At 44.2% G+C, this 144179-nt stretch overlaps 1 long non-coding RNA gene and 1 other non-coding gene across 6 annotated transcripts; both read right to left on the bottom strand.

Annotated features, from left to right (window-relative positions):
* Nucleotides 1–38037: 38037 nt before the first annotated feature.
* Nucleotides 38038–114532, bottom strand: LOC103876624. 5 transcript variants are annotated; one of them, XR_004176674.1, is made up of 5 exons: nucleotides 104455–105314; nucleotides 104196–104367; nucleotides 93695–93838; nucleotides 83573–83642; nucleotides 38944–39282 (listed from the first exon to the last, which is right to left on the bottom strand). It is a non-coding gene; the product is annotated as an uncharacterized LOC103876624 (long non-coding RNA). The 5 variants fall into 5 exon arrangements; XR_635923.4 differs by lacking the exons at nucleotides 38944–39282; nucleotides 93695–93838 and adding an exon at nucleotides 38038–38442; XR_002516322.2 differs by lacking the exons at nucleotides 93695–93838; nucleotides 104455–105314 and adding an exon at nucleotides 111151–114532.
* A 25556-nt stretch (nucleotides 114533–140088) lies between these two features.
* LOC116269250 lies at nucleotides 140089–140190 on the bottom strand. The gene has a single exon (XR_004176734.1). It is a non-coding gene; the product is annotated as a U6 spliceosomal RNA (small nuclear RNA).
* Nucleotides 140191–144179: the final 3989 nt, after the last annotated feature.

Here is a 144179-nt window from a genome sequence, read left to right on the forward strand (position 1 = left end):
AAGTTCAACCCCCCCCTCCGTTTTCTGAGAACTTACTGAGTACCTGGAGGAGCTGCCTCAGGAATGTATCTACAGCTAATGAAAGGTGACCCTTCCTGAGACTCTCCTGCCTCTTCAAACAAACAAGTTCTTCCAGCTGTAATTGGCCCGTGTCTCCTGTCCTGTCCTTTGAACTTGCCACCATGCACTTTTGCCCCAGAGGATGTCAGGTTGGGTTTCAAATTTCGCTGGTATGCATTAGCTTTTCCTTTTATGATAAAAAGCTCAAACATCAGGACTCTTTGCTGGACAAAGCAGGAGAACTGTGGAGCCTGTTGTCCTTGAACTGAAGACAGCAGAGGGACCTTCACTGTGAGATGGACCCATAGTCACATCCATGCTGGCTGGGGAGGCTGGGACATTGCTGTGAGGATCCATACCTGTACATCTTGTGAAGGGGAGAAAAGGCAGCATGGCTGCCCCCACCCTCTCCTTTCCTTTCCTTCCACACTACTTGTAGGGGAGAAGCTTTTTGGTAATACTGTGTTAACCAGCCAGAGACTTCATTAGAGTAACAAGATTTTGAGTTTATTAAGCCATGAAAACTGTTGAATAATAGCAAGAGATAGTGTTGTTTGTCTTAGAAGCCGGAAGAGCTAAAGCCTCTAGTATGGCCATCACCCTTCAAGATAGAGCCAGTGCCTGGAGCAGAAGGGGACAGGGAAGGCCCTGGGAACCCCAGGAAAGGAGATGGAGAGAGGCAAGGAGAGAACCCCAGGATCCATCTGGCAGAAGAAGCCCGGAGAAAAGCAGATTGTGAGTGATCCGCTGAGAGCCTGACTTTTTTTCCGGTCATGGGGATTCCCTACGCAGCTTTCCAGGAGCCAGGGCCAGCTAAGGGTTACACAAAACTTCTTCCTACAGTTGCATCTTAGAGGCTATTTTGAGAAGGAAATATTATGTTGTTCCCAATTGTCCCTGAAAGCTAGTAGTTAGAATGAACATTCTGCAAGGACTTTAGAACATAAAGCAGTGTGCGCCTTAGGCTAGGGTGGTACCCACCTCCCTACCCTACCAACGTGCTTCCAGACACACAGACCAAATGAGTCATTGCAGTGAACGCCCAGGCTCAGAAGGCTGCAGGGAAGTGGGTGGGGACGGCCTGGATGGGAGCTGGTAAGGACACCTGCACTCGTCAAAGAGGCCCCCAGCCATCCGAGGGGAAATCCAGTCTGCCGGCCCCATCTCATCCTGTCTTCCAGTCACCTGGTGAGGATGACGTCAGCCATGGGGAGAGTGATGGTGTCTCTGGAGCAGGGCCTTGACCTGCTGTCCAGATGGGTTTGCAGAGTCTCTGACTGGAAGAAGGTGGCTGCCTGTCTGGCTGCCCTGACATGCCTGCCAGGAAAAGGAAAGCCTGGTGTGTCCGGCCAGTGGTCCGGGCTGACCGAGGCTGCCGTGGACGGCCTGCCCTCCGAGTTTCCTCTCTCCTTCTCTCCACTGCCTCTCCAGTGTGTGGTCCAAGCGGCTCTTGGCACCAGCTTGTCCCTCGGTCTGAAGACCTCACAGGCCCACTGAGGATATCACTTTCCTCTTCTGCTCCAGCTCTGCATAACAAGGACCATGCAAATTTCCTCACTGTGATCTCATGACACCGAAATCAGATGCTCAGCCAATTCCATGGAAAAACAATCTGTCATATCCACCACTTTGCTTCATACAGACCAACCACCCACTGTAGCCATCTATTTTGGTAGTAATCCACATTGTATGATAATTGAGATATATGTTTTTAGGCAGAGTGTAACTGCTATTTTATTAGGGACTTTTAGCTCATCAAGATGGTGTTTGCAGAACCTAATAGAGCGATAAATTTTGCTTGTTTTAATCGTTTCCCTTTTTTCCACCAGAGGTTAATTGTTTGGTATTCTTTGTTAAACTAACACTTTTGATGGGTTAAGAACCACTAAAGCCACTTAAATAAACAGACTGTTCAGGTAAGAACAGAAAAGCTAGCATAGACACAAGCTATTAACTGTCTGGATTGGGGCCTGGCCTATTAGTTAATTGACATTCACAGTGATGTGGAATCACTAGGAGATTTTTAAAATACCCATTAACTGCTTAAAAGAAAGTGTTGACTTTCTTTTTTAGGTAGAGGAAGAAAATTCCCTGAAATTTTATCTTTCTAAATTATTACAATAAGCCCTATTAAATAATGTCATATTGTTCTTCAAAGGTACTGCCTACTTTCATTGCTACTATTTTTAATTTAATGTTTCACATTAGGAAGATACACCTATTTATCTTGTCTCATTGTTGTTCATAGGTTTTTAGAATCTAGATTATTCAAGCTTCATAAAATGATTCAAAGGAATATTCCATTTGTTTCTATGCTCTAGAAGGGGTGTTATGTCATGGGAGTTATGTATTTCTTTTAGGAATACTTTCACAGTTAGAAAGTTGAATAATAAGAATGGTAAGTATGGTAGCAATATGAAGAAAAATTTGGAATAGGGTGATACTTACTAAACGCTGGGTTCTGCAGAAGCCGAATCTGAGGCGGAGTATGGAGAGCAAGATATTTATTAAGGATTCACACGTATAAGAGGAAGGAGGAGGAAGCTGACTGGGGTAAACTGAACTGCCTTGCAGATGACCCGAAACGCCAGTCTGGCCTCATTCTTCTAGTGAGTTTTGAAGTTAGTTACTGTAAATCCTCAATCTTTCTTCTTTTCTGAAATATTTTGCCTATTCTTTGGCATTTGAAATTTCATATGAATTTTGAAATAAGCCATTGACTTATACAAAATCGTTCAGACAAAGCCAGTCTGATTTTGATGGATTTAAAGCTGTAGAATAGTCGGAGAGAAAAGATACCTTACTCCTACTGAGTTTTACAAGTGAAAACACGTTCCGTCTCTTTTCATTCATTTGGCTTCTTTAATTTCTGTCAACGATATTTTGTAATTTTCACTGTACAACTCTTACACACATTTTGTTAAATTTATTTCAAAGCATACTGTATTTTTGATATTGTGACTATTATTTTTAAAATATTAATTTCTAGTTGTTTGTTGCTAGTAGACAGAAATATAGGCTGGGTCAGTGGCTCATGCCTATAATTCCAGGACTTTAAAAGGCCGAGGTAGAAGAATCATTTGAGCCCAGGAGTTTGATACCAGCCTAGGCAACATAGTGAGACTTTGTCTCTACAAAAATTAAAAAAAAAAAAAAAAATAGCCAGGTGTGGTGGCATGCACCTGTGGTCCCAGCTACTCAGGAGGCTGAAGGGGGAGGATCTTGGGAGGTCAAGGCTGCAGTTATGCCACTGCACTCCAGCCTGGGCAACAGAGCAAGACCCTGTCTCTCTGTATATATAAAATTGAAAGTTGTATATTAGCCTTATGTTGTGCCAAGTGGCTAAACTCATTCATTAGTTCTAATGGAATTTGTTTTTTAAGATTCTTTAGAATTTTCCATATATATTATTAGAGTTTACTTTTCTATATATCTTCTCAATTCTTTTTTTTTGCTTTAATCGTGCCATATTGCACTGGCTAGAACCTTCGGTACAATGTTGAATAGAACTGGCGAAAGGGGTATTCTTGTATTGTCCCTCATCTAAGAAGAAATGCATTCAGAATGCTCACCATTAAGTATGAAGTTAGCTATAAGTTTATTGTAGGTTTTCTTTATCAAGATGAAGACATTGTATTTTATTCCTAGTATGCTGAGAATTTTAAAATACGAATGGGACTTAAATATTGTCAAATGCTTTTTTATATTTATTGATATTACAATGTGGTTCTTATCTTTTATTTTGTTAATACAGTAAATTACTTTGATTTTCTTGTATATCTGGAATAAGCCCCACTTGGTCATGATTTATATATATATATATAAAACTGCATATTATTTCCTTATATGTTGTCATATATATAATATATATATTATATATACATAGCTGCATATTATTTCCTCATATGTTGTCACATATATAATATATATATTATATATATATAGCTGCATATTATTTCCTCATATGTTGTCAAGAGTTTAGCATCTATTCTCATGAGGCGTATTGGTCTGTAGTTTTGTTTTCTTCTAATACTTTCATTGAGTATTGACATAAGTTAATGCTGGCCTTATAAAATGAGTTTGTAAGTGTTCCCTCCTCACTCTATTGCCTGAAAGAGTTTGTGTAGGATTGGTATTATTTCTTCCTTAAATATTTCACAGAATTTAAAGGTGGGATAACATAAGCATGGTATTTTCTTTGTGAGTAACTTTTTAAATTATGAATTCACTTTCTTATTTGATATAGGGCTATTTACATGTTCTATTTCTTCTTGCAAATACCGTGTTAATTTGTGCTTTTCACTAAAGTTGTCTTTTTCATCAAGGTTGTTGAATTTGTTGACATAAAATTATTCAAATATTCTCTTATCAGACTTTTAACATCTGTAGGATTTGAAGTGATGTCCATTCCTTCACCTGTAATATTGCAAATTTGTGTCTTCTTTTATTTAAAAAAACTTAATCAGTCATGCTGGAGATGAGCAGTTTTATTAATCTTTTCAATAAGTCAGATCTTGGTTTGATTAATTTTCTGTATTGTTTCACTGTTTTTATTAATTTCTCTGTTAACTGTTTTCTATTTCACTGATCATCACTCTTATATATTTATTATTTCTTCCCCTCTATTTCTTTCAGGTTTTCATTGTTTTTTTTCTAGTTGGAAGAAACTAGAACACATTTGAAGCTTGTGTGATTGATTTTAATCCTTTCTATAAACATTTCCTGTATCACTGCCTTGGCTGTATCCCACAGATTTCGCCACATTAAATTCTCATTTAATTTAGTTCAAAATATATCATGCTTTCTTCTTTCACGCATGTGTTTTTTAGAAGTGTGTTGTTTCTGCCACACACTGCCCTGTCATCAAGTCCAGCTGTGAGAGGCTCCTGGTGTTAACAGAACAAAGGTCACTCCTAGGCCTGCCTGATTCCCTCTTCAGTACCACAGGGAGCTCCACAGGCTTCTCCCCAGCTAGGGACATGCCTGGCCTCATCTCAGACCCCTGCTTAGGGGATGTAGCCAGAGTTGCTCCTTTCTTCAACCTGTTGGTACATTTTCTTGAAAGAATAAAATTGCCTTTCTTCTAGTATGTATGTATGTATGTATGTATGTATGTATGTATCTTGAGATGGAGTTTAGCTCTTGTCGCTTAGGCTGGAGTGTAGTTACGAGATCTTGGGAGGCAGTTGCATCCTCTGCCTCCTGGGTTCAAGTGATTCTCCCGCCTCAGCATCCCGAGTAGTTGGGATTACAGGCGCCCGCCACCACGCCCAGCTAATTTTTTGTATTTTTCAGTAGAGACAGGATTTCACCGCGGTGGCCAGGCTGGTCTTGAACTCCTGACCTCAGGTGATCTACCTGCCTCGGCCTCCCAAAGTGCTTTCTCCTTAAGATAAAAAAGAAAAAGAATGAAAGAAAGAGAGAGAGAGAGAAAGGAAAGAAAAAGAAAGACGGAGAAAGAGAGAGAGAGGAAGGAAGGAAGGAAGGAAGGAAGGAAGGAAGGAAGGAAGGAAGGAAGGAAGGAGAAAAAAAAAGCATGCTGTTTCATTTTCAAACATTTGGGGATTTTCCAATTACATTTCTGTTGTTGATTTCTAATTTAATTCCATTGTGGTTAAACAAACCAACAAACCATTGTGATTTCAATATTTTCAAATGTGTTGAGACTTACCTTATAACCAAGTATATTGTCTATCATCGTGAATGTTCCATGTGCATCTAAACAGCACGTGTGTTCTGAAGTTTTAAAATCTGTATAATATTCTATAATGCTTAGTAAGGTCAAATTGTGTTTTCACCCAGGTGCAGTGTATCCCAATTGATTTTTATTTGTTCTATTATTTCCTGAGAAATAGGGGTGATAAAAACTCCGCATATGCTTATAAAAATGTCTATTTCTCCTTTTAGTTCTGTCAGCTTTTCTTCAGGCATTTGAAGTTCTGTTATTAGGCTGGTGCAAAAGTAATTGTGGTTTTTGCCAGTAAAATAATTTAAAAGTAATGGCAGCAGGGTGCGGTGGCTCACGTCTGTAATCCCAGCACTTTGGGAGGCCAAGGCGGGTGGATCACAAGGTCAGGAGATCGAGACCATCCTTGTCAACATGGTGAAACTCCATGGTGGCGGGCGCCTGTGGTCCCAGCTACTCAGGAGGCTGAGGTAGGAGAATGGCGTGAACCCGGGAGGTGGAGCTTGCAGTGAGCTAAGATTGCACCACTGTGCTCCAGCCTGGGTGACAGAGCGAGACTCCATCTCAAAAAAAAAAACACCAAAAAACGTAACGGTAAAAACCGCAATTACTTTTACACCAACCTGATAGGTACCAAATAGGTACTTGCACATTTAGTATTGTATGTTATCTTGATTAAGTAAGCCCTTCATCATTATGAATTGGCCACTTTTATCTCTGGTACTATTTGTTGTTCTGTTCTGACTTCTCCACTAACCTGTGTCTTTATATTTTTGTATTTAAGGCTGCCCCTTTTTCTTTTTTCTTTTCTCTTGCTCTCTCTCTCTCGCTCTCTTTTTTTTTTTTTTGTAGGTAGCATATACCTGAGTCTTGTTTTGTTATCCAATCTGGAAATCTGTTTTTTGTTGATATGTTTAGATCAGCACTAACAGGACTTTTTGTGATGATGGAAATGTTCTCTGTCTACACTGTCCAGGCTGAGAGTCACTAACCACATGAGGTTGTTGAGCACTGGAGATTTTCCAGTTTGCCTGAGGACTGAATTTTCCATTTTAGCTTTAACTAATTAATGTAAACTTAAATAATCACATGCAGTTAGTGACCAGCACATGAGATCATGAAGGTTTAGGTAATTTACATTCAATGTACTTATTGATATGTTTGGAGTTAAGTGTACCATATTTCTATTTGTTTCCTATTTGTTAATCTGATATGTGCTGCATTTTTTTTTTTGCTTGCCTTTTAGAATTAATTCTGTATTTTTTTTGTGATTGCATTCACTATTATATTAAATTTGCCACTTTGCTTTTTTTGATTGCTCTAGTGTTTAAAATATGTATTTCTAACACCTCACAGTCTACCTTCAAATAATATTATATCATTTAAATATAATGTGAATACATTATATCCAAATGTCCATCTTCTTGCTGTTGTTGACATATATTTTATAGCTACATATATTATAAACCAACAAAATATTGTTACTTTTGCTTTAAATGTTCAATTGTTGGTAAAAAAAAAAAAAAAAATTAAACTAGAAAACCCCCCAGTTTCCTATTTTGCACATTTTTTCATGCTCTTCTTTATGGATGCAAGTTCCCATTTGAAATGATCATTCTTTTGCCTGAAATTTTCCTTTAATATTTCTTGTGGTGAACATATGTGCATCATAAATTATCTGTTATTGTTTGACTGATAAATCCTTAAGATAAGATCTGTAAAATTCTAAATTGACAGGTTGTCCTTTTCCAGTGCTTTACGAATGTAATTCAATTGTCTTCTGGCTTACATAGTTTTTGGCAAAATGTCTGTTCTTTTGTTTGTAATGTGCCTTTTTGCCTCTGGCTAATTTTAAGATTTTCTCTTCATCTCTAGTTTTTAGCGATCTTATTACGACGTGCCATGGTGGTTTGTGTGTGTGTATTTATGCAGATTAGGGCTTATTGGTCTATTTGGATCTATGAATTATAGTTATTAAATGTTAAATAATTCTAGTGTTTTTTCAAATATAATTTCCCACTCCTCTTCTCTCTTCTTTCTTTTTCTGACACATATCTTAAGTGGCTTGATATTGTCTAACAGGTATCTCTGAATCTGGTCATTAGTTTTCATTCTTTTTTCTAGATATGCTTTATTTTGGACAGTTTCTGTTGCCATGTCTTTATGTACACTGGTCTTTTACAGTGTCTAATATTCTTTTAGCCCAAATCAGTGAAAGTTTATATTTTAGAGATATTTATCTCTGAAAGTTTTATGTTTTTGTATCTTTTATTTCTCTTATTATAAAAATGTTTTCCCTTCGATCACTGAACATGCTAAGTATATTTATAATAGCTATTTTAATGGCCCTTTCTGCTAATTTTGCCATGTTAATCATATCTAGTTCTGTTTTTATTGACTAAGATTGCTCCTTGTATGTGTTATATCTTCCTGTTTCTTAATGTGTCTGGTAATTTTTAATCAGATACCAAACATCAATTTTTTTAGTGCTGAAAGTTTTTTAAAGAGTGCCAAGTGGGCCTGCAATCCCAGCAACTCAGGAGGCTGAGGCAGGAGAATTGCTTGAACTGGGGAGGTGGAGGTTGCCGTGAGCCGAGATTGCACCACTGCACTCAAGCCTGAGTGACAGAGTGAGACTCCATCTCAAAAACAAACAAACAAAAAACAGTGCTAGGCAGCCAGGTGTGGTGGCTCACCCCTATAATCCTAGCACTTTGGGAGGCCGAGGCAGGTGAATCACTTGAGGTCAGGAGTTCAAGACCAGCCTGGCCAACATAGTGAAACCTCGTCTTTACTAAAGATACAAAAATTAGCTGGGCATGGTGGCACATGCCTGTAATCCCATCCACTCAGGAGGCTGAGGCAGGAGAATTGCCTGAACCCAGGAGGCAGAGGTTTCAATGGGCTGGGATCATACCACTGCACTCAAGCCTGGGTGATAGAGCAAAACTCTGTCTCAAAAAAAAAAAGAAAAAAATATTACTAGGCTTTGTTTTGGCAAATACTGCCGTTATTTGTGTACTAATGCAATATTTTTGAGGCATATTTTTAATCATCTGGGGGGTTATTTTAGGGTTAGTTTAGCCCAACTCCTACAGTATGACCTTTCTGGAACCTCTAGTGAAGACTCTGTGTGTTCAGTACATTTCCTCTGCTCTGGCTAGTGGCAAGTCAAAGGCTTTCTGACCCTGTCTGGGTAATTCTGGGGATTGTTTGGCATAGGGCTTCTTTGTACCTTTTCTGCGCCTGGAAGCTTTCACCTAACCTCAGGGAAATTGACTGTATGTACGTGCAGACTCGTACTCTTCCAGGTCCTCAGAGGCACTCACACACCTGTGAAGATTTAGCTTCCTCTTCTTTGGTATTCTGCCGTAAAAAGCCATCAGTTTCCCCACACTGTGATTTCCATCTCCTCAACTCAACAATATGTACTTGCTGTTTCGCATTATTCTCCCTGTACTGCAGTCAGTCTGGAATTTGCTTTTAGAAGTAGCTGAGGAGACCTTGGACTCATCTTGTTTGCTTCCTTTTGCTTAGGGGTCAAAGTCTTTGTACTTCCTATTCTCTGGTGTCTAAAATTGGTGGTTTCATACTTTGTTCAACTTTTTACTTGTTTAAAATAGAACAGGTCTCAGTTATTTTACTACCTCATAGCCAGAAGCTATATTTAATTTTTATATGTAGTTATAATAATTTATACAATTTTGCACCTTTTTAAAAAAACTGATCTAATCTTTTATCTTCATTATGGACTTTATAGGCTTCCTGACTAGCATCTGGAGTGGCATTTTAATATGACTTCATGTATTTTTCTAGAGAGCATTAAGATTATTTCCAATGTTTCCAGACTTATGAAAAACAATTTGGGCTTAGGTGTCCTCCTGATGTCTTTGTCCTCATCTTATCTAATAATTTACTCCAGTTTTCCCCAATGTGAACTCTGAAAAAGAGAAGTCTATGCAGATGCTCTATAAGAAGAGGGCTCGTGGTGCAGTAAGTATGGGAGTGTTGCAGGCTGGATCTTCTTGGAGAGTCACAATGCACCCTAGAATATTAAAGACTTGAGAAATGTTTCATAAAGAAACCATATTTATCTTTTTTGTTTTAATTTTTTTAAGGTTTCATTTAATTGTTCTTGTTTTTTCATTAGACAACACTTAATGCAGGGTTATTTTCAGTTTCAAACAGTAGAGCCTGGAAGCCTGTGATTTTGGCTCAGGGTCTTGGCTTGACCTGATGAAACTGTGGAGAACGGCCCGATAGAGTGCAGACTCTGGTCTCCTAGGTCCCCTCTGTGGGGCCTGTGTCCTAGATACCTCTGCATCCCCGTCCTGAAGGGTAGAGTGGCTGAAAGGAAGTGTGGTGAGAGGCAGGCCAGGAGCTGCTATTGGCTTGTGCTGCTGGACCCTCAGGCAGGGGGTCCTACGGAGGAAGTAGAGCCCAGGCCCACACAGTGTTGGCTGCTGGCACTAAGGCAGGTGTCACATGCCATCACAGGTCACAGTTCTGTTACTAGATGCTCCTGGGGAAGGCTGCTGTGTGAGTTCTAATAATTCACATGGAGACACATTTCATTTATGACCTGTCTCTATGTAGTCTCTGACCCCTGTCATAGGGCTAGGGGGCAGTGTAAAGATGGGTTTACCCCGAAGATAGAGTTGTCCCATGAAGTTTTGTATTCACCCCAAGGGAAGCTGTGGGTCTGTCAGAAGAGATGACATCCACCACTACCACAGGTAGGACCTGCCTGTCCTTGCTTGTGGGGACAGCTGGTGCAACTGTCCCAAGCCAACTAGGACAGTGGGTCACCCTCCACATTAGGAAGAAGCTACTCTTGTCCTGTGTGGAGGATGTCTGGAGGACATAGATTTGGGTAGAGAGGTGAGCAAGACTGTTACAGTTTTTCTGAAGGGAATTGATGAGGACCAGAACGAAGCCAGTGCAGATGGAAAGAAGGCAAATGATTCAAGAATTTTTGAGAAAATCTCAGCAGCACATCCAGCCCATTGACCTATTCTGTTATCCTCCAGGTATCCTATGCCTGGGCGTCAGTAGACTTTGAGGTTCACCAAAAGTACTGTGCTTTCCAGCCTTCCAGCCATGCTTGAAACGCCGTTCACCCTCTTCACCGGTTGTATATGCTTGCTTTGACTGTCTCTTCTGAGATGGCCTTTCTGAAGCTTGACACTCATGGGCACTCCCACTTCCTGGCTAATGAACGTTTTCCAAAACAATCAGTAAGTGTGCATGAGTAGTAGACTCCACCTGGTAGGATGGACCGCCAGCCTCTCTGCAGTGGCTGTGCCTGGACACGGCCACGGGTTCCCACTGACAGGGAGTGGCTTCTTCATGCTCTACCCTTTATAATCCTGTTTTTGCCTCTCTTACCGTCTTCACTGATTTGTTCTGTTTTACACCTTCTTGTGTAAATAAGCCTAACAGAGAAGATACTTAATAAATATTTGTTCAATGAATATAAAAATAAGCAAATCAACGTCCAGCCTGACGTTTGATTACAACATTTCTTAACTGGAGATGCCCAGCTGGTGAAATAGCTTCTCCTCTGTATCAGGTAATTGGGATGGTCTGTGAACAAGAACCCCATCTCCTTCCATGCTCCTCCTGTGCCTAGGGTGGTGGTGGTGGAGTCATGGCGGAAAGCCCAGGCCTGTTGGTGAAGAGAAGGCAGCACTGCAGGGGCGGGTGGTGACTACTGGTTCAGGTTGCCCTCACTTGGAGCTCATGTACGTGGAGCTCTCTCATCATTTCCATAGATCTGTAATAAATCTGTAAGGCACATGGGTTCTCTTTTGTGCTGCAGGGCTTAATCTTTACTGGACATGTCCATTTTCCTGGCCAATGAGTGTTTTCCAAAGCAATAAATAAAACGAATTGAGGAAATGGAGTCTTCACTGACTGAGCTGAACAGTCTACTTGTTTGCACTGCCTGTGGCTGGTGGTGTCCACAGGTCATGGTGGGCAGAATGGCAGCCGGGACGCCTCTGCTGTGTCCCCAGGTGCAGCATCTGGCTTGGCCTTTCTACTGGCTTTTGTTTTTCCACGAAATTTTGAAATTGTTTGATGGAACTGGCTGCATTAATCAAACAGTCGTTTCTTAGAGACATTGTTTATGTTTGCTGGAGCTACAGAGGGTTCTGTAGACAGGAATTTTACTGGCTCAAAGCAAACTCGGAACCAGAAAGTGCGATGCCATTGGTTCCACTTTATCACCAAGCCCTGAAGACAAACGCTCACCTTTTCCATATTTCCATCTGGTCTCCTGACAACGCGGAGGAAAGAAGCTCGAGAAAATGTTAGGACATGACGAGGGAGAGAGGAGAGAATTCTGGGTTTCTCTAAGGTATTAGGTTGGTGCAAAAGTAATTGCGGGTTTTGCCATTTTAATGCATTTTAGTGCAATTACTTTCGCACCTACCTAATACAAGGAACAGCCGAGGAAAAGGCTGGTCTTGAGGCCCCATCCAGGGCCTACGGCACCTTCTTCTACTAAGAAGGGAGGTTCACCCTCTTCCGAATCATCACCCACAAAAGTTCAGGGAGCTTCCCGTCAGCCCAAGGACACACTGACATTGTGTATAAGACCTGGGCAGTTTCCAACCAGGTTGTTGCACAGGTCACTGCTGGTTACTGGTTTATATTTTTCCCAAATATCGAATTCAACAAAGTAGTGTGGATAATCCATCACAGCTTATTACTCAAGACTGTGATCACTTTATTTTAAGACAGCATTCATGATTTCCCCAGAGAATAAAAGTAACATATGAGTCCTACAAAAAAATTAAAAATAAAAAAGTATAAAAATGAAAACAAAATCACCTATAAACATACAATTCAGATATAGCTTCTGATAATATTTTAATATTTTTCTTTTGCATTTTCTTAGACTTTCCCCATGGCCTTTAATATTCCATGAGAATATAATTTTTATAGATTCATAATACACTGTATTATGGTTGTGTCATAAATTATTTGGCCATGCTTCTGCCATTGGTTATTTAAGTCTCTTGTACTTTTCCCACTGTTGTAAGTAAGATCGTGTTGAACATCTTTGTACACAAATCTCAGGTCACATTTTTTATTTGTTTATTTTTGGGGGATATATTTCTAGGGGCAAGGTTGTGTGGATCAAGGAATATTGGCTTTTTTTTTTTTTTTTTGATCTTAAGGCATAATGCTAAAAACGTGTCTATAGAGTGCCCGACCAATGTGCTAATTTACCAGGAAACATAATCAGACTCATTGTGTAGACCTCCAGATTCCAGTTGTTTGATTTATGTTTCTTTAAAACTTTTGAACAAATGTTGGCTTGAAATAGACCAGAAGTGAAATAAAAAGTTCTGCCACAGATCTATAAAAGATTCACTCTTTCTTACATTTTCTATTTTATGAAGCAACATTTTTCAATTTGCCAAACTGCGTAATGCTAGATTGCACTGCATGAAAATGATTTAAAAGAGCTTCAGACTCCTAAGTACTTAGGCAGGTCTCTTCCGAGTGTATGGGTGACACAGACATCTGGACAGCATGCAACTTCTGAAGGCCTTGACCATAAAACAGCCTCGGATTTGGTTTCCAGCTTTAGGCATACAAAGGTTCATTCAAATTGCAATGGATAAAATAATTTGTGCGTTTATATTATGTTAACCTGAGGTTATCGCTGACTGCAGGGCTGTGATTTTTCCCTTTGGTCCAATCTCCCAGATAAATCAGACTGTGCCATCAGCAATGAACTTGTTAGCTTCCATTGAATAGGTTTTCTTTTTCGGTCTTGACATTCCTACGTCTTTATGTAACTTCCCTGTTAACTAAGACAAAAATAAATACATGCATTCCCCATGCGAGGAAAGAGAGAAAGACAAGTAGAGAAAGTGACTTTTACACCCTCAGAGAAAGCTCCCGATTAAAGATAGAAAAGGCTGGAACAACCTTTCCTTAACATCCAATGGCACGTGGTTGGCCCTCCACCCTGTCTTCCTGGAAGAGGCATTTGAATGAAACACTTGACAAATATTTATATGCTAGTAACCATGCTAGAATAATAGCCATGGTCTGCTATGACCTGACTTGAGCCAGAAAATGCAGAGTGAAGGCAGGGGGAACACTGCCCAGGGTCCTCTCTGGTCAGGCCTGAAGCCATCGCTGGTAAACTGTGGACGATCACCCACTGTGCAGAGACCTCCTGACAGCAGACTTCAGCACGGGGATGTGGACTCGTTTCTATGAAAGCCTGGAATTCCTGTAGGGGTAGTGCCGTAAAACCAGACCTTTACATTCCTTATTTAAAGGACTTTTTTGTACATAGACTGCCTGCCCTGGCCTCTCTCCCACCTCTGGAAAGGAAGGGCTGGGAGAGAAACACACACTGGAGACGCTGTTTTGGATGCAAACACACTTGCTGCCTGCTTCTCTGTGTGCCCATGGTTCTTCTAGTTGCTGGGAATAGACGAGTGAGATGCAGACAAGGCCCCAGCCCTCATGGCACTTATGTGCTATGAGGAAACAAGCAATGCACATACCCCATCAAGGAGGTGTCAGTCCATCTTCATGAGCCAGAAGGTGACATGTGCCAGGGAAACAGGAATAGAGCCCTGAGTGAAGCATCAGCCAAGCACAGCTGACCTGGTGGGTCTTGGTGCAAAGGGAATGGAGCAAAGACTGGGAGGCAATGAGGGGATTCCCCAGGTGCTCCCCTGGGAGAAGAGAATTCTGCCCACAGGCCCTGCCACCAGCAAGTGCCTTGCATGCCATGGAGTGGGGGGAACCACAAGACGAGAAGGGTCTGAGGATGTGGGCATGGAGGCATTGCAAGGACTTTGAATTTACTCTGACAGATGAGTCGTCACTGGGAAGTCTGCAGCCCAGACAACCCACAAGGCCATCTCAGGAAGCTTGAGAGAGACTCACTACGTAGGGCAGTGGGCCCCCTTTGTGGGGGTCACAGCACAAACACACCTGAGCCTGGAGCTGCTGGAACCCCTCTGTCTGCAGCCAGAGACTCAGGCTTACTCCTGGGCCCCCATTCCGCCTGCTGGATCAGCAAAAGTGAAATGACTAAATGGACTGTGGGATTTCGAAGAATTACAGCCCCACTCCAGTCCTTGAGAGAGAGGCTGAGGCCCCGTTCCCCTGCGTCTGTGTGGCCTGCTGCAAATAATGGGCTGGGTTTATGGCGAGGGGACGGCTGGGCGGTCGCTTGTCTAGAAATGCACCATGTGGTCCCTGCCTCCTCCTGAGCCTCGACGGCTGCCTGGGACGTAGATAGCCAGACATCACCAATTTCTAGGTTCAAAATTATATTCCCCCAACGTGAGTTAATCTTCCCATGAAAGGAAGAAATACTTTCCACTTCATGTTATTTTCTCTTCCTACTTTTTTTTTTAAGTGTCAGATTTTTTATCTCTAGTATGACTATGGATGAAATATCACCAGCTTTGTATTTCAAGATAATTTCTCTTCCAGCAAATGTTCCCCTAGGAATAAAGACATGTAGTGCCCACACTGCTGTGCCTGCTTTTTCCGCCTCTGTCTAAACAAGGCCCTGTGGGTTCCGTCTGCTTGTCGATTCCCAGCGTGCACTGGTCACTACAGGGCTGAAAGGTCTCGCTTTTAGCTTCCTAGATAGGCCAGCGAGGTTAATAAGTTAATAAAATCCTATTTATCAGACTCCGGAGTCCATTTCCTCTTCCCCGTGGCTCACGGTTGTAATTATTCTTTATGGACTCTCGGTGTTCCTTTAGATCTGATTTCCTCGCACTCCCCTCCCATTTCCTGAGAGCCACGCCACAGAAGGAGAGAGCGGTCATGCCTCTGGAAAGATGTCTGTTACTCATTTCCACCTTGGTGTCACGAAAGCTAGTCTGAAGGGGTATGTTTAAATATTTAAAATTTTAAGATGCGTGTGGAACAGCCTGAGTTGCTTCTCCCCCTGAGCAGATTAGGTTAGAAAGACCTGGGGGCTCCTGGGTAACCTGGCCTAGCTGTCCAGGGGTCTAGAGATTGGGAACCAGATCCTGGGCTCTTGGCAGCTTCAGTTTTATCTGGAAAATGGGAGCCATCATTTCAACCATTTTCACGTATGAGGATAAATGACAATAACTTATGTGAAAGTGTTTTTGAAAACAACAATGACAGCAAAACGCAGAAAAAGAAGGCGTGGTCTTGGTTGCTTTTGCTGTGACTGTTTGCCTCAGCAGGGTGCCAGGGATATGGGGAATTCAGGCCAAATTAGCCAGAGCTTCTCTTATTAGTGAAGATTCGCTTATCAGGTTCCCTGCTGTCGGCTTGGAAGACCCGGAGTCTGACCCTGAATAATGAAAGGGAGGAGAAATGAAGATTGTCTCTGAGCAGGACTCGGGATGGAGAGCAGTGGGCCCCAGCGGGAGGGGGCAGGTCAGGCTGTAGGGCCCCTGGAGCTGGCTCCCGGGCTTGAGAGAAAGGGTCACAGGCACCTTCGCCCGCCCGGGCCCAGCTGTCTTTCTCAGGAGTGGCGGAATGTAGCCTTCTACCCTACAGGCTCCTGTGCCTCGCGGTGCTGGCTTTGGGTTTCTTCTGAGTCTCTGTGCTAACTTAGGCGCTGACATTTCTAACGTTGGCCAAGAAGGTTTTGTATACAAATTTATAGTGTACTGTGTGTGTGTGTGTGTGTGTGTGTGTGTGTGTGCGCGCGCGCGCGCACCAGCACATGCGCTTTTTTAAACAACTGGGAATCTTCTCAGCAGTCTACTCCCCTCTCTTGAAGATGGTCACTGAGTGGCTAGGGAGACACAAACTTGGCCTTGCCAACAGTGGCGGGTGCCCCGAAGCCAAACCCCATGAATTTCTGTCAGATGAGGCACAGAAGGGGATGGGGTAAAGGAAGCAGGTACTCCCCCACGTGACTTCCCCACAGACACCATTTCAGCAAAGGAAGACAGTGATACGGTTTGGCTGTGCCCCACTCAAATCTCATCCTGAATTGTAGTTCCCGCAATCCCCATGTGCTGTGGGAGCAACCCGGTGGGAGGTAATTGAATCACTGGGGCGGTTACCTCCATGCTGTTCTTGTGACAGTGAGTGAGTTCTCATGAGATCTGATGGTTTTATAAGGGGCTCTTCCCCTTTTGCTCAGCACTTCTCCTTGTTGCTGCTGTGTGAAGAAGGAGGTGTTTGCTTCCCCTTCCGCCATGATTGTAAGTTTCCTGAGGCCTGCCCAGCCCTGCCGAACTGTGAGTCAGTTAAACTTTCTTTATAAATTACCCAGTCGTGGATATGTCTTTATTGGCAATGTGAGAACGGACTAATACAGATGGGCAGAGAAAGGTCTCCGTGCCAGCATCTAACCTGGTGATCAAGGATGGAAAGAAGAGTGGGGCCACACCATGTAGAGACTCCTTGGAGACAATTTCACTTGAGGGCCTTGGCCGACAAGCCAAACAAACAAATGAATAAACAAACAGGGGCTATGGTGGCCAAAATACACAGAGGCACGACCCCCAGGTGGCCCCCAGCTTCCTTGCCCCCACATCCTGAACACCCCTCTGCACAGTAACAAGCTGGCAGAGAAAAACTACAAGCAATTTAAATTTTCTTCCCTTTCCTCTATCGGACCTTCAGAGAACTAGTCTGAGACCTACGATGACTTCAGAATCCATCTCCACCCAACCCTGGACAGGCACAGACTTACCTCTGCAAGAATATAAAAGGAAGCACATCAACCGCAACTAACTAGGCATCTGAATCTATTAATTAATTGAACATCCATCGAGTAAGTCAAAAAAAGAAGGTAACATGATCAATTAATAAATGCCAAAGAGCTCCTCGGCTAAAATCCAATCTATCTTAATTAATTTCACATACACACGCACTAAACAAACAATCCTTATGATATGAGATTCCGTTGGAGTTCTCTAATGTGGTTCTTAAAAAATCTCAAAGCAAAAATCATTGTCATACTTCACAGTGACACAATAAAGCCATTCAAATTAAAGTCAAGACAATGGAAAGGATGCCTATGTTCCCTATTGTTACTTAAGATGGTTTTGGAAATACCAGCCAATGCAATTAGATAAGAGATAATTTGAAGATGGCAATAGTGTGTGTCTAGAAACACAAAGTAAATCAAGTGAAAACATTATTAGAATCTATAGGAGAATTCAGTGAGTTAGGTGGTCTTAAAATTAATGTGCAAAATCAATAGCTTTCCTTTATCTGAAAAAATAAACATTTAGAAAGTATAACAGAAGGAGTATACCCATTTGAATGGCAATGACATTTGAATAGCAAGTAATAAACTTCATCAAACAACTGCAGGACCAATGTGAGGGAAATACTTTATTCTGCTGAGAGACACAAACCCTACTGAGGAGTATTTTCGGCAAGTAAATGAGGTAACTTCTTATCCCCAGAAGGGGAGGCTCAATTGTGTAAGAAATAAATTACCCTAAATTAGACTATATATTTCATGAAATATTAAGTAAAATACCAACAGGATACTTTGGAATTTTACAAAATGATATTAAGTCTCATGTGGGAAAAAGCGTATGAGAATGATCGGGGGATTGTGGAAAGGAAGACGGATAAGCCTGTGCTGCCCAGTTATTAAAACGTTGAGTTATTCCAGAAAGTCAGAGCACTTTGCACCAGAGCATGAATAGATAGGATTGTTGAGCTGAATACAAGGGACAGAAATAGACTGAAATACCTGTGGGACGCCAGTGCTCTCTGCATGATGAAGCTGACATGTTAAGGCAAAGCGGAAGTCCTGGAAAACTGACAAGTTTCAGTCTTCGGGGGGAAAACAAGTTACAGAGCAATATGTAGAGTGTGATACCGTTGTGTACAGAGAACACCTGCAGGTTAACGTTTTTCTGGGAGAATAGATGGGAAAATGACGGTAATTATTAAATCTTTGCTGGGGAGATTGGGAGGGGGAAGGAGTTTTCACTTTACTAAGTTTGGGGGAAAATGACTTTAGTGTTTTGAAAACAAAATGATATACATCTTCATATAGATGATCCAAACAATTATCTTTTAAAAATAAAATTGGTTGAGCATAATTCTAGAAATTTCATGATAGATAGACCAATATACTTACAGATGGAAAGAAGTAATTTTATAAAAACTGGATCATATGATAAGTATTTGTCAAAAATGCATTAAGTTTAATTTTAAGGAACTGCTGAATTTCAAACAAATGCTTCTTTGCTCTCTCACTATGAGAAAAACAATTGGTTTCTAAAAGACCCCTAGAACATTAGAAAGGGGGGGAAAGTAGAATAAACAATGAATAGGTTAGAATGACAGCATTGTTTCAGTTGCATGTTGGAACTTGTCACGGTTCCTGTTAATTTGCTGCTACAAAAGATGATGAAATGAGTGCGCCCACCCTCCGTTCCCCTGGGTCTCACCTACCCACCAGGTTTTAGTAGCTGCATTATTACTTGTTCATTTTAAAGTTGTGTAATATCTACGATGCGTTCTGCAGCAAAAATTCCCAGAACAGCTTAGTCCTGACTCTACGTTAAATATAAGCACTGTTTGCCAGGAGTTAATATTCCATAACTTTTCCGTTCTTGAGTTGCTTATTTGGATTCATCATTTGGTTAGCAGGGCTTTGCTCCAGCAGCTCATGGATGCTGTAGCTCCTAAGTCTGCTTGTGTTTGAGAGTGTCTACATGTTGTCTTTGCTTTTGGAAAGCACTGTGATTGACTGCATGAAAAGAATCGGTAATGCTTTCCTTTTCCTTGACAATCTTGTAGGTCTCCAGCCATGGGAGTGTTCTAGTGGGGAAGGAGGAAGCCAGCACGAATATCTCCCTTATAAGAACACTACTGTGGCCAGGGACACTTATGCAATTCCCATAAGGTTCTTTGTCATTATATGAACTGCATTACACACACACACACACACACACACACACCTGCCTAGCAGCACATTGTAAAGGCTGTATAATATAACGATTATTATCCTTGTTTTCTTTATTCCTGAAATCTAGTATTAAATAACATCGGTGGGTTATGTCTGTTGATCGCTCAGCATTGACTTTCCCTGAAACATGAAATCTATTTCATATACAGATTCAGGACTATTTTCATGTCAGGTAAGCTTTAAGAAAAAATCTTTGAATGTTTTAACGTGTGTTCTATTCTTTTATTATAATTATCCCTGTTCTTGTCTATTTTCATTTTGTACAAATCTTTAAGCCTATCTACCATGTCCTTGGCAGTATCCTCTTCAGTGGTTATTCTTTTTTGTTCTAGTATGTTTTACATTTCTTCTAGTATGACTTTTAATTCATTTTAATTACTTCGTCAATTTGAAGGAATTATGCATATAATAAATGCACATAATAAAACCAAACTCAATTAATTCCAAGGTATATATAGAAAAAGTTAAGTTTCTCTCTCATTGTAGACACCCAGACCCTCAGTCTGTCGTTTCCAGATTAAGTGTATTTTTCCAGAATGGAAGAATGGAAACAAATGGCAGTATCATCTACACAAGAAAAAGCGTATTATAACAATTAAAAATTGTTTTCATGTCATTACCTGTAATTTATTGCTTTTCATGGTTGCACAATTTTTTGGATACAAATACTTTAATTTACTTATGAACATGTAGTATTTTTCACTTTTCTACTTCTCATATTTTATTTTTAAATTGATATTTATTATGACCTTTTTTTTGCACACAGTGCAAGAATATCTATAATAAAATTTTAGCAGTAGAATACTATGCTATATTATCACTAGTAGGGGAGGAAGGTCCTACTGGCCTGTAGTACGCAGGACACACCCCATAACAAATAATTATCTGGTCCAAATGTCAGTGGTTCTGCAGCTGAGAAACCCTGCACTGTAGGACATAAACTATTACCACATGTGTCTTCAATGCAAGTTGTAGCAGGGAAATACCCAGTAAAATCAGACTGTCCCAAGGAAAACCACTGACTGGTTAGGAATAAAGGGTCTATAAAAAGCATAGAACAACATAGCAATAATGCATAATTTAGGGGAAAAATGAGGACCAAAACATTAATAAAGGGAAGTTATAAATGCATTAAAATATTAAGGAATAGAAATAGCATAGCAGTAGCTGAATAATAGTATAAGCACCAGGCATTAAGATATAATAATAAGAAGAACAAAACTATAATAACTAAAATGTATTAGGTTGAGCCATAGGAAAACATCATTTTGTAGTTTACAAAATAGTTGAATATTGACAATTTGACATAATCTATTAATGATTGCTTACTCTTTGATATGGAGTGGTTTGATATCGGACTCGTTCTTTAACACAGTCTGATGAGGTAATTCTCAGGATACAGATGGACGTCTGTGCTCTGAAGTTTAATCCTCTCATGCAAGATCAAAGAGAAAATAAGTGCACAGCCAGAACTGAGCCCTGGTTTATCTGTTGTCAAACCCACATTCTTCACTGTGAAGCTAATATTTGCACAAAGTAAAGAAATAAAAAAAGAGATAAATGAAATTAAAAGACGTGAGAAGACGAAGTCAGACCACAGAGAGCTAACATGTAAACAGTGGGCGCCTGTAACGTCAGGAACAGAACAAGTGGAAGAGAAGGGCAAGCACGTTCAGAAGGACCAGAGAAAAAACCATGCTCAAGCGAAGAATTTCATCTGCTGCTTGAAAGGCCACATCGTATTCCTGGAAAATTTTAGTAACAAAAAGTTTTGTCTTACTAGAAATATTTAACTCTAAGGATTGAGAAAGAACACCACAAGCTTTCAGGCAGAAAAAAAAGGCACATGGCCTAAAAGAGGAAAAATGCAGAACAACATGGAACTTAGACTTGTCCTCAACACAGCTCTATCCCAGAAGCAAATTTCACGGTAGCTTTAGGAGAACATGAAAGTCCTAGTGTTTGTACCCAGTGAAGTTGTTCTTCATGTATAAATTCAACAAAAAATCATAATAAAAAAGTCATTGAATCTCTTCTGAAAAAACTAGTAAGCCGTGTTTGACATGATTGCAAATAAAGACTTAGGACAAAGGGAAGCTATTATGACAGGGCTGGCGGTGAGCACTGACATGTGGAACTAAGAGTAAACAGCTTGATAATTCTATGTGTTCAATGCTGTAAAGTCAACCATTTGAAGGAAGGCATTGGGAAGTACAATTTTAAAATGTTATCTAATATAGAGAAAGTAAAATTCCTGGGTTTATCAATAAAAGGAAGAAGAAGTACCAGCGTCAAATCATCTAGTCTTTCCTCCACTGTTTTGACATAGAACTTCGGTAGAATTATTTCATTTTAAAATTTTGTTCCTGAAGTTGAAAAGAAAATGTAATGCTATCTATCCATATTATTATAAAATTAGCCACTATGAGAAGTAAGGGCAAATTATATAGCTCTGAAACTATCACACGCTGAAAAAACACTGAACAGAAAACAAAGGATACAAAAGAAAGAAATAGAAAGTATTTCATCGTGACCAAAAAGAATGAGGAGCACTGATAACTTAATATGTGAAAACCTATTAACATAATTCACTCTGTTGACAGATTTATGAAGAAACCATACGGTCATCTCAGTAGATGCAGGAAAAAAATTCAATTAAATTTAATACTCATATGTGATCAAATAACTCTTAGTAAACTAATAAGCAAGCAATCTTAACTTGATAAAAAAAAAGCTCAACAAAATTAGACATTATCCCATTTGGGTGGTGAAACATTAGAAGCATTATTTTGTTCTTTGAACAAAAAATTTGTCATTACCATTGTTCTAATTGATAAACATTATATTAAAATTCTGGAAAGTATCAATCAAAGAAAATAATCACCCCTTAAAAAATTCCAAATGAAATAAAGTATACAGAGAGAAAAATCAGAAAGAAACACAGGTATTTCCAGCAACAACGAATTAGAAAATGTAATTATAAAGGTTTCTGCCAACCATAAAGCAGAACTTACAGGTATCTGGGAATAAATCTAACATGATGCAAGTATGATTTTTATTGAGAAAATTATAACACAATTTAAAAATGACTAAATAAGAAATTTGTTCTGGATTTACAAGTTGGAAGCCAACCTTGAAACAATATCAAGTCTCTCGGAATTAACTTCTGATGAAGTCCATACAATTCTAGTCAAAACCCTGCAGGGTTGTTAATAAAACTTGACATTAGTCTTTATCATAAAATCCCTATGAAAGGGTAAAGGTCTAAGGATAGTGAAGCTATGTCCTAAAGAAGGATGTTGGCCCAGGAGACTGCCTGACCATTTATCCCGGCTTTATAAGATTACAGTAATTAGAACAGGATGACATCAACACACGAGATAAACAGAGACCAAGGATACAGCTTTGAGGGCTTAGAAGCTGGACCATGTATATTTAGGTTAAAAAGTAAAGCTTTAAGCTTTGTGGGAGAAAGAACAGGGCAATGGCCAATACTGGTAAAGATGTGAAGGAAAGATGACTCTTCTGCCCCGTGTTTAGGGGTTGGGGAAGGAGGAGGGGGACATGTAAATGGGACAATTTATTGGAAGACCGTTTATCTCTTCTGGTGAAGCTGATGATGGCAATACCCTGTACTGCTATATTTTACTAATTCAGGAGATAGTCCACAGAAAATCTCACATATCAGGACATTTATTAAAGGATGATTTGTAAAAAGGAATATTAGAAAAAAACCCAAAATGTCCATACCTGGGAAAATGGATAAATTTTGCCATATTTATAGAATGCTACACAGTAATTCTTCTGAAAATTTAAGTCTTAATATGTCTACATGGAGAACAGGATGAGGACAGAAATTTCAACTGTATGGATGACAGCAATCCTTGAGAAGAAATAATATTCAAAGCAAAAACTGCAAATAGAGTTGAATGATGTAACCAATATGTTGACAACTGGCACCTGCATTCCTCTTGGGGAGAAATTTGTCTCTGTTTAGGGAGAAAGGACTTCATCAACTCAGATTCACAAGGGAGAATCCAGATATTATATTCTGGAGTAAAAGATAAATTAAACTCTGATTAATTTAGGACCATGAGACCATAGAAAATGTTTACTTAAAAGCTGAATATTCTAGTTCAAAGATGTTAATGTTTGTAAATTTTACAAGTATCATGTATTACCTTTGTAATTAAAAAACAATTATTAAGAAGTTTCACCTATACTGAGAATCAAAAAAATGCAAATTACAACAACGAAACACCATTTTATACAAACTACATTGTCAAAGATTTAATTAAGATGACAAGGTCCCTTACTGATGAGTGTTCAGGGAAGTCAGCACTGCTTTACTCTGGCAGAATGTGAAACAGTACAGATTATCTAGAGCACATCTGAATGCTGGAAAACAGACCCTCTAAATTATAATTCTACTTTAAGTAAATTATCCTCAGCTAAGATCAGAGATGTGCAAAAATGTTTACATACAAGGAAGTATGTTGTTTCTTAAGTTGTAAAAGTAAAATATAGGGAATTTCTGTATGATCAATGATAGTAATGTATTTAAATAAACCATCTACATCATGATGGAATACTACTCAAATGTTCAAATAAGTTTTTCAAAAAAGATTCAGTTTTGTGGGAAGGTGTTTGGGATATATTGTTAAGCTTAAAAAGTGAATTTCAAAACAGTATTATAGTTTATCTCCTATTTTTTGTATATGACTAAATATACAAGCATATAGAGGGAATGTAGGGAAAGAGGGAAAAAGAGAGAGAGAGAGAAAAGAAATGTCTAGAAGAAAACAGATCTAAATGTTAAATGCACTCACTTCGGTTCTGGATGTTTAGCATAGTTTCCATAATTTCCCATCTTTGTAAATGTACATACATTACTTTGACAGTGATTTTAAAATGCAAGGCAAAATACATGGGGAGAGGGTGGAGAGCAACCTCTGTAGACGCCTCGCCCACTCTGGGGAGCCCCATCCAGCTTGTGGAGCCAGAGCAGCCCAGGCTTCAGGTCACGTGACCTGTGGCCAACAGAATCAGACTCCTTCTGGTCCGGTTTCTTTTCACTGACTCTGGTGCCAGATGGCCAAAGTAATTTAGAATTCACCCCTCTGAATCCAGCCTTTGTACTGCACAGCAATTTGGAAGAACTGAAGAAAAGAAAATGTTTTTGTAGGAGATATATGTGTGTGTGTGTGTGTGTGTGTGTGTGTGTGTGTATATATATATATATATATATATATATATATGCGCAAACAAATAAAGGAATCAGAAACATTGCTGGGTCCCACAATTGACAACCTCATCTCCATGAACACATATGGCCCAGATAAGTAGCTGTGCAAATGCATCACGTGATGTTCAGATTCTTCTTGACGGGCAGTAAGGAGTAAATTAGAATCCCACCAGGGCTTGAACTACAAATGAACTACTGGGGAGGAATACCATTTTTGTTGTGAAAATAAAGGTACTAATTTGATAAGGAGATTAAGGGAGTGGATTGAGGGGAAGGGAGGTTTCCTTGTTAAAAATTTACCGTTGTTAATGGAATTCATTAATCGCTCCCATCTGCTCTTTCTGGCTATGAAAACAGTAAACCAAGAAGGAAAATTATGGAGGTCTTAACACCGCCAGGATGTCCTTACACTTTTTAAGGAATATGGACATTTAGCCTTTGTATTTCAGCAAAGACAAAGGCTTATTAAAATACAAAGTTGAGTATATATTTGTCTAAAGAGTTAGGCAAGCGCTATCCCAGTAACTGAGGATGGCACACTCAGAGTGTTTCTGGAAATAAAGTGAGCACGGTGCAGGGACCTCAAGCCGGGGAAGAGGCCGAGGCATTCCTGCTCACCTGTTTAGCATAACCTTTCTCCAGTTAGCGAGCTGACAGCAGGTTTGCTGCTGATAATATTTTTATTTCCTAACTCTCCTGGCCATCTGTCCAGTTACATGTGATGTCTTCCGTAGCTACTCTGGGATTCCTGGAGTCATAGTAATTTCCTAAAAGATGGTCTATTTTTTCAGGAAATCCAGGAGAGGAAGGACTAATTTATTTGAAGTTATAAATACACATTGTAAAAATATCAGATAAGGAAACATTTTAGTAGGTAAAAAAAAAAAGTTTCTTGTTTCAGCACATCTCAGCACCTGCTCTGTGCCTCGGCTAGGTCCTGTGGTTAGAGAGACTCACAGACAGATTCTCCGCCTCCGCTCTCAGGAATTTAGTGTCAGGGCCCTCCAGGAGGGCAATTCAGTACGGGAAGTGTTTAGAGTAGCCATGGGTACGAAATGCTCTTGGAGCTCATTAATTCTGCCCTCAGGTGTTAGGGACATGATAGTTATTACAGCTATTAACAAACATTCTCCTTCTCCAGAGTGCATGGGCGGGGCTGCGCTTCTCTGCTCCCATGTAGGCTGGGTGTGGCCGTGGACCCTGCCTTGTCACGGCAATCAAGGTAGCTCCTCCTTCAGTCAGGGTTCCTGAGAGATTGAGATAGACAGTGTCACTACTGACAATGCTGGACACGTAACAGGAGGGGAAAAACAAGCTGCCGTTGTGTACACCACTGAGATTTGGGGGCTGTTTGTGCTGATGAAATGGGGAGAGACTTGGAGAGTTTAACTCGGTATGGAAGTGCAAGGAAAGTAGGAGCGAGGGAGAGCAGAGACTCAAAGATGCAAAGACCTTTTCCTTTGCCTCTACTGCTCCTCCTCCTGCCCTTGCCTGCTCCATGTCTCCTCACCTTTTTCCGGATTACTGGCCCAGCATGGTGTGTTGACCACAGCCCTGTCTCTCCTACCGCACCGACCTACCCAGCTAGGTGTGAATGCGTGTGCCCTACAAGGCACATACAAATTTATTCATGGCACTGTTCATAGTATTAACAGCTAGAGACCTACATGTCCGCTGTCCGTAGTATCTGCTTCCCAAATATACAACATAGAGTTCCTGCAGAGTATTTTCTCAGGTGAATAAAATGAGATGAGGACTTGTTATTTGGTACCCTGGGCAAGCTCCCACGATGTAGGTTAAGGGCTAGGTATCTACCTAGACAGACAAAGCCATCCTTACAGACAAAGCCATCCACCTTCAGAGCTGTAGAGTCCTCTTAACTACTTATGTCCATTCCAAATTATGTGTACAGGAAAATGTGGAAGCAATTTTGAAAGTCAAATATAGCTAGTAGCATAGAGGAATACGTTTCAGTACACACAAACACAAACACACCAACACGCAATGGGAAACCATATTGCAATGAAAAGAGATAAACCACTGATTATGCAGCAGCATGGATGTACATCACAAACATAATACTGACAAGGAGAAATAAGTCACAAAAAGGCATGTAGGTTCCGTTTGTACAAAGTTTAAAATAGGCCAAAGAAAACCCAAAACCAAGCAACAACAAAAAACCCTATGATGTAAGAAGCCAGGACAGCAGCTCCAGTGGGGAGAGGAAGGGAGTGGTGACTGACGAGGGCACGGGAAGGGCTTTTCTGAGGCCAACAATGTTGTACTTTTTGATCCGGCGTGGTGGGTAAATGTGTGCATTCACTGTGTGAAGACTCATCAAGCTGTACACTTCTGATTTGTTTACTAAGTTTTATACCATAATTTTCTTAACATTAATTCTTCAAAGGAATTTTCAACTTGAAATAGACAATTTATTCCAATTAGCCTTGCACTAAAACTATTGTTAAGCTTTCCTTTAGCTGCGTATTGTCTTTTGCTTTGCACTAGATCTACGAATTTGCACACGAAATGAGCCGCCCTCATTGGTAAGTCTCCAGCAGATACCCATCTGGGTGTGCAGGCTCTACCTGTGAGGTGGCGGTGGTTCCTCAGAATGCAAGGAGGAGACGGTGTGGCCAGTCAGGTAGGCAAGAAGGGGCAGCAAGCTGGTTTTCAGAAGCCGGGGCTCCCTCCCAAGCTCTTCTCATTGGTTCTGAGAACCTCCACAGAGCACCTAATATTCCTGAGTTATCTCAATATCCTCCTCTACACATCAGAGTCCCCGTGTATCACAGTGAATCTGTGTGAAGATCACATAACTGAGTGTGCACGTGGGCACTTTGAAAGCCACAGACGTCTACACAAATGGGCATGTTCAAAATCCGGCTCCAGGAAGAGGTGGCTCCTGGACTCTGTGCTTCTGCTCCTCCCATCACACTTGAACTTCAGCACCTGCTCCTGTCTTTAACAAGCATGTCTCCAGAGCACAGTCCACAGCATAGAGTTGGGCACCCAGGGGAAGGAGCGGGCATGGGCATCAGAAGGCCATCCCATGCTGGTTGCTATGGTGACATTCAAATTCTCCCGTCAGCAATTTTCGACCAGGTGTTCAAATGGAGGGTCCTGTATCTGTTTCCCAAATATGCAGCGTAAATGTTTTGGATAGTATTTTCTTAGGTGAAGAAAATGAGGTGAGTACTTGTTATTTGGTACCCCAGGCAAGTTCTCACTACGTAAGTTACAGGGCTAGATAGAGTCCTTGCAGATGTAGCCATCAACCTTCAGACCTGGAGATTCCTCTTATTTATTTATGTCAGTTCGAAATTATGTGTACAGGAAAATGGGGAAACGATTTTGAGAGGCCAGCATCGCCTGTGATTCCACACCTCACACAAGTGACCATGTTCAGGTTCTATGGACCCTCCAGGACTTACCCACTCTCTGCAGATTTTATGCTAGTAACTAGTGTGCACAGGGAATTTTATGTCTGATATTTTATAAAACACTATATTATATAGAATTCTATTATGGTCATATGTGATAAAGTTCATAATTATTCTAAACACATTGGGAGAAGAGCATTGTAAGAGTCTTAAGAGGAGGTTTGAAGATAACTACAAATAGATCACCCAAGCCCATGTTAAAGAACTTCAGTCTCCTCCCTGAAAACCCCCAACAGAGGCAACCAAGACGTCCTTCAGTAGATGAGTGAATAAATAAACTGTGGCACGATCAGGCAATGGAATACTATTCCACTGGAAAAGAAAATGAGCTTTCAAGCCATTTAGAGATGAGGCACGTTACTCAGTGAAATAAGCCAGTCTGAAAAGACTACAGACTGTGTGATTCCAATTATGTGACATTCTGGCAAAGATGAAACCATGGAGACAGGAAAAAGACCAGTGGCTTCCAAAGGTTTGCGGGGGAAGGAGGGATGAATAGATGGAGCACACAGGAGGTTTAGGGCAGTGAAAACACTCTGTATGATACTATCAAGGTGGACACCTGCTATGCTACATTTGTCTAAACTCGTAAAATGTACAACACCAAGAATGAGCCGTAGTGTGCACTGTGGGCTGGGGCGATAGTAAGGTGTTAATGTAGGTTCATTGATTGTAACAAGTGTCCCACTCTGGCGGGGGGTTTCATAGCAGGGGAGATGTGTGTGTGTGTGTATGTGTGTGTGTGTGTGTGTGTGTGTGTAGGGGGACAGGGTAACAAGAAATCTCTGTACTTCCTGCCCAATATTGTCTCGAACCTAAACTGTTTCAAAAAATAAACTCTATTAGCGAACAGATGAGCAAAACCTTCTGTGGCTCTGCTTTGCTCTAGAATAAGACCAGACTTCTAGGCCAGATGGTGCCTCCAGCCCCCTCCCCAGGTGCAGTTCCTCACTCTGCCTTGGCTGGGGCCCTGTGGCTCTTTCTTGGCTCACAGAACGCTCCAGCGTCCTCGTCCTGTCCCTGCACATTCCTCAAACCTCACCTCCAGTGTCACTGCCACCAGGAGGAGGCGCTCTTGACTCCCACCCACGCAGGTTCAAGAACGGGCTCCGGGTGCGCTCACAGGAACGGGGATTTCCTTTCCTGCTGATGGGATATGGCTTGGCTCTTTGTCCCCTCCAAATGTCATGCTGAAATGTGATCCCCAATGTTGGAGGTGGCGCCTGGTAGGAGGTGTTGGATCACGGGGGCAGAACCCTCATGAAGGGCTTGGGCCATCTCCGTGGTGATAAATGAGGTCTCACTCTATCAGTTCACATGAGAGTTGGTTGTTTAAAAGGAGGCTGGTGGCCGGGCACAGTGGCTCAATCCTGTAACCCCCGCACTTTGGGAGGCCAAGGTGGGTGGATCACGAGGTCAGGAGATCAAGACCATCCTGGCTAACATGGTGAAACCCCATCTCTACTAAAAATTCAAAAAATTAGCTGGGTGTGGTGGCGGGCACCTGTAGTCCCAGCTACTCAGGAGGCTGAGGCAGGAGAATGGTGTGAACCCTGGAGGTGGAGCTTGAGGTGAGCAGAGACTGCACCACTGCACTTCAGCCTGGGCGACAGAGCAAGACTCTGTCAAAAATGAAAAAAAAAAAAAAAAAAAAAAAAAGGAAGCTGGTACCTCCCTCCCTCTCTCTCTCTCTCTCTCTCTCTCTTTTTTTTTTTTTTTTTTGAGATGCAGTGTTACTCGGTTGCCCAGACTTGAGTGCACGATCTTGGCTCACTGCAGCTCGGCTCACTCCAGCTCCCGGGTTCCAGTGCTTCTCCTGCCTCAGCCTCCCAGGTGGCTGGGATTATAGGCATGCACCACCACACTCAGCTAATTTTTGTGTTTTTAGTAGAGACAGGGTTTTGCCATTTTGGCCAGGCTGTCCTCGAACTCCTGACCTCATGTGAGCTGCTGGCCTCGGACTCCCAAAGTGCTGGGATTACAGGTGTGAGCCACTGCACCCAGCCTTCCCTCTGTCTCTTGATCCTGCTTTGGCCAAGTGATATGCTGGCTCCTCCTTCACCTTCCACCATGATTGGAAGCTTCCTGAGGCCTCGCCAGGAGGAGACGCTGGCGCCATGCTTCCTATACAGCCCGCAGAGCTGTGGGCCAAGTAAATCTCTTTTCTTCATAAATTACGCAGTCTCAGGTGTTCCTTTATTGTAGTGCAAATGAACTACTATAGTGCGTCACCATGGGTAACTCCATAGTTATCTGTGTGATCATCCACACATGAGGAGGATGTGCTGTCCACTGGTAGACAGATGGTAAACTGCAGGGCTTGAATCCCTAACATGTTGCTCAGTTCCAATAGACATTCAATACAAGTTGACAGAATTGCACAGTCAGCTCGCTATCCCTAATATGAGAAGAATTTTTTGTATGTATGGTTTCCTTCCAGTCTTTGTCCATATGCATATCAAAATTGTACAAACTTGAAATTAATGTGGTCATCATTTTATGTTAAAGTGCCCTTTTAAAAGAAAATCCCCATGAGTGTACATAGTTTATCACCTGATTTCTTCCCATCAATCAGTGGAAAGCTTGCTGAGTGAGGTCAAGCTCTTCAAAAATCACAAGGAACGCTGCTGGCCAAGCTGATGGCTGGTTTGGCAGGACAAGAGGGAGAGGCCACAGGACCCTGCTTGGTCCCCACATGTGCCCAGAGTACACTCTGCCTGCTCTGTGAATACCTAAACCGATTCTTTCTGTCGGGAGAGTTACGGGAGGGCTGAGGTTCATTCCTCGTCCCTGTGGCCCTTCCATCTCAGATGCCATTGGCACAGTGTCTGCGGACCAGCTGATTTCACTTAATTTCACTCAAGCAAAGCAAAAGCCACAGTATTTCTTTAGCTGAACATGATAACAAGTCATAAATTGTACACGTCACCCGCTCATCCAATGGATCCTTTAATAGTTGCTTGGAGGAGAACTTGAATTGGAGGGTGGCCCCCTTTGTGGATAAAATGGTATGGAAAACAAACACTGTTCAAGTATGTATAAGCTTGAAACGGGTGAACGTAGAGATCTTGTGTACAGAACCTGGAGATACCCCCATGTGAGTGGTGGGCAAGCGCTGGCTGAAGCCTCCACTCTTTGGAGGACATCTCTTCTCCCCTCCCCTGGAGGACATCTCTTCTCCCCTCCCCTGGGCTCTGCTGCTCCCTCCTGAGTTGTTCTCTGCTCTGCTTCCCTCCCTCCCTTCCTCCTCCTCACTCTCTTATGAAGACCAGATACAGAGAGATGCTAGCAAGAGGTGCAACCTGCTGTTTATCTGCCTGTTGTCTTCATCGGTATCTTTGGACCGACCTGGAAATCCAGGACACCGCTCTAGGGGCCCACGAGAAGCACGTGTGGTCTCCACAATAAACTTGCTAACAGAAGGAAAAAGAGCCTTGACACACGTGGGGGCATGTGAAACAGAAGCTGACGTCGATCCCAGCATGTCTGGAGGAAAATCCATTTGGCGTCAGGCTGAGAGGCTCACGGGCAGGTGAGGGCTTTCCGCTCAGGATTGCGGAACTGTGTGTTTCTGCTCTCACAGTCCGGCTTCAACTTGTTTTCCACGGGCCTCATCATTTCAGCAGCAGGATTGTTCTTTGCCTTCTAAAGTGCCCTTGTTTCTGTTCCCCTCAGGGACGAGCATAATTAATAAATCAGACCTTTGTCCTGTGCAGATGACGTGCTGTGGTGTTAGGTCCTCCCCAGACGTGCCGACCTGAAGCCCAGGAACCCCAAGCATCAGCGGAGCCAAATGAAAATGAAAAACAAACAAACAAACAAAAAAACAGCAAAGCATGCAAGTGTGGGCCAGGCTTGAGCGCTCAACATCAGATCATGGATTTAATGACTATTTCCCCAGGACACGGCAGACTGTTGGACTCGGATACACTGACCGGTTGTTTTGGCCTTACGCAGACAGTCTTGAATATCAGATTCAGTTTGTGTAATCAACCGAATGGCTGCGTCACCTCTCCTTCCCTCTCCACAATGCGTTTTCTTCTCCCAGTTCTTCACTCCATTCCAAGTGGGAGGGGGTAATGGCCAGAACACTAGCTTTGGCGTCAGAAGGTCTTGTGTGCACACCAGCTGCATGATTTGCCAACGCCGTGACCCTGGGTAAGGCTCACCTCCCAGGAGCCCCATCTTGCTTTGCAAGGTGAAGACCATGTCTACCTTGGTTGCCACATAGAGTCATTAGGGGATGGGAGTGTGGGGCCCTGAGGGAGCAGCCTGAGATGCATAAATTACTATTCAGTAAGACGTGCAAAAGAATTTCTTCAATTTCTATTTTCTCCCCATTCTCTATACCTCAAATTAGATCTCTTTTTAGGTAAGAGGCCAAGTCTTGTTCATTTTTGTCCCTGGCACGTGGGTAGATATTCTGTAAATATTTACTGAGTTCACTCATCAGCTCAATAAATTCATTGAAAACCACCCTTTGCTTGACAAGAAAACAAACATCCCAAGTTCCAACTACCCCAGTGCTTTTCACTGCTAGGTGTTTGTATTTTCTTCTTTGTTGATTTGCTTACTTGCTTCTCACTCTTCCACCCCAATTAGATTGTAAAGTTGATAGAAAAGCCCCTGGGGCCAGGCACAGTGGCTCATGCCTGTAATCCCAGCACTTTGGGAGGCCGAGGTGGGCAGATCACGAGGTCAAGAGATTGAGACCATCCTGGACAACATGGTGAAACCCCATCTCCACTAAAAATATAAAGATTAGCTGGGTGTGGTGGCGGGCGCCTGTAGTCCCAGCTACAAGGGAGGCTGAGGCGGGAGAATAGCTTGAACCCAGGAGGCGGAGCATGCAGTGAGCCGAGATCCCGCCACTGCACTCCAGCCTGGGCGACAGTGTGAGACTCTGTCTCAAAAAAAGAAAAAAGAAAAAAGAGAAGTTTGCGGAACAGAGTGGGCACCCCATCAAGACTGCTCCAGTCAGCGAACTGGCCAAGGTGTTCTTTTTCAATTCACAATTTTGGAACAGAAATAAATGGCTTTGCAAATGCCTGTAGAGAAAACACGCAGCCCTGGTCTGTCGGTGTAAGCTCAACACTGATGTCTAAGTTTTGGGGGCAAGGAGATGGTCTTGCCTGGAATACAGCAAGCGATCTGTCATGTGTGTTCCTAAACTCAGGAAAGAACCACTGGCATTTCTATCAATTGTCCACCTGATCCCTTCTTTACATGAATTTGCCTTAGAAAAGTCTTCACCAGACATAAACTGGCATTTAACAAAAAAGAGGGAAAATGAAAACAATAAGGTATCATTTCTTACTGCCTGGAAAGGCCACGGATGAGCTGAGTGTGAGGCAAATAGAAGGAAATCAGAAGGCTCACAGCTGACAAGGGTGTTAATTGGAATAAAGTCCTGGAGGGCGATTTGACAATTTGTAGCAAAATCCATTTAAAGTGGCATACATCGGGACCCAGAGTTCCTCCTTTTAGACCTTTACTCCAAGGATTGGGCAAATACGAACAAAAATTTTGTGAGAGGATTATGACTCCTGGTTAAAAGAGGAGCGTGTACGCTAAGTAGTAATGAGCTGGCATGAGCTGACATCATCCTTTGTAAGAACTGCATTTTGTATCTGGGTGCAGTGTCTCATGCCTCTAATTCCAGCACTTTGGGAGGCTGAGGCCAGCGGATCACCTGAGGTCAGGGGTTCAAGACCAGCCTGGCTAACATGGCGAAATCCCGTCTCTACTACAAATACAAAAATTAGCTGGGCATTGCAGCACACACCTGTATTCCCAGTGACTCAGGAGGCTGTGGCAGGAGAGTTGCCTGAACCCGGGAGGCAGAGGTTGCAGTGAGCCAAGATCATGCCACTGCACTCCAGCCTGGGTGACAGAGTGAGACTCCGTCTCAAAAAACAAACCAAACCGAAACAGAAACAAAAACAAAAAAAACTGTATTTTGGACAGTTGCATTCTGTTGAATAGTCTTCCAGAGTTTCCCTAACAGTGATTTGCTCTAGACTATTGTATTGTAGATAATACAATGCTCTAGACTATTAGATTGTAGATAATAGTTTCCTTTGCTTATCTACAGTTTTTGTATTTTCTATAGTAAACATCTAGTACAGGCAAAATAAAAGTTAAGCGTATGAAAGGGGCTGGATCTTTTAGGACCCAAAGTTACCCTTTGCCACAGGCACTATTGACAAACTCTATATTAATCAGAACATGCTCTGAATGACTGTAGGATACAGGATTGGCAGATCCTAAACAAAGAATATTAAATATTTACATGAGGCCAGTGGGGAGGTGCATGCATGCTGGGGAAGCCTGCGGCCAGCAGGGGCGTTTTATGCTCGCATAGAATGTGGAGGAGGGAAATTGTTTAGGAAGACGGTGGAGAGGTGGGGCGGGGGGACAAGGGGAAGAAATATTTTATTCAGAAGGGGATTTGCATTTGAAGATTAGGATGGAGCTTGTTTATTGTAAGGACTTCCTAAGGTTTTACTGAATCCTTCTGTTTCCTTTTTAGAATGGAGATAACTCTGGGCCTGACTTCCCTGATTCTTCCCTTGACATCCTCAAAGCTCTGGCCGGGCGCGGTGGCTCACTCCTGTCATCCCAGCATTTTGGGAAGCTAAGCCGGGTGGATCACCTGAGTTCGGGAATTTGAGACTGGCCTGACCAACATGGTGAAACCTCGTCTTTACTAAAAATACAAAAATTAGCTTGGCATAGTGGCGGGAGCCTGTAATCCTAGCTACTCGGGAGACTGAAGGAGGAGAATTGCTTGAACCTGGGAGGCGGAGGTTGCGGTGAGCCGAGACTGCACCACTGCACTCCAGCCTGGGCAACAGAGTGAGATTCCGTTTCAGAACAAGCAAACAAAATATCCTCAAAGCTCTGAAGTGAGCAGCCCGGTGGGAGCTCTGCAGCCCACACCGTGCCATGCTCTGTGCCATGCTGGTCAGTCACAGCACTTCGGCTGGCTTAGATGTATAGTCTGAGGGTACTAAGAAATTAGATATACAGGACAGTGTTTCAAAATACCATCCACTTCAAAAAACCCCAAAGCATCCGTAATACTTCTTTTCAGTTTAAAAGTCATCTTCTTATCAAAAACTTCTTGCATGTGATGACTGGAGCATAATAGATGCGTAAAACATACATGTGGAATGAATACATGAATGAGAGTGTGATGAATGAATGCAGTTTAAGAGAATTATCAGTGTTTTGCAGACGGTTCTCTTCTGTCCATGAAAGTATACAGTGGGTCGTTACACTGTGGCCTCTGAAAATCAGACCTACATTTTTTGAGTTCCTACACTGTCTGAGGCCCCGTCTGTGGTTACTTTCTCAGTAGAAATGAGAACACACGTGTTGGATACCTGGACATGGAGATGGTGTGTTTTGGGATTAATGTTAACATGGTGTGAACCACAGTCTCAAGGACTAGAGAAGCCAGTGTGGCTGTAGAGGCTGAGAAGATTTTGTAAAAGAGATGAACTGGAGGTGGCCTCATAGGATTGCAGGATTTGCGGAGACACCAGGAGGAAGAAGAAACCCAGGGATGGGGTGGAGTGACCACAGGTGACCACAAACATCGGGTGAGAGGAGCAGAGCTGGGTCAGGGTGTGTGCTGCAACACGGGAGTGAGACACGCCACGGCCTTTATTTTTCTAGGTCGGATCAAGCTCTTGGAGCCCTGAAGTTGGTGAGAAATGGAGCCTGGCCACGCATTCTCGTGTTCCCACCCTCCCTAAGGTTGGCTCCAGATGGCCAAGGTCTATCATAGCCATGGCTCTGGTGCTTTTGTCCGAGACTGGCCAGTCCAGCCAAGGAGTGTGGCCGCCTTCCTTCCAGCCGCACAGCAGCTGCCCTTCAGCCACCTCTCCAGCATGACTCAGCACAGCCCACCGCGGTGGGCCTCGGTGCTCCTCTGTGTCCACTTCCAGACATGCTGCAGCTGTCGGAGCCTCCGCTGAAGACACAGAGGACTGCTTTCCCCTGCTCCCACGGGCTCACTCAGCCTTTGCCTCTCTATCCTTCCCTTCCCCTTGAGTGGCAGGGATCCTTTCCATCCGGGCTTCTGTGCATTTGCTGCTGAATCCTCCTGGAAAGGTTTTGCTTCTTCTCCTTGCCTTGCAGTTGATCACGTCCCCCTTGGAAGCTCTCTCTGGACCCACTGTCCCACACGTCCCCTCGTGCCCTCATGAGATCAGATGCCTGCCCACCCAGTTCCCGTCTGTTCCTTTGCCACGTGGATGCCCCCAAGATCAGGAATTGTGGATGATTCGGCCCTGATTGTATCCCGAGCACCAAGCTCGGAGTCAGGAATGGAGGAGCAACTCTGCACCGTTTCTTAGATAATTAGCAGTACTTACAGCAAAGAGCAGTGGAGAGGAGGAAATAAGATACCCTCAGCCAGGGATGTGGGGGACGAGTCAGAACCCAGAGATGCTCCCAGGGAGGAGATGGTGCTGCCAGCAGCTCATGTTAATTGAGCCTTCTCTGAAGCTACGCGTTCCTCCAGATACTTGAACCCTCCCTCCGCCAGGCAGGTCCCACCCTTGTCCTCCCTGTGCAGTTTAGGGAGCAGACACTGGCAGAAGCTTAGTCACAGCCCAAGGCTCCCATCCTGTGAGTGGCCCTGTGCCCGTCCATCTCCCAATCCCACCCTAGACAAGGCTGTGGGGACCTACATGGGGTGCTGGTGGCAGCTGGAGAGCAGAGCAGGGCATCGGGGGAGGAGGAACGCCTCGCACAGGGAGTAGGTAGTGCGGGCGGCCGCAGGCAGCTGTGGGGCCCCTCCAGTCTCGGCTTCTGATTCCCCCAGGAGGAGGAATCTATGCTCAATGTACGGCAGGATGGGGCAGGCATGGGCAGGAGATTTGAGGGAGATGAGGTGGATGATCGCAATCATAGCTAGTGCTTACACAGGGAGTGACTGCAGGCCCTGTTTGCCCAAAACCATCCTGTCCGCACCTGTCATCTCAGGGTGACTGCAGGAGTCCCCTCCCGCCTCCTCACCCCTGGTTTGCATGCTGGGTGCTGGGCCCTGCTCACAGCACTTCACATGCACGTTCCATGTCACCTTGCTCATCCACTCTGAGCCACTGGTGCAAGGGCCTGTGTGGAGCGGGAAGGGTGGATGAGCCGTGTTGAGGACCCTCTCGAGGTTGTAGACCTTGGATGTGTAGTGGCCCCAGAGTGACCACAGCCCATAGTGGAAGGCTCAGCACCACTTGGTCTACAGGGTGGAATCGGGGAGGCTGAAGGGACCCCAAGGCAGGCTGCAAGCCCAGCAGGATGAGGACTTAGAAAGCAAAGGAAAAGAGGAATTTGGAGATATCTCAAGCCCTGCCCTCTCCTGCCCTCTGGCTGAGTAGATGCTGGTCAAACCGGCTGCAAGATGGATCCACAACAGAACCACCATTTATAGCATCTTTCCTGTTTTCAGATTATCTGTGGCTTTGATAAAATTAACAAGGTGGGGATTTGTTGGCAGCTCTGAGTTCCTGTCTCCCATGTGCTGTGGCAAAGGCCGATCATAGCACATGTTGCAGATAGTTTTGTTTAACCCACAGTGAAGACAGTTTATATATATATACACACACACACACACATATATATATATATTCCCCCCCACCCCAAAGAACGACGACTTTGACAAGGATGAGGTTGAACAAACATTTATTTATTGCTTGTTTTCATAGGGCAGATGGAGAAGCAGTTTTATGCTCAGGGAAAAGAACTGATTTTAAAAGCTTACGTATTGGGATATTGTTACCAAGTCCCACTCAATGCTGTGTTATTAACCAGATGGTAAATGTCTCATTTAAATGTCCTTTATTGAACATCTGGGGAAACAGTTTCTGAGCCATGTTTTTGCTCATTGCTCACTGCGATGGGGGTGATTCTGTTGGGATGGATGTTGTTGCTGTTAACCTGCAAGTGTTCCCGGTTCAGACCCCGTCCTGTGGTTTAATCCATGTCCGCAGGATGACAATGAGTTGCCATTTACAAGAAATGTAATTGCAGATTTTGGAGGTCCCAGCATTCCTTTCAATGTTTATAGTTTCTGGAAAAGAAGAAAATTTGTTCTGTAGACGTTGCATATTCGTGTTACATATTGCAACTGCATTGCACGTGTGCGGCCCCGCTGAGGAGCATGGGCTATTTAGTTACAGCCACCGCTGAAGATCGGTGCCACTGATAGATGGCAAGTGACAGCAGGCAGGGGAGAGCGTGATTTTATGTGATTCTTTGAATTTTCTCATATCATTTGCAGCAAAATATAAAATCCTGACTACCAAATTTAAAACTAAAAAGGGAAACAGGCAGGGCACGGTGGCTCACTCCTGTAATTCCAGTATTTTGGGAGGCTGAGGTGAGCAGATCATTGAGATCAGGAGTTCAAAACCAGTCTGGTCAATACAGTGAAACCCCGTCTCTACTAAAAATATAAAAATTAGCTGAGTGTGGTGGTGCACACCTGTAATCCCAGCTACTTGGGAGGCTGAGGCAGGAGAATTGCTTGGACCTGTGAAGCGAAGTGGAGGTTGCAGTGAGACGAGATCACACCTTTGCACTCCAGCCTGGGTGTTGCAGTGAGATTCCGTCTCAAACAAACAAACGAACAAAACAAAACAAACAAGCAAACAAACAAAAACCAGTTCTTGTTAAGATAAGAATATTGTTAGCTGTGGAAAGAGAAATGCTCTCCTTCACCTATTTCTCTGTTGAGGGCAGCCTGAGCATGCGACAGTCCTGTGACACACCTTCGTTTGGGATGCTGTGCCCGGCCCCGGGCTCCCCACTTTCCCACGGTGGAATCCACATGTGCATTTTGTAGTCATCTCTTTTACTCACAGTTTTCCCTCTAGATGCAAACGTGTCTCCATGAGGAAGAGCAAGGCTCCTGCAGAAAGAAGATCAGATGGATTGGGGATCCCACAGAGAGAACCTTTTGCCTGACATGGGCACACTTGGGAGAGACCCCTCCACACAAATCTTCCTTGCAAGGAAACACTCCTGCCTCACTTTCTTCAACCCAGCCATGACCCCCTTTCCTGGTGAGAAACTGTAGGAAGAGTTGGATCTCTGGCGTGTGTGTGTGTGTGTGTGTGTGTGTGGTCTGATAAGAACTCTGTAGCCTCTTCCTTCCCGGGTCAGCTCCTCACTGTGTCCCCAGACGAGGCTTTAACCCATGAGTGCCCTGATGGCGCTGCTGCCCCCTGGCCCTGCTCACCCGGCCCCTTCCCAGTCTCTCTCCGGAGGAACAGGGTTACACCAGGGTGACAGCATCTGCCTGTCCTCCTTCTGCAGTGGTTCAGCCGCAGATGTCGACTGCACACCGCAGCCAAAAACGATTCTGCAAGGACTACAGCCTCCCGCGAAACTGAGGCTTAATGATGCAGAACTCCACGTTTCCTGCCCTCAACTTGTCATCATTTTCCTTCCCAGAACCCCCAGCACCCCTGACACCGACCTGGATCTCTACCCCAGAAACTCAAAACCCATTTTTGCCACACTGTCACACTCGCTCTCCTTCACTCCCCTAACCCAGGTCCCCATTTCTCTGCACCTGTGTTCACCACCGAGAATCCCTCCCGTTAAGTCGCCTCCTCCATTCCGCCTTCTCCCGACCCCGTTGGCCCATGCGTCTTTGAACTTTTGCAGAATTTGCATCTGTAACAAATTACTTGCTATTTAATTATGTTCTGTCATATTATTCCTGTTGAACTTGGCCAAGAACCACGCACTCCTTGAAGGCAGAAACCGTCTTTGTTGTTCCGTGTCCTGATTCAACCCAATAGCCCCAGAGCACGTCTGCAGGAAAGGCCTTCCAAGCTCAGGTCATCAAGCTCCTCCCAACTGCACTCTTTTACTTCTGTTTTCTCAAGTCGATCTTTTTTTTTTTTTTAAACTTACATGAAATCATTATTAAAAGAACTTTTTATCACCTCCAGAAATGGAACACTGTATCATTTGCCATCAGTAGAAGTTGGCTGTAAAAGCAAATTCCATGTAAACAGAACGATGCTGTTGTGTTCTGCTTCCTCAGTGTGAGACCTGCTCTTTCTCCCTTGGTCATGGAGACTCCAAGTTCTAAAGATATACTAGGAACAGACTACAGCTTTCATTGTATCCAGAAGAAGAGAGACAGAAAAAACAAAACCACCGGAAAAGTGAACAACGTCCTCACACTGTGATTGGCAGTTGTTGAATCCAGTGAACGGGCACCACCAAAGATCACCCTCAGCCCACACCTCAGGACCCTCTGGCACAGATTCCAAAAACCACCACTTACTGTGTGAGCTCCAAGTAACAAGTTCTGAAGATTATCTTTTTTAACTCACTCTGGGGTGAGTTCTCTAAGGAAGAACCCATTATTATCCTACTTTCCAGATGAGGAAACTGAGCATAGCAGGAGAAAGAAGCTTGACCACATCCACACAGTAGTAAGTGGCTAAGTCAGGACCCAGTGAGGATAAACAGTCATCCTAAGTTTTATAAGATAGAAAATTTAATCACAGGGACCTTGTAGATGGTAGAAGAGCCAAAGAGTCAGCCAAGGGACACTGAGGCAACCCTGGTGTCCACAGCATCAGGAAGTGGCTACCAGCTCTTGGATGCACAAGGAAGGAGGCAATTGTCAGAGCCCATCAGACTTACTGGAGGGAAGCTAGAACCAGGCTGGGTCTCTGTGGCTGAAGCTGGCTTGTAGAAGGAAAGAGCCTCCAGGCAAGACAGCCCAACAAAGAGAGGCAAGAAGCCCACCCAGACTCCTGTACACACCCGTGTCCCTCCAGGCTTCCCATTGGTCCAACCCAGTCAGAAGCCAGAGACACAGGAACCCAGGGCTCATAGCCTGCAGAGGCTAGACCCCCATGATACAGGGCAGAGCAGGGATGGATGGGAGGAGGGGGATGCTCTGAGACCACCAGGCACAGGCTCACGCAGGTGGTCTCATTCTGGGATCTTTTCACTCACATAAGCCATGTTGTAGTTGACTATTGGATTTTATGAGATGAGAGTTCATGTGTGTTCTTCCTCATTCCAAGAAGAGTGGGCTCTTCCTACTTCCTAGCTACCTGGAGCTACCTGGTGATTTCTTCTAACATCTATGAAGTCCCTGTAAGTAAATTTTCTGTTTTAAAACTGTTTAACGTTGTCTGAAGACAATTTTTCCTCCACTCTTTTAAGCCCATTGAAAAGGTAGTGCAAAGTGTCCCGGAGTGAGAGAGGTGAAGGGGAAGTGGAATTGTGTTTCTTAGATTGAGAACAGATCTGAGGTTCACGGAGCCTGTGGGCAGGGGTTACATGCATGTTGCTCCCTGTCTGCATCCCCAGGAGGAGGCCAGGCCTCCTCATGGCCCGTGAGTACATTTAAAAGGCTGAGGCCCCGGCATCAGATAGTCTGTCTTGTCCAAGACTCCCAACTCCACAGGAGTATAGGGCAGAAAGCTGCCAGACCACACACATAGTGGTGGAATGTCCGAGGCCCTTCTCCTGAGGTCCTGAGGTGGAAGAGGAAGCCTCAGAAGATGGGGAAGGGCCAGTAGCTGTGAGGTTCAGTCCTCTCCTGCCTGGTGGGTGGGACCTATGGAGTCAGAGTCAGGCTAATTTGAAGAAAATGAAGATGGGTTATTTCTCACCCATCTGATCATGGGGGCTGAAATTCTTAACTGGCGGTAATGTGGAAAATGTGGGGATGACATGAGGTCAGTCCCCCAATCTTTGCCAACCTGAGGGGCTTGTTTGAGTCTTGATGGCTGGAGATTGATGGGTGTGAGTTCATGGACCACTCATGAGACCCTGAGCCGAAAGCAGACCACCACCTTGGCCAGGTGTGTGCACAATGCAAAACAAGACAGTGGCCCATCCCATACGACTCCTCCTACCCAGGGCAGGACTGCAGCCGAGGGAGTGGTAGGTGAGGAGCAGAAGAGGTGGGGCCTTGACGTGACCACAGGAGGCGGTGGGTGAGCAGGACCAAAGTCTCATTACCCTGAGAGCACAAGTAATAAAGTCCTTGTGATCTCCCCTGCCTAGGGAAGGGCTGCACACTTGAGATCAGTTGGATGGTTAAAAATTGAAGAAGGACTTTTCTCTTCTTTCTTTTGACAACCAACTGTAGGCTGCAGACAGGTCCCCATGTCTGTTTCTTTTGTTATTCAGTTCAGCAAGCCAAGAAAACATGAGTTTCTTGCCCTGAAAATCCAAGCTATACCATTTCCAAAGAAGCAGTCATCAGAAAAGAATAGGGTCTCTTAGGAGTTTAATTCCAGGGCCCAGAGCAAAGAAACATGCTGTCAGCTTCCACCTTGTTGAATAAACGCCTTCTGAGTCAGACTACTTTTCCATGGAAACCAACCGCTTTCCGAATTTCCTGCAAGGGTCTTGGCCGTGAACCTCAGTAGCACTTATCTCAGAAGGTGGCCCAGGTACCAGGACAGGGCCCTTGAATTCCTGAGGGTGGTGATGAGCACACAGTGCTGCTGGTCCCCTGTCACTGTCTGCCTGTCTGTCTGAGTTCCTCCTCTGTATGTGCCACCGTGACCTGCCCTAACAGGCTTACCCAGCCCTGGGTTACCCCACTTTGGAGAAATAGAAGGGATTTGGGGGATGATTCTTATGACTTGGGCAATGATGAAGAGTGGCGGGGGGGCCCTTGACATTGTATCTCCTGGAGTGATGTTCTTAGACTCCAGAATGGAAGTGAAACACTCAGCAATGAGCAGAAACCACCCACGTTTTGATTTGAAGATGGTCCATCTCATTTGACAGCACTCCTCTGACCCACTGGGCAATTTCTTGGAAATGTCCCAATTCTTGGGAACTCTGGGTAATTGTGCTGACAAAGCTGATGCAAAGAAATTAAGGGGAATCCCAGACCTGTACAGGAAAACAGGATAGTGTTGCTGACCTCTTACAAGGACCAGTTGTTATAAGGACACGGTTGTACGTGGAGGATCTGGAACTGCCCTTGTAGTGTCTGTGAACCTTCATCTGCCTTAAGACCCTTGAATAAAGTTTGTCCTTTGCACTTTTAAAACCGATAAGGGCTTTCATCGCTGGGAAAAGGAAAGCCAATTTGTTGGGGAAGAATTATTCAGAACTGTCTCCCAGGCCTCGAAGGATAAAGGAAGAGCATTTGCAATTTGAACAGAAGGCACTGAAAGGCCGCCTTTTAGACTCTGAGATGTGAGAGGTTGATGCACTCTCAGTCTGCCTTCCATTTGCATTTTAACTGCCGGGCAAAGCCATTGTGAACAGGAAGGGCCCCGCCCCTGCACACACTGGCCAGGCAGCTGGACACTCTGCCCCATTGTTGGCAGGTGTTTCTGAAGGGCGCCGTGAGTTCAATGCTCTTGTTTCAGTTTCTTTTGGTATGTTAACATCTCCTCCTTGTGAAAGAATTTGGTCTATTATTTGACTCATGCAAATAGAGAAATAGAATTCCAAACCATTAGCCTACTTATTAAATATTTATAATAAGTAGCTGGGATGAAAATACCTGTTCTATAGGTATGTCACGTGGGGACAGATAAACCAAGACCTGCAAATACTTTTATATACTCCATATAAAAGGCCCCACAAATGGTATCGAGGGATGGTAGAAATTGCTATTTATGTTCTGCACATTGAGGACCATTGAAGCCAATCTCCAGTGATGCTCAGCTGTCATGAGTCAGCTCACAGAATCCCACTTGAAAGACTGAGAACTGTAGAAAGAGGTTTCAGTAAAGTACACGGACTTCCCATCCAGAAAATCCCATTTCATCAACAATTGTCTTGTACAGAATCACAGAAAAGAAGTGTTAAGAAAAGCATACCCACAACTTAGAAGTAAGGCAAAGAAAAGTATTGTGCCCTCTTTCAATGTCACACTAAGCAGCGTCTAACAATCTCACAAGTCCATGTAAGGTGCACCTGAAGCTCTAAAATAATTATTTTAAATTTTTATTTAATGCTTACAATTGACGTGGCAAACAATGTAGAGGAAGGATACATTGCAAATTGTTTCTGTCCAGTAGAAAACTTAATGAAGCCCAAATGTTATGAATTAATTGATTATTTTTGACCCATGGGGCATTGCCAGTCTTGTTTCTAACTTTGCTGTCTTGTAACTGCCCCATGGGTCCACCTTGCCTGCTGCCTCGACGGAGCCAATTTACCAAGACAGGGGAATTGCAATGGAGAAAGAGTAGTTCACACACAGCTGGCTGTGCAGGAGACCAGAGTTGTGTTACTACTCAAATCAGAATCCCTGAGCATTCAGGGATCAGAGTTTTTAAAGATACTTTGGCAGGTAGGGGCTTGGAAAGTGGGGAGTGCTGATTGGTCAGGATAAAGATGGAATCATAGAGGGTCAAAGCGAGTGTTTCTTGCTGTCTTCTGTTCCTGGTGCGATGGCAGAACTGGTTGAGCCAGATTACGGGTCTGGGTGGTGTCAGCTGATCCATCAAGTGCAGGGTCTGCAAAATCTCTCAAGCACTGATATTAGGTTTTACAATAGTGATGTTATCCCCAGGAGCAATGTGGGGAGGTTCAGACTCTTGGAGCCAGAGGCTGCAGGACCCCTAAACTGTAATTTCTACTCTTGTAGTTAATGTGTTAGTCCTGCAAAGGCAGACTGGTCCCCAGGCAAGAAGGGGGTCTTTTCAGGAAAGGGCCATTATCAATTTTTTTGTTTCATAGTTAAACCATGAACGAATTCCTTCCCAAAGTTAGTTCAGCCTACACCCAGGAATGAACAAGGACAGCTTAAAGGCTAGAAGCAAGATGGGGTCGGCTAGGTCTGATCTCCTTCACTGTCTTAATCTCTTCGGTTATTATTTTTGCAAAGGTGGTTTCAAGCCTACTTATCGTTTTTCCCATTGATCATGTATGCTAGTCTCTTTCTTAGAACCCACTTTCATCCTGCCTGTTCCCTCATGCAGGAGTTAAATATACCTTCAGAACATGCTCACTAGGTATGGGTATGAGTTATGCTTTATAAACTTCAGAAAATTATACTCTGAAGGCTGTCTGGCAAAGTGTTTAGAAAATAGTGATACTCTTGATGCTAGATTTATAGCAACAGGTCCTAACTAGAGAATGAGCTTTTACATATATCCCAACTGCCCCTCGGTGTGGAAAATGAGGGGACGGGGCCGTCAATCCCCCAATCTCTGCCCAAGGGGATTGTAAAAAGCCACCCACGAGGTGTCAACACCTCTTTCATGGCACAGCAGCCATTGCAGCATGAACATTGTACACACATTCAAAAATATTTTATGGGTAGCAGCTGAAATAAATATTATTTCTCTTTTTTGAATGACAGTGAAATCATAGCTGGTCCTCCTGAGTTGTTCACAGAGTAATTCTTTAGTCATGGTCTCTCACTGTCCTTTCCTCTTGAAGTTCTGTTATCCTAGAAGAAAAACCAAACAGTACATAGAAAGATAACACAATGAAGAACCCTGCTCCAGACCTCTTCTATAGGGAACTTGACATTTTTTCCAGGAAACTCAACTTGTTTGTAGTGGCAGATATCAACGGGAGAGCCCCGGGAGCACAACGGCTGTAGGAAAGGAAGTTGTGCTGCCCTGTGTCCTTTCAGAGCTCCCATGAAGACCTCGAGAGCTTTTCCCAGGGTTGCTCGGCTTATCTACCACAGCTGTATTATTTATAGGGTCAGAGAAAGTCAAAGTATCACGAGTGTTCAGGATCAAACGGAGCCTCCTAAATGCTCACTTCCCAAGATCCACTTGGAAACATCTGGGGTATTTTCTGCACAAAGTGTTGGGTACTTACAAGGTTAGTAGCCTTGTGATAAATAAGATATATGTTCTCCTCCGAACTCTCCTAGAAGACGGTGGGAAAAGAGAGGGAGCTACCTTCTCCCTAGAGACGTACAATTATTCTGGCCAGCTTAGGTGGTTGAGACAAGCAATTTTCCAATGAATTGCAGAGACTGAATGGCCAGGCTAACTGAAATGCACATCATACTGAAAACAACACACTTCAGGAGATATCTGACGTTTCCAGTTACGACTTTGGATTAAGGAATAATGGCTCCAGAAAAGTCTAGTGGAAATAGAATCTGTTGCTTGAGAGGGATAGCTTATTAGCTGATCAGTGCTTATGAATTAGAGAAAAGGGCACAGAGGAAAGAAGTCAAAGTGGGAAGAGCGTTCAAGACACCTCCAAGTGGTGGAGAGCAGCCCAAATAAGGGCTTTCTTTCTGTTGCTATGATTGTGAAACAGGAAAGGTTTCCTCGTCCCCCTCGCAGGGCGTGTGATGGCGGTGTGACTCGCTGCTTCAGTGCCTCGCTGCTCAGACCTCCAGGGGAGTGTACAGACGGGCAGGCTATGGTGCTCCGACCCCACGGCAATGACTAGGGGTGAATGTTTACAGCCCCAGTGGGCGTGTGTTACAGGGTGCTCTTTAGTTTAGCCATCCACAGGGGGCTTGTGTTAGTCAGCTCAATTAGACCCCTGCCTTATTGCAAGGACAGAGGCTTTCTGTATCCTGGGGTTCTTGCCTTGGTGTACTGGAAGAATTGGATCACACGTGAGCTTGGAGAATGAGTGCAAGGTTTTATGGAGTGGCAGTAGCTCTCAGCAGATGGGGGAGCCAGAAGGGAGATGGTTTTCTCCTGGAGTCAGGCCACTTGGTGGCCCATCCCTTCTCTGACTGCCCCAGCCAAACTCTGTGTCGTTCTGCTGGTGCCTGTCGGTGTGCTCTTGACATCCAGCCACTGGTGTCTTCTGCTGATGTGCTCCTCACGACGGGCAGTCACTTGCGTGTCTGCCTGCTAGGGTCTCAGGGTTTTTATAGGCACAAGATGAGGGTGTGGCAGCCAGGGTGGTCTTGGGAAATGCAACATTTGGACAGGAAAACAAAAATGCCAGTTTTCACCTAGGCTCGGGGGCACAGGCCTGGGGGTGGAGCCCTAGCCAGGAACTACTCCTTCCTCTACCCAGCACTTCCCTTCCCCGCTTCCGTATCATTTATGTGTTTATTCATTTATTTTTATTTTTATTTTTGAGATGGAGTCTCGCTCCATTGCTCAGGCTGGAGTGCAGTGGTGCAATCTCAGCTCACTGCAACCTTCACCTCCCAGATTCAAGTGATTCTCCTGCCTCAGCCTCCTGAGTAGCTGGGGTTACAGGCATGAGCCACGACATCCAGATAATTTTTGTATTTTTAGTAGAGACGGGGTTTCACCATGTTGGCCAGGCTGGCCAACTCCTGACCTCAGGTGATCCACCTGCCTCAGTCTTCCAAAGTGCTGGGATTACAGGCGTGAGCCACCGCACCTGCCCAGCCCTTCTGTATCATTTAAGGGACCATGCACTTCCCTTCCCAGCACTTCCCTCATACAAATGTATATAAAGATGAGCATTTATGAAATCACAAATCTTGTGAAATGTACCTATTTAAATCCTCGCCTATTTGGCCTTTGTTTAAGATTTTTATAAAGTGGACGAGAGAAGCAACATATGTATATTTCACGTAAATTGCTGGTTCAGCCTTCACTTCTGTTGGCACTACCTGCTTTGAGCATGAAGGGTATAAGTAAAGCCCTGAGTAGAGAATTTTTCGGCAGGGCGCAGTGGCTCAGGCCTGTAATCCCAGCACTTTGGGAGGCTGAGGCAGGTGGAGCACTTGCATTCGGGAGTTCGAGGTCAGCCTGGCCAACACGGCGAAACCCCATCTCTACTAAAAATACAAAAATGAGCCCAGCATGGCAGCGCACACCTGTAATCCCAGCTACTCCAGCAGCTGAGGCAGGAGAATCACTTGAACCTGGGAGGCAGAGGTTGCAGTGAGCCGAGATCATGCCAGTATACTCCAGCCTGGGCAACTGAGCAAGACTCTGTCTCAAAAAAATAAAAATTAAAAGGAATTTTCACGGGGGCACTGAAAACGGGGTTCTTGCTGGCTCAGGAGGCTGACTCAGGTCTGGAAGGTACCTCACTGATAACCTCCCATGTGGCATCACCTGTCTCTCTTGAAGAGTCATTGCAACCAAGGCTTCCTCCTCCTGGCCAGGCTTTGGCAGGCCCTCACTCTTTCCCCTGCCACAGTTGAAGTTTCCAAGCTGTTGCCACAAGCACAGCTTTCAACCTGGCCATACTGGTGGTCACCAAGGGTGATCCTGGCATGTCACGGCTTTCAAAGCAGCTGTTAATGGCGCTGTTTGCCAGTGGATGGGGAGGAAGGTTGGGGAGATTTCTCCTCTACTGGCATGACCTATCTGTTAAACCTTTGTGCTCTGACAGTCCCCAAATGAAGACACTTGGTCAGAGAACACGTGAAGGCCGTAGTGCATTGAAACTATTTCTTCAGCCTGACAAAAATCAGTCAAAATTAGCTTTGATCTTGCTAGTTACTCTCCCTCCATTTACAAAATCTACCTAGGCTTGGGGTTACCTAAGGAGGACCCTGGAGAGTTCAAAGAATCATCAAATCATTTTTATTTGCATCCAAACTTGGAGAAAATGTCACTATTAAAACCTTACTGAGAAGGCAGTCAAATCAATGTCCCTCATGAATAGAGCTTGAACTTCAGACAAAACTGCAGTGGTTTGCTGCATCCCTGTGAGGACGAAATCCCTTCAAAGAAAGATTGTTCACTGTCCACTTCCTTCGGACGTGTGGAGAAAGAGCTTCAGGAAAGCTCACTTCCTTCAAACCTACCAGATGGCCCTGAGGTCACTACAAACAAGTACAAATTGAACATTTGAAATAAAATTAAGGACAGGTTTGTGGATTTCTGGGGAGAAGTCCAAGGGTGGCTTTCTGTTTTCAACAGTGACCACCTCCCTCCCTTCCTCCTTCCTCTTTTAACTTGGTATTAAAGATAAATGGAAATCAATGTAACTGTATTAATGGCTACTAATTTAATACATCTCTACCATTAATACTCATTTACTTATTTAGTGTGCTGTATTTTTGGTTCTATTTTAGTGATCATAATTTTAAAAAACCCTATCTGTAGGACTTCCATTGGTTCAGCAGTAATAAAGTTCTTCCAACACAATGTTCTACCTAGAATCTGTAACTCCACAATCAACAATTCTCTAATGAGAAGTGTCTTAAGAAACCTAACCTTCACCTTTTGGAAGGAACTGTTGTACGTGCAAGGGGTGCCATAAAATACTTTGAGTAAAATTAATTTATGGCATTTCATGATGAACAACTTAAATATATTACGGATACACTATTTAAGCAAATGCATATTTAATTAAGAGAAGTGTTAGACAATTAGGGGAAAACACTAAAATGGGAAAGTAATATGTTTAGCAATCACCTGTTGTTAATTTGGAATACATGGCTATATTGCCTGGAGACATTTTGATAGTTAATAAATAAGATTAGCAAGTACAGGGGTTGCTTCAGTTTCTAAAAATTTTATAATGCGTATTAAGCTCTTACGCTGAAAGACTAGATCAATTATTCCAATAGTAACCATTTGTCTCGTAAAACATTCACCAGGTTTGCCTCATAAATTTGGATTTGGAATTAAAAGGCCTAATTAGCATCACAATTTTGTTCATCCAGTAAGAAAGAGTAGACTATGTATAAAAGTATTTTCAGTTAGGAGAGCACACTCCTTTTGCTATACTTGCTTCTGAGGTATGAAGTGTGTATTTTTATGTGGAGTTAGGATTTGGGTTTTCATTTTAATGATGTTTGTGTGAAATAGATTTGTAAATTAGATATGAAGGCAGGACCAGCCAAAGCCAATTTCTGATGAATCCAAGAGAGAGTAATGCTTGACTCTCACCCACTACTACTGTGCTGACAGAAAATTCTCACTTAAAACAACAAATTCATGTTAATATTTAGACATGTTTTGATAACAATAAGAACTAACACTTATACAGCATGCATAAGCATCCTTCTAAGTATGTACACACATCAACTCATGTAATCTTCACCTCAGCTCTTGAAGTACATATCACCATCATCATCATCATAGTCTCCTTCCTTCCTTCCTTCCTTCCTTCCTTCCTTCCTTCCTTCCTTCCTTCCTTCCTTTCTTTCTTTCCCTTTTTCTTTCTTTCTCTTTCTCGTTCTTTCTTTTTCTTTCTTTCTTTCTTTCTCTTTTCTTTCCTTTCTCCCTTTCTCTCTCTCTGTCTTTCTTTCTTTCTCTCTTTCTTTCTTTCTTCTTTTTTTTGACATCATTTCACTCTCACTGCCTAGGCTGCAGTGCAGTAGCATGATTTTGGTTCACTGCAACCTCGGCCTCCCGGGTTTAAGCGATTCTCCTGCCTCAGAGTTGGAATTACAGGAGCCTGCCACTATGCCCGGCTAATTTTTGTATTTTCAGTAGAGACTGGGTTTCGCCATGTTGGCCAGGCTGGTCTCGAGCTCCTGACCTCAGGTGATCCACCCACCTTAGCCTCCCAAAGTGCTGGGATTACAGGCGTGAGCCACCGTATCCCGGCATCATTGTCTTCATCATCACTATTTTAAAGATAGGGAAACCATAGGCACACAGAGTTTAAATAACTTGCTCAAGATTAGCCAGCATGCATGAAGGAGCTAAATGCAAACCCAGACATTACAGCTTCCTAACCTGGGCTTTTTTTGTTTGTTTGTTGTAGAGATAGAGTCTTGCTCTGTTGCCCAGGCTGGAGTGCAGTGGTGCAAACATAGTTCACTGCAGTCTTGAACTCCTGGGCTCAAGTGATTCTCCCACCTCAGCCTCCCGACTAGCTGGGACTATAGGTACATACCACCATGCTTGGCTAATTTATTTATTTTTTGTAGAAACAGGGTCTTGTGATGTTGCCTAGGCTGATCTCCAACTCCTGGCCTCAAAGGATCCTTCTGCCTCGGCCTCCCAAAGTGCTGAGATTACAGAGATGACCCACCACTGTGCCTGTCCCTAGCCTGGGCTCTTGAGGACTAGCCCCCTTGACTTTTTCCAGGTAGAGCCCATGGGTGCGAGTGACTGTTTCAGGTGTCACTCTAGTGCTGGTGCACATCTCACGGCATTGGGAGAACGATGGTGATGTCTGTCTAGCACGCTCCATGGATCCTAGGCATGTCTACCATGAATCACCTTACTGCCTATGAAAGATGATATCATAGCTCATGTATAGAGACATTTCAGTTTCAAAATGTAATATTGCCCTGAAATGTCGAGTGGGTATTTTGGTAATCTGCACTAAATGTTTTTGCCAAATGAGACACTCACTCATTGGTGGGTGTTTGTTTCCATTTAAGTTTTGAAATGACAGGGTTTTCTTTAGGTTTTAACCATTCTCTACAGTGTGGTTGAGTTTTAAATTAAGCCTGCTGAAAATAGAGATTAAAATTGGTTTGGCCACAAGGTTTTCAAAAGTATTTTTTCCCCTCTCTTTCTTTTGTGTTTTGTTTATGTTAGGATAAGAACATTTAAAAATGAATGAGAGGTCAAGGTATCATTTTCCTCTAATGATATTTCTTTTCCCTTTCTTTTTTCACATTTTCTTGTGTGTGGTGTGAGGGTGCTTAATTACTTTGTTTACTTTCATTTAGCCAAACATTATATTGTCTATTCATTTGTTAGTATTTTCATTTTCAAGGAACTGTTGTCTCATGCTTACATCATTCTGATGTTCAAGTTCTGCCTTTCTTCTTTTGTACTTAGAGGCAGACAATTCTCTGTTCACAATCCTTTTGTCATAGTTTAAAATGTGGGTTGTAAGGTTTATCAGTAAAATGAACCTTCCTAAGATCAGCATAAAAGATAGTAGGGCTACTAAAGAAAGTTATCAAAAGAGCTTCTAAGGTCCTTAAGCTGTTGACATATTGTCACAGCATATTTCCAGTTTGCAAATTTTCAATCCACAAAATCTGTGATTCAGATTGCCCCTAAAATTTGTATTCCCGAAGTAATAATAATAACAAAAGGCACTTACTACTTTGTGAAATACTGTTTTAAACATAATCATTAACTCACTTAACCTCACAATAACCTCACAAAGAGTTGTTATTTTCAGAAACACAGTGATTAAGTGAAATTCCCAGGTTACATTGCTAAAAAAGATAGATCACAGAGCCATAAAAATATTTTCATTGTCAGTTTTATCATAATATATTTTATTGAGCACCTTTTATAATTATCCAAGCTATTTTATTGGGAATGTATTTTATGTATTGCTCTTCTTTATTGGGAATGTATTTTATGTATTGCTAACAAGTCATAGTAGTTAAATAACATGTGGAAGGTCAAAGATCGTAAAGTAAGTGCTGGAAATCAAGTTCTGCTGGCTCCAAACCTGTGCTGTTTCAGCTTCTCCACAATTCTTTACATTCACGGGCCTCAATTTTCTCAGGTGGAAAATTTTAAAAGCCCCTTTGATTGTAATAATTTATTACTGAAAATGAGAGACAACCATTATGGCCCTGAGTCTGAATACTGATAGTAATTTTTCAAACAAAAATAAACACTTTTGGGGGTGAGATAAAACATTTTTGATAGAAAGGACTTTTCCAAGGAGACTCAGTTTGATGTGCATGGTCTAGATTTTCTGTGATCTTCTGTAATCCAGGGAAAGGCTTAAATAATTGGAAGCTTTGAATGCTTAATATGTTCCTGGGGTCATGCATCCTTCTTTTATATTACTTGTCTTGGCTGGATATCTGACAAGATCTATACAGTAGAACACACACAAAGGTCAAGCATAAGAGCTTGTTATTTAGGCATTATTGGCTCTTTTCCTCATTTTTACTATTTATGGAGCTTAGCTTTTCTTTCTATAGATACTGGTTTCTGTTGGGTATCATATTCCTTCTGCTTGAAGAACTCTAACATTCCATGTGGTACAGGTCTTTGGGTAATAAATTCTCTCTACTTGGTTTTTCTGAAGAAGTCTTCATTTCACCTTTATTTTTGACCAAAAAAAAAAAAATTTTTTTTCACTGGATATAGAGCTCTGGGTTAGCAGTTGTGTTTTTTTCAGTACTTTAAAAACATCACTCCATTGACTTATGGTTTGCATAGTTTTTGTTGAGAGGTTGGTTGTAATTCTTATCTTTATTTTTCTGTATGTTTTGTGTCCTTTTTTTGGTCTGACTACGTCTGACTTTCTATTTCTACTTGTTTTTGAGAAGTGTGATTATAATATATCTAGATGTGTTTTCTTGAAAATTATCCTGCTTGGGATTCTCTGAGTTTCTTTGGTCTGTTGCTTAGATGTATTTTATTATTTTTGGAAAATTCGTGGCTACTATCTTTCCAAGTATTTCTTCTTTCCATCTTTCTTCTCTTTCTGGGACTCCAGTTATAATCATATTAACAAAAAATGTTATTGTTCTATCGGTCTCGGTCTCAGTTGTTCTCTCACTCTGTTTCTCTCTCTCTTTTTCTTTCTCTCTCTATGTCTTTCTTTCCCTCATCTTTTATTTTTCTCTTTGTGTTTCAACTTGGGTAATTTATGTGGCCCTATCTTCAGCTTCACTGATTCTTTTCTCAGCTATGTCAAATCTACTAATGAGCCTGTCAAATCTGCTAATAAGCCTGTCAAAGACATCCTTTATTTCATTTCCACTAACATGGTTTTGGTTTTGGTTTTAATTTATGACATTTCTATTAAACCCTTTCTTGTAGTTTTCATCTTTTCGATAAAATTTTCTATCTGTGCACACACGATCTACTTTTTTATTAGATTATCAAATATATTAATCAACTATTTTTAAGTCTCTATATCACAGTCCTAACAACTATGTTATTTGAGTCCAGACTATTAGTTGCTTTGCATCCCCAAAATGGGTTGTTTTTTCTCGCTGTCTGTGTGCCTTTGGCGGTGGAGGGCTTCCTAGTTTTTTTTTTTTTAATTAAAGCTGGACTTTGTGGCTAGAACTCTAAATACCATTTCTATTCCAATAACCATTTATAAGCCATATCAATAAGAGTAAGGCAATGATAATTGATTCTACAGGTCCAGATGGGATTTTAACACATAGTTGGTCCATGACACGTAAGTCTGGTGTTGCCATGAGTCCACAATGGTAATGAGTAGCCCAACCAGTCTGGCTACGTACAGAAGTCCCACCACACTCAAATAGCTTAGATAATAAGAATTAAAAGTAGCTGGCCGGGCACGGTGGCTCAAGCCTGTAATCCCAGCACTTTGGGAGGCTGAGACGGGCAGATCACGAGGTCAGGAGATCGAGACCATCCTGGCTAAACCCGTGAAACCCCGTTTCTACTAAAAAATACAAAAAACTAGCCGGGCGAGGTGGCAGGCCCCTGTAGTCCCAGCTACTCGGGAGGCTGAGGCAGGAGAATGGCGTAAACCTGGGAGGCGGAGCTTGCAGTGAGCCGAGATCCCGCCACTGCACTCCAGCCTGGGCGACAGAGGGAGACTCCGTCTCAAAAAAAAAAAAAAAAGGAATTAAAAGTAGTTTGTCCCACTGTCCCATTTTTTATTCAACTTTGAAAATAAAGGAGCCATGCATGTCTTATCTCTTTGTATTTGTTATTTTCCGAATGAATGAACAAGTGAGCTTCTCCTGGGTCAGGCTGCTAGAGATGGTTTTTAAAAGTGATCTCCCAAACTCTCTAAGCTACAAGAACAAAAATCAACAAATCAAACCACAGAATGAATTTCAGGGAAAATATAATCTGGAGTAGACATATAGGAAAGTCCTCTAGCACTAAAAACAAAAACAAAAATATAGTTGAAATTACACCCCGGTTTAAATAGAGATGCTGTTACCCAGTGTAATGCCTACGTGACATTACAATGGGGACCTGCCCTAACTCGGCCACAGCTCGACCTGCCCTAACTCCACTGATCTTTATGAAACAGGATGCCTGTGACAAAAAGTTTTCCTTTGTAAACAGACCAGCGGAGACTGGTTAAATCCAAGAGAGTTGACCATACGACTTCAAAAAGACTTTAGGTTTCATTATAATCTCATTTCCATGCTAAATGACACTCTCACCAGTGCCATAACAGTTGCCAATCACCATGACAATGATTACAAGAGGCCATAAAAGGGAAAAATGAAGGCAGCACTCCAGTTCCAGGAAGTTCATTGCCCATTTCCAGAAAAGACATGAATATTCCTCCCCTGGCTTTTAATATCCAACCCCTTCTTTAGAGGAACTCTGTATTTTAACCCCCTCACCCCTCACTAGTGGAGAAGTTGATTTGCGAGCCATGCTCCTGCTTCTCAATTCCATGGCCATGGAATAAAGCCTGCCCTGCTTTCGGTTTCATGTATCAGCTTCATGACACTGAACAGGAAAAGACTCCAGTTTTGGGAAACCAGCTTTGTCAGTAACGATGCCAATAGAACTTGATAAGCAAAACAAATTTCATTGAATATTAATTAATTAGTTAAATGGTGCTTGGACCATTGGCTAGTTATCTGGGAGGGAAAAAATCTAGATTTAAAAAAATATGTGACCCCTTCAGAATCTTTCTCAACACCACATTCGGGATGGCCACTACCAATTAACTGGAGTTAGCATCTAACTGGAACTTATTTACCATTCCTTATTTAGTATCTTATTTCTAATAGATGAAAAACAAATTAATGATCTCGAAGATTTACATTCACACAAGTAGATGGTAATTTTGACAGCTAATCTTTGGATAGTCAAAGACGTAAGTGCCTACGTTCCTGAACAAATCACAAAGGAGCAAATCAATAAATCTGAGCACATAAAAATTTAAAATATCTTTCTAACAAAAAATCTGGCCGGGTGCAGTGGCTCACGCCTGTAATCCCAGTACTTTGGGAGACCAACGTGGGTGAATCACCTGAGGTCAGGAGTTCAAGACCAACCTGGCCAACATGGTGAAACCCCATCTCTACTAAAAAAAAACAAAAAACAAAAAACAAAAAACAAAGATTAGCCAGGCATGGTGGCATGCACCTGTGGTCCCAGCTACTTGGGAGGCTGGGAGGCTGAGGCATGAGAATCACTTGAACCTGGAAGGTGGAGGTTGCAGTGAGCGGAGATCGTGCCACTGCACTCCAGCCTGGGTAACAGAATAAAACTCTGCCTTAACAGAAAAGCCAAAAAACAGAAACAAAAAAACCCAAAAAACATAATTAACAACATGAAAAAATATATTTACATATAATATTTTTAAACAAATATAATACCAAAAAATTATACACACAGAGCAGTGACCTGGATCCTGACAGTCACACCTCCAGCATGACCAAAAGCAAGGTGCATAGTCTCTATAAGCTTCAGTTTCCTCATCTCTAAGATGGAGCTACTGACGATTCTCACACCACAGGATTGCTATAAGGTTTAAACGAGTTAATCTTACTATGCATTGCCTCATAGTAAACATTGTGTAGTAAATATGTGTTTGCTACTATTACTGTTGTTTCCAACTGAAGCTGTACCTTATTTCAGTCAATATTTAGAACTAGTTAATATTTATTGTTTCATTATAAATATATGATCATTGAAGTTTTCAAACTAAAACTTTTCAAAACAATTAAGATTTTCTGCTCATCATCACTGGTCATTAGAGAAATACAAATCAAAACCACAATGAGATACCATCTCATGCCAGTTAGAATGGCGATCATTAAAAAGTCAGGAAACAACAGATGCTGGAGAGGATGTGGAGAAATAGGAACACTTTTACACTGTTGGTGGGAGTGTAAATTAGTTCAACCATTGTGGAAAACAGTGTGGCGATTCCTCAAGGATCTAGAACTAGAAATACCATTTGACTCAGCAGTCCCATTGCTGGGTATATACCCCAAAGATTATAAATCATGCTACCATAAAGACACATACACATGTATGTTTATGTGGCACTGTTCACAATAGGAAAGACTTGGAACCAACCCAAATGCCCATCACTGATAGACTGGATAAAGCAAAGGTGGCACATATACACCATGGAATACTATGCAGCCTTAAAAAAGGATGAGTTCATGTCCTTTGCAGGGACATGGATGAAGCTGGAAACCATCATTCTCAGCAAACTAACACAAGAACAGAAAACCTAACACTGTATATTCTCACTCATAAGTGGGAGTTGAACAATGAGAATGCATGGACACGGGGAGGGGAATGTCACACACTGGGGCCTGTCAGGGGGTGGGGGGCTAGGGGAGGGATAACATTAGGAGAAATACCTAATGTAGATGATGGGTTGATGGGTGCAGCAAACCACCATGGCATATGTATACCTATGTAACAAACCTGCACGTTCTGCATATGTACCCCAGAACTTAAAGTATAATTTTAAAAATTAAGGTTTTCATAATCATAGATAAGACCTTTTTGGAATCCTTTCTTCTGATTATATGTTTATGTTCTCTTTAGCATAAGTATGGATTTCACTGTAAAAATTTTTCTGTCCTGCTTTGTCATTTACTATTTGCTGTAGCTTGAATTCTCCCCTCTATCATTAAATGCCTTTAAAAATCTGATTTTTACCCTATTGTATTTAACCATTCCATTTTCAGACATTCTGGCAGTTTGCTTAATTTTATTATAATAAATAATGCTGTGATGAACATTATTGTATAAACAGGTTTCCAGTTGTTTCCAGGCATAATAGAGATATTCAAAACTTATTTGTTTGAATGGAGAGGTGGCTAAGTGGACGAACAGAAAAAAGGGTGAATGTGTGAATGTTAAGCACTGGAATATAAAGATTTGAAGAAGATATAAAGGTCCAAGTCTATCCATTGACAGGTGAAATAAGAATTCAGACTATTTTAAAGATAGAAGTGTCTTGAGAATATTCAAATACTGAATAAAAAGACTCAGTAGTTATGATTGTGGACTGAGGATGGAGTGAGTATGACTGATGAGTACAGATCCCTAGAGAGAGGAAAGGAATGAGATCCAGAACAGGTGTGGAGGGTAATTCCTTCAGGAGTCAACCTATTATTTCATGACTGGAGAGAAGGAAGCAAGGAGGCAAGGTTGTGTGTTCATGCAGGTATGTGTAGAAGCAGGAAGAAAGTTGAGAGCGTTCTGAGGCTCCAAGGGCCCCTTTTTGTTAATATCAGCATGGCCTTTCCAAACTGGAGGGGCAAAAGGAGATGAAATCAGAGTTTGGGAAAAAGTAAAAGTTTGAGAAAGCTGTCCTAGATTTCCGCAGAATATGAGAAAAGGCTACCAAGGACCACACAAAGGGATGGCCAGGCAGCTCTGAAATACGGGTTGAAACTGGAAGCTTCACAATGCTATGCAGAGCAGGAAGAATTGTCACTGGGCTTTCCGGTAAGGGAGAAATAGAAGGACAAAGACAAGGAAGATAATGACTTGAGGATCTGCGCAAGAATATGAATGTTGTGGCAGCCCAAATCTGGGCTGAATATTATCAGAATAGTGAAGGTGAGAGAGAGGGGAGCAGATCTATTGCAAGATGACCAAAGGAACAACTTCTTGGAGATTTTTGTCTGAGTCTCGAACAGAAGGAAAGGGATCAGAGAAAGAGCGAGCTGGGATGATGGGAGATTGTGGTCAGAGAGCTCCCAGGGGAGAGGAATTTAAGATTTTAGAAGTAGATAAATTACAGGGACATGTCCAAAATAGGGGCCTTGATAACAAATGCCCTAAGTAAAGTGAAAGAATGTGCCAATGGGTTGAGAAGCTTAAAGAACAATGGCCATCTGGTCAAGGACAAGGGACATCCAAATCATCCAGAATAAGGGTGAGTCTTGGAACAAAGCGGGAGACAAACACCCAGTGCGAATGTTTTCTGTGAATATGGGGCCTTGACTCAACCGAATAAATGATCAAGGAGAAAGGGCAGAAAGTGGCAAACAAGATGGCGGCATCTTCCTGCTTAAGAGCAGATGAAGTAGCCTGAGAGTCGCCTCAGGGAGGGAGTCTCAAAGAAGAAATGGATCGCAATGAACAAAGGAGGGGGAAGGGCCTTTTAAGCCCAAGCTGTACCGTGAGCAGAGTCAGAGTTCCTGACCTTCGGGAAACCAGGAGGACGGGAGACTGGCAAATCTATGTGACCAAGGCGGTGTTGATCCCACAGCACGTAATGGCGGGACTGTTGCACCAGGGAGACTTACAGAGTCATGAGTAATGGAAAGTGTGTTCCCGTTGTCAAAATAAATGAATAAAATGTATTTTATGGGGTGTTATTTTTAGTTTTATAAGGCCAGATGTTCCAGCTGTACATTGCCTTATGTGCCTGTATTTCCTGGAAGCGACAGCGTCTCCATTTTCCTGACAGTCTGGAAATGCCTCGCTTGGCCTCCATTATCCAGAGTCTGCTCTCCTATGGCCTCACTTATCTGGATCCTAGGAACGAAAGTAGAGGGGACACATCAGGACCCCAGACAGCCAGAATCAATGTCACAAAGCCCACAGGCTTTATTTGCTGGATATCAGCCACAGTCTATTTTATTTTAAGGCAACTTGTAACAAAGTTCAGTTGTTTGGTTTCCTAACCCAGAGCAACACTGCGGGTTCTGCTGTTAAACACTAAAAGGAAGAGAGGGAATAATAAATCAAAAGGATCAAGTCACAAAGGGGCCAGGCAAGAGAAACACGAGAGGCTGCCACGTTATAGGATCATCAGAAACAGCTGAGGGCGGACACAGAAAAGCTAGGAAATGAAGCGACATATGGTTTGCGGCCATTACTCTGCTCTAACCTTGTAGAACTCTGTGGAATCCTGTCATAATAAAACGGTTCATTTCATCTGAATTGGGGACCCCTGAGGTCTGATCCCCAGAGTCCCCAAGCCAACTTTTCCCTCCTTAGCCATCCAGCTTCTTGGGGTGCCCTTGCATGCTCATGCAGATATGTGTAGAAGCAGGAAGAAAGTTGAGAGAGTTCTGAGGCTCCAAGGGTCCCTTTTGGTTAATACTAGCATGGCCTTTCCAAGGTGGAGGGGCAAAAGGAGATGAAACCAGAGTTTTGGGAAAAGGCTTCTCTCCCACAGAAGCCAGGAACAGGCCATCCACCCACAGCTGCCACCTTGCCATCTTCTCAGCCCTCAGACCCGCTGCAAACTCAAGGACCTTTTGTCTTCAAGGGTTTTATGAGGGTTTGGGGTCAGAAAAAAAAAGAAAAGAAAAAGAAAACAGAGAGGGTGACAAAATAGATATATGAGGAAATTTCAAAGACCGAGATATTCTCCAAGTAGTCATTTTCTGGTCAATAAATATTTGTTGGGTAAATTAATGATCTGTTTAGAAATGAACTCGGGCATCAGCCCAGCTTTCCTGGCCCCTTTCTGAACCAGCTGTCTCAGCTGTCCCCTGGAAATCATGATGTTTTACGTCTGTCAGATGCTTTAGACACTTGGGGTGCGGGAACAGATTCTTAGTCCAAGCATAAGTAGACTCCTGGGATGAGGCTGGGGGCTCCCAGGGAACCCACACATACATATATTCCCCTAGATGTCCCTTCCCTCTTCTCACCCACCAGCCCCTCTAGGACCCTTTCTGCAGCCCACAGTTGTAAAGATGCCTCTAAGCTGGTCGGTCAGTAGATCTAAGAACAGGCTTCTACTCAGAGTCATTTGTGCACAGAGAATTCCTGGAGAGTCTCCCAATGTGGCCCATTTTGGTTATTTTTTGGTATAAATAAATACAACTTGTCAAATATATTTTAGAGAAATGTATACAATGACTCATGTTACACATTTTGGTGGCTCATGGCTTGGTCTTCAATGGTGGAAGGTTCACTCTGTGGCCTCCTGCACTGCAGATCTGTGCGGAATCCATGGACGGTTACACAGTCCACACGCAGCTCTCTCCTCCCCAGCTGCAGACTACTCAGTGTGGTGAGTGGCCCGCCATCCCTTCTTCTCAACACATAAGGGGCTGTGTGTGAAAGTGGCGATACAGAGATTCCGTGGAGCAGGGGTTCTTGTCTCGAAATAACTTAAAATCCACCTAGAGAGACTCTTCTGGGAATCCGATGGGTGGTGCAGAGACGTGCCCTCCAGGAGTGCAGAGCGTGACTTCACACACGGATGAAGTCTCCATTCAACTCCCCAGTCACTCAGTGCAAACCCTTGATTCATCACCTATCATGTGCCAGATGTGTGTGAAATAATAGAAATACAGAGATACACAACTCAGTCTCTGCACTTGAGAATCCCAGAGCCTGAGGAGGGCAGACAGACATGCAGACAGAGAACTCCAGTGCAATGAGGTAGGGATCTGGAAATCACTCCCGGATTTTTGGTTTGGGTAACTCAGGGATGGCGGTGCCCTTGTCTTGGGTGGAAACCAGAAGAAAAGGAGGCTGCAGGGGAAGATGGTGGGTCCAGCCCAGGACATGTCCAGTTAGCTGTGCCTTAAGTGGAGATTTACGAAGACCCTTCTCTGAGCCAGCACTGTGCTAGGCTTGAGAGCCGCAGAGACTGTCCCTCAAATAATGTAGTATGGAGCAGAATGAGTCTCACACAACATAGTATGGATGCAGAATGTCATGGAGGAGGTTTGGGGGCTGCTAAGGATGAAGAGGAAAGTGTCTCTTGCATGCATACTGGCCAAGGGAAGGGGTACAGAAAGGTACCCTGTTCTGGGAGTCCCACAGAGAACAGCTGCAGGAAGGAGGAGGGTCCCTGTAAGACAGGCAGCACAGCCCATGGACAAGAGTGGCTGAGTGGAGAGGGCATCCTCCCCATTTCCTCTGAGAACACAGTGCAGCTTTGGGGACTTGAGGACAGCAGGGCTCTTTGAGGAGCTCCTGCAGCCAGCAGCACTGGAGGCGGCAGTGTCTTCCCCACAGCAGACACAAGGTTCTGGGCTTTAGGTCCTCCTGGCAGTGGATCTCAGCGCTGCACACCAGAGCAGAAGTACCTGCAGGAACTCCTAGCAACCAGGCTTGGACAACACTGGGCTCCCAGACATCCCTGGGTGAGTGTTTGAGAGGGGCGGAGTTTCTGCACTTGGCAGGTGGCTGCAGGGCTCACAAGTGGGTCTTCACTGCGAAGGAGTCCCCCTTGGCACAGACACCTGCAACGGCCTGAGGAGGATGCCCTACTGGATAAGACGTCGTCTGCTGAGTACAGTGGTGCTGGGGGAGAACTGAACGCTGGCAGCAGGAAGGACATCTTCACAGCAAACACGGTTCAACCTGCTGCTGACTGACATGTATCCAATCACATTCCAGGTGCAGTTTCTGCTGAAGCATTTTTTGAAAGCAGTGTAATCTGACTTTCCAATACACCCGACAGGCAGCAAAGCCCCATTGACACGGTGACCTCCCCAAGGTAGTTAACTCGTGAGCACTCCCATTTCATTCCACAGGAATTAGGGAGTGTCTGTCCCTGACAGCAGGCAGCACGGGGTCTGGTGAGGAATGAGGGGCCCCTCAGGAGCTGAGGTGCCTGGCCCACTTCAGCACCACCTCCAGGTGCCTGTTACCTGGTGGGCAGAATCAAACACTCAGGATGGGAGACATCCATTCCAGAAGACTTTGACCGTCTTCCTCATCTGGGAATGACAAGAGGCAGGGCGAGGGCAGGGAGAGCCATGCAGGCCCCTAGCCTGGTTCCTCTCCCCAACGGGTTTTGTGGAAATGATTCTGGAAAGGTTGGAGCCAATATGTGCCTCTGTCTCGTCCACTTGGCCTCCTCCCAAGGGTGCACGGGGAAGAAACAGACACTTCCCTCTGAGCCACTGAAGCATCTACTCCTCCCAAGAACCAACTAGAGAGGGGCAGAGCTGCCGGCCAGCCCCAGGGTATCCTCCCAAAACTCAGAGCTTGTGCTTCTCCCAGGATGGGAGCCAGGCAGCTTTATCGTCCGGCGGGAGACGACACTTTTCCAGGAGGGCTCCTTCCTGCACTCTCCTGAAGGCGAACCTGACCAGAATCCAAGCCAATCCTAAAGCCAGGCCATAAGAAAAATCCCTATGTTTCAACATTTTCATAGACTATAAACTTAAAGGTGAAATTCTGCCCCCTTAAAGTCCTGGGCTGGCTACCCAGGTGGAGGGCTTGGTGTCCTTGTTGATGTCGTTATTTTTCAAGCAACATCATAGACTCCACAGTGCAGCAATGGAGAATTCACTTTGGATCCCAATGCTGCATGAGCTTCGTTCTTTTTTCCAATGGATTTTCATGTAGAAGCAGAGCAGACTCAAACTGACATATTTTACTGCCGTTTACAAATCCATTGTTAATAAAAGCTGATTTTTATATTGTTTGATCATATGATACCCTTCAAACTGTTGTTTTCATTTGTTGCCTTTAGTTTTCACCCTTCATGTCCCACATCTCTTTCATTTTGACCAATAGTGACATGGTGGTTGGGCTATACCATGTTGCCATATGCTTAGTGTACTGCAGGTTTTTATTTGATTTTAAGCTTCTGGGAAAAAATATGGGACGTATTTCAGTGAAGTGTGAAAAGTTCTGTTTCTCTGTGTGCTGTCAATGTGCATTTTGATCACATGATGATTTCAGGTTTGCTAATCCCTGATAGCAGAGATCATGTCCTGCCTGGAGTCAGACAGGTGCCAAACATTCTGCCCCAAAGCCTCATGAAGCCAGCAGGGCATGGGTATTGTCCTCACTTGCCTATGAAGAGAGCCTGTGATACACAGTTTCATGTGGGACTGACTGTCATAGCAAAAAGTTGATTATTATTATTATTATTATTTTGAGACTGAGTCTCACTCTATCACCCAGGATGAAATAGAGTGGTGCGATCTTGGCTCACTGCAACATTTGCCTCCTGGGTTCAAGCAATTCTCCTGCCTCAGCCTCCTGAGTAGCTGGGATTATAGGCCATGTGCCACCATGCCCGGCTAATTTTTGTCTTTTTAGTAGAGATGGGATTTCACCGTGTTTGTCAGGCTGGTCTCAAGCTCCTGACCTTAAGTGATCTGCCCACTTTGGCCTCCCAAAGTGCTAGGATTACAGGCGTGAGCGACCATGCCTGGCTTAAAGTTAATTCATTAATACCCTCATCTATCTATTCCAGCAAATGTTTACTAAGCACCAACTGTGTGCCAGGCACTGAGCTAGATGCTGGGCAGTCAGTGACGGTTGGAACACATCTTCTTAGGCATCAGAAACTCTTCCCAGGGAGACACATGAGCTGCATTATGGAACACGATGGAAATGCAGTGAACAATATACACAAGGTTATGTGAAAGAGGACCAGAAGACAGGGTGCATGTGTGGGTGTGTGTGCACGTGTGGTGTGGGTGTGGTGGGGGCCCTGGGCAGCGGGAGGAAACCACTTTGGCTAGGCTGACCGGGAACCCACCCCCACAGAGAGAGATTTCAGTTAAGTCCTGATGTGGGAGGAGCCAGGCGCAGAAGGAAGCACATTTTGGCCAGAGGGAGCAGCATACAGAAAGTCCTGGAAGCACAGGAGACATGGGATGATAAAGGCAGGTGCAATGGAAAGGTGGCCACTGTGGTGGGAGCAAAGTGATCAAGGGTGAGAGAGTGGATGCAGTTACAGAGAATGGCAAGTAGTGTCATTTGAGGCTTCTTAAAAAACAGGCATTTTATTTTAGAATAGTTTTAGATTTACAGCAAAATTGCAAAGATAGTATCAAGGGGTCTCCTCTACCCTGAACCTATTTTCCTCTACTGTTAATATCTTACATTGGTATCAGGCATTTGTCACAACCAACTAACCAACAATGACACACTATTATTCGGTATTCACAAGTTGTCTTTTCTGAGCCCTTCCTTACTTTCTGACAACAGGATACTCCAGGCTCTTCAGGTTTATTTCTTGCCCCAGCTCTAGAATCAGTCAATTCTCCTCAGGGGCCCTGATTCCTTTTACTGGAAAGTGATACTAGAAACCAAGATGTGGGTGCTAGGTGTGCTTGATACCACTAGGGTGTCATTGCTTCTAGGCCCTTGCAGCCAAAAGTGCTTAGAAATGTATATGTACATATATGCACATCCATACGTATATCTACATTGATCCACATTGATCCATCTGTATCTATATGAGGCTAAACATGAGTCTGACGTTTCCAGCTCTAATGCCATATCCCACAAATCATTCCAGCTTCCTCCCCTTGCTTATCTCTAATCTCCCACTGCAATGGGGAGAAACCTGGCTCCTGACATTCTGCACCCATTTACTTCAGTGTCCCATTCTATATCCATGTACGGTGGTTGCAGACTTGCTAACCCCTGGGAAACATCATTACCGTCTAGAGCAGAGTGCCGTGTGCAGCTCTCTTTGCCTGTGGTCTGACAGACTCCACTCACTTGCAAAGTCACTAGGGTCAGCACCCTGCGCCCTTCAGCGAGGTCGTGCCGTACATTTGCAAGTTAGATTCTTGGGTCACAGTCTGCATTGCATCCTGGCATCCCCTGGCCTCACTGAAGTCTTATTGCATTGGGTGCCTTGCTCTCGCACTCTCTGGCTACTGCAATGTGGAGGGACTTCAGTGAGTCAAGACGGAAGACAGGCACCCACACTGCACCTGGCGAGAGGTTTAGACCTCGGAGGTGGCCATGGAGAGAAGAATACGTAGATGAGAGAAATTTTAGACACAGGGCTGTGGATTTAAGTTACGTTTTTGAAGTAAGTAGCAATATGTCCCAGAGGGAGCATCTCTCTCCATTAAATGTACTGAAACCAGAAGTCCTCACCCTCCTATTCCCAGCCCCCATGACACTGGGTAGGAGGAATCCTTAAGTGTGACATCACCATACCCCAAAGAACCATGCCTACTAGCGAGCACATCATTACTCATGTGGATCACACCTTTCAGTGCGGGTGGATCGGGGTGTCTAATCATCCCGGGCACTGGTCATAAACACCGCCGTCTGGGCTGTTTTCAAGAGTCACGTGATGAGGGAAACACTGTCTCTCGCCTAAGCCATCTGCTCAGCACCAGGAGCAGCTGAGCTAGGCCTGGCAAACGGGACAATATATACATGTTCTGCTCCTTTGATAGATTTGTTTGGGGAAAATGTTCTAATGATTAATAGGCCATTTCCTTGCTGATACACTGCACGTGTAGCCATTAACAAATGATTCCAGTGCAGCCTTGGCAAAGCTCCTCCCGTGTCATCTCAGGATGTGGCTGGCGGGGCAGGCGGGAGGGGCTGGTGTCTGGGATGAGGTCAAGGCCCAGGGAGAACTGCCTTCCTTTGTGTTCTGGCTGAGGAGGTGAGTCTGGTGGGGGCTGCAGGGAGCCTACAGAAGGGCTGGGGTGGGGGTCCAGGCTTCCAGACTCAACAGTTCGCTCCCATTACTCCCAATAATATTCCTGCTGATGGCCCTGCCGACATGAGCTCTATCTTTAAGGGTGGGCAGGCTTTTCTTCAACTCATGATCATATGTTTTGCTTCTCGGGGAACTTCTCATTGGTTTTACTGGCACTGTCATGGGCCCTGGGTAGCACCTAGGGACTCTGTCTTACAACTAGGGACAAAGAGACAGAGAACTGGCAGCCCTAAAGAGGCTTGTCCCTGGGCTCAGAGTCACCCCACGACCAGAAGGGACCCCATCGTGTGGTTATTGGTGAAGGCAAGCACTCTTGGAGTCCCTGCTGGGACAGTCCCCAAAGAGGCCTCTGCTCATGGGGGGCTCATGGCTCACTGGGGCTTACTCCACCGAGAAAGGAGGTAAGTGAGTCAGGGTGGAGCTCCCACCAGCTCAGTCTCTTAACTTGGGCTCTGCAGAGCCTCAAGGACCACCTCACAAGCCCGCTTTGAATGCAGGTTCCCAGGCCTGGGAGAGATGCACCCCATCCTTATTGTACCCCCTTCCTGATGAAAGAAGAGAAATAATTCCAGGGTTCCAGAGATCTGAGCAGCTTAGAAATCTCTGCACTCAGAGCCTACTTTATCCAGCCCCACCTTCTGCTCCCATTTCTATTCCAGCTACCCCTGGCTCTTCCCTCTGGCTGTCTGAGACTCCTCTACCCATTAAGGCTCAGCTCAGATGTCACCTTCTCAGGGATAACATCATTAGCCCCTAAGCCAAAAGAGATAGCCTTCTCCGTGCCCACATTTATGCTAAAAATGGCATTACCATGCTGTCATGGGAGTAGCTGTTAGTGACTTCCCCAGTCCTTAGAGTATGGGATTTGTAAAGTCAGGAATTAAGTCTTCACATTCCTGGAGCCTCCCACAAAATACGCGCTCGGCAAAGTGCCTGGGAGGAAGTTGTCAATGAAAATGATGGAGGAGCCCTACCCTCCTGTGGGGCTTGCCATAGCTGTGGGGACTTTTCCTTCTCCTTTAGGGGGTGTGTTAAGGCACAAGGGAAGTGGAATTTAGGAAGTATCCTTCAGTGCTTGTCAAACTGTGGGTTATGAAACAACTTAGAAGGTGGTGGCCAGCATTAGTTTAATGGAATAAAACGTTGGATAGAATAAAGAGCAATAGACAGAGAAATAGTGTGCATGTACGTGTGTATATGCATGTGTATGTACACATGTGTTTATGTATATGTTATGTATATGCAAATCCTTTATACATAAAGAGTAAGGATTGTTCCACAGAGCTTTTGTTTCTGCTACATGATTACGCACACATGCGTACAGGATGCGCTGGAATTCATCTCAGGGACAGACTCCGCACTCAGCTTTCGCTTCAGCCTTGACCTTCAGAAGGCCAGTCAGCTAGAAGCCCATTTTAACATCCTTTCTGGCTTTCCTGGCAGCCTGCAGATCAAGGATCGGGTGACCCTGCAGATTACTTTTCTATCCGATCAGTGTAACAACAGTAATAAAATTGACAAGGCACATCATAAGACTTTTGCTAATATATGAACATTCACTTCTATACATAGACAACCATTCTAAAGGTAACCTGGAATAAAAATCACCTTGACTACTTTATATTTTGAAATTCTTTCAGTCCATGGAAATATAAATGCATGTTTATTTATATTGCATGAGTAAAATTCTAGAATAAATGACCATTTGAAATCTATTAGTTTTATACATAAAACTTATCAAAATGTTTCCTATAGTTAAATAAGGAAATAGACTGGCAAGTAATGCATAAAAAGATCGTATGTGTTAGAAAATGTTAAGAATAACTTTGTTTTAAAGCCTTTTGATTGGGAGGCCAAGGCGGGTGGATCATTTGAGGTCAGGAGCTCGAGACCAGCCTGGCCAACATGGCGAAACCCTCGTCTCTACTAAAAATACGAAAATTACCTGGGTGGTAGTGGTGTGTGCCTGTAATCCCAGCTACTCGGGAGGCAGAGGCAGAAGAATCGCTTCAGCCTGGTAAGCGGAGGTTGCAGTGAGCCGAGATCGTGCCATTGCACTCCAATCTGGGCGAGAGAGTGAGACCCTGGCAAAAGTATTCATAAAATCTTAGATAGGAATACAGGCAGGATAACAGATATTATTATATCATAGTTCCAATCTTCGTAGAACTATCTGGGTACTGCTATTCATCAAAGTAAACAAAATAATCTAAATGCCTGTATTTAAAACTCCATTTAGGTTATATGTCTTTCAAGGGAAAATCCTGTTTGATAATTTGTCACATCTTAAAAGCAAAATATCAATAGTTTGCCATCTCAAATAATGAAAAGAAGGGAAAGCCCCCAAATCATGATCTTTAGCATATGTGATTAGTACAGACATCATCAACAGTATCAAGGATATGAAGAAAACAGGTCTTACTCCCTCACCCACTTTCAGCTGTGGTTGGTTAAGGAAACAAAGTATTTTAGGGGGCCTCATAGTTCTCTATTTCATATTGCAAATGCACAGCAGGAGAACAGACGGTGCTGAGGAGCCATTATTCCTGCACTGTCAAACTTTAAAGTTTTGATCTCCAAAGTTTTACGAAAATAATAATGATAAGTAAACATAAACAGAAGCTTAAAAATATTTCCATTTTACTTTTTAAATTATTAAACCCTGGATGCTTCGATCTCAGTTTTAGTCAACTATTGATTTTACCATTTATTCAGTGGCCAATAGGTGTATTCAATGTACCTTTAGTGTGTATGTGTGTACATGCACATATGTGTGTCTCTGTACATGTATGTGTGTACATGTGTGCATCTGTGTCTGTGCATGTTCTGTTCAAGTCTCTATGTACATGTGTGTGCATGACGTGTGTGCATGCATGTGCATACATGTGTGTATGTATGTTTCTTTGTGTGCCTGTGTGTGCATGCACATTTGTGTGTGTACGTGTGTGTGTGCACAAGTAGGACACATATGTGCATCCACGGATTCACTACGTAATAGTTTTCCCGGCTATCTTCATTGAGCAGGTGAAGAGATGGAGGCTCAGATAAGTTAAACTATGAGCCCAAAGTCACACTTGAGTTAGAATAGTCTCAATCCAGATGGAGGCATAACTTAAAAGCTTGTGTGCCTTCCTACACACCTTCCTGCTCCAGAGACTCCTATGACTTCCATTAATCAATTAGCTAGTTGTCCAACATTTGTTGAGCACCTTACGCATGGACAATGTGCCTCTTGACACTGAAATGAAAAGATTCAGTCTCAAAGATGAGATGATATCGTAGTTTAAAGCAGATGGTTCCCAGTGCCAAGCATCAGGATGAAAGAGCTCCCCTGGAAATGACACTCAGACAGCCAAGAATCAGAAGCACCTGCTCTTACCTGGGTGAGTCAGAGAAGAGGCCCAATCAGTGGCCACCCTCCAGGGGAGACTGCGAATGGATGGAGGATTACCGAAAGGTGGGGAGGAAGAGAGGATAAGAGGATGGGATTCCAGAATAAAGTCCTCAGGACACACAGCTGGTTTGAGGTGGCTGCAGCAAAGACTCTGGGAGTCACAGGAGGGCAGGACAGATGTGCTGACGGTGGGACAAGGTCAAATTCATGGATGCCTTGTAAGCTGGTATTCAGACATTAACTGGGTAGTGGTGGCAGAGTGCGGGTGTGGCCAGGGGAAGGTTTTGAGCCAGAGTGGCATGTCTTGATTTTCACTGTACAATATCATGAGGCAGCTGTGTGCAGGATAAGCTGGAAAGGGGGGTGGGGCAGAGAGGAAAGAGCCAGAAGTCACTCCCAGGTTCCTCCAGCTGGCTCTACCCCCTGCCTGCTTGGTGTGGGCTGGGGAAGGGGACGGTATGGAAGCTGAACAGGTATGAACAGAAGTCCTGCAGGTAAGAATTCAACATGCTGATTGTTGTGCTGGGTTATGAAGAGAAAGGGACAGAGGTGTCAGTGTAGGATGTGCTGGGGTCGTGAGGGCTGGGAGTAAGCAGGTAGGGGCTGGAGGGCTCAGTGGGGACTACAGGGCCCTGGCTCCAGTGGGAAATGTTGGGTTCTGCAACAGAGAGATGAGTGGAACATGGGTCACCGGCTTGTGTCCCTGGAAGACCCCAGACTTGACCTCAAGCCATCTCCTGGTTGTAGCGGTGACTGGCAGTCCCATTAGGAGCCAGCAGAGACGTGACGCTGGCAGGCGGGTTCCTAACAAACCCTCCCCATGCTATGATTTCCAGGTGACACTCACAGCTCTCTGGGGTCCTCAGTCTCTTTCATTGCAACATTAAAGACCCAGGGATCCGGGGACAGCCTCTGGAGCCCAGCACACAGGTGCACAGTCCGGGGCCCGGCACGTGGGTGCACACTCTGGCCACCTCCTGCAGGAGAGTTGGGATACATTTGAGACCCTGGGGACAGGGTGGGGGACTTCATGTGTCTGAAGATGGCTCTGAACCTTGGATACAGTCAATGTGTGCAATTAGGAGGTTTCAGGAACCCCCTGAAATTGTGGGCAACAATTTGTGGGATTTTTTTGTGTGTTCACAGCTTCCATAGTATTGCAAAGGGGTCGATGACCCAGAAATGTATAGAAGCCCATTTCTCCTGTTTAACCACACTTTTGATTCACTGGCATTTCTCCTGGACTGCTTTTAAAATAATTGTTGGAAAATCCCATTTCACATACTTCAGGTGGCAGCAGTGCAGAGTAAAGAGGTATTGCCCGCGGAGGAACAGAGCTCCAGGCTGAAGGTCTGGGCCAGGGTTATTCCTTGGCAGGGGATTAACCAAAGCAAGAGGAGCTCCAGCCTGCCCAGGGTACCTGGGGAGCCTGGACAGTTTCCAGCCCAGCTGTGGGAAAAGGGCCTATGGCAGGAAGCAGGAAAGAAAGGATGGATGTTAGAGTTTAGAACCTTGGACACTTCACCAGAGAGCAGGGCTAGGAAAGGCCTTGTCACTTGGGATATGAACGTCATTCATCATAAAGCCAAATTGCCTTGTAGCGAGCTATAGCTCAGCCCTGGGGACATGGGGGAGGAAATGAGTTTGTGAGGACTTTGCATGTGCCTGCCTGGCCTACCTCATCCTGGGAGGAGCAGAGAGGTCACGAGGAACTCTGTGCCAAAAGTACCCTCATAGTCAGAGCACGCATCTGCCCTTGGTACTTGCAGCCATGTACATTCCCAGTTAGACACGTACCCTGGGCAATCTCATCCATGGGGACTCAAGCGCAGGGGAGTAAACCCTTTGGAGAAAATGAGTTCAAAGATGTCCTAATCTAGTCCACATGTGGTAACTGTATGAGGACTGCCAAGGGCCCACTTTGGGCAAATTCTCACAGTTCCACTTTCTGGGTCACCATTTTCCTCTCCCAGCATCCTCCTTAGTGATTTTGAACTGCAGGATGGCAGAGCCCTTGATTCCTGGGCCTCATATTTCCATGACCCCTCATCTCCAGGAATCTTTCCACTGATAACTCAATCTCTCCATCCCTTGACAGAATTCCATTTACAAGCCATACAACCGTTCCCTCCTGTCTACCTCCTCCTTATTTCTTTGAGATCTCTTCTGTCTCACTGGCATTGGACCGAGGTTTCATCACCATTGCCGACTCCTCTCCCTTTAACTTCTCCCTTCACTCCTTCCTGGTTGACCCTCATCTGGAGCCCTTCATCTGCCTACTCATTTTCAACAGTGGTCAGTCAGGGTTCTGTAGTTGCAAACAACAGACATAGACTCTGGCTAACTAGTATTAGAAGCAAAATAGTATTATATAGGAAAAAAATATGGACTATATCACGAAATAGAAAGGCAGCTAAAAGCCAAGCAGCTGGAGGGGCTCTGGGTGCAAGAACTAATGTGTAGCCAGGTGGTCTCTTCAGGGCTCAGTTCTCACAGTAAACAAGCCCCAGCCAACTTCTGACCTTGAACCACCCGGTTTGATGTTCAAATGTCCAAGAGAATCTAATTGGTCTGGCCTGGGCCCTGTTCCCAGGTTTTGGATGTTGGATGCATTCAGAGTGGTGGTGGAAATGGGAGATGGTGGGTCCTTAAAGGAACATCAAGGTCCTATTACTAGGAGAAGTGGGAATGGATACCAGGCAGGTAGAAGCACATCTGTCCATCAGAAAGCCTCAGACAGGACACAGGCACAGTGAGAAAACACAGCACATTCCCACGGAGCAAGAACACTTCTGAATGTAACTACAGTCCTGTCTGTTGAATGTTACAAGCCCAGATTGATAAGCAAATTTCCCTGGGGTCAGCTGGTGCTAACCCCACATGGCAGGATGGAGCAAGGCTGATGGATGTTGTTTATGGAAACTGACCATGTGGTAATCTTGCAGCCACACTCCAGCTATTGTCCCGCAGGATATGAGATAAAATTCACATGCATCAGGAAGCATGAGTCTAAAACAGTGTGTCATTTCAGCAGGGAATGAGATAGAGGAAGAATGGGATTTCTAACTGAAATTCCACAGCTCAGCCTCTCTTTTCAAAACCCAGCAAGCCCAAGACCACCTTTGAGCTGGAGCCCAGACGTGGGCCACCTAGTTCAGGTGAGACTAGAGTTGGAGTGGGGCCTGCATTCTGGCCCTGGGTCTGCCATGACTCGGCTTATGCTTTTAGATAATCAATTTGTCTCCTTGGGCGTCATGTGCTCATCTTGAAAACGAGGCTGGTTGTTAAGGTAACGTTCCTTGTCATACCCTTTTCTGAAACTACGGCCAAAAGGCCCAAGCTGTACCATGTGCAAAGCTATCTGTGACTCCCTCTGGGATTTTATCACAATGTGCACTGATCATTCAGTGTGCGAGTTTCCCCAGTGGTGCACGGTCATTTCCTCCAGGGCAAGGATTCTTATTCATATTTGTGTCTGATATACCCAGAATAATGAAGGACTCGTGTATAATAAGCTCTATATCTCAGAGGCTAATGCCCACGATCTTAGAGGATTCCATGTTCATAAAACACAAGGTGGGCCCCCTTCCACTGAAAGCACCCGAGACAAAGGAAGCCACCTGGCTCGGGTGTGCTGTGGGCCGTCTCTCCTACCACCACTGTTCTGTGTTTTAGGAAAGTTCTCTCTCTTTGGAGCCCACTGAAAAAAGAAAATCAAGATACAAAGAGAGGGACTGGGTCTGTGGGGCCCTCATATTTCTGGAAGTAACTGAATGAAAGGATTAGGTAAGGGCTCACCCAGGCCGGGGTATGGCTCTAAGGCAGGAGGGCAGAGCAGGTCAGGCCCCTCTCCCCTCCTCCTGTGCTGGTGGGATGAGGGGCTGTATCAAGTCACGGCATTCCTTCATGTCATGGTGCCCTTCCATAATGACCCCCACCCTGGGACTAGGTCCATCTTTTCCAAGGAGACCCAAGGGCTTGAGAGTCACGGGACAGATGCCACACTATGGAGTGCCGTGTGGTTTTCTCCCCACAAGCCCCCCAGTGTGGGCTGCAGTTTTGATTTTAAGGATACAAAGAGCGGTCTCATAGCAGCATTATTTATAACAGAGAAAAGCTGGAAGCAACCCACGTGTCCCTGGATGGATGAATGGATGGATGACGTGGGGTCTCCCCACACAATGGAATATTACGAAGTCTTAAAATGGAAAGGAATGAAGGCAGGTGCGGTGGTTCAGGCCTGTAATCCCAGTACTCTGGGAGGCTGAGTCAGGAAGATCACCTGAGGTCAGGAGTTCGAGACCAGCCTGGCCAATATGGTGAAATCCCATCTTTTCTAAAAATACAAAAATTAGCTTGGCATGGTGGTGCACGCCTGTAGTCCCAGCTGCTTGGGAGGCTGAGGCAGGAGAATTGCTTGAACCTGGGAGGCAGAGGTTGCAGTGAGCCGAGGTTGTGCCACTGCACTCCAGCCTGGGAGATGGAGCAAGACTTTGTCTCAAAAATAAAATAAAATAAAATAAAAAATATATATATATAAATATATATATATATAAAAAAATATGTAAATAAATAAATAAATGAAATTCTGACACATGATGCAACATGGATAAACCTTGAGGACATTATGCCAAATGAAATAATCCAGTCACAAAAATATGAATATTGTGTGATTCCACTTATATGAGGTCCCTAGAGTAGTCAAATTCATAGAGATACAAAGTAGAATGGTGGTTTCAAGGGGCTGGGGAGAGGGGCAAATGGGGAGTTAGTGTTTAATGGTTGCAGAGTCTCAGTTTGGGAAGACGAAAAATTTCTGGATATCGGGTGGTGTGGTTGCACAAAAATGTAAATGCTCTTAATAACACTAAAATGTGCACCTAAAAATGAAGATGGTAAAATGAGAGAGAGAGGGAGAACTGACTGCATTTTTAATACAAGAAGCTCCAAGATTTAGACTTCCAATAGAAGTAACACGAACTCAGAATATCAGCCCTGGTGATAAAGGAAGAAACCAAAATGAATGGCAAAGCAGCAAGCCCAGCAAAATGAATCCGATGTGAGCCAGGCTTAGCTCCACCTCATGCTGAAGTTCGTGGTCTGTGACAGCCCCGAGCCCTGCCCAAGGTCCCCGCAAGCCCAAAGGACAACTCTGCAGCCCCCGCATCCCGGCTTCTGCTCCGTGTGCACACAGCACACATGTGAATGTTGCACTTCTCGGAGCCTCACAAAACACAAGCAAACTCAGGCAAAGTCCTTTTGAGCACAGTCTGGAGTCTGGGGGAACAGAAGTGTGACAGAAGGGGTTTTCATAGCCAAAATATAAGGAATTACAGTAACAACTGTGGACCACCTGCAAACATTGATCCATGCTGTCCACGTAACTGCCCCAACACCAGCAAGCTTCACTGACACCTCAGCTTGTCCAGCATCTTTTCACGTCTCTGGTTCTTCCCTTCTTCCTCTTTACCACCCCCAACCTGCCATCACCACCACTTCTTCCTCATTCTCCCTAACTTTCTTCAAAAGCAGTAGATTCCTTCATTGGAATGGTGGAGCGGCTCTTGCCTTCTCTGGGGCCTCTGTTGCAGGGTTGAGCTGGGCTCCAATGGCTTATCTTTTACTTGACAATTTTCAGGGGAATCTCCTCATGTTGGTTCTGCACCTAAGAGGAATTCTTAGGAGCAGCACCAGCTAAGAATACATGGTTATTCACGGCATTGCTGGGCTACTGGGAAATACTAATAGCTGCTGGGAAAACTAGTTAGGTGTCTGAGGATGGGGAGAAGATGTCATTTAGATTCATCCATATCTTACATCAAAGTAGCAGAGTAAGTTCAGATAGAAAAAGGAATGAAATGTAAAAATGTTCCATAGAAGTCAATACTTGATCCAAGCTACTTAAGATTAAAAGTAATAGAAGAAATAATAAAATGAAGATCAAGAGGCTCAGCTACATAAAAATATGAAACTCCTATATAAATTGGCAACCTTTAAAGACAGTCAATATGTTTGGAAATAATCTATATTAAACATGACTGGTATCTACCTTTTATACAAAGCTCAGACAAAGCAATAAAAAGAACAGTAATGTGTTTAATGTAAAAGGTAATGAATAAACAGACTATACTCTGCAGATGAAATAAAAATGGTTAACATAAAGAGTTCCAATTTGATTTTGAAAGAAAACCGAATTCCACATCAACATGTAATTTATTTTCTATATAATTGTCTAAAGATTTTAATGATAATCATCAATGTTAGCAAAACTGTGGTGACATGGGGAAAGAAAAGTAGTCTCAGTTTTTATAAAATTCTGTGTTTCAACAAACCTCCCAGAAAGCAATTTGGCAATTATGATCAGAGGCCTTGTAATGTTCATTTGGATCAATTCTTCTAGGAATCTATCCTGGGTATACTCATTGAAATATTTATACCTAGCTTTTTACAATGGTGTCTTTTTTTCTTTTTCTTTTCTTTTCTTTTCTTTTTTTTTTTTTTTGAGATAGAGTTTTACTCGTATTGCCCAGGGTGCAGTGCAAGGGCATGATTTCAGCTCACTGCAACCTCCACCTCCTGGGTTCAAGCAATTCTCCTACCTCAGCCTCTCGAGTAGTTGGGACGGTTTCTTATGTGTGAAAATCTGGCAACAAGTTGAATGTCTAATAGCATTTGGATGGCTCAACTCCATAAAATGGAATATAATGCAGATACTAAAAATAATGTTTTGGTGGATTTCACTGACAATTAGTCCATATTAATTTTAAATGAAATATTAAAATATTCTGTATGAATTTCATATTTCTTAATAAGTAAACACGCATATATATTCATAACATATTGTATAAATATTTTTAGCAAAAGTCTGGAAAGATGCTGAGACGACTGGATATCTTGGGAAGAAAAATGCACTGTATAAAAATCACATCCAGATTTATTATAAATTTAAATGTTAAAGGAAAAATAACGAAGACTGTAGAAAAAAATCACGTTTTAATGAATATGAAATAGATAGGGTTCTAGCAGGACACAAAGAGTGCTGAATCATAAAGAAAGAAATAAGATAGCATTAAAACAGTCTGAAATGACTAGAAATGCAAGCCACTTCCAGAGTAGAAGAGATTTGCAATACATAAGTCTAATATATTAAAAACAACTACAGAGCAATAAAGAGATGAAAAACCCAGTAGAAGAAATGGGCAAAGATTTGAAGAGACATTTCACAAATGAGGCTATCCAAATGTCTAACACACATGAAAAGAATGGCTAAAATGAAAAAGATGGGGAAAAATAAAGTGTTGATGATATGGTTTGGCTGTGTCCCCACCCAGATCTCATCTTGAATTCCCATGTGTTGTGGGAGGGACCTGGTGTGAGGTAATTGAATCATGGGGGCAGGTCTTTCTGTGCTGTTCTGTGATAGTGAGTAAGTCTCACAAGATCTGATGGTTTTGAAAAATGGAAGTCTCCCTGCACAAGCTGTCTCTTTGCCTGCTGCCTTCCATGTAAGATGTTACTTGCTCCTCCTTGCCTTCCACCATGATTGTGAGGCTTCCCCAGTCATGTGGAACTATGAGTCCAATTAAACCTCTTTCTTTTGTAAATTGCCCAGTCTTGGGTGTGTCTTTATCAGCAGAATGAAAATGGACTAATGCAGTCAATAAGAATGCAGATTGAGCTGCCAGCAGGGTCATGTACTGTTGGTTGGAGTGTAAATTGGTGCAACCACTTGGGGAAACTATTTGGCCATAGCTACAAAAGTTGATTACAGGTATAATTAGCTATGTAATTTGTAACTACATAACTATGTAATTTGTAATTCCCATGCTGTTCTCGTGATAGTGAATAAGTCTCACAAGATCTGATGGTTTTGAAAAATGAGAGTTTCCCTGCACAAGTTCTCTCTTTGCCTGCCGTCCTCCATGTAAGATGTGCCTTGCTCCTCCTTGCCTTCCGCCATGATTGTGAGGCTTCCCCAGTCATGTGGACCTGTAAGTCCAATTAAACCTCTTCGTAAGCTATGTAATAGTGATGTAATTTGTAATTTGTAATTACACCTGTAATCAGCTTTTGTAGCTATGGTCAAATAGTTGTGTGGTACCAGTCCATGGCCTGTAAGGAAGAGGGCCGCACGGATCTGCCTCCTGTCAGATCTGTGGCAGGATTAGATTCTCATAGTAGCGTGAACCCTATTGTGAACTAAGCATGCAAAGAATCCAGGTTGCAAGCTTCTTACAATAATCTAATGCCTGATAATCTGTCACTGTCTTCCATCCCCATCCCACCCCCGCCAGATGGGACCTTCTAGATGGGGGAAAACAAGCTCAGGGTTCCCACTGATTCTACATTATGGTGAGTTATATAATTATTTCATTATATATTATAATGCAACAATAATAGAAATAAAGTGCACAATAAATGTAATGTGCTTGAATCATCCCGAAACCATCCCCACCTGGTCTAAGGAAAAATCATCTTCCATGAGACTGGTCCCTGGTGCCAGAAAGCTTGGGGACTGCTACTTGTAGGACACTGAGAATAAACAAACTGCAGTGGCTTGCCAGGGTGTGGGTGAGTCTCAGAAACATAATGTGGCATGATTGCATTTATATATAGTTCAGACCAAAGCTACAGTGATAGCAGCTACCCCTGGGGAGGGAGGGGGTGACAATAAGGAGGCCTGGAAAGGCTTCCAGGGTGCTGCTGGGGCTGTGTGTTGAGCCTGGTGCTAATTGCACAGGTGCATTCAGCTTGTGAAAATTGGTCAAGCCAAGCTGTGCTCTTAGGACCTGTATCTTTTTTATAGGTAAATTCCACTTAAACATTTGTTTTTTAGAAAAGAGAAATAAACCCTGGAAGCTATGTAAGTAGTTATAATCTGTGGGTTATGGAAGATTCTTCTTTTCTTCTGTATGTCTACATTTTCTAAAATGAGCCTCTATTACTTCCGTTGTCAAACAGTTTTCTTTGGTTTTGCTTGTTTTGAGGTCATTCCTGCTGCCTTCATCAGAGCAGGCTCTGTGATATGTCAGAGCCACCGGCCCACGGCAGGAAGAGGTTCCTGTTCTACGAGGAGGCCTACTTAGTAATTTTGCTCCTCATATTCTGAAACCAGAACTTAAACTCAGGGCACATTTCCAGAAACCGACAGGGCTGACAGTCCTCCAGTGTCCACTACTTTCTTCCTGGGGTGGCAGCCAGGTGTGTTGTCCCAAATGCCATCTTTTCCAGTGCAGGCTCTGACCGTGAGAGAAGCATTCAAAGGCACAGCAAGTCTGCAAAGTCCAGGATGGGATCTTCACTGCTCAGTTCTCCTCTTAAGAGCCTTCCAGCCTAGGAGATAGGGCAAAACCCCATCTACACAAAATACAAAAATCAGCATTTTTGTATTTGTCAGTATTTGACAAAAAATGGCATGCACCTGTGGTACCAGTCACTTGGGAGGCTGAGGTGGGAGGATCACTTGAGCCCAGGAGATGGAGGTTGCAGGGAGGGGTGATCTCACCACTGTACTCTAGCCTGGGTGACAGAGTGAGATCCTGTCTCAGTCTCAAAAAAACCAAAAAGGAGTGAAGCTGTAATTGTCCTTTGTGAACTGGAAAGTGCCAAGGAGAACTGGAAGGAGGCTGGTTGTAAACCTACTCCAAATATGGCTTGTCCCCTGCAGCCTGCCTCTGATTGTCTTCCCTCCAAGTGACCTCTTCTTTGAAAAGCACAGGCCTTTTCCAAGGTCTGGGAAAAATAGCCAAGAAAAGCTCAGGAATGCCTTCTCTTAGGAGTCGACCTTGCTGCCTTTCAAGTGGTTAAAGAATTCTCCTTTGAGGGTCCCCTTGTGTAAACCCTTTAATTGCGTAGCTAATATAAACCAGAGCAGAAATGATTCATCCAAGAATTCTTGTTTGGATTCATTACCATTTTCAAAGGGTCCCTCTTTTATCTTGTCTCAGATCAGCTGAATGATGCCCCTGTTTAAAAAGGGCTTAGCAGAAGAGATAACGCATTATCACTTCTTCCCAGCCTAGTGTAGTGGAAGGAGGTTTACTCTAAAGATAATTAAATCTTAACTTCCAATGGGAGAGGAAACCCAGACTTCCGTGACACAGCTTTTACCCTGCTTGAAGGCCCCACGCAGCTGGGATGCCCCAGAGGTCAGAAAAAGGGGTCTTCCTAAAGAGGGGTCTTCCCATAGCATCACCCCACTAAGTTGTGAGTCAAAAAGGGGCAAGTGATAGGGCTTCTCGTTTCAAAATGGAACTGGATCCCAGTACAGATAATGTGCTAAGAGGTTAGGAATCTTCCTGCTAGAACTGTGGATCAGCTTGATGACAGTAGAAGCAAGATATTATCTGTGTCTGACAAGACTACAGAGAGGTAATCAATAGTCCACATTGGGTGTGGCAGGCACAGAGGTGTGTGGGAGACTCAGATTCCCTTTCACGCTGTGAGGAGTGTGGTTAGCCAACAGCCTCCAAATGAAGATGAGAGCTCATAAATCAGCCTCAACTTTGAAACTAAGATAATATTGTTCTTGGGGTGGCTTCAGCTGGTGACTGAGCAAGACTTCCTGGCCACCTCCACCTGACATGGGAGTCTTTGAACAAGGAAGCTTCACCCCACGCTTACTGTTGGGGAGGCGGGGGCTCTGTCAGATCCACCAGTGTGATGGCCCCTCCCAGCCCATCCTCCCTCCTCCCTTTACCTTTCACAGCCATTATCTCCAGCAAACCAATCTCTCCTAGCTCAATTTCAGCATTTCACACGCCCAAATCCCCATTCCCAGAGTTCCCGTGTATCCATCCACCAGCCCCTGAGGGGGGCCCCCACCCTGCTGGAGCTACCATGTAAAAAAAAAGAGATCCACTTGGGCTGGGGGCTGGATCTTGGAGGGCAGTTTAATGAATGGCAAGAATGATGTGGAGTGCTGGGAGAAGAAGAATCTTCCTGGAATGGTCCCTATCAAGACGTCCCTTCCACTATATCAGTTCCTAGAGACCCTTAGCCAAGGAAGAGGGGGCACTGTTTTATTGAACAGAATGCCATCCCAGGGACAATCCCTTAAGGGAGGCTGCATCTGAAAATGTCTTGTCAGTTTCAGAGTGTACAGTGTCTGTGACCAGCCACGCTGAGCATGCTTCTCAGGACGGAAACATCCAGAACTTTCATAGCCCAGAAATCCCAGACTAAGCCACAGATTCCACACTGGATCTTCATCAGACAAAGCCTTGAAGACAAGGAAGATGCTTCTCGTCACCCAGTTTTGTCTGCTCCAGCTCCAGGCATAACCAGGATGTACTTTCCCAAGACCCAGGAACTGGACAGTATCCAGCTACCCCTAGCCCTGCACGTGCAGGGTCAGCAGTCCCTCTGTCTAGAGGAGCCAGGAGTCACGTCAGTGCTGGCTAATGGCAAACTCAACAATATTTCCATCTTTTGTCTTTGTATAAGAGCTAGAGATATCTGCTTGCTCCTCCTGTAGCTTATCCTATGAAAATTCTAAGCCTGCCATTTTCTCTAAAAAGTATCCTAGTAGCTTTATCTGTTGATGCAAAACAGAAGACACCTCTAAATGATATTCTGAGGACTTAGTAACTTTAAAAATTTGTTACATGGGATTTTATTTAATTTTTTTGATAGCTTAGTTTATTTTCCATTTGTTTATGATTTGTAATACAAGAATTTAAGGCCATGTTTTTCTCCAAATCTGCATCTAACGGGCTTGGATATATAAGTCTCTCGTCATTAATTTCTAAGGCATTCGTAATATCAATTTAACTTCATCTTTAATTCAAGAGTTATTTAAAAGTGTGTTTGTGGTTTTGTTTTTAAGAGAGTTTTAAAATTGAAATGCAATACCAGAGTGCTTTGAAACCAGGTTTTTCTAGGCTTAACCTTACCTCTGAATCTAACCCTAACACAAAGCTTGACCGTAGCTCACATTTCTTGAGCCTGATTCCAGAGAAAAGAAGACCTAACTGCTCTTCTATCCACTGACATTTTTGCAATGCATTATGGATTATCTGTAATCTGGCATGTCACCCTATGAAAATATGCTTCAAAACCAAAAACATAATGGTTTTGTTTTATTTTTATAGTGGGTGGGTTGCAAAAGGCCAGAAGGAAATTCTGTTTTCTAGGCTGCTTATTTTACTTGGAAAGGGAAAATGCCTCTCTAATGGGTGTCCTTGAAGGCAGTCAAAGCCAAGAAAAAGCATTGCCAAGTTTAAGAGTAAATATTCCAAAAAGCAATATTAGCAGATTATTTTCAGGAACAATGTCCACTACCACCATAATTATTTATTAAGGTTTGGGGTCCTTGGTCATTGTAACATTATAACTATAGAGGAAACCAAATAAAATGAATGCATACAGTAAAAGGAGAAAAATATTCTTCACAGATAATAACAATGGAATATATACAATTACTTCAAAGCAGCTTAAGTGACTTTAAAAGACAAATATGGAAAAACCAATAGCACCTGAGTATTGATCTTATTCACAATAGTATCAAAAATGTTATAAACACAGAAGTGATTTTGAGAAAATGTGCAGAGTATAAATAAAACCTCCAAGGTTTATAGGAAGTCATAAAAGACATCCATTTGAGAAAAGAAAACTATTTCTAGATGCACAGATGAATAGTCCAAACACACTTTTTATGAATTTGGCAAAAACAATTTTGAAATTTAACTAAAAGAATAGTTGACACAGACTTCCAAAAGGACTGCGTGAAAAATACGAGTAAGAGGGAAGAAGTTTGCAGTCCCAGAAGATATTAAAAAATATATTTGAAGAAGAACATTCATTAAAACATTAGAATATTGGCTTAAAATATGACAGAGAGAGACTAAAGGAATGCAGTGCAGAAACCTTGAGCTAAAGACAATCACATACAGAAATACAGACAGTCACATGTGGAATTTGCCATTTTCTAGTAGCTGCATTTAACAACAGCAAAAATAAATAGGTGAAACTAATTTTAATAATATGTTTGATTTAACCTAATATATCAAAATGATATCATTTCAACATGTGATCAAATGAAAAAATTATTTATTTTATTTTTTGAGACAAGGTCTCACTCTGTCACCCACGCTGGAGTGCGGTGGTGCAATCACAGCTCACTGCAGCCTTGACTTCTCGAGCTCAAATGATCCTCCCACTTCAGCCTCCCGAGTAGCTGGGTCCACAGGCACACACCACCACACCCAGCTAATTTTTGTATTTTTGGTAGAGTCAAAGTGTTGCCAGACCCAGGTTGGTCTCAAACTCCTGAGCTCAAGCAATCTTTCCACCTTGGCCTCCCACAGTGCTGGGATTTACAGTTGTAAGCCATAGCGCCAGGCCTTGAAAAAATTATTTAATATTAACACAATACTTTACATTCTTTTTTTGTACTAAGTTTTGAAATTTGTACTATCCACATATTTAATAGCCACATGTGGCTAGAGGCTATGACCTCCTCACAGCATAGATTACAGGTAGGGAATGCTATATGTTATTGAACAGGCATCAGGAAAGTCACGGAGAAGGAAATAGATATTTAATAAATGACATATGTCCTTATAATGATTTGTAAAATGCAGAAGTATATCACGATGAGTTAAAACCACACCATAGGTCATCTGACAAAGTAAGATCTCGATGGAGTAAATCAAACTATTTAAAAAATTAAAAAACAAAAAAAGCTTACAGTAAGCCAAGCAGTGTCACAACTTGAGTGGACCTGGGTGGGAGTCCTCCTGGTTCCAGGAAAAGCAGGCCTGCAGAGAAGGAGGAGAAGGCAGGGACATCAGACACTGTGGAGGTGAGTGGCCTGTGTGTGGGCAGAGCCTGGGGAAGACAGCCAGGGGTCCGGGACCCAGTAACCAAAGGCCAAGAGGCCAGTTCTAGAGTGATTCAGACAGCGGGTGGGATCAGGCAGGCCTGGTAGGCTGAGGCAGTGGAGCAGAAGTTTCCAGGAACTGGTCCAATTTGGAAGTGCAAAAGGGTGTTGGCCACTGTTGGGTAATCTATCCACAGTGGACAGGTCCCCACCCATGGAAGCTCCACCAAGGATAGCTGGAGTCGAGCCTGGGGGAGAAGGTCTTGGTGAAGTCAGGATGTCCGAAGAACCATCAGGGTCGTGTGTGCAGCTCCAATTGCAGAGGGAAAGTGGGATCCCAGAGGCTGCAGACACACAGTGCTGTCAAGTGGGACAACAAGGGGACCGATAACTGCAGGAGTGGAAGACGCTGCCATGGGCTGAAGAGCATCCCCTCCAAACTCACGTGTCGAAGTCCTAAGCTCAATACCTCCCATGCAACTGTATTTGTAGACAAGGCATTCAAAGAGGGAACTAAAGTTAAATTAGGCCATTGGGGCGGATCCACTAAGAGGAAATCTGGACAGAGGTAGAGAGGGAAGATCATGTGAAGACACAGGGGGAAGAGAACCATCTACAAACCAGGAGAGAGGCCTCGAGGGAAACCCACCCTGTCGCCATCTTGATCTCGGACTTCCAGCCTGCAGAATCCTGGAGAGAATGAATGTCTGTTTGAGGCACCCAGTCTACAGTGCTTCATTACAGCAGCCTGAGCTGACTCCACAGATGCTAAAACTGCAGAATGCACCAGTGAGGCCCTCGTCCCCACAGCGCCACGGTAGACCCAGGCCTGGTGTGCGGAAAAGGAGCAGCCCTGCGCCTGGGGCGGGCGAAGCACTCAGGAGCCTCTCCGCTGTGTCCTGCGCAAACCGCTTGCCCACTGGGGGATTGGGAAGTCATGTTGAATCCGCTCCTGGAAAGACTCCATTCGACTCGGTGCAAGATGGGACCCAATGGTAGCGTTGCCAGATAAAATACAGGACACCCAGTGACATCTGAATGTCAATAAGCAAAAAAAAATTTTTTTTTTTTTTTTATGTCTCAAATATTCCAGGGGCATGCTTGTTCTAAAAGTTATTTGCTATTTATCTGACATCCAAATATAACTGACTATCTTATCATGTTATTCTCTAAATTGGACAACCTTGGCCAAAGGATAAGGAAAGGGCCCAGCCCAGCAGGTGTAGCAAGGAAGTGAAGAGGAAGATAGAGGGGGAGCCCTGACCCGGGCGGGGGCTGGGGTGTTCACCAGAACCACCCAAGGGAGAGGATGTAAAAGTAAAAGACAAAAGTCAATGAAATGTTCAACAGATTTAACTATATCAACATTTTATAACTAACACTAAAGGAAATAAGAAAAAATAACAGACTAGGAGAACCATTACAACACTCTGAAAAAGCCGGTATGAATATAGAATACTCATTTCAACTGGTAAGAAAAATATCAAAATCTCGGTAGGCATATAGGGAAAGGATGTGATAAATAATTTGTACAGAAGGCTGTACAATTACCAAACAAATCTGAAAAAGTATTTCTGTCCTTTTAAGAATTTTTACATGCAAATTCTTAAAAAATTAAGAATAAACTTTCACTTTTTAAAAATAGGACTTAAAATTTAAAATTATTTAGTGAGGATGTGGTTCCACTGATAATGGCCCTTCTGGTAGTGGAAACTCAGCAATATGCTAAGTGGAGTTTCTTAGTGGAAATTTAGCAATACACTAAGTGGAGTTTCTTAGTGGAAATTTAGCAACATGCTCATACTTGTTGACCCAATAAAATAATTCCTGGGTTTTGTCCTAAGAGTAATGCCTTAAAATAAAGACAGAAAAAAGGATACGAAATAGTGTATTATTCCATTACTCTGACTATACAATTATGAATACACCTGAACAATGACTGGAAAGAAATACACACACAAAAAAGCATTCGATGTGAATATATTCTTCTCTTTAAGATTTCCTTGGGTCATTAGTATATTTTTATTTTATAATTACCAAACATTAAAGTAAAAAAGCAGTTTCTTTTTTGCTTACAAAGACTATTGACTAAGGTGTGGTCTGTCAGAATTCCTCCTGGCTCGTGACCTGGGGACGGTGGGAGGGTTGGCCATCAGAGACTCTTAGACCAGCTCAGGGAAGAATTCCATGAGCCTTCTTTTCTACCTGACATCAGAGTCTGTAGGTCCAAAGCTTTGCTGGCTATCCAGGCTTTCCCTAAAGACTTTCTCTGACTAAAGGTTCGATGCACTATAGGATATTTCCATTCAATGAGATAGTATTTTTTTTTTTTTTTTTTGAGATGGAGTCTCACTCTGTCACCCAGGCTGGAGTGCAGTGGTGCGATCTCAGCTCACTGCAACCTCCGCCTCCCGGGGTCAAGCAAGAACCTGCCTCAGCCCCCGAGCAGGTGGGACTATAGGCACGTGCCACCACACCTGGCTAAATTTTTTTATTTTTAGTGGAGACGGGGTTTCACCATATTGGTCAGGCTGGTCTTGAACTCCTGACCTCGTGATCTGCCTGCCTCAGCCTCCCAAAGTGTTGGGATTACAGGTGTAAGCTACCATGCCCAGCCAATATAGTAATTTTTATTTTACAGGTTTTTTTAACCTGGAATATTAATGTCTTGCACTCTTCACATTGTCTTCTACTGACCGAAAGCCAAAACCTGAATAAACTATTGTGGTAACAGCCTTTGCATGATCAGGGGTAATAACTCTTTGCTGTCACTATACTGTTTTCCAGCACCTAGGAGGAGCAGGAGGTGGTCTGCTCAGTTGCCCCTGAAGTGTCTGGGTTCTGGTTCCAGAACAGACGGCACTGATCACAGGAGAAGGACACTTCATCACGGGTCAGTCCAGTGGACACCATAACTGCTGGGAGAGAGGGGTTTTACATATCAAGAATTGAGGTCAATATCAAAAACTGTTGGGTTGGGTTTTCGGAGGTTCACAAAGCTTCTCCCACCCCAAACTTGGGGACAAGAGACCACTCCTGTATCAGTTTACTCAGCTGTCATCACCGGATTCCATAGACTGGGTGGCTTACACAACAGACATCGATTTTCTCACAATTTTGGGGGCTGGAAGTCTGAGAGCATGGCATTAGCAGGGCTGCTTTCTCCTGAGGCCTCTCTCCTTGGCTTGTAGATGCCGCCTTCTCCCTGTGGCTTCATATGGCCTTTCCTTTGTGTGTGTTCATGTCCTCATCTCTTCTTATAAGCACACCAGTCATATTAGATCAGGGCGCATCCTAACAGCCTTGTTTTAACTTAGTTATTCCCGTAAAGACCCTATCCCCAAACACAGCCACCTTCCAATGTGTTGAGGGTTAGGACTTCAGCATGTGAATTTTGGAGAGGACACAGTTCAGCCCATAACGATCCCTGAGATCAGAAGAAAACTTCTCCGTTACTGGCCACAAAGCTGCATAGGAATATCATATATATATATTTACAGAATCCTAACTTGTCCTATAAGCAAGAGAGTCATCAAACCTTACAACAACCCCCAAGACAAATGTGCTAGAAGATCCTGACTAAACTGTCTGGGTAGTCTGGGAGCAGCAGTATTTTATCGCAGGATTCCTGAGATTTTTGGTTCAAACCTGACAGTGCCCCTTGGGAAGGGAAACCCCAGCACACACAGGCCTCTGATGTTAGCCCAGCCCGGTGCCCACAAGCACATCTCCATCTCAGAGGCCTTGGCCCCATGAGGGTCAGGGTGAAGTCTCCTTGTCTCAGTGCCTGCAGGGACGCTGGGTGATGACTTTTCTCTCTGCCTTCCTTGGGGCCAGGTCTGGAAGCCCAATGCCACCTCTATGCGACCTGCAGAGAGGGCTGTGTCATCTTCCCTGGGTCCAGGGCCACGTTTATGTTTTCTTTATATTGCCACAATGCATCTTAATTCCCATCTGCATGCTCAGCTAAGGCGAGGCCCGCCCCAGCACACCACCTCACTCTGATGGGCTCCCTGGCCTCTGACCGCTGCACAGCCGGTGTCCTCCTGTGCCTCTGGGACACGCAGCATGGACTCAGGCTGCTCCCCTCTGCGCTCGCCTTCCTGAGCTCCCCCACTTCCAGGGGCCCTGAGCATGCTCTTAGGCTAGTGTGACATCATTCATGACAGCAGTGAGAGCTCAGATTCATTGTCTTTTCTTTCATGCACTTCATCTTTCAGCCATGTCAAGAGCTGGTTGGAAATGCAAGGTATGGTAGGAGAAATCTGTTCAGCTATCTCTGGAACAAATAGAAGGAAGTGTGCACTTTGACAGCCACGTGTAGGTTCTTGTGATGTCCAGCCCCCTCCTCCCCTTCAGGGTGTGAGGCAGGCACACCCCTGTTTGGGACACATCAGTGTATACTGATCTATCAAAACCCAATGGGCCTTAACGTGGCTCAGGCAACAAATGCCTCAAGCACCCTGTAGAGTTTGTGCACAGCCTACTGTCACAGTGGGATTACACCGTGGGGCGGATGCCTCTTTCAGAGGAGATGCAGCCAACTCTAGCGGGTGTTTATTCTCAGAAGAGGTCAATAGATGTTATGAAACACTTGCAGCTGGGGGAAGAGATTCCAAAACACGTGGCAAGCAGCACGGCTCTCGCTGCCTGTCGGTATCACGGGGCAGGACGAGGCATCTGTCCTTCTGGACAGCATATGTATGATAGAAAATAAAGTCACCCTGTTTGTTCTTAGCACAGTCTGAGCAACACTGCAGAAGATCCTCTGAGAATCTAACTAAGCAGACGGCTCAGGGTAATGCTATTTGACTTCCTCTAGGGCCACCCCAGGAAGTTCGATACAACACCGTCAGCTCAGCTCTTCTCCACTGTCACCTTATCACGGATTTGAAAAGCAACTTGAAATGCTTTGCCCTATCTTTATTGGACTATAAGCTCTGAAATTATCCATAAAATTGTTCCTATCAAATGCAAGATAGTATGACCTGCAAAAGACCAGTAAAATTTCAGAACTATGTCTTACATTAAAAGTATAAGGTAACTGAGGGTTTTCTGGCTCACTGGATTAACTTTTTTCTGTGGTCACTAAGCATTATAATTTCCAAAATGGATCCATAGTGGAAAAGCAGGGAAATAGAAAAGAATTAAGATCTGAGCTTGGCAGAAAGACCCAGGAGCAGAAAGGGGTTAGGGCTAGAGGAACCAGAGCAGTATGGCAGGACAAGGGCCTTCAGGAAAGCTCATCACCTCTGCTAGACAAAACTGCCTGGGGGAATTGCCTGGCTGTGACATTGTAGGATAGGTATGCAAGATGATACCATGGGGGGAAACTGGGTGAAGAGTACCTGGGCTCTCTCTACAGTACTTCTCACAACTGCATGGGAATCTTCCATTATCTCAAAACAAAAGGTTTAATTTAAGAAAAACTGCACAGGCAGTGGGTGTATGGTTCATCCCAGTCCCTTCCTTGCCACCTGTACATCTCTTGCGCCATCTTCAAGTTCTTAGGAAGAAGAGAGGGTTGTTAGGAGTGTAGGAGAGGCTGGACCCCTTTAACCCCTGCATCTCTGGCTCATCAGTTGGCCATGCTGGTTGGAGAGAACTGTCTTGCAGGGAGGGCTGCTCCTGAGGCCATGTTTTTGATCTGGCAGCCTCCCCTTTCCAAGGTAACCTGCTGTTGAGGACTCGTTGCCAGCGGGCACTAATGCTGTACAAACAATACCCGTTCTCACATCTTAAAAAAGGATCACAGAAGTTTGAGATGCAGCCACCTAGATGGGAGACACACTGACACCATGATCCCAGCACTCCCAGAGAAGGAAAAGACCCCAAATGTGGCATATTCATATTTCCTGTGGGGATTGTAAAGGGAGATCTTGGAATGTGAAAGCAGCCTGCTGTTCAAGCTCAGCACAGATCCCAGTGAGGGTCTGCATGTAGTAGCAACTCAATAAACGTTGCATTTGAATGAATGAATGAATGAATGAATGCTGGATCCCACAAAGCTGCCTTTAAATACACCTCTAAAAAGAGGCTAGAAAGAAAAGTCTTTCACAGTTCAGAGGCCATTGTATCTTACTGCTTCCTCATAAACTTGGGTCTTTGTGATCCAACATAATTTTTAGGTCAATGCTTGCATTCAAGAGGAAGGTGAGTACCACCTCCTTGCTGAGGATACCTTTTCACCATTGGAGAGGTAGCTTCAAGTAGGCCTCCATTCTGGTACCCATTGTCACTAAGGATACCTCAATCTTAATTGCATCAAAAAGAAAACAGCTGTGTTTGCAAGCATCTCCCAAAGTGCAAATGGTTGATTCTAAATAAATACTTTCACAGGTTAAGTTGTGCAGTCTTGGGGCTGCATCTTACCACTAACCCCTCCCAGCAGATCTTGAGGGACCTTGAGGGTCAGGAACAGATAGGCATCCGGCTCTTTCTCTGGGGTTCCTGCAGAGCTGAGGCTAGTCACATGTGATACCTGCTCCCCACTTTTTAGGATAAAATGCTCTCTCCCAGACTGTTAAAAAACAGTTTTAAAACTGTTAAAAACAAACAAACAAACAACAAAAAAAAAACTAGACAGCAGATGATGATTAACCGTCCTTCAAATTTCCATCAACAATTGCTATCACAGGACATCAGGAATACTGGTTAATGCTTGGTCAGGCCCCTGGAGAGATGGCCACCAACTAAAGCAAGGGCAATGACACAAAGAAATTCAACTCATACTATGACTTGTAAGTAGGGAGAACAATTATTACTAACCTACCCTTCAAGTCACCATTCGCTGGTTTTGGGGAAAAATAATTAAATTTTTTTTTTTTTTTTTTTGAGACGGAGTCTCACTGTGTCACCCAGGCTGCTGGAGTGCAGTGGCCGGATCTCAACTCACTGCAAGCTCCGCCTCCCGGGTTTACGCCATTCTCCTGCCTCAGCCTCCCGAGTAGCTGGGACTACAGGTGCCCGTCACCTTGCCCAGCTAGTTTTTTGTATTTTTAAAGTAGAGACGGGGTTTCACCGTGTTAGCCAGGATGGTCTCGATCTCCTGACCTCGTGATCCGCCCGTCTCGGCCTCCCAAAGTGCTGGGATTACAGGCTTGAGCCCCCGCGCCGGGTCTAAATGTTCATTCTATTTTAACGATCAATTCCATCTGATAATTTCAAAAAATGTTTTGCATCTTTATTGGAAAAAATCAAAACACTGTTTCTCAGATGCACGCCCTCTCTGCCTGGAGTTTGTTCTAAGATACTCTTCCCACGTGTAAGAGGAATGATGTCGTTTGTGTGGACCTCTGCTTGGAGGGGTGGGGCTGATGGTCCTGAGCTTGGAATTTTTGGTGGCTGTGTTACAGGAAAGGCGGTCTCGATCCTGACCCCAAGAGAGGGTTCTTGGATCTTGCGCAAGAAAGAATTCAGGGCGAGTCCATAGAGTAAAGTGGATCTTGCGCAAGAAAGAATTTAGGGCGAGTCCATAGAGAAAAGTGAAAGCAAGTTTACTAAGAAAGTAAATGAATAAAAGAATGGCTACTCCATAGACAGAGCAGCCCAGAGGGCTGCTGGTTGCCCATGTTTATGTTCTTTCTTGATGATATGCTAAACAAGGGGTGGATTATTCATACCTCCCCTTTTTAGACCATATAGGGTAACTTCCTCTCATTGCCATGGCATTTGTAAACTGTCATGGCGCTGGTGGGAGTATAGCAGTGAGCCGACCAGAGGTCACTCTTATCACCATCTTGGTTTTGGTGGGTTTGGACTGGCTTCTTTACTGCACCCTGTTTTACCAGCAAGGTCTTTATGACCTGTATTCTGTGCTGACCTCCTGTCTCATCCTGTGACTTAAAATGCCTTAACCATCTGGGAATGCAGCCTAGTAGGTCTCAGCCTCCTTTACCCAGCCCCTGTTCAAGATGGAGTTCCTCTGGTTCACACACTTCTGACGGCTGGACGATGGCCCCTGTCCTTCTGGCTGATGTTCATCTCGATGGCATTTCCAACTGGCATAGGAGGCGTGAATGGCACAGCCTGGTTGGCCAGTGTTGGACAGCACTCTCATGAGGCATCTTGGAGCATTTGGACAGAGCTGGAGCCCGTCTGAGATGCCGATTCCCATTTTAGGATGGGCTCAGGAACAACGCTGGCCTGCAGAACCAGCCCCCGCCTCCTGGGCTGCCTGCGCTGTGTGATAGAAATGTTGTCTTGGGAAAGAGTGATGTGAAAAATGATCCAGTAAGAAAATGGTGGTGTGGGGCATGGTGTGCCGGAGCGCTGGCTGTAGAGCTGTGGTTCTCACTGTGGTCCCCGGAGCATCACTCAGCATCATCTGGGCATTTGTTAGCAATGCAGATTCTCAGGCCCACCCCAGACCCTCTCAATCAGAAACTCTGAGGGTGGGGCCTTGTGTTAACCAGTCCCACAGAGGATTCTAATGCAGGCTAAAGTGTGGGAACCACGAAGACAGTCAGCCTTCCTCAGTAGTAACGAACTGGGAACATAGGAACTCGTGGTGAGTGACTTCACCTCTGGTTTCTTTTTAGGTTCGGAACCTGTGTTCCATCAGTTTCAGTAACTATGCAGCAATAGGACACGTTTTGATCAAACACTTTTCCGCTCCCTGTGCTCTGCTGAACGTCACCGAGGTCAGGAAGTGCGCTGTTAAATGCTCACCCTATGTCTGTTCAAACGTAACCCCCCCAGGGCCTCAGGCCCCTCCCAGGAAGGAAGATGGGTGACCCCACTGGAGCCTGGAGTTCAGAGAGGTGGGGCCAAACGGAAACCTATAAATCCATTTCCAGAAAGTCCAAAGTCCCCATCTGTTTTAAATGAACATACGTTTTCAGTGACAGAAGGCGTCTCCTTGAGCCCAGGGGTGAGAGGGTCAGGAGGAGGAAGGTTTACTGTGGAAATGTGTCCTTCTAAAGCCTGACTGTCAGCATTTGGGCAGCTCCTGAAGGGCATCTGTCCACCCAAAGCAAGGCTGGCCTGGGGGTCAGGGATCTGGAGCTGGTTCCGGAGGGCTCCAGTGCCTTCATTCCTGGGCTGGGCACCCTTCCTGGAGCTGGGATCTCCCCTGGGTGAGTCACCCTCACCCATGTCGGCTGCATGTCCCGAACCACCTGCCCCCTCCTTTGGGCCTTCCCATCCCATGGTACCCATTTGTCCTGGTGAAGACAGACTAGGGCTGCTGCTGTGTCTGACTGCGGTGCCCTGCAGCGTCAGAAAGTTCCTCTTACCTCTCTGAGGTATTGGTGCTTACCTACAATTCTGCTTGCAAAGAAGAACGTTTTGAAAATCAGTTTCTACGCCCCACCTTTCAGACATTTATGGGGCTTTAGAAATAAGGTGCATCTGGTGCTGCTGTGTCGCTGCAGAACCTGACTCGGGGAAGGGTTTAGGAAGGAGGAGATGCTGACACCAGAGTACAAACACGAGGTGGCTCTGCTGGTGGAAACCCCTGGATGAATGCCATTTTCTTATGGATTGGAGCGGAGTTGCCCACTCTTCCTGCCTGATCCTTCTGACCAAATGTGCACATTTGCAAAATACTGGGCTTGAGTCAGGTGTGCCTTCTGGGGCCTTCTAACGAGTTAACCTAGTACATTCCCCAGGAGCCCACCCTCCCGATGTGGCTCCAGGCTTGGGCAGAGGAGACACACCCTGAGGACTGAATTCAGAGAGTTCATCTTACTGCTCGATTCTCAAGAAACAGAGCCCCCTTCCAGCACCGCAGCCCCTCCAGAGGCCCTGAGCATGCTCTTAGGCTAGCGTGGGTTTGAGTGTGTGTCTGGGCACCAGCTGTGGCTCCCGTAGCTGCGCCTGCCTGCCATACCTGCTTTCCACCTGCCTTGGGCCTCCCGCCCACCCTTCCTGGGTGGGACTACGAGTTGGGGCTTGTTGGGACACTAACTAAAAAAAGGTGCTTGCCACAGCCTCATGTCAAAGGACACCCCAAGCACCCTCCCTTCATCCCAGCCCCTGTGTACTCACCACACAGATGGTTGATGTATTAATAGTTCTTCCTCTAAAATGCCCCCCCTCATGGAAATTCCACCTCCCTAGAAGACAATGCATTTCTAAAGTCCGCCCCTCTGCTTTTCAGAGAATGAGATGCACACTGCGTGGGATGAAACCCTAAGATCACAGAATTACTTATTTCACTAAGCACCGAGCGATTGATTATATTAAAACAAACATACAGGCACACACATTTTTAAAGACAAAATTGGGACAACTTCAGCTTCTCGCTGGCTGCCCCCCAGCCACTCCTCCAGCTCCTGGGATCACACACACACATTCCCACCACTGGGGATAATTTGGTGAAAAATGTTTGAAAGATGCAGGCCGACAGAAAACCACAAATGTCAACAGGAACCATCCTCCGTTCTTTACAACTACACTTAGGATGCTAACCACAGACAAGGTCCTCAGGCGTTCTTCCCCACCCCTCACCTTTCTCCCCGTCACTCTCTCCAACTTCGTTCTTTCCTGCCTTGGCTCCTATAGGAATTAATACTTACTAGGTCTCCACAGCCTTGACTCTCCTGGAGTGAAAAGTGGGTTCTGGGCGCCATCTCGATTTTATCAGACTGGAAATCGTTTTCGGTATCAGCAGCTTTCTCTTCAGGAAGGTGAACCAGCTTAACCACAGCTGAGTGTGGGGAGGTGGGAGGTGGGCTCACTGTGAGGCTCAACCTGGAAGGGCCAATGGTTGAGCAAAGCTCTGGGCCTGCAAACCGTGGCCTTCAAGAGTTTTCTGAGTGATTCTCAGCCTCTTTCCTGGGCTGTCTCTCTCCAGACACCTGCTGCTCCAACTTCCTCTCCGGGCCTTTGCACAGCCTTCTCTGTCTGCCTGGTCTCTCCTATGTGTCCTTAAGAGCCAGCTCAGATACTGGTTCAGGCCACCTCCCTTTTCAGTGCAACGAAGCTAATCACTGCTGTAACCAGGTGGTGAGCTCGCACATCTGAATCATCCAAGGGGTGATTAAAGCACAGATTGGTGGGCCACACTCCCAGAGATTCTGATTTTGTAGGTCTTGGGAGACACCTGAGAATTTGTATTTCTAATATGGAGCTCTTGGCTGCAGCTGCTTCTTGGGGACCACCCTTTCAGAACCATTGCTCTAACCTTGGCTACTCAAACTGTGGTCCACGGACCAGCACCATCAGCATCACCTGGGAGCTTGTTTGAAATTCACAATCTCAGACCTAACAGGCCTAATGAATCAGATTCTGCATCTGAACAAGATCCCCAGGGATTCCAGTGCGCATAAAAGATTGCAAAGCACTCCTCCAAACTGAGTTTCTGGAAGACAAACTTTTTCTTTCCTGTGTATTCCCAGCACCTGGCACAGGACTGAGTAGGATGCAAAGGCTGGGGCTGGAGCAGTCATTCTAGCCCGAGAGCAAACCCATCCTGGACAGGCCTGCCCATGTTGGTGCACATCAGACCGACCACCACACACTCCCAGCAGGTCATTTGGCACTTAGAAGAGAGATCAATCAGCATCTTCAACGACCCACTAGGTTCTGAAATCTCACAAAAGCATACCATCACCTTTACACCCTGGTGACTTAAAATTCAAATTTGAGTTTGCAAAAGGAGAGTTTCCACATGTATGTTCTTACACTCTCTTTCTGGAAAGGGAGACTGACTTCCAAACCCCGGGGCAGCTGCTCCTAGGACCTAATCCGGCAGGCTGCAGCTCCTGGCTGCCTGGGCTCAGACTCAGAACTCCATTTTCTATTTACAACTTTTTCCTCGTTTTGTTGTTGCTGCTGCTAAAAGTTCTTAGACTTACAAACCTTCTATCTGCCAAGCCCCAGGGCTGATGATCACAGGACTGCAAGTGTGGCAGTGTGTTTGATGACGGACTGGCTCACCTCCGTGCCTGCTCCCGATCATTTAGGACACAGAGCTCTGTGGTCTGGAGCGAGTGTGGGCTGCCATCAGCTAAGCAGATGGATAATGTGGGAGACGGATCAGTACATCTGGCAGAAGAGGCCCAGAATTGGGTGACAATGAACGTTTTCATTTGGGCAGATGTAACAAAATCTCCTCGCTCCCCGCATGGGCTATTCCTTGAGGAAGCAGCCCGTGTCTGAGCAGCGTCTTGCATCAGTCACCACGCAGTTACTTCGCTTCGGGGCCCTCGAGTGAAAAGTGGAGGAGGTCAACTTGATATAAAAGCTGTACAGCTAAGTTTTGCTCAGAAAGTATCTTGTAAAATAAACATATGGATAAGGCCATTTAAAAGAGCCCATTATTATGTGTTAAGATTATTGACGGAGCCCCAAGCAACCAGGAGCCAGGGTAGGGGGCTGAGTCCAGGGACAGAGGCATTCCTAGGAGGAAGGGGCACAAACCCTGCAACTGTGATTTCAACTCATGCTCACGTTGCAGCTGATCCCCTCCCCTCCCTGATACTGCCTGAAAGCATTCTTTGCTATAACCGGAGTTTCTCGGGGCAGAATGTGTGCAGTGGCAGCGAACGGGGGCTGAGCGTTACCAGCTAGGAAGGGGTTTTTTGTGTTCCAACATTGAGATCCTGGAGTTACCTCTTGCCTCAAAACCCCGTTTCTTTTTTGCCAGCCCACCAGCCCAGGATGGGCTCACGCCGAGCTCACAAAACCCAGGCCTGAGTGGAAAACATCTGCCTCCTACTCCTTTTCTTTCCCAGCGCCACGTGGTGGGGCCTCGAGGGGCCTCGGGGACTGCCTCGTCTTCTTTCCCAGTGCCACGTGGTGGGGCCTCGAGGGGCCTCGGGACTGCCTCATCTTCTTTCCCAGCACTACATGGTGGGGCCTCGAGGGGCCTCGGGACTGCCTCATCTTCTTTCCCAGCACTACATGGTGGGGCCTCAAGGGGCCTCTGGACTGCCTCGTCTATGGGGTCAGATGCATCAGACACCATCACCACATCTGCCTGCTTATCACCAAGGCTGGCTCTGGGTGAGCAGAGCAGGAGGCTGCGGGCCTGACCTGTTGCCGCTTCCCTTACTTCATCCCTTTGTCCCCCAAACCATTTGCCAAAGGACAATGGAGGCTTCCCCGGGACCCTCTTTTCTCAACATTTCCCTTCCTTGGGACACTTCCCTCAGCACTCAGCCAGCAGCCCTGGAGGATGCCAGGCATTTCACAGCAGGACAAGGGTCTTTGGGGGCAACATCTCGGTGCATTGGGGGTGCGGTATCTTTGGAGACCGACCTGGCTTTTCTCACTCTCCCAGCACTTCTCCTGGTTTGGCTTTAACACCAACCTCCCCTGGAGACCACTGCCTTTCTTCCAAGTTCTGGGGTCACTGAGGAAGCCACTGCGTGTGCACCGCCCCAGTTCAGCCCCTCCTGGTATGAAGGTCACGGCATATCCATCAAGACTGTAACCAGCAGATCCCTGGACTCTGCCCACAGAATTCCCCGAGCCGGGCCCCTCCCTCCTCCTGACCCGGGGCAGCTCCTCCTCCCAGCCGCATCTGCTCTCAGGTTTCTCTGCTGTCTGCCTCACAGAGCCCCACCCCACATTCATCATGCTCTTTGAATTCAGAATTTCACTGAAATCCCCAAGGTCTTTCCTTACCACAGCCTTAGTCACTAACTTCACAAATGTCATGAACTTCCCATTCCTCTTTTTCATGATCTCAGACAAATGTTAGCATCCAACTTCGCATTCTTACAACACAGCTATTATTTCATTACCATGAGTATTCTTCATGCCACGCTCTGAGGTTTGTTTCTGAATTGATAGAAGATCATAGGTTTGGCCCCTGGTGCCCACCTTGCCACGTCCACCTGGTGTTATTTTCATAGCATCCTTCTTTTCTATTTGGATAATGGGCTGGAAAACCTCAAAGTTGAGAGGTTGTGGCTTTTTCCCAAATCAGAAAGCAAGCTGAGGGTGGTAAAGGAAAGGAGCCCTTTTTCTTTTAAACTTGCTTCATGGTTGAGAGGTTGTGTTGTCACACGTGTGTGAGCCTGTGCAGGTATGCATTTGAATCTGTGTCTGTTTCCCTTCTGATCTTGGCCATACGGCCACAGTGCCTTGGGATCGATCTGGAAAGGGATAGTGGACTCTGGTTTGGCAAACCTAATGTCCATTCCCAAATCACTTCTCTCTTTCCTGACTCCAAGAGGAGACTGAAAGAGCTAAATGCTCACTCTCCCAGTCTTTTCAGCAAGGGGCAGCCAGGGGATAAATATTTCATAAATATTCATGACTTATTGAATATGTATATTTGGCCACCTGCTTCAGCATAAATTCCTGTCTTATTTTTTCCACCCTCGAAGTGTCTGTTTCCAGCTTCTGGCCGGAGGCTCTGCTTCCCAGCCTATCAGAATAGCCACCCTGCAGGATACAACCCTTTATGAGAAATAAAGCTCTCCTTTCCAAATGCATGAACCTTGTCATTCTTCAGCTGATGGTAGGATTTCGGAAACTTTACAACAAAAATTACATAAGGTTCTGCGGGGAGGGAGGGGAGAGACAGAGAGAATGCTGGGAGTGGGGAAGGTGAAACCACCTCTGCAAAATTACGCCAATGAGAGAAATCTGACATGCCTGACTCCATCTTGCCTCTAGCCTCACCAGCTGGCTGTCTTTACTCATTCCTGGGCGTGGGCCAAACTAATTTGGGAGAAATTTGGTTTTTAGTTTGAATAATAATAGCACTTCCCCTAAACTAAACTTATGGTTGGGTTCTTGGTTTCATTAGTTCTAGCTCTCATTAGTTCTTGTAAAACTAATGAAAGGCCACCAAGTTAGGAGGATGAGAAGGGTTTGAATTCTAAATAATTACCAGCCATTATTCCAAAGGTCATAAGACTTGCAACTTCCCCAGTTACTCTTGCAGATAACATCACTATTGCAGAACCTACGATTGGCCTTTCGAGATGTCTTTTTAGGTTTTTGCATTTCTGACACCCTGATGGCCCCCACCTGGACCTGCCAACCAATCCTGTGGCCCACACCCAGGAACTGACTCAGCACAAGAGGACAACTTCTGTTCCCTATGACTTCATCTCCAACCCAACTAATCAGCATGCCCCCTACTCCAGCCCCCTGCCCACCAAACTATCTTTGAAAAATCCCTAGCCTCCAAGCCTTTGTGGAGACTGATTTGAGTAATAACTCCATCTCCCACGTGGGGTGGCCAGGCTAGCCTCACCTCAATTAAACTCTTTCTTTACTGCAATGCTGTGATCTTGTTATAGGAGTTATTAAGAAATTATTTTAGGCTGATAGAGAGGAAAAGGCGTCCTTGGAAAGTTTTTGTTTCTTTCAAAGCAACTGCAGAAATGTTTTCTTGTCTAGCAGGAAATCCCTTGGTCTTAGAGCCTGGCTGGCAACCTTTGATATGCAAATGCAGGCCATTAGAAACTGGGTACCCCCAAACATGGCGATTCCCAACCTCTTCTTCTTGCCCTTGCCCCCACATGTGCCTGACAGCATGGCAGCCCCCTTTTATGCCCACGTGTGTAGAACATCATGGCACCCTGTATTTGCACATTAAAAGGCTAGAGCAGGAGGACCAGTTTTTTCGCGGGCTGTGTGAGTGACATGCCTGGTCAAACCAATCCCCTGAGCCCTATGCAAATCAGGCACCACCTCCTCCAGCCTCCTCACATAAGTAGACACATTACGGCGGCACACAGGGCTTCCTCTCTTGGCTTTGGAGCCCCCCCTCCCTCTGTCTCTGTATAGGGGAGCTTCTTCCTTCATTCGTGCCTATTAAACTCTCTGCTCCTTAAAACCACTCCACGTGTGTCCATGTCGTTTTATCTAATTCAACCTGAGATGAAGAACCCTGGTGTTCCTCCACTCATGGGAGCCATATGAATCTCAGTGAGTAGATTTTCTTCGTACAGCAGGCAGGAAGAACCTGCTGGGTGGTTACAAAGGCACTCCAGGCACAAGGCTGTTTAGAACAGAATTAACATAGAATTCCTGCCTCTTGGTGCAAGGAGTGTCTATCCAGCCAAGACTTGTCCAGGCTAAGGTCTCTGTAAGCACTGCCCTGGACCTTAGGACCACCAAAATTTGGGTAGAAAGTTCTAGAACTATCATTACTAACTGAACCATATCAGTCTACAAAACAATATATCATTTGGGGCTCTTTGGCTCTTAGGATGGAGATGACATTGACTTGACCTTCCTTCCCCAACCAGTGAGCTCCCCAAATGATGGGTCATTCCTAGGAGCTCCCAAGCCAAGCCCTGCGTCCATTGAATCAATCCAGTTGAAGAAGCATCTTACGGTCCAGCAGACCCTCTCTCCCTCTCACCAAGTTTAGCCAGAGTGAGACTCTGTCTGTTTCCTTTCTGTCCACCCCACCTCCCTACCCACTAAAAAAAATCCTCGAGGCTGGTGGGGGGCAGCACAGATCCTACTGAATATTTAGGAGCCAGAAGGGGGTCTGTGTCAGCGTTCCTGGCATGTTAATGTCGGATCTTCCTTTAGTTAAAAAGCCCTTCAGCTAACCCCAAAGCTTGAGTGTGTGTCTCGGGATGACCTTCCTGTTCTTTCCTCCTCCGCTGTCCCTCTCCTCACTCTCTCTTGACACTAAGTTTCCTATGTATTTCTAATGCAGAGGAAGTAGCTCTCTTTGGGGTTTTGTTGTTGTTCTCCATTTTATTTTTAGTTTTTAATTTTTGTGGGTACATAGTACGTGTATATATTTGTGGGGTATGTGAATGTTCTGATACAGGCATGCAGTGTGAAACAAGCACATCATGGAGAATGAGGTATCCATCCCTGCTAGCCTTTATCCTTTGAGTTACAAACCAATGGTGGCTCTCTTTTGTTTCTTTTGTCTTCTGCTAACACACAGTCCCAAAGACAAGGCCAGTGGGAATTCTGCCCTCAGCTGTCTATTTTTGCAATATTCACACGTGCAAATTCACTCATAAATGCCCCAGCCTGCATTTAAGAGGGAGGTGATTTCAGATGAACAATGATCTTTTACAATAATTGTGACTAAGGACTGGCCTCTATTCTCTTCTCTTTGTCTTCCAGGCACGTTTTCTACTGACTTCCTCTTCCCTGGTTTGCTCAAGTTCACACAAGTGTGTCCTCACCAAGACCTCACAGTCAAGGAGCCTTTTCTGTCTTTCTGTGTGAGTTTGATATGAGACCAGATTACAACCACTAGACACGGCTGCATCCCTGAAGGCCTGGCCGCTGCAGGCCTCCCTCGATTTGGCCAAGAATGACTCCTTCCCTCCTCTAGTGCTATCAGGAGAGGCAGGAGGTGTTAGAGAGACCTCCCCTGCCCACCACACACACCTTCCAGCTTGAGGCTGCCTAAAGACCCTTCAGAAACCCCTGACCTTGTCCCTTCCCTTCTGCTCCTCCTTGTTCTCCATGCTCTGACCAAGTGGATTCCTCTTCACCACTTCAGGGTCACTTGGTAAAGATGAGTTGGGCAGAAAGGTCGGGGTTGGAGGAAGGGTGTATTTGGAAAGGGCGCTGGGCTGGAGATGAGGAAACGGGGTCCAGAAGCTGCTGTGCCACACCCCAGCCCAATGACCCTGATCAAGTCGCCTCACCCACTTGGGCCTCTCTTTCCTCATTTGCCTAATAAACGTTTGAAATCCCTACACTACTCCTAAAGTGTCTACAACATTTAAAAGGTGTTGAAAATGTTAGCAAATTGCCCCTATTAGCAATCTGGGGCCGCTCCTGCGTTTTCCACGACCTCCCTGCTAGAAGGTCCCAGGACTTTCCCTTTTGACTCCAGAGACACCAACTCTGCTGATGTCACAGCTTTCCTCTGACTGCAGGTTAATTTCTGGTGGATGAAATATTCCTGCATCTGCCGTTTTTACTGCAGTAGAGTTGCTCTGTGGTACACAGGCAGGTTATTGTTTTATTCTTTACTTTTGAATCACAGTCAAGAGTTTCAAAACGGATAAAACAGGAAGGTCCCTCAGGGCTGATGTTCAGCACAAACACCCTGTAAGCCTCTGGGTGTGCCTGTCATCAGTTCTTGTACAGACATCACGGGGCTACTGCCTTAGTTTGTAGTTTCTGAATAACTGGAGGAGGGTGTTTCACAATTGAATAGGAGGGGGTTGCCAGGGAGCTGCCCAGGGATCCAGAAGATATTGGATCTTCTGTTCGTACAAGTTTTAGTTGGATACCCAGAATCATAGAAATGATTTCTTTTCGATAATAAAAGAATCTCTAAAGAGATAAGCTTCCACCCCCCAAGAGGCCAAATGAACAACAGTGTGATATGAGCTCTTGTAGGAATGCAAGTCGGTATCCCGTGATCCCGAGGGACAAAGAGAACATGTTTAGGGTTGTTCTTGCGTATGAAGGAAGCTGGAGAGGTTCCACCTGTCGGAATTGTCATGCGCCCTCCTTTATGGAGGGACCAGCTGTGAGCTACTGCCTTTCCATCAGCAGATGGTTCAAATGAACCCAGAGATTAGGTCTACAGAAAATATAGGTCACAGCAAAGGAGAAATTCTATGTGAAAGTAGTTAGCACAGCACTCAGCATATGGTAGGGATCCTATAAATATTAATTTTTCCTCACATATAAAAATTCCAATTTGCAGGGTAATCTCAACTTGTAAAGAAGTGAAAGTTAGAGTGGTAGATTTGTCTCCAGAGATGGTGACAGCACTCTCTGCCATCATACATGTTCTTTTGTATTACAGCCTTGCTATTTCTCCTTAAGAAGAGCCTATTTCCCCTTCCCTTGAATTTAAGCAGGTCCTGCAACCTTTTTTGACCAATAGAAGTTGGCAGAAGCAGGAGCACCCATGGGCAGGCTTGTCAGCCTTGTCTTGAAGCCTTCTTGGCCTCCCAGCCCAGCCCAGGCACCAGCTGAATGCAGCCGAGTAAGTAATCCCAGCCAATCTGCGTGAAGCAGAAGAAACATCATCCCAAATTCTAGCCCCAGAAAATCAAGAACAAATAAAATCACGGTTGTTTGAATCCACTACATTTCGAGGTTGATTTTTGTTTTGTTTTGTTTTTGAGATAGAATTTCGCTCTTGTTACCCAGGCTGGAGTACAATGGCGTGATCTCGGCTCACCACAACCTCAGCACCCATGATTCAAGTAGCTAGGATTACAGGCATGCGCCACCACACCTGGCTAACTTTGTATTTTTTAGTAGAGACGGAGTTTCTCCATGTTGGTCAGACTGGTCTTGAACTCCTGGCCTCAGGTGATCTGCCCGCCTCGGCCTCCTCAAGTGCTGGGATTACAGGCGTGAGCCACCATGTCCAGCCTCGAAGTTGTTTTTTATGCAGCAACAGACAAAGCAAGTTTTCAGAATAAATCTGTTAAATTGATTTTAGCCTAAAACTGCCTCCTTACGTATTGGTGCAAAAGTTAGTGCAAAAGTAGTTGTAGTTTTTGCCATTAAAAGTAATGTCACCAGCCAATATTTTAAGATTGCCCTAAGGTTTCTCTGTACATCGTGAACTACAACCTAAATGGAAGTGCAAACAGACTATAACCTACCCTTGTGCCAATCACTGAGTTTTGGCCAATCTATGGTGGTCAGCTGTTTGGACTGTGTTCAAATAAGACAAATGCTGAGCCAATCCGGCTGCTTCTGTACTTCACTTCCATTTTCTGTACATCACTTTCCTTTGTTCTGTCTATAAATCATCTTCCACCACGTGGCTATGCCGGACTCTCTGAGCCTACTCTGGCTGGGGAGGCTACCTGATTCATGAATCATTCTTTGCTCAATTAAACTCTGTTAAATTTAGGCCGGGCGCTGTGGCTTGTGCCTGTAACCCCAGCACTTTGGGAGGCTGAGGTGGGAGGAACACTTGAGGCCAGGAGTTGGAGACCAGCCTGGCTCACATGGCAAAACCCCATCTCTACTAAAAATACAAAGTATTAGCCAGACGTGGTGGTGCATGCTTGTAATCCCAGCTACTTGGGAGGCTGGGGCAGGAGAATCCTTGAACTCGGGATGCAGAGGTTGCAGTGAACCGAGATCATGGGGGCCACTGCACTCCAGCCTGGGCAACAAGAGCGAAACTCTGTCTCAAAAATAAAATAAAATAAACTCTGTTAAATTTAATTTGGCTAAGGATTTTATTTTAACAAGAGTTTCAAAATTTAACCTTTGCATAGGATTTTTCTTTTTCTTTCTATCCTCCCCCAATTTTTCATAGAATCCATGCACTTTCAAAAAAAATGTTTCTCCAGAAACATTGCGAAAGGTTCTGTGAATTCATTTACTTAGCAAGGTTTTGAGAAACATTTTCAACACAAATATTTAAATGTACATATAATTTCCATCCTCAGAGAATTTAATACTAACCATGTAGACTAGACACACATACATTGAGTGCTAATAATCTATAAGGCAGTATATGACTGTAGCTAAGTAATCTCTAAACCCTCTTTTGACCCTAAAATTCCATTAGGCCATGGAACTGAGTATACAAAGATTGAGTTCAGAGAAGACTCTCTGGGGTTCGGGTGTATCAGAAAAACAGAAAATTAAACACACATGAGCTTACTGAAACAGGGCTTTCTTTTTCCAGCGTGAGTGCTTGTGTGGGCTGTCGAGGGCAGTCAGAGATATGGGCTCCTTCTAGCTTTCTCCTGTTCTTGGTAAATGGCCTTCGTCACAGGCTCACTGAACGGGTGCTCCACCTCTAGGCAACATGTTTCATTTCCAGGAAGTAAGACCTAATAGGAAAGGACAAAAATCAAAAGGAAATGCAAGCTAATGGTCCCTTTTCATTAGGAAAACAATAGCTTTTCTAGAAGCTTCACCTTTTAAACTTCTACTTCAATCTTCTTGGCCAGAACCATCTTGTAAGTCTATCCTGAGCTGCAAGAGGTCCTGAACACATTCTGAGATACACTGGGCTTCTGTCGACAAGGAAAAAGGCAAGAGTGTATATTGGGTGTTTGAAGTACGGAAGTAGAGAATGCCTTCGGGATAGGCATTTAGCAGTGGCCCCCACAGTCAGAAGTTTGGCAAGACACAAAGACCGTTAGATAAGATGAAATATGGGGGCATGTGCCGGAAGGAGAGAAGGTGGACCCATCTCTCCTGGATGCATATGCATGGAAGGAGGGTAGAGAGAATGCACACATACGATCACCTCCACCCCACCCAAACTTATACCACACCAGATATACACACACACACATACACACACACGAAATCACAATTTAACATTGGACTGATATTTGGGACTACCTCTGACTTACCCTTTCCAAGGTTTCTTTTCTCCCACTCTATTGGATATGCCTTTTTGCTCTACAGAGGCTAGAGAGCTAAAACCACTATTTCCCAGATGTTCTCAGAGCCAAGATTCTGGTTGCAGCTGATCTCCTGCCAATTAGAAGCACTGCTCAAGACCTGCATTCAGAACTGAGTTCAGTGGGTGGAGGGCAGCATTCTGGAGGCCGCAGTGACATCTTGGGGCCCTGCTTGACAGGCAGCTTCCTTAACAGCCTACGTTTGTGGCATCATAGTTGGTCCTGGAAGCTCACCTAGGATCGATCATTCTTCAGCTCCTCAGTGATTCTGTTATCAATTTAGTAACAGAGATAAATCCCTTTCTTTCATTTATTTATTTATTTATTTGTTTGTTTGTTTGTTTATTTTGAGATGGATTCTCGCTCTGTCACCCAGGCTGGAGTGCAGTGGCATAATCTCGGCTCACTGCAAGCTCCGCCTCCTGGATTCATGCCATTCTCCTGCCTCAGCCTGCCGAGTAGCTGGGACTACAGGCACCCGCCACCATGCCCGGCTAATTTTTTTGCATTTTTTAGTAGAGATGGGGTTTCACTGTGTTAGCCAGGATGGTCTTGATCTCCTGACCTTGCGATCCACCCACCTCGGCCTCCCAAAGTGCTGGGATTACAGGCGTGAGCCACCATGCCCAGCCGAGGTAAATCCCTTTCTAAACTGGCAAGCATGACTCTGTTCTCTGTAACTGAGCATATTTGGTTACAGCATCGCACAGACCTCTCTCCATTGCAGCCTCTCCCATTTTCTCTCTGCTGGACATTAGTTAGACAGGTGACTTCACATCTCCAACTCTCGCCTTCTTTCCTCTGACTTGGAGCTCTTGTATGGATCAGGTATGAAACTGCCTGTACAGTGCCTGACTCAGATGAGTGTTCAACAAATACTAGCTTCAACAGACTTACTCAGAATAGTCACAGAAAATGCCAGCGAAGGAGTTGCTCCACGGGGCAATGGTGGTAGAGAGGCAGCCCGGCACGACAGATGGCCTCGTGCTCTGCAGCGGCACAGAGGAGCCCAGGCTTGAAGCTCTTGTTAATAAAGTCTGTCTCCTCTACCGACCTGTAAGTCACCAACCTGTCATTTCAAACCCGTTTGAATCTCCTTTTGCTTCTAGCATAAAACCTGATGCAGGGGAGCCTGAATTTCCTGGACAGAGACCTCCAAATGCAGAGGATGGTTCTGGAACCAGTAGCCATCCAGCTGCCACCTAGGAAACACCAGCCACGGGCCCCATCCTCTGCTCAATGCAGCCTGTCATGGTGAACAGAACGGACACCACCATTGCCTTTGTAGAGGGTCCTGTTTAACACAGGAAGCAAATGCCTGGAATGTTCCCTTATGTGAGCACCCATAGTTTGAAAGAAGATAGTGCGGTACCAATGTGGCCCCAGGCCACCAGCCCAGAGAGGGTTTTCCTGACTACGTCATACTTAGGCTAAAGCCTGATCAAGGAGACAAATCTGTGTCAGCTGCCTCTGTTCCCTGTGAGGTCACGGTGGCCAAGACACTTTGGGGCCAAAGATAGCTTTGCAGTGAGAAAAAAGTAGGGAAATGCTGCTGAAGGCTGCAGGAGCCATGACGGGCTGTGGAGGAGGCTGTGGGAAGTACAGACTGTGCTGGAGGCCAGCCCAGCAACCATGTGCCAGTGCAGGGGAGGTGCAGGGCTGAAGGAGGCAGCCAGGCTGGGGAGGGCACCGCACTCTGGCTGGGGGTTACAGGCCTTGGGCCTGGACCACTTCAATGGGAATGGAAAAGTAGGTGAAATAAACATGTTCTGGAGAGCATCTACGGATCTCGCTAGGTGTATCCTTACTTCCTTCTCCTGGGGGTTCTTGGGGGGCAAAATGAAGATGAACATCATCACATAGTTTGCCCAGCTTCTCCTCGTCTGTGGATTTGCATGGCACCCTGTGTGTGCCGTCAATAGCTCTGATCCTACTATCCTTTGGTTATTTCCCTGTCTTAGTCCTGGTCACAGTGAGAGGCCCCAGTGGAGAAAGGATGCTTCCATCTGTGTACCACAGAGCCCATGGAACCAGTGGTCAGTAAGCGGCAGCCAGCGGAAGCAGCAACAGCAGGTGGCATTCAGGCTGTGCTTAAGGACTGACACCTCTGTGGATGATGAAGCACTTTCTTCAGTGAATGTGGAGAAAACCCATCTCTCTGATTCTCAGCAGAGCGTCCTATCTCTCAGTTATCAGTGCTGCATTATTAGTATCATAATCGAGAAGCTTTATTGAGCAAAGTCCTGGGTTCAACATTGGCGAGAGCACTGGAGTGTCTTGGTGGGTCCAGGAAGAGCAGATGCCTGAGAGGAGATACCAAGGAAAAGAAGCACCAGATCCTTCCCTGGGCTTCAAGGCAACCAGAGAAGGGGAAGGCCCACCTTTGGATCCCACCACTCCTCTCACAGGGCCAGCCAGGGAACGGCAGCCCTCCACGCATCAGTTCTCTCATCTTTGAGATGGATGTGATAGTATCTACTCTGCCCAAGTCACATAGCATTGTGATGAAGCCCAGATGAGATGAAGGGCAAAACTGCCTCTCAGTGCCATACAGTGCAATGACTCACTGTTAAAGTATCCAGCTCCAGAGCACAACCAAATACTCCTGTGCTGAATTGTGCAGGCTGTGCTGACGGATAGAGGAGGACTAGGAAGTGCCAAATAGCTTCCTAGAAAAGGCGAACTTTGAGCAGTGTGGAAGAAGGCAACGTACGAGTTTTAGAAATGGAAGGAAATCTTTTTGGTCAAGGTAAGCAGCTAGAGCCTGCCTTTCACTGTGTGTCCACTTGTGTATACTAACTCACTTAATCACCTCTACAGTTCCCAAAGTTGGCATGCTTATCCGCACGTAAGAGGAGGGAACTTTACATGGGCATCTCCAGATGGCTGCTTGGGCTTCCTCACAGCCTGGTGGCCAGGTTCCAAGAAGAGGCGTTCCAAGAAAACAAACTCAGCATGTGAAAACTTACTGAACCATTTGTTGAAGCTGGTCACATGGCCAAGTCTGGAGACAGTGTAGGAGGGGGCTACATATGAGCAAGAATGCCAGGAGCTATTGTTCATTTGGGTTACTTAAGTAAGTTTATCACAAAGACTGGCCAAATGCAACCACACTAATCAGTATAAGTCACATTAGCATTTTATTGATTTTAAAAAATTTTAATCCCATCTTGAATTTCCATGTGTTGTAGGAGGGATGCAGTGAGAGATAATTGAATCACAGGGGCAGGTCTTTCCCATGCTTTTCTCTTGATAGTGAATAAATCTCACAAGATCTGATTGCTTTCAAAAGGGGAGTTTCCCTGCACAAGCTCTCTTTTCTTGTCTGCCACCATGTGAGATGTGTCGTTCACCTTCTGCCATGATTGTGAGGCCTCCCCAGCCTCCTAAAGTGCTCCTAAAGAATGAGTCCATTAAGTCTCTTTCTTTTGTAAATTACCCAGTCTCAGGTATGTCTTTACAGCAGTGTGAAAATGGACTAATACAACCAGCTACTCAGCATTTAGATCAAGAAACAAAGCATTACCAACACCCCAGAAGCCCCACTTAGACCCTTTTTCAGGCACTCCCTACTTCTCCCCAACCCAGAAGACCCACTGTCCTCATTTCTAATAACATTCATTAATTTTTAAAGATATTTTAAAACTTTGTAGTGCTGGAATGAATGGTTTCTATTGATAGTTTCTTTTGGTCAACATTATGTTTGTGAGTTTCTCCATACTGCTGTGTATAATGTTCATTTTCATTGCTGTGTGATATTCGATTATATGATGCTAACATATTTTATTTATTCTACTCTTCATGGGCTTTTGTCGAGCTTCCAATTTGGGACTATTACAAATAGTGTCACAGTGAACATTCCTCTTGGTGAACATATCCATGTGTTACTGTTGGTGTACACCCAGGAGCAGAATTGCTGAATCATAAGGCACACATGTGTTTTTGGTGGATACAGCCAAACAATTTTCCAAAGTGATTGTGTGAGTTTATCCTTCTGTTAGTGGTGTATGAAAGTTTTTGTAACTTCAAACCGCTTCCACTCTTTCCATTGTAGCCATTTTGATGGGTATGGAGGAGCATCGCATTTTGGTTTTAACGAGAATTTCCAAAATAACTAATGAAGTTGAGCACCTTTATGTAAGTTTATTGGACATTTGGATTTCCTCTTTTACTTAATGACTTTTCAAATACTTTGTTCATCTTGAAATCTTATTGTCTTTTTTTTTTTTGGTATGGATTCTGTATATATTCTGGATGAATTTTTTTCTGTGCCTGTGTGATTCATTGTAATCCATGGAAAGCTGGTCAGAGCAGTGGTTGATACAGACCAAGTAGCTGAAAGCGGGAAACAGATGAGGAACAACGGAAAGTATCTGATACACCTGGCTACTGCTATCTCTCACCTGGGTGATTTCAAGGGCTTCCCAATGTCCAATGCAGCACCTAATCTTAATAGACACCCAAAGTATTTGCTGAATGATCTTACTGTTTCTTCCTTTAAAAATCTTCCTGATGATTTTATTTTCTACAAAGGTAACCTTTCTTCTCTAATGTCATCTATCACTTGAGACAGTAGAAAGATAATTAGACCATGGTTTGATATGGAGATGGAGTAAAAAGATGGGATTTGAATGCTGTTCTGCTTCTCACTTGTTTGGTGACCTTGGACATCTCTGAAACATGATGATCTCATCCATAAAATATGGATCATAATAGTCCTATCAAATAAAGTGTTGTGAGTATTAAATTAGTAACTCTACATTGGGCCACTTAATAGAATATCAGGTACAAGGAAGCCCTCAGTGAAGGTTAGCTGTTATCATCATCATCATCCTTGTTATCGTTGCCATTGTTGTTATCTTATGATTATTAGGGCCCTGCTTTGCTTATCTTCAATTATGTAGCATGGCTTCTTCAGCAGATAACAGAAGTAAGAATGAGCTCTTCCAAAGACGTTTGGAAGAGTGGAATGAAACAAATTTGTGAAAAATCTTGATCAACCTTGGTCCCATCTACAAAGATTGGGTCACTATTACTCTGATGGTCCTCATAAGTCTCAGGCTCTCTAACATTTAAAACATATTTTATAAACAGAGAGAAGGTGAGAGTAATTTAGATAGAGGATGGGATGGAGAGTCCTCTAAATAGAGACAGAGACTTACGAATTTGTATCCCCAGAGCATTGCTTCACTAGATCCCCAGGACAACTCTCCACTGGGGATTTATTATCCTCTTGTGCAAATGAGGAGAAGAAAGCTCAAAGAGATCAAGGAACACACCCAAGATCACAGGCCTAGTCAATCACAGAGCCCAGGTCTGTGTGCGTCCCAGTCCCCGCTCCTTCCCCAGCCTAGCTCTCCCCTTTCAACCTGAGCAATGCTCTAAATCTCTAGATTCATACAGTAACTTTTGCACAGTTTAAAAACCAGAAATTAATTCCGTGCCCGTGGGAATGCTCTCAGAGCAGAGATAATTCTGCAATATATCCTTGTGTATATTTTCAGTGCATCCTGACTTCCACCTGGTTTGGAGCTATAAGTCAATCTTTTAGCCACTAAGCTAAATTCCCAGGGTACTCTTAAGATACAGAAATTCCAGCAGTAAATAGCAAAGCTGTTAGACCAGATTAAACCTGCCAAAGCGATTTGAGCCGAGCTGAGAAAAATGGACCCCCTTGAAATGATACGCTATCAGCCAACAGTAACATAACCCTGGAAACAAACCTTTTAGTTTATAGTTCAACAAGCAGCACACATGGTTAGGAAGGAGACTTGGCTGAAGTCTAGCATCCACAGAGGGTGCAGAGGGTGTGGAAAATGTGAGTTGTAATTCATTTATGTTTCACTTTCTCTCTCTGTTTTCCTGATTAAATGATCTTGTGGAGAATTCCTTGATTTTGACATTTGAAATCTACAGAGTCTGTCTGGGAGGTGAGTAATGATAGTGTAACTAAAGATTGTGATCAGAGAGGGGGTCACAGTGTGATAAAGGGGGAATGACACAGAGACAGACGAAGGATGCAGGTGGGTGAAGATCACAGGCACTGGGAGGCAGTTTCATCTCCATTTCACTCCATTGCTCTTACAACAACTTAAAAATGGAAAACAAATGCTATGGAGACTTCATTTTTCTAAGAAATTGATTCAGTTAAAACAACAACAACAACAAACAACAACAACAAAAAACCCAAGGTGTGCTTACCCAGGACAGTATTTTCCCTGTTGAGACCGAAGCAGCTGAGGGTTATACAACCCACTCAACTGCTTCTCGAGGCCACTGCAGTTTCCGTGGGCAAAAGCAAACAGTCCTGAGCAAATCCTGCATGCCCTCTTCCATTCTTGCCCCTTCTATTTACCTTTGTTTTTGAAGAAGCCCGGACACTAACGCAACATTCTCGTTAAGTGTGTCACTTTAGCTGAGGAGGAATAAACTACAATGCTATAGGCAGGTGCCTGATTCAATCACAAAATTATTCAGACACCTGGGGCAATGCCCAGCTGGCAGGGCTACCTGTTTGCTTTTCTTTTCAGTTTGTATTTTGTATTGTTGCCATCCTTGCGTTTTAGAAGCACTGAGGGCGCTTAGCATTTATTTAGTCTTGGTTCCCACGGTCTTCCACGAGAAGCCCACCCCATGTGTAGGTGCGGGGATTCAGGCGGGCTGCTGCTTGCTGGCAAACATGTTTCTCAGCCTGACTTGTTCTCTCTCTTTCTCTCCTGAGGTTCAAAAGTCCATTTTCAGTATTTCCCATAGAAAAGTGCTCCTAAAATCTGAAAGTATGCTATTTTAGGATGCAAGTAGATCTTTGTTCTTCCTTCTTGGTGGAGATGAATTGGGGCACCGTTCCTGAGCCAGTGGCCTCTGTGAACACTGGAACACTGCCTGGGTCTCCACCCTCATGGGGAGAAGCCATGGGGACAGCCGCAGAAGGGAGCACCCACCTGGACAGGCGAGGTGACCGATGCTGGACAACATGCTTCCTGGTCCACTTGACTTCTTTTCATCTTGCACTGAGACACAGCCCTCCAAGGGAAGCAGCAGCGGTGAACTGCTTTGTGGCACGATGGCCTTCCACGGAGTCCGAGGAATTCTTCTGGAAGATAAGGGGCTGGAATTCCCATTCCCATTGGCACTACCCCATGCAGGTCTAATACCATTCATTGGGTGATAGTTCTTTGACTATATTTCAGTCTGACAATACCATATACAATAGGCTGCTCTGGCTGTCATTCACTGACCCTTGAAGGGGGAAATTCCTCGAGGTGCTGCAAAGGAAGTTTCCACTGATAAATGAGCATTTCAGGAGGTGTGGGAAGAAAGCCTGGTCCACGGGCGCCACTGTCAGCATTAGGTGAGTCAGGAGAGCGAAGGTGACATCTGCGGCAAAGTGTCCCAGCAACACACAGCAGGCCGGGACTGTTTTCCTCACCTGCCTTGGCGTTGGCTGCAAAACTGAGGGACCCTAAACAGGTACAATTCCTGAGACTGTAAAGAGAGTCAGCGACCCGGCGACTGTCCTTACCCCTCCCACCCCCGAGTCCAGGAAGACTGTGTCTCTCCAAATGCCCAGGTCAGCGTCTCCTCCTCTTAAAGGATCTGGAGGATCCTGGGAGGGCAGGATGGGGGGTGTGGGCTTATCAGCCCAGGAGCCTGGGCGCAGCTTTGAGGTCAACTTGCTGTGGGGCCTTGAGCCAGTCACATAGCACCCTGGGCTGTAGGTTTGTCATCAGAAGAAGCGTGATGCCTTAGGGCCTTGCTGGCGTGACATTCTAGGATCCTAGGTGTTTTCTGTGTGTCAAAGGCACGCATCACAACAGGACAAATGTAGGAGCAACCCTTCTGCAAGGAGGCACTTAATGCTCCACTTCAGGTGAGCTCTAAAGGGAATTTCATTCCTAAGACCTTAGAAGCAAATGTATCTGTATTTCTGTTTGTTAACTGCTTTCTAAATCAATGGGCTGGCCTACGGGCATAAGAAGGCCATGATATCTCCCAACGTTCTAGACACAAGAGAAGGTTTTGCAACCAAGCGGGCAGCTGGACCTCAGACCCAGTGGCCCTTTGGAAGGATGCCAGCCTTCCTAGTTCAAAGGAAACCCATGTAACAGACTGCTGTTTGCAAGTACCCGTGTTAGAGAAGAACACAGTGATCAACCGAGGACTTTGGGTGTGTGGATCTCAAACCAGATTCTTGCTTGCCAAATGTTTATCAGAGCGTGTCAATAGCAACTTGAATGATTTTCTCCCACTGTCACATTCAATATTTACCTTTGGAGAAAAGCAGGGTCAGTTCTCTCCAAAAGGAGGCTTAGTGAGTACAATTAGGTATTTCACAAAAAGATGTCCTTAAACTGCACCCCTTAGAAAATGGTAAGGGACTTTAATAGGGAAATGCCACCTCATCCAGTGTGGCAAGAAAGCACTTGCCACAATCATTTCAGCCGTCAGTTCTAAGTGACTTCGGCATTTCCTCATGGCAGGAACAGCGGGCTTGCTGCGCAAGTGCACTTTTCCTCACCTCACTTTGTGTTCCTGTTGATCTTTTTTTTTTCTTTGTATTTTGGAGACGAGACAGCTTGTTCCAAGTTCTGAGTTGGGGACAGTAGCAATTCTCCACGACCAAAACACTGCAGCTGCGTCCTTTGGAGCAGGGAACACGAGCTGCTTTGTTGACCCCTCTTCACCCCAGAGGCGTGTCTTCTAGGTTCAGTCCAGGATGCAGCCTGCCAGCCATTGGTCAGGTCACAAATATGTGCAGCACACAGCAAGGTCCTCCCTGTGACCCCTCGATGTGGCCACGTGCTGTCACCCCAGCGCCCCGGATCTCAGTCTGCAGGGAAGCAGCCGTGACAAGCACAGAAAGGCAGGCACTGGTACCTCCTATCGAAGCCCCCAGTTCACCGGCAGCCGTCGTGTTAATTTAAGAAGTTGTCTGAACAATCTGGCACCGTCGCTGGAAACTGAAGAAGGTGGGAGGAGGCTAAGCAAAACCCTTGCTTAATTAAAAGCATATCTGCAAAAGGTCAGGCCTGGCAGGAGGATGACAAAGGCAGTCAGAATTTTAAAATCAAGTCATTCTCTCTTGTGAGATTTCTTCCAGACCCTGATGGATTAGGGATGCGGGGTTTTCTCTTCCAACAAAGCCTGCACAGCTGAGTCGGGGTGAGCCAAGTGTTAGTTCCTTTGCTGTTTTCAGAGAAGTAGGACTTCTTCCCCCAAGGTGACCCCACTTCAACCCCAGGGCAAGAAGGAGGTGACTCTCAGTAAGTGTCAGCCCTCATTCCCTCTGGAAACCTGGGGTAGACGTGGAAAGCACATGGTGAGCTCTGTGGAGGCCATGTGCCTTTGGGACGCTGTGCCTCGGTTCAAATGGCTTCTTTAAGAAATCACCAAAACTGGATTCCTGTTGCAGCTGACGGAATGGGGAAAGTGTGAGCTCAGAAAAGTGAATTCTTAGTACTGACGTGATAGCCACCTTCACCTTTTTGAGGCCGGGCGCAGTGCCTCACATCTGTAATTCCAACACTTTGGGAGGCCAAGGTGGGTGGATCACCTGAGGTCGGGAGTTTGAGACCAGCCTGGCCAACATAGTGAAACCCCATCTCTACTAAAAAAAAAAAATACAAAGATTAGGTGGTGTGGTGACACACATCCCAGCTACTCAGGAGGCTGAGGCAGGAGAATCGCTTGAACCCTGGAGGCAGAGGTTGCAGTGAGCCGAGATCACACCACTGCACTCCAGCCTGGGCGACAGAGTGAGACTCTGTCTAAAAAAAAAACAACAAAAAAAAAATTCACCAAGACTGGATTCCTGTTGCAGCTGATGGAATGAGGAAAGTGTGAGCTCAGAAAAGTGATTTTTTAGTACTGACTTGATAGCCAGCTTCACCTTTTTGAGAAAAGAACTGTAATTCCAGAAAACCTAACCAGTGCCAGTGGGGAGATGACAAGAGGGTAGATGGGCAATAAGCAGGGCTTTCCCACAGCCAGCACTATTCAGTTAGGAAACAGCAGGCAGTGTGTCAGCCTCTTCCTCCCCTGATGGTGGGAGAGGGAGTAGAAGCCCATTTCCTGAAGACACTGAAGAGGAGTCCTGCCATGGGGGCAGGGGAAGGGGACTAGGTTAACATCTGCGTATGAGTTCAATTCTTTGATTCTACATTATCACATGACACTCTTCAGAATATGCCTATTCCTCAGAAGTTTGAAAACAATTGTATAATTGTATACAAAACAATTGTTTTGTATACTTTGTGTATCGTATATTTGCATTTTATTACTTATTTGTGACATCTATTTATGAATGAGAATCCTTTTGTTAAAGCAAAAGCATTTGAACACTCTCTGCTGGTCTGAGAACTTCATATTTCTTCAGTGAATCATTATAATCTGAGCATATGGACGGCATCCTTGCTTCTGGCGCCAAGAAGTACAATCAACTGATGGAGAGTGTTTCTTAAATGAAAGTGGTGTTTCCAGTTGGCAAAACATAGATTATTTTTGCTATTAGAGAAATTGATTTCTTAAGACATGTGATTAATTATGTCTGTAAAACAGAAAATCCATCAAAGACAAAATGTTTTTCCCTTCAGAAAACACTTACAAATTCCTACAATGTCATTGACTAAATATGACATTCTATTAATGGGCACCTTGTCTCCAAAGATACATCTGGGCTCACTCTCCATGTTATCTTCCCCAGGCTTTTGGGAGATTGATGACTGATGACAAAACCAGGGCAGCACTCGGTGACTTTCTGCTGGTTCTTGAGAATCCAAACGAAAGTTCTACACTGAACCTGCTCTGCAGAGGGGACCCACATGAGGAAAATGACAAAAGATGATTCCATTTCCACTGTGAAAGGGATCTTGCTAGACAGCCTGTTGGCCTTACCTTTCAAACATATTCAGAGTCCCAGCTTCATTCCCTGCTAATTCCCCAGCCCAAGCAGGGCCATTGCACAGCTCCAATGTGCGTGCAATGGTGGCCCTAGGATTATGGGGAGCACAGTCAGCCTGGGGTGGCCTTGTGATACCCAGTGATATGGTTTGGCTGTGTCCCCACCCAAATCTCATATTGAATTGTAGTTCCCATAATCCCCATGTGTCATGAGAGGGACCTGGTGGGAGGTGACTGAATCATGGGGGCGGTTACCGCCATGCTTTTCTCATGATAGTGAGTTCTCAAGAGATCTGATGGTTTTATAAGGGGCTTTTCTCCCAGTTCACTCTGCAATTCTCCTTGCTGCTGCCACGTGAAGAAGGATGTTTGCTTCCCCTTCCACCATGATTGTAAGCTTCCTGAGGCCTCCCTGGCCCTGCAGAAATGTGAATCAGTTAAATCTCTTTCTTTTATAAATTACCCAGTTTTGGGTATTTCTTCATAGCAGCATGAGAATGGACTAATACACCCAGCATCTTCTATCTGGAGTATATTTTGTATTTTTCATATGTTTTATTGCTTATTTGTCACACCATTTCTGAATGAAAATCCTTTTGTTAAAGCAAAAAAATTTGAACACTCTCTGCTGGTCTGAGAACTTCATTGTGGTTGCCTCCCAACCAGACTACCTGAATCTACTTCCCCACCTTTCTGTTTATTCTACATACAGCAGCCCAAGTGATCCTGTGAAAGCACGCATCAGATCATGGGGCTCCACAGCTCCAGTTCCTCCAAGAGCTTCTCATCTCAACCAGGGAAAAATGCAAAGTCCCCCAGTGGCCTCAGCTTCTCCCTATCTCTCTGATCTCACACCCCAACCCTCACCTCTGACTCACCCAGCTCAGCTGTGCTGGCATTCTCTCTATTTCTAGAGCCTTGCCAGATGTAGCCAGTCCCTCTGGGGGAAATTCTCTCCCCAGTGAGCATGTTGATGAGGGGCTGTCTCACCTTAAGTCTTCAATGCAAATGTCACCTTCTCAGAGGAACTTTTTCCAGCCACTGTTGTTAAAATTTCAGTTGCCCCTTTACATTTTACATCCCTCTCCCCTGCTTTAGGTTTCCCATAACACTTACTACTCTTGACATACCACATACCTGACCTATCTGGCACTTTCTTGTCTGCCTCCCTCCCAAGAAAGTGACATTTCTGATGGAAGGAGTTATTGTCTGTTTTGTTCAGTAGCTCCACTGCCTAGCACTGTGCCTTGCACATAGTAGGTCCTCAATGAATATTTTTAAATGAATAAATGGATATATGAATGGATGAATTTATGGACAGATGGGGATGGATAATGGATAGATAAATGGTTGAATGGATGGATAAATGGATGGATGGGTGGATGGGTGGATAAATGGATGGGTGGATGGATGGATGGGCAGATACATAAATAGATGGATGAATGAGTGTATCATTCTTCTAACCCAGAGAAAGCACAGTTGGCTGCATAAGAAGTGCCTAAACCTGAGAGTACTGGGACCACCAGCAGAGATTCTGATTCAGTAGGTTTGGAACAGGGCCTAGGAATATCATTATAATAGGCTCCCCAGGGTTCATTTTATACAGTGAAGTTTGAGTTCAAGGGATGACAGAGAGGTCCGCAGAAGGTTGGCTTGAACATCTGGCTGAATGATATGTGATGTGCACATTAGACACTCAGGGAACATTCTCTGGGAAGGACGGGATTTAAGGAGAGGTGACAGTGGACTTACTTTGTTTGAAGAGCATGTCGTCTGTCATATGTCTTCCTTCAAGTTTTCACAAACTGTTTACGCTACGACCTGAATTCCACTTGGAAAATGCATCAATAGAGCATGTACTGTGGCCTCCTCCGTCCTCAACAGCGGAGGTCATTCGTCTCCTGACTTCCTTGCTGGGAAAGTGATGGGAACTTGGAGCAGCAGAGACTCCTCATAACACATCAGCCCACCTGTCACCTGCTGTCATAATCAAGCGTCACATTCAACCAGCACCTTGCACGCTCTGAGCTTGACGCATGTATTTGCACTGCCTTTTCAGGAGTCACTTCATCCAGTTCCCTGGCAGTTACTTTCGAGCTAGAAGACACTAGCTCCATGTTCCACAGTACTTCACGCATGCCTGTCTCCTAGCCTTGCCAATACAGTGTCATGAAGAATCTGTGCATGTAAAGGTCCAGTCATCTTTCATCACCAGGGCTGAAATGAGTGGTCATTCAGTAAATGTTTGCAGACAGGAAAGAAGGAAGTAGGGGGAAGGGAGGAGGGAGGGATAGTGTAACAGAGTGAAGCCACAGCAGTTTAGCAGAATAAGACACAAGGCACCGGCCAGGTGCAGCGGCTCACGCTTGTAATTCCAGCATTTTGGGAGGCTGAGACAGGAGGATCACTTGAAGTCAGGAGTTTGAGACAAGCCTGAGCAACATAAAAGTATCTTTAAAAATTAAAAAATATATACAAGCATTAATTTAACAAAGATGTGAAAAGAAAACCAGTAGCAGGGGATAGCAAGAGTGGAGGCACAGCTGTTTAATGGATGCTGCCAGCACCCCACCAGCATCACCTAGGTACTCTGCATTCATATACATGCCCATGGCTTGTGACCTTTAGACCCCTGGGCCTGCTGTGTGAAAGAGTTCAATGGCTGCAGGGCCAGGCATGGCCAACCAAGCTGGGGAGTTAATATCCCAGGGCTGCTCTCAACCATGGTGGAAGGGAGTGAGTGGGTGAATACCCAGCTTCCCCTTTCCCCAGCAGAATGTAGCTGACGAGCCCGAATGCCCTCGGGGGGAGGTGGGGGGGGGGACCTGCTTACAATACTCCCTGCCTTGGTTTCCCACCCTCCCCAGCCCCTTTCCTGACTCATTTGCCATGGCTCTCTGGGATCACCTCTAAAATACATGACTTGCACTCACATCTTGGTTTGGGGGTCTGCTTCTGGGGGAGCCCAACCTAAGCCAGTCTCCAACTGGAATAAGCTAAGTCACTTGCACAGATGTGAGACATGTTAGAAGCTGCAATCGTCTCACATTGCCTCTGAGGGCTCTGCAAATGTACAGAATTATTAAAAACCTTGCCATTGACTAAAGAAAGCCTTAGATCTGGCACGACGGCTGACCAGTTATAAAAACAGTTGAAAGTAATTGCATGCTTCCAACGACCACCTCCGCCCCCAACAGGGTAATGCTTCAATTCCCTGCTCTGTGCAGTGATTTCCTGGACCCTTATTTTCATCTTCTGACTCTACTACTGTAGGAAAATTTCCCTTGTGCAGCTCAGAGCCTTTTTCTGTTCAACCAGCTTCCAAGCATCATCCACCTGGGAGAGCTGTGCAGGAGAATCAGGCTCTGTGCGTCCACACAGGGAAGCGACCCCGGCTGAAAAAAAAATTAACAACTGAAACGTACACGAAGTGGGGTACATTTTGAGCGTGTAGGCATATATTATTTACTCTGGGTTTTTCTATGAGAGTTACAGACACAAATGACCAATTATGTAATGACCCTATCCGGCTTCAAACTGATTTCTTGGCTTGAGGTGGGGGAGGCTGGCCCTGTGCTCGCCATTCTTCCCCTCACAGCATGTGTCCTTCGTGGGGTCACCACCTCTTCCCACGTCTGTGCTCCTCTCCGGAATGGCACCTCCAGAGAGCAGACGTAGTGTCTTCCTCACCATCGTATTCTCCACAAGCCACGCAGTGTCCAGGGTCATTTCGGAGATGCTGGCTGAGTGAATGCAGATGGATGAATTCATGGCCTTTTGCTCGTTTTCTCTCTGCCCTTTAGGTGTCAGAAGACATGCACTTTCAGGAAATTATTTTTCCAAGAACCTGCCTTTACGGGGATGCTCACATTTTAAAAGGATCGTTCGGAGGAACATAAAAGTTTATATTTGCTTTTATACAGTCTAAGACTTTGTCTTTTAACAGAAGAGTTTAAACATTTACTTTGCCATATTAACTGATTTGCTTGGTCTTAATTCTGTCATCTTAATTTATGATGTTTATTTATGTTTCCCTCATGCTTCCAATGTATTTCCTTCCCTACCTTTTGCCATATTGCCAGGCAGTACTTGTTCTCTTTTTTCTGGACGATTTGTGAGTTTTCTGTTTATTTCACTAACAACGGTAATGCTTAAGTTTGATTTGTACATATACACACATATATATATTTAAATCAACATTTGTATAAACTGCATCTTTTAGCTATCTCACGTAGGAAGAGATGTTAACATGTAGCATGTCATTGGTCTTTTACCTTTCTCACGTAGGATGAAAGCATGTAGCATGTTATTGGCTTTTTTTTCTTTTGCTCTATCTCCCTTCCAAGCTGTTGGTAAACTCAGTGAGAATTTAAAATGCAGATGATTATCATTAAACTATTTTTACATTACAGATCATTTCTCTTTATTATTATTATTATTATTATATATATATATTTTTTGAGATGGACCCTCACTCTTGTCACCCAGGCTAGAGTGCAGTGGCGCTATCTCGGCTCACTGCAACCTCCGCCTCCCACATTTAAGTGATTCTCCTACTTCAGCTTTCTGAGTAGCTGGGATTACAGGCATGTGCCACCATGCCCAGCTAATTCTTGTACTTTTAGTAGACACAGAGTTTTGCCATGTTGGCCAAGCTGGTCTCAAACTCCTGACCTCAGGTGATCCTCCCGCCTCAGCCTCTGAAAATGCTGGGATTATAGGCGTGAGCCAGTGCAACTGGCCTCTTTTTAGTATTACTATTATTTTTTTTACTTTTGCATTGAGGCGTTGAGTTGTATAAACTTGTTATCAATGTTTATTTACTCCTTCATGTCCATTTCATGTGGTTTATTTTATACCAATCTTCCCTGTTATTGCCTTCCACATTTTGATCATTGCTCAGTTCTCAGGAGATCTTTCCTGGCAACTTTCACAGAGAGGCAAGGGGCCCTTCCAGTTCCTGAGATCGTTGTGATTGTGGCCACAGGAAGGGATGAGACTTGGCAAGATCGGATGCTTCCCTCAACACTGGGAAGTCGCTGGTCCACTGTGACTGATATATCTTGCTGCAAAGAAGTGACATGCCTGTTTTGTTTTGTTTTGTTTCAGCAGGTTGCCTGTATTTCTGGAATTTTGAAATCTTCACAGAGATGTATCTAACTGTATGCTTTTCTTCTTAAAATCCAAAATGCAAATAGTTGCACTTTTTTTCTGATTATAAAAGTAATAAATGCTCAGTTTTCTGGAGGAGCCAATCTACCATTGGCTACTTTGATTAGAAACAAAACAAAACTTACAAAGCATCCTTCTCAGTTTATACTGTTCCCTTTTCTCTAAAGAATGTCCTCAAATCTCCTTGAGAACATGAATTGGTTATTTCAGAGCTCTCTTGTGCTCCTGAGGCAGGCTGTCAGCACAGGGAGGATTTGTACAGGCCGGTCCCTTCTTTAAAACCACGGATGCTGTTCAGATATCTCACAATTTCCAGTTTGCTGGATGTTTGCTGGAGAGATGTGTTAGTTCCTGAGCTCTCGGCTGAGGATCTTGAGAGGCCCCTGACCCCTGGAGCCAGGTTCCTTTCAGAGTTGCCACAGAGCCTGTTCTCTAATCTGCTTGGGGGATGTACCCCAAAAGGTCACATTCTTTGTAGTCTTTAGTTCACATATAAACACTAACAGTATCTCATACTTCTGGCTAATTTTAAATTAGAAATGTTCTGTTACTTGTACCTCTGTAAGGAAGAGACCACACATTTCTACTTTTTATTCCCTTAACACCCTGTTTGAAGGTAATATACATCAACTGACTTGTTTGCATGGTGGAATTATGGGAAACACAAAATATAGGCATGTTTGCTAGACAGATATTTGAATGTAATATTTTATTCTTTCTTCTAGGTCGCTTGGAAAGTGTCCTGACCCACCCACCATGTCAAGCAATTATTTTTCTGGACAGCTTCCTGATGTCCCCAAGGAGAGAGAGAGAGCGTGACAGCCAGTGAGGGAAAGCATGCCACAGGTCCCGCCTGCTAACCTGGCAGGAGGGTGCTTGCAACACCTAATTTATCAACGCTTGTTTTGCCTGCTGGAGCCAAGTACACAGAATCGCTCCACCAACGGAGAAAGAGAAAGGGGAAGCCATTCTTCACCTTTTTCAGCAATGTATTTTTGTTTTGGTCAATTTCCCAAATAAATTATGGTCTTGTCTTATTGCTGCATTGGTGGAATTCTTGCTAGTGTTATTTAGTACATTTTAAAGCTGTGTGAAACCAAAAGCTACTTAACATGTGAAAAAAAAAAAAAAAAAAAAAAAAGGAAAGTTAGCCAAATTGAATGGTAAATTTTTTACATTGTTTCACTGGCTCCAGTTGGAGCTTAATCATCACAACCCTTCACTCCACAGTGCCCGCTTCAAAATACAGCACAAATCAAAATTGCAAGAGTCTGTATGTTTTGCTTTCATGTAACTCATTAGGCATTTCCCTGCGTGCTATGATAAATGTCTCTCTCAAGCAGAAATTTTATCTCACCTGTGTATGTCCCTAGTTCACTCTGCGGAATCAGTCTCAGGAAATATAAGCTAATGATGTCTGTGGTTCTGAAACTTGCTTGTTATTTGTTTGAGATATTAAAAAAAAAACCTGTGGACAGATTATTAAAAGGATGCTGAGCAATGAAAACATTATTAGACCTTATTATTGTTTATTGTACCCAGATGTTGTGCATTTTACACATCCCAAAGGATGAGTGGTAATGTCAGATATCAAAATCTTACTTTTCTTGCAGATATTGAGTCTAAATTTTTCTCATTAAAAACAAAACATTTACACTGAACAAATGGTGTGTGTCTGGGTGAAGCATCAGGTCTCAACAAAGCAACACTGCTCAAACAAGACTTAGGACATCACTGGTGATCAAAACAAAGCTGAGGTTACTGTTGGAAACACTGGTCTAAAAAAAGGAGGGGTGTGGTGTGCTTGTTTGTTAATTTTATAGAATTTTCCATTTGGAAAGGAAATAAATGCATACATCCAAGGTGAAATAAACCATTCTAGCAAACATGCAGAGGAATAATTTTCAAGAATTTTTTGTTTTTAATGAAAAGGAAAGCAAATCAAAGAAAACCTGGATAAGTGTTAAAGAGTACTAAATTCATAGTAAGGTTCGGGCAATCTGCCCACTGCAATCAGAAAGGTTTTGGCTGTTAGTCATTTAAGATGCACAATGGGAAAATAAATGAAGAAGGAGGAAGGGGGAATGGCAAATTGTAGTTTGGCAGCAAAATTAGTCCAACTAGCTCCATTAGATATTAAACCATGTCATAAAGCAAATAATTGAAATAATGAGGAGCTAGTTTTTTTTAAAGGTATACAGGGTAGCATAACAGAATCAACAAAAATAAGACTTTTATGTAACAATTCAATATACAATAAATAAGCACTCCATTTGGGGAGAAGAATCATATAATAAATGACGCTGGGATGGCTTGTGAGTAATTTGGAGAAAACTGATCTAGAATGAGAGCCAATATTCCACATTCACCACTCTTTAGTCTTTTGGCTTTCTATTACCTTGGGCAATGGAGGAAGACAGCAAAAAACAGGAAGGAGGGAGGAAGAGTATGAAAGGAGTCATTTCTCCCTGGCACTCCATGCCAGGTTGCTCCAGAAGGCTGTGTCCCTGTCCTAAGGGCTACAGCTTGGCTTGGGCAGCCTTTCCATACAACATTCCAGGTTTGGGAAACTGTTTACTCACCTGCTCCTGCAGGTGCGGGGATGACAATCACTTCCAGCTGGGCTGGGCCCAGCATGCTGCATCATTCCTTGTTGACGCCCTCAACTCCACTGGCACTATCTTGATCATCCTTAGGCTCATCTCAGTTGCCCAGTCCCAGTGGGCCTCTGGTTCCTCCTGAGGTACTGACTGATCCAGGTGCCCTGAGATTCAGACACTAAGTTTCAGCTTCCTATGTGATGGGGTTTGGATCTGTCCTTGTCCAAATCTCATATTGAATTGTAATCCCCCAACGTTGGAGGTGGGGCCTGGTGAGCGGTGATTGCATTATGGGGGTGGATTTCTCACGAATGGTTTAGTGCCATTCCGTTAGTGCTATCCTCATGACAGTGAGTGAGTTCTTGCAAAATCTGGTCATTTAAAAGTGCTCCTGCTTTTGCCATGTGATGTGTGACATGCCTACTCCCTCTTCACCTTCCACCACGATTGTAAGTTTCCCGAGGCTTCCCCAGAAACTGAGCAGATGCCAGTATCATGCTTCCTGTACAGCCTGAGGAACCATGAGCCAATTAAACCTCTTTTCTCTATAAATTATCCAGTCTCGGGTATTTTTTATAGCAATTCGAGAACAGCCTAATACTGTGCAATTTCAGAATGCCGAGTTTCTCCATTCACTCAAGACTGGGGAGTGCTCCTGTAGCCTGATTCATGCTCACAGACATGCAAATGAATGGTGGGTGAGAATTAACACAATGCTGTAACTGAAGTCATTCTCACCAGGCAATTCTGCCCCCCAGGGGACATTTGGCAATGGCTGGAGACATTTTTAGTCACCACAACCTGTTGGGGAGGGTGAGGGGTGCTACCGGCCTCTGGTAGATGGAGGCCAGGGATGCTCCCAAGCATCCCCAATGCACAAGACAGCCCCCATGACGAAGTACGACCCTTCCCGAATGTCCACAGTTAGTGCTTCCCTTGTGACCTGGTGAAGCCCTGCTCGGATTGCGGGGAGGATGATGCATTCACAAAGGCCAGTCTGCAAAGCATACTCTTCTCTCAAAGTCAATAAACCTATTTGGAAAACAAAATTTCTACCATTGACCCATTGGTGAGCACCAACCAGAGAACGAGGGGTGGCTGGTTGGCCTTAAGAGAAACAGTACTTGAGAGCTGTTGGGCTCCGAACGCCCAGTTTCTCTATCTCCACCCAGGGGATGGACCTCTCTTGGGAACTGGGCAGCTCCTGTGGCCTCTCAGAAGAGCCTGCTGGTGTGCCTGGGTGGGGAGTGTGTGGGACACAGACTCTGTGCGGCTGTGGGGAGTCAGCCCAGGTTCCAGCACTCACTGTTCCCTGAGGTTAGTTTATTTCATCTCTGTTAGATTCTGCTTGATTATTCATCACATGTGGGGACTAATGGTGGCAAATTTTGTAGGACTGTATGGGAATTCAATGAGATAATGCATGTGAGAGGCTTATGCTAACCTCCTGTGAAAGTGGTCCTACAAAGAGAGGCCTAGAGTCAAACTCCTTGTAGAAAACACTGGGTTAAATGAAATTAACCTGGATTTGCTTGTTTTTCTAGAAGGGCCTCTCAGAGCATTTAAAGCATTATTGAGCATTTCACCTCTCTAAGAGAGGGGAACAATATACAGAGAGGTCTGAATACCCAGGCACCCCCAATCCCCGTATTACCTTACAGAAGTGACCTTCGCCAGCACACACCGCCGGAAACACTACTGAGCCTCTGCAGCACGCTGACAAATGACCCAGTTCCTGGTGTATACATACAGGTGCCTGAGTTCATTAATTTTCTACTGGTCACTGTGAGCTTCTCTTGCAGAGGTTGGCATTTTCTGGTTTCTCCAAATCAAGGTCCTCTCTTTTGGAGTCTATAGCTATGTTAGCCAATTTTATCCACCTGACTTTCCTGTTGTTTTTCTTTGCTCAGCTTTTAATACTGGCCTGGATTTTTAGACCTGCATTGTTATTAAATAAATGTAATATCTTTTGTTTTCCAACATTTAGTCTTATTAGCTTCATTCAAAAAACAAAAGGTTAAATTGGGCTACCTGCTCAACATCATCTGGGTCTGTGTGAAAAATGAAAAAAAAACAACAACAAAAAAAAAACCCTCTCTCCATGTTATTGTCACTTCAATTCAGGAAACTGAAATCAATACAGATATAGAAGTGGCAAGCTTTACCTTATTTTTCAGAGTCCAAAACGTATGTATTTAAAATGTGTTAACAAAATATAGAAACATTTAGTCTCATCCTTGTGTTTCAGAAACACTCCCTTGAAAAAATAAGTAAATTCAAATTGCAGACTACCTAATCACTAATGAAAGAAAAGGAAAAGAACTGGACGGGTGCGGTGGCTCACACCTGTAATCCCAGCACTTTGGGAGGTTGAAGCAGGTGGATCACTTGAGGCCAAGAGTTCAAGACCAGCCTGGCCAACATAGTGAAACCCATCTCTACTAAAAAATACAAAAATTAGCTGGGCGTGGTGGCACATGCTTGTAATCCCAGCTGCTGGGGAGGCTGAAGCACGAGAATTGCTTGAACCCGGGAGGCAGAGGTTGTAATGAGCTGAAATCGTGCCACTGCACTCCAGCCTGGGCAACAGAGTGAGACTTTGTCTCAAAAAAAAAAAAAAAAAAAAAAAAGGAAAATAACTTAAGAATGTGAAGCTTCATGCACTAATGATTCAAAGTTTGGGGAAAGTACTGAATCATCCACACTATAATATCAGGGCAATTGGCCATCTGAATAACACATTATGAGCCAGAGGTCACTTACCTCTGTAGGTCAGAGAACTTGCAAGAAACTAGACAGGCCACAGAGCACCAGGAGAGACAAGGAAATCCATGTGTCATAGACAGAACTGTGTCTTCCCCAAATTCATCTGCTGAAGTCTTAGTCCTCAGTACCTCAGAATGTGACCGTATTTGGAGACAGGTTATTTAAAGAGGCAGTTAGGTTAAAATGAGGTCATTCACATAAGTCCTAATTTGCATGACCAGTCTCTTTATAAGAAGAGGTGATTAGGACAGAGACTCAACAGAAAGAAGACCATGTGAAGGTACATGGAGGAGATGACTGTCTACAAGCCAAGGAGAGAGGTCTCAGAAGGAACCAAGCCTACAGACACAGTGATCTCAGACTTCCAGCCTCCAGAACTGAAAGACAATAAATATCTGTGGTTTAAGCCACCCAGTCGATGGAACTGAGTTATGGTAGCCCTGGCAATCTCATACACCATGGCTCTGGGTTAGACACCCTCCGGGCTCATCACCAAGTGTGAATTCCCATGATTAAGCACCATGGTTGTGCCCTGCACAGGCTGCTGCTGGAGTGTGCCATCACTTAGACTGGCTTTTCTCATCATGGGTTCCTTCTTTGAGATGTAACCAAGGCTCCGCTATGTGTTCGGCTTATCAAGGTTTTCCAGGATAGCCATGACATCTGGTTTCACTGACTAAAATGAGATTTCAGTTTCAGTCCAACGACTTGACATTTCATGTTCATTTTTCGGTCTGTTTCAGAATAATTTCAGAAGGAGTCAACTGATTTCATCAAAAGCGCTGTGTGACGGAAGGGTTCCAAATCTGAAATTCAATCTGTGGGCCAGGCTAATGTTTCGAAACAATAGCTTCAATATGGATTCAAATGGGCGCTGCTATGATTAGACTGAAAAAAACAAAAATCTGTTCAACTGCAAGAACATTAAAAAAAAAAAAAACAGACAGAGGAAAGAAAGAAAATGAGAGAGAGAGGTGTATTTTTACTAGGGTACTTAATTGGTGAAAACTGGAAGAGTGGCAAGCAAGGATTCGGATGATGATAAGAATAGTTCTTGTTTGTGGAACATCTCCTCTGGCTCAGGTACTCTCCTCCCATGTTGGATGCTCTCCACCTCCCTGACAAGCACGTGTTAGCATTGTCAAGACCTATATACCATGACGGCGGTACGAAGATGGTAAATGAGCTGTCCAGGGCCGTACAGCTAGTAGGATACCCACCTACTCTAAACTGACTTAGAGGCAGACACTGCTCCCATCGTGGTGTGCTGCCTCCTCCAAACAGGCAGGATTTTGGAAAGGATACCCAGGAAGCCCTAGACAGTGGGCAGAGCTGAGCATGGCCCCAGGCCTTGGTATTATAAAGGGAAGATTTCCAATGCAGGCCTTCTTGTTCTGATGGGGCAGGTTCCTGCCACACAGGATGTCTGCATATGTCTGGGAAAGACATTGCTGAGATCATTTAACTGCTGTCAGTGGCAAACAGTTGTAAACAAAGAAGCCAGATGCATGAAGTGCTGTATTTCAGCACTTCCAAATGGTTCAGGCTTTATGCACCCCTGTTTTGCAGTCAAAGAGATATTGTCAGTTTTAATTGTTCCAATCAATATCAAAATAATTTTAGAGAGTCATTTAATGCAAGGGTGACTCATTTTAAACAAAGCAATTAATATTGTCTAACACAGCGCCAGGCAACTGATCCCACTGAGAACACTCCAGCATGCCATTATTTCAGAGTGAAGATCTCTAATCCAGGCCTTCCTGTGGGGACTGGTTTGTCTTAGGCTTGGATAGACAAACAAAGAATAACATTTCAAACAGACGCTGAGGCAGAATTAATATCATTCATCATAGATTTCTAGCAAAATTGTTTTAAGAAACCCTCCTTAAAATGTTTAAATGCCCTTACATATCACATTCATAATAAGATTCATAATGTAATTCATAATATGCATAACAATTCATAATAATAATAAGCATGTACATAATAAGAGTTAAAAAATGAAACAAAGATAACCACCAATCCCGTTACTTTTCTATATTTTTTAAGTACCCTGCAATGCAGTAACACAAAAGAAAAATAAATAACGGTGAATGGATTCACTGGAGAGATATTTAATAAGTTGCTGCCAGATGCTCTCAGCATGGGGAGGCAGTGGTCAGTTAGGTAATCTTCTGACCCATATGGAGTTTATCTTCTAACATGGTTTTGCTCTGTGTCCCCACCCAAAGCTCATGTTGAATTGTAATTCCCAGTGTTGAGGGAGGGACCTGGTGGAAGGTGACCATGGGGATGCATTTCCCCCTTGCTAGTCTCATGATAGTGAGTGAGTGCTCACGAGAACAAGCTTAACCAAAGTGTGTAGCACTTCCCCCTTCGCTCTCTTCCTCCTGCTCCAACATGTGAAGACGTGATGGCTTCCCCTTTGCCTTTGACCATGATTTTAAGTCTCCTGAGTCCTCCCAGCCATGCTTCCTGTACAGCCTGTGGAACTGTAAGTCAGTTAAATGTCTTTTATTCAAATTACCCAGTGTCAGGTAGTTCTTTACAGCAATGTGAGAACAGACTAATACACCTACGGACGGACAGAAACAAGGTTTGCAGGAATAAGTAAGCAGATGAATGGCAGGTCATGGTAAATGTAATGATTACGGGTTTTAAAGGTAGCATGGCAGAAAGTGGCAGAGATCGAGCCTCTATTTAAGTAGTAAACAGGCCTCTGTGAGGAAGTGATATTGGAAATGAGACCTGAATGCTGAGAGGAGCCAGCCCTTTGAAAGTTGTGGGAAGAACATCAAGGGTGGAGGGAAAGTGTGAGCAAAGACCCTGGAGCAGGAACACACTTGGCATCTTCTGAGGGACAGGAAGAAAGCAGTGAGGATGCAGCGCTAGACAGGAGAGGACAAACCAGGGCGAAGCCAGGAGAAACAAGACCAGGCTGTGCAGGGAGAGGAGTTGGGGTCCATCAAAGGGCAATGGGGATGCAGCAACAGATTGATAAACAAAATACCACATACACGCATGGAGGGGAATATTATCCAGCCTTAAAGAGGAAGGAGATCCAGACCCCTGCTACAACATGGATAAACCCTGAGGACATCACACTCAGTGAAATAAACCAGTCGCAAAACACAAATGCTGTATGATTCCACTTACATGGGGTTCCTAGAGCAGTCCAACTCATGAAGACAGGAGCAGAGTGGTGGCTACCAGGGGCTGAAGGGATAGGGAGGGGTTGTTTAATGAGGGCAGAGTTTCAGTTTTGCAAGATGCACAAGTTCTGGAGATCTGTTGCACAACAATGTCACAGAAAGGCTTAATGCTACTCAACTATGTGCTTAAAAATGGTAAGATGGCAAATTTTATGTTACATTTTTTTGTTATCACAATCAAAAGTATAGTTTTCAAAAAGGGCAATGGGGAATTGTGGAAAAGCGGAGACACTTAGATTTTTAAAAACATGATTAGTTTAAGATGACTGGACTCCACCTCCAAAAAGTCTAAAAGACAAACTTACTGAAAACATAAACATAATTAAAAAAAAAAAAAACCCTCTGAAGACGACCCCTCTGTATATAAGAAAAATATACAAAAAAGTAGCAAAGTCATTAATTATAGGAAATGAATAAACAAAACCATTGTGAAATTCAAGATCCCATTTATAAAACATTCAAGAATCTGAAATCATAATAATCGTAATAAACAGAATTGCATATCATCATTATTAAAAACCTTGTGGCCGGGCCTGGTGGCTCATGTCTGTAATCCCAGCACTTTGGGAGGCCAAGGCAGGCAGATCACAAGGTCAGGAGTTTGTGACCAGTCTGGTCAACATAGTGAAACCCTGTCTCTACTACAAATACAAAAATTCGCCAGGCATGGTGGCATGTGCCTGCAGTCCCAGCTACTCGGAGGGGGCTGAGGCAGGAGAATCGCTTGAACCCAAGAGGTGGAGCTTGCAGTGAGCCAAGATCACGCCACTGCACTCCAGCTTGGGCAACAGAGTGAGACTTCGTCTCAAAAAAAATAAAAATAAAAAAAATCCTTGCAAAGTTATTGAAGAGGTACTCAATAAATTGCTGCTGGATGAATGAGTGAAATTAGAATGTCTTATCAGGAGTATAAAAAGAAGACAAAGAAAGTAGAGAAACATCGTGTTCCATTTCACAGATATAATGGGATTCCAATTGAAATATAAATAAAGTCCTTTTTTATAAATAACTCAGCCAAATATTGTTAAATTCATTTGGCAAAAATAAAATAGAGGTGAATTTGCCACGAAGCTAAGGACACAGAGGTTTCAGGGCCCCTCATTTGCTCTCTTTCACAGAGGGAGCCTGGATGCTTTGTATTAATAATTTTGTCTTGTTTTTCTTAACAGGGCACTCAAACGGTGTAAGTTTTATGTTCCACAAAACACATAGTCTTCCCTGTGTGGGTACGTTAACAACTATTCCAAGTAGAAGAAAATAAACCTTAGCCTTTTTGAAAAACATAATATTAGCTCCCATGGCAATAAAATGCCAAGTAGAATTGCAAAGAAATGAAAATAAAGATGAAAGGAAGGAACAGGCACAGTAGAATAGACCCAGAATAATATATTATTATGCAATCTTCTCAAAACAAAAGGATAAGGAATTGTAATATAAATAATGTTGGGATAATCTGGGAGCAATTTGGAGAAAACCTAATTTATATCCATACTTTACACCATAATCCCTGAATAAAGGAGGCTGTTTCATCATTACAAATATATTTGTAGAGAAAAATCAGCAGAAAATATCCTACCTTTGAAGAAATAATAAATAATTTTTTTTCAAAATTCAAGGAAATACGAAACGGACTGATGGGCAATGCAATGTTGAAATTTTTGACTGCAGTGATTAAAATAAAAAGAACTAGACTAAAATGTAGGGGGAGACATGTAAGATAAAATATTTACATGAATTATGTCTACAAATATGATTAATATTGATAATGACCTTTGAAAATGCTCATGCATATTTGGAAAGACTTAAGACCTTCATAAAAAAACGAGTCAAGGCCAACTACAAAAAATATACACACATAAGCGGATAAAAATAATAAACCAGCACTTGAATAAACATAAAGTAAGATAAAAATAACGTAAAATAAAATATAAAATAACATAAGATAAAAATTAGCCTAACAGCATATGTGAACTTTTAAAACTTAAATGAGAAAATAGTTTAAATAATAACATCTGTTGCTGGTGAAGTTGGGATAAAACTAATATATACATAGACGTGTGTATGCATCTGTGTGTATATAATATGCAGTTGATAGCATTGTACATTAGTACAAACTTTTAGGTCACTGTGCTTTGACAACTAAATTTTTTAACCTTGTTTTCCCACATCTAGAAATTTATCTAGCAGGAATGATTAAAGAAATAATTAAATAGAAGCTATAATTGGCCGGACACGGTGGTCACTCCTGTAATCTCAGCACTATGGGAGGTCGAGGTGGGTGGGTCATGAGGTCAGGAGACCGAGACCATCCTGGTCAACATGGTGAAACTCCGTCTCTACTAAAAGTACAAAAATTAGCTGGGCGTGGTGGTGTGCACTTGTAGTCCCAGCCACTCAGAGAGACTGAGGCAGGAGAGTCGCTTGAACCTGGGAGGCAGAGGTTGCAGTGAGCCAGGATAGTGCCACTGCACTCCAGCCTGGGAGACAGAGCAAGACTCCATCTAAAAAAAAAAAAAAAAGAAGCTATAATGTATAATTTAAAATTAATTGTTGCTGTGATATCTGTTAGAGAAACAAGTAAGAACAACTTAAATGTTGAATAACAGAGAAATAGATGAGCAAATTCTGGTACTTCAATGTGATTCATTTTAACAAAGCGGTTAAAAGACCATGTAGAAACTCAGGCAAGTGTACACTATAATATAAAATGAATCAAGTATGTGAACACAGACCCAAGGTGAACAAATGCCTACCCCATCCACCCACCCATTAGAGAACAACAAGTTAGATTCAACGTTTCTTTGGCCCTTGGGATGTGTGTGTGGCCGGGGCGGAGAGGGGGTGTAGGGGTTGGTGCTCAGAACTAATGGGAATTGCCAGATATCATAACTACTTTAAGTAAGAAAACAGTGAATTCCCATATTTTATTTTTTTAACCCATAGTGTGTTTTTATTAAGATTCTGCCTTTTAGGACTAGACCCTCTTAAATGTCAAAACCAGAGTGAAGATGTCCATTACCTGCATATAAACCTTGAGCTTTTGGCAGGCAATTTTTAAACATCAAAAGAGTGCTCTAGGAATTCCAAATAAAAACCAAAGTCTTACTTTCAATTTCTTAAAAGAGTTTCTTTTCTTCTCACACTCTTATTCTTCATCATAGATCCACTCTACATCAAATAGTCTATTATTTTCCACTTGGGGAGAAATATGGCTTGGTGTGACTTTAGCCTTTCAAACGTAAACCTGCAGAGCCAAGTTCCAGTAGGGAAATGAATTTTTATTGCACAGTTAAAAGTAAAGAGTGGAAACACTGTGAAATCCTTAACAATCTTCAGCTTTATCACATATTCCTTCATCTTCGGCGGTCAGATGGGACAGCCCCGAGACGCCACCAGACTTCGGGGCTAGGTCCATTGCCTGTGCATCTCCACCTGAGTTCAGGTTCCTCAAAACAGAATATATTATAGAATCCTTTACTGTAAATGTGTTATTTATTTATTGTTTTTTTTTTAGACGGAGTTTCGCTCTTTTTCCACAGGCTGGAGTGCAATGGTACGATCTCGGCTCATTGCAACCTCCACCTCCCGGGTTCAAGCGATTCTCCTGCCTCAGCCTCGCAAGTAGCTGGGATTACAGGCACCTGCCTCCACACCCGGCTAATTTTTTGTGTTTTTAGGAGAGACGGGGTTTCACCATGTTGGCCAGGATGGTCTCAATCTCTTGACCTCGTGATCCGCCCGCCTCGGACTCCTGAAGTGCTGGGATTACAGGCGTGAGCCACCCTGCTCGGCCCTAAATGTTTTATTTTTTTAAATGAAGGAATGTACCATTTATAGAAAAAAAAACTTTAATATTACAAACCAAACAGAAGGACTTTAAACATATAGTTAAGTAGACAGTGTTTAGGTTCATTTTCTATTGATAATGTCTTATCAAATATATAGTGTTTGTACGTAGTATGGATGTGTTTTGTAAAGCTCTCTTGAGATAATTCTTTCGTATAACTGAATAACCTTGCAGGAGGATGAGTGTAGAATGTACATTTCTGTGAAATAAGCACTCAGAACAGCGCCTGGCATATGGGAAGCACTACATAGTTTTCAGCTGCTGCTGATGTTATTATTGTTATTGTTGTTGTTATTATTATTATACGAGGCAAATGTGTTTTCTGGAATGTAGCCAACAATGGAGAACGTTTTAGGACTGAGCAAGGGCTCAAACTGAATATTCTGGAGACAATGATGCTTACAGAATGGTCCAAGATATTGCCTGAGGATGAACCTGCAAGGCTGAATATATCATTATTCAGCAATGAATACCTACTGCGTGGTTTACATTGTCTGTGAAATACACGACAATTCAATATGAAAGAGTTCGTGGTCTTAGGAATGAACTTACACTATATTAAGGTTAAACATGTCAGGCAGAGGGATATGGAATTTAAACAGCATGCCACTTCTGGGTGGGTTATATTTTTTCATCACTGAGTGTTAATTCTAAATTGATGAAGATACAACGGGGGAACCATGGGGAATGGGGGAGGCAGAAATAAAAGGCCAGGAGGGAACTATGAGAGAAAATTTAACCTTGTATATGGAAACCATGGGCAAAGCCAATAGGTTCCAGTCGTCCCGGTTGAGGTCCCTGTGAAGTGGAACCCAGACATGGAGTCCCAACCACAATCAGCAAGGGTGCCTGGATGGGGACCTCCCCAGGCCAGGCATCAACAAATGTCAACCTTCTCTCCTAAATACCCCTAAATTCCGTCTAAGTCTCTCCACCTCTGCAATCATCAGTTTAGATCATTCATTCACTGAAACAAATATTTATTCAGCACTAACGCTATCCCAAGCACTAAGCCAGCTGCCAGCTTCTAATAGAGAGGAAACCAGGTGAATTCTCTGGAGACCCATTGGTCTTCCTGCATCTGCTCCAACTCATCGGGAATACCAGCTTCACACTGCAGTGAGAGTGACATTTCAGTGCCCATGTCTCATTGTAGCAGGCACTGCTACACCCTCCATGGCTTCTCTTTGCTCTTAGGGGATGTGTTACTCAGGGCAGAAAAGATAGATATAGATGGATAAATAGATAGCTAGATGGGTAGATAGATAGATTGATACATAGATACAAAAATAGATATATGAGAAGGGATTTAATAGGGGAACTGGCTCACACAATTATGGAGGCTGAGAGCTCCCACAATAGACCTCTGCCAGCTTGGGAACCAGGAAAGCCAGGAGCATAGCTCAATCTAAGTCTGAAGGCCTGAGAACCAGGTGGCTGTTGGGATAAGGGTAACTCTCAGTCTGAGGCCAATCGCCTTAGAACCAGGGCCACTGGTGAAAATCCTGAAGTCTGAAGGCTGGAGAGCCTGAAGTTCTGATGTCCAAGAGCAGGAGAGCAGGAGAAGAAAGTTGTCCCAGCTCCCAAAGAGACAGAATGGATTCTTCTTTCCTTTGTGAGTTTTGTGTGTGTGTGTGTGTGTGTGTGTGTATCTGTGTGTGTGTTTTGCTCTATCTGAATCCTCAACCCATTGGATGGTGACCACCTACATTGGGTGTGGTGGATCTTCCTTACTCAGTTACTGATTCAAACACCAACCTCTTCTGGAAACACCTTCACAGGCACACCCAGAAATGATACTTAACCAGCTAGCTGGCATCCCTTAACACAGTCGACATCTAAAATTCACCATCGCAGGGAGGGAATCCTTAACAGGGGCCATGGCTCCTACCCCTTCAGCCACATCTCCCTTGGCCCCTGTGCTCTTGGCCCCCGTACTTCTGTGGAACCTTTGGTGACAATGCTTCCTCTTAGTATAGAGACTATCTACTTTCTGTTCCCGGCAGTGGGAATGGTGTTCCCTCCAGTCCTCAGCTGGTGAACTCATCCTCTGACGTGCCTAACAAGTTCAAGTTCCCTCTTAACAGGCTCTCATAGTGTGGTGCTCTGTTCCTTAATGAATGCACTTGCAGTTCACAGGATGACAATTTGATCAGTATCTGTATCCCCTCCCCACTCCTCCTCTGTAAACTCCATTATATTCCCAGTATCTAGAACTGTGCTCAATCAATACCTATTGAATGAATGAGTGATATAATCTCTATGTCAAATGTGAAGAAACAAGAATGAGGAAGGTCACATAACTTACCTGATACCACATATTAAGTAAATGGGAAAGTCTGAACTTGAACCCAGAGTATCTGATTCGGAAGCCCCGATTCTCAGGCTTTGTTACAGGGATAGGATCGTGCCTGTAGAAAGAGCCAGGGTCAGCCGGGCGCGGTGGCTCAAGCCTGTAATCCCAGCACTTTGGGAGGCCGAGACGGGCGGATCATGAGGTCAGGAGATCGAGACCATCCTGGCTAATAACACGGTGAAACCCCATCTCTACTAAAAAAATACAAAAAACTAGCCGGGCGAGGTGGCGGGCGCCTGTAGTCCCAGCTACTCGGGAGGCTGAGGCAGGAGAATGGCGTGAACCCGGGAGGCGGAGCTTGCAGTGAGCTGAGATCCGGCCACTGCGCTCCAGCCTGGGCGACAGAGCGAGACTCCATCTCAAAAAAAAAAGAAAACCAGGGTCCAAGCTTGCACCTTCAGGATAACCTGAGCCAATTCCCTCATCTCAGCTGCCTGGGCAGCTGTCAGCCAACCCTGGGGACACAGGGTTGGAGGAAGCATCCCTCCTGCAGAATTCTCCACACCACTGTGTAAAGGCTGGCTGCTGTCCACCATTGCTCTTCATCCAGGGACTGCAGGAAAATAGGGATGAGTCTCTTTGTCTCCACAAACTTCTCTGACCTTTCATTTTCATCATCTAAAAAAAATCTCGACCATGTAGGAGACCATGAAAGGACTTTACTTGTTTTGAGGGATCAACAGCTCATGAAATGGCACGTCTTTGTTGGTGCAGAGAAAGGCTGCAGTGGTCCGATTTCTATTAAAAGTAAATAGTTAAGCCGCAGTCCTGAGGCAGCTGAGGAAGTGATTAGTGTGCTGACACAGTGATAGATGATAAACATAATAGAGCTTGACAGAAATTAATGATATTTTGAATCTTTAATAATGATACATAACTATCTAAAAGAGATATCTCCATCACAATGTAATTCTTTTAAAAGCCAGGGGAGCTTTGATGACAACTGAGTAAAAACTTTGTATATGGACAAGATTAGAGGGAAACACCGTAAATGGAAATAATTAAATTTCCAGAGTGTCAGAGTGGTAGGACTGTGAGTGAGTCTTTTATTTTAATTTCCTTTAATATTATCAGGATGGGCTTATGTGCAATGGATTCTTTTAAAAATAAAAAACCGAATGGAAAGCTGTCCTCTTCAAAATATGTGTCTGTTTTTTGACGAGAATACAAAGATTGAGTTAATGCATGCCCTTTTCCCTACTTCCAGCAACCCGAACTGTCTCTGTTCCATCCTGCAAATGAAAGTTACATGCAGGGCCATTGTCTGTGAGTTCTTGTCCATTAAGAGTTTGGGAAAATGCACACTTGCCCCAAGAGAAAAGGTCAGAAGCTGGCCAAAGGAATGCCTTCAGGGACAATGGGCCATTGTGACACCCGGGGCCTTGATTAATCACCTACATCTTCGGCGAAACGATTCTAAGTGGCATTGCAAGAGACACCCCGAGTTAGAGGCTGCACGAGAAGAGGAAGGGAGGCCGGCTCAGGGCAAATCTGGGCGTCCCTCCTACATAGCAGGATCTGTGGTCTGGAACGCCACCCTGACCAGGCAGCAACCTTTAATTAAGTTCCCATTTCCTCACATCCTGGTTTGTTTCACTGCTAATCAGATGGAAATATTATTTGAGATCATAAATAATAATCCTATGAAAACATTTATGGCAGTTAGAGGTATCATAAGCCATCACTGATTTCCACAGCAAAGCCTGTTCCCAACAGCCACATGCTGAATCCGTGGGCTCTAAAAGTGGCCCACGGCATCTGTGGAAGCTCATAGGGTTGGCAATTTCAGAATCGCGTCTAAGGACCTTCCCTGCACTAAGTTTGCAAAGTAGTCACAACATGGTTTATGCTCGTGCAGTTGTCTGAGTCAGCTGCTAATGCCTCGCATATATTTAGTTTCCTTCCACTAAGGAGCTGAGAGTTTCTCATGATAAGAAACTTGGCAGTAAAAGAGTCCACTAGACCTCACATTCCCTGAATATCTCAAAGATTGGCTTTGCTTTCCTAACAAGAGCAAGCCATTTCTTCCATTTACAAAACCTCTTCAGAATCCTTCTGAAAAAATGACCAGGTTTTATCCACGATGTCAAACCAGCAAGAAGGCGGAAGACAACCCATGCTCAAGCTGCCTGATCAACGCGCTGGGCATTGTTGGGCCTGACCCGTGAATTCCTTTAAGCACCGTCACGAACGCCGCCCTCTGCATGGCGACAGACTGTCATTCTTCCCGCAAACAAATTTGCTTCCAGAGCAATGTTTTTTGATTTAAAGAACTGTTGACAGTGGTTGTTTGACAGAGACAGAAAGCAGAGACAGAAGTGGGAGCAGATTTGGAAAAGCAGGACCAAAAGAATCATGAGTCTGAGAAGGGTACCTCACCTGACAGCCCTTTCCAAGATCAGCGGGCTGTTTTCTGTAATTAAAAAGGGAGTTCTGGGGACAGGTGAGGCCTGACGTGATGAGTTTTGCTAAGCGGGAAGCGAGTACATCTTAATCAGAGACTAGAGCCTAAGGACAAAAAGATAGAGAGCCTGGAGGTTAGCTGAAAAGAGAAAGAAGAGCAGAAGCTTGGGAAAGACACCAGAGAAGTTTGGGAGCCTCCTTGGCCTCGGTTACCGGGCCCTGCTGCAGGAACACACACAGAGCCCCAGCATCCTGACTTCTGTTCAGTGCAGCAGCTTCTCTTCCTTCCTGCTTACTTCCCTCAGCCCCTATTCATGCAAACCTTTGTCCAGGAAAACTGGGGGGCATTGAAGTGATAAACACAGGGCAGGACGTTGTTCCAATTCCAGTTTCGGTACCAGATATCTGTGTGACCTCAGCATGCTGGGCTTCGGCATCTGCACTGAACAATGACAACACTGGACCCAGTGCCCACTTCATCTCTGTCCAGCAGGTCTGCTCTATGACAAGGCACGATTTGCTTTCCGGGACCAGCAGCTCAACAGGCCCTGTTCTGAGTGTCACAACAGTCTCCAAGATGGGTGTCCTGGTGATTTGCTGTTTTATAAAGCACACAGCTTTTATCCATCAATTCAGTCAGAGGATCCTTCTTTACAGGCTCTGCTGACTGTTACAAAGGAAATAAGTAGTAGCACAAAGGAAACAAGACATAGTTATTCTCAAAGGGCTGAGAATCTGGTTGGAGAAATCAGACAGATTCATAGATGGGCAACAAAAGTTGATAAGAGGGCCGGGTGCTATGGCTCATGCAGGTAATCCCAGCACTTTGGGAGGCTGAGGCGGGTAGATCATTTGAAGTCAGGAGCTCAAGATTAGCCTGGTCAACATGGTGAAACTCCGTCTCCACCAAAAATATAAAAATTAGCGGGAGGGTAGTGGCATGCGCCTGTCATCCCAGGTACTCAGGAGACTGAGGCAGGAGAATCACTTGAGCCTGAGAGGCAGAGGTTGCAGTGAGCTGAGATCGCACCACTGCACTCCAGCCTGGGCAACAGAGTGAGACTTTTTCTCAAAAAAAAAAGCTGATAAGACAACAAAATAAAAGACAATGCAGTGTAGTAGAAATGACCCTGGGGCTCTTTTTTTCCCCACTGTATTTTTGTTATTCTTATAGATCTAGGGAGTAGGAACGTAGTTCTGTTACATGTCTATGTTGCATAGTGGTGATGTCTAGGCTTTTAGTGTACCGACTGCCCAAATAATGAACACTGGACCCAACAGGTAATCTTTCAGCCCTTACCGACTTCCCAACCTTCCCACCTTCTGAAGTCTCCAAGGATTCCCCTCTCTGTCCATGTGGACCCACTGTTTAGCTCCCACTTCTAAGTGAGAACATACGATATTTGACTTTCTGTTTCTGAGTTATTTCACTTAGGAGAATGGTCTCCAGTTCCATCCACGTTGCTGCAAAACACATGATTCCATTCGCTTTTATGACTGAGTATATACAGCACATATTCTTTTTTTTTGAGACAGAGCGTCGCTGTGTCACCCAGGCTGGAGTGCAATGGTGCAATCTCAGTTCACTGAAACCTCCACCACCGGTTCACGCCATTCTCATGCCTCAGCTTCTGGAGTAGCTGGGACTACAGGCGCCCACCACCACGCCCGGCTAATTTTCTTTAGAGGGGGTTTCACCATGCTGGCCAGGCTGATCTCAAATTTCTGACCTCAGGTGATCCACCCGCCTCGGCTTCCCAAAGTGCTGGGATTACAGGCGTGAGCTGCTACACCCGGCCCCACGTATTCTTTATCCACTCATCTATTAATGGATACTTAGGTTGATTTCCTGACTTTGCTATCATGAAGTGTTGGAATAAACATAAAAAGATGGGATGCTTCATGAATTTGTATGATATCCTGTGCAGGGGCCATGCTCATCTTCTCTGCGTTGTTCCAATTTTAGTGTATGTGCTGCTCAAGCGTCCACCAGGACCCTTGGGTTCTATGTGAACTAACTCTCCTTTTGCCTCTTAGGCCTCAATATTCTTGCCTACTAAATGGGGTGTCAGACTACATGATCTCCAAGATCCCTTTATGGAGTACATAATAATTAACACAGGGAGGTGGAGAAACAGTGTGTGCAGAGGTGGTTGGGCCATTCAGTGTGTGACAGAGGCTGGTCTCTGCAGTGTGGGTCATAGTCAGACATGTTCACAGGGCAGGGTCGGGGAGGCCACTGGAAGCCAATGCCAGCACAGAACATGGAAAGCCCAGATGCCCAAGGTCGCCAGGAACAGGATGTGTCTACCAGAGGGGCTGGAGGGTGAGAGAGAGAACACTAGGCTGGAGGCACCTGTGCCTTCCCAGGGAGGACTCTAACGTTTCCACTTTGTCCCACTGACACTGGGGAGCCTGGAAGGATTCTGAGCATGGCATGCGGGATGAAAGTGGCATTGCCATGGGGGTCTGACTGCTCTTAATGAGAATGGCCCTCACATGGGGTCTCCTGGTGCCACCGGCATTGCAGTGTCTCCGGGGATTTTCCCATACTGGAAGGAACAAACAGGTAAAGAAGATTGAGGCAAAAGAGGAGAACCTCAAGGAACCTGAACCTATTGGATTTTCTACCAGGGGGATTTCTATCCTAACTTGCCATTGCTAGCAGCACAGAGGTTTTGTGCTGTTCTTGATGCTTAGGAGTGATGTAACAGACTGGGGCACCTGGAAAACTCAAGTCAGCTTCTTTGAGAAACCTCTACAGAAAAATCAAACAACACTCACACCCAAAACAGCCACCACAAACCGGAACACCATCCTTTTTGCCCACAGGGGACAAGAAGGAGGGGGTTTTGTGGTAGTCAGATCCTTGATTTACCAACTGCCTGAATTGAAGTCATTCTCAGAAATAAAGGCGCAAACTAAATTGCAAAGGGGAGGCAAGTCTTGAACCCCAAGCATTGTTTTGGGGAAGACGGATCGCTTTGCCTAACTGGAGGGTAATAAACATTTCTTCCACAGCTGTTGAAACGTTTATACCCTTCGCCATTGAGACAAGAAGACTGACAAAAAAAGCAATCGAAATGTTAACAGAAGGACTGGATAATGTTATATTGACTTCTTTGGAATTACTAACCTTCCATGGAAAGAGAATGGCATCTTCTAAAAAGTAAACGTTATTCTAAGTCTAGGACACACTTCTTTCAAGCAGCCTAGGTAAGATGATTTAGGAAGTTAGAAATGGAAACATTAGCTCAATAGATACAAAATAATTGAGTCTTATCCTTTCAATTTTTCTGATAAGGGAAGTTAAGGTGAAATGTCTAACTAATTCTCACCAGAAAGCAGGAATGCAGGGGAGAATTCCAGGAAAGAAGCCTTCGATCATTGCACACCAGGACAGATGGGCATTCCCTCTGCACTGACCTGCGGGCAGTTACAGTCCCCACGTTGAACGGTGGCGGCCTCTGCTTACTCATCAGAGGCTGCCTGGCTTTCCAAGCTTACTCCAGAAACTTGTAGAGATTTGAGAAAACGCAACCACCTCTGCTAGCAAATTAGTCCCTGGGACCCCCTGGGTCTCCAGCATTTCAATCACCTCCCACCTTCTGGTAGCATCTCGTCTGAGTTCCTCTCACTAAGGGCCTGCCACGGAAGACTGCTCTACACCCAGTGCTGGTCCCAAATGCTCACTCAGCTTCGGCCACAGCCCAGGTCACCACCGACCAGGCCTTAAGAGTAGGATGCAATGAGTCCAGCAGGCAGATTTAGCAGCAGAGCTTCTGGGCACCTGCCTTATGCCGAGCCACAAGCTCCACAGAGCTGAGCTTTGTCCTCTTATTGTCACTTCTAGTCCCTAATAGGGGCTCAGCAAACATTTTTTGAATGTGTCACCAGAAGAAAGCCTGAATGCATGCATTAGAGTTGGAAGTGAGAGAGAGGGAGGGGGAGTCATGGTTACTTAAGGATGATTTAGAAGAAGGGCCTGCCTTCAAGGAGCTTATAATCTGGTGGTAAGAATAAGAAAAAATTATAATATAAGGTAGTATAATAAATTAACTGCCTAAAATATAGAAACAAAGATAGGGATGATCTCATTACCCTTTAGTTCATACATTGCTTTAATTCTAAATCTTGGGATATGGTTGTAAGATGGTATTTGAGCCAAGTCTTGCACTATGGATAGGAATTCTCACAAGCTGGCATGTGCTGCCTTCCTTTAGCCCTAGCCAGTGGCAGACATCACTAATTGATTTCTCCATGATAATTGATTACTGCAAGGCAGGGAAGGAGATACCATGTCTGAAAGTGCCTGTTCAATGTCTGATGCAAAGCAGGTGACTAATTAAAGTTCTTTTTTTTTCTTCCTCTTCTTCCTTTCCCAGAAAACCAAATAAGGGTCCCAGTGACACTTTGCCATGGATGTTCCCACTGTTGGAATTGCTGTCAATGTTACGTGTTCAGTGGATGAAAACCCAGTTCTAAATGGCATCACTAATCGATCATGGCTTGCTTTCCAACTGAGCTATACAATTCTTCTCAACACAGGGCCCTGAACTTACATCTCAGGCCTAGGAGGTGCAAATGTGTTATTTATTGCCCCACCCTGTTCTAGATTATGAGCAGCCATTCTAGGACCCGGGGTTCAGAAAAAGAGGGATTCCAGAGGAATGCACAATCACTGGTAACTCAGGGGCTTTGATGCAGTCCCAGGCATAGGATGTTCCTCCTCCTCAGGGTTTGACCATCAGCGTGTCTGCCCGCACCCAGAGCCATCTTCCTCCATCCCTCCTACAGGTCAGGGAGAAAACTGAGTCCTCATGCACTACACACGTATCATTGACAGCAATTCCAACAGTGGGAACATCCAAGGCAAAATGTCACTGGGACCCTTATTTGGTTTTCCGGGAAGGGAAGAAGAGGAAAAACAAAAAGAACTTGAATTAATCATTAGCTTTGCATCAGGCATTGAACAGACATGGTATCTCCTTCCATCCCTTGCAGTTCTGAAAGGATTATTATATGTATTCTATTGTATCATTATGTATCATGGTTTTTTAGCCACTGGTGTTATTGATAATGCCAGTAACTAAGTCAACCTGTTTGACCAACAACAAATTTGGATGTTTCTGACTTTTTTTTGTAGACTTTTGCTGCTACTGTTAACTGCTCAAGGTATTCTAATAGGCACTTAGACCACACCTATGATTAGGAGTTCTTTGCAATTTGCTGTTCAGTCCCTAAACAGCAAGCAGACATCATATGGTCTCTACCAGGATTTGAATACCACTGGATTCTTTTGTCCTCTTCTGATTCCCTATTATACTCTTGCAAGTTCAACCAATAGCAATCTTTTGAAGTTTATAACTTTCTTAATTTCAAAGTTTTCTTGATGCCTAAGTAACAGGAGGTTTTCAAGGTAGAAATGCTAAATAAGTATACAATGCACAGTATAAATAACACACATCCAAGAGCATCCAAGACTTCAAAACCATTTGTATTAAGCTAGACAGCAGCTGTGAGAGTCTACCCTTGTATGATGTCCTATTATAAATATCAGATTAGAGGAAACTTGGGGAGTGAGGCCTTGTTCATTCATACTGGGTTTTATTAATTTTTCCTCCCCAGTACATTCAACATGAGACCATCTGAACACGCTCCAGGGGCACTCCTGTGCATTCATGCAACTGTTCTCATCAAAGGAAAAAAAATACTTCACCCCATTATTTTATGTGGCTTATCATCCAAAATACTTCCAAGAGAGTTTCAATCCTTAAAAATTTATAAGTACTTTTCATTAGGACGCTATTGTTTGATAGAATCGTAACCTCCTTCTGACACCTTGCTTCCCTAAGTAAAAATGTAATAACAACACTTACAACAATAACAACAATACAACGACAATCATAGTAATGGCAAACACCAGGTGGTCTGCACTTTCTATAGGCCAGGTGTAAGGCTGTGTGCCTCATCTG

This window comes from Papio anubis, chromosome 10 (assembly GCF_008728515.1).
Source record: "Papio anubis isolate 15944 chromosome 10, Panubis1.0, whole genome shotgun sequence".
In the NCBI taxonomy this organism is placed as follows: domain Eukaryota; kingdom Metazoa; phylum Chordata; class Mammalia; order Primates; family Cercopithecidae; genus Papio; species Papio anubis.